Source organism: Corvus moneduloides, chromosome 1 (genome assembly GCF_009650955.1).
Source record: "Corvus moneduloides isolate bCorMon1 chromosome 1, bCorMon1.pri, whole genome shotgun sequence".
Classification (NCBI taxonomy): domain Eukaryota; kingdom Metazoa; phylum Chordata; class Aves; order Passeriformes; family Corvidae; genus Corvus; species Corvus moneduloides.
Window position 1 is genome coordinate 8,521,714 of NC_045476.1, and position 128,547 is coordinate 8,650,260.

At 40.7% G+C, this 128,547-nt stretch overlaps 2 protein-coding genes across 2 annotated transcripts; one reads left to right on the plus strand and one right to left on the minus strand.

The window, feature by feature from the left end:
• Window positions 1–3,440: 3,440 nt before the first annotated feature.
• MNX1 (motor neuron and pancreas homeobox 1) lies at window positions 3,441–7,018 on the minus strand. The gene is made up of 3 exons (XM_032116594.1): window positions 6,415–7,018; window positions 4,240–4,400; window positions 3,441–4,146 (listed from the first exon to the last, which is right to left on the minus strand). The coding sequence occupies exons 1-3, from the start codon at window positions 7,016–7,018 to the stop codon at window positions 3,811–3,813; spliced, it is 1,101 nt and encodes a 366-aa protein (XP_031972485.1). The 3' UTR covers window positions 3,441–3,810.
• A 41,173-nt stretch (window positions 7,019–48,191) lies between these two features.
• Window positions 48,192–121,656, plus strand: UBE3C (ubiquitin protein ligase E3C). The gene is made up of 23 exons (XM_032099205.1): window positions 48,192–48,546; window positions 58,909–58,962; window positions 61,684–61,758; window positions 62,409–62,555; window positions 63,224–63,339; window positions 64,675–64,832; window positions 66,868–67,021; window positions 67,825–68,045; window positions 68,328–68,482; window positions 70,284–70,471; window positions 77,582–77,668; window positions 78,316–78,473; window positions 79,034–79,266; window positions 82,967–83,071; window positions 83,899–83,986; window positions 87,782–87,879; window positions 91,084–91,216; window positions 91,996–92,243; window positions 104,788–105,000; window positions 112,636–112,824; window positions 112,922–112,988; window positions 113,834–113,964; window positions 117,058–121,656. Exons 1-23 carry the CDS (start codon window positions 48,481–48,483, stop codon window positions 117,226–117,228), a joined length of 3,255 nt encoding a protein of 1,084 aa, XP_031955096.1. The 5' UTR covers window positions 48,192–48,480; the 3' UTR covers window positions 117,229–121,656.
• Window positions 121,657–128,547: the final 6,891 nt, after the last annotated feature.

Here is a 128,547-nt window from a genome sequence, read left to right on the forward strand (position 1 = left end):
AGGGAGTCTACGCTAGGACTCACTGTCCTGAGGCATCTCTGGTGTCACCTGGGAAGCCTTAGCGTAGCTCCCCTCGGCAGAGGAATCAGCAGTGTGCAGGAATCAGTCTAGAAGGATCCATGGGAGCGAGGTGGCTGCCGGCACTCACACGGGAGCAGCAGGCACACGGTGTGCAGCCCTCCCACGCATGTCCAGCCCCGCAGGCACGAGAAGGAGTGTGAGAGGAGGAGGAAGAACTGTGGGGTGGGGTCTTACTGAGAGCTAGAGAAATCACTGAGAAATAGAACATCAATCTCTTGGTTTTGGATGAGTGTAACAGTTTGGACTTCAGCAATAATCAAAAGTCTTTCTGCTAGTGCAGTATTTCATTCCGAGCAGTTTCACGGAGAGTTTGAGGAAGATTATATATTTATGGTTTCCCATTTGAAAGACTTTTAGCAGGTTTACCTCGAACATATGGATCCTGTTTTGGTTCTTTTGTTTTAGCACTTAATACTTGTGAAATTGCCAGTTAATGACATCCATCCCTAAACCATGTTGCTTTTTAAAGTAAAATGTCTACCAAAGGTCCGTGTTCATACTTACCACTTCTCGAATACAGCAATGAAAATTTTAAGAGGTTTGTTACCTACTGTGTCTGGGGGAGGGAATCGGCCGAATAATGAAATTACAAACAGGGGGTTAGATTAAAGCCCTGCCTGTGCTGGGTCTTGAGGCAACGCAACCCCATCAACACCAGTGGGGCACCCCGGGGCTGGGTGTTGGGGGCACGCTGGGAGCGGGTGCAGGGAGGCCCCACACTCGCAGGAAGGTTGGTGTGGGGGGAGGTAGGCTGGGAGCATGAGGCCCCTGGAGCAGGGTGAGGGGTGCCGGGGTCAGGGGGATCAGGCTGGATGCGGGGACACCCCGGAACTGCTGCGGGGGGACCCTGGTGCGGGCTCAGACCGAGAGCGCGTCCCCTCCGCCCCCAGCCGCTGGCCGAGCTGGCACGTGGGTGATAACGGGGCCCCTTTGATACCTCCCGGCTGGGGCCCCCGCGGCAGAGACCTCCCCCGCCCGGGGCGCTCCGGGAGCGGGCGCGGAGCCTCCCCGGGCCGGGCACGGAGCGAAGCGCGGAGCGTGTCGCACACGTTACCGGCTCCGCTAATCACCCTGAGCCTTTGATTGCCCTGCACGTGGGGACGAGCCTCCGCACTTCAAAAGAGCGTGGGAAATCCTGATTAAAAGGCTTTTCTCCCCCGTTGGGACCGACGCCTTCTTTGAAGCCCTTCCAAGCGACCATGCAAACGCACCCAGCGCCAAAGGACCGTATCTATATTTTAAGTTACTTTCATTTCTCTTCCCCCCTCTTGCTCTCTTTCCCCCTCCTCTCCTTTCAGTTTTGGAAACACCTGGTAAGTTGTAAAATGATTTACGAAGTGAAAGTGTTAAATGAGGCCACCAGCTGTAAGACTGACAGAGCTTTATGAGTTTTATTAGGTGCCCTATTATGGAAAATAAACTTTAATCCGTCCATAAAAACAGAATCTGAAAAACATATTTGCCCTTGTAGTCTGGAACACTGAAGGTATTCTTGTGAGATGCTGGGCTTTAAAGAGATTAATTTTATTGAGACAGACACAATACACCGGTAGGACTTTGATACCGAGTCCGTGAATAGCTGCCTGTACCCGCTAGGCTGGTTTTCATGGGGCTGAGACGAGTTTGGACACACACCTCTTGGGCATACAGGATATTTCTGGCCCGGTGGGGCACGTCTGCCATCTTAATTAGTGGGTATTTAATTGGAAATTAATGACTGAAGGAGGATCTTTGTGTGTGGGGGGGTGATTTCAGGTGTCTCTTAAATTATTGTTATTGTTATTAATGTTGTTGTTGTTGTATACAGCATGCATAATATTTCATTTATTGGTAATTTTTTTAAGATAATGTGTCCTCCAGACTGATACGGTTTAGACATTTTAAGGTCTAAAGAGGTAAATCCTGGTGACAGTGAGTAACTCGGACGTGTCTCCGGGATTAAGACAGAGGAGCCACTGCGGCCCTATTTTTTGCGCGCTCCTGCACGGCCGTTCACCCACGAAGGTGCAGCCTCAGTCACAGAGATATTCATGCCTTTATTTTTCTATCGCCTTGAACTCTCCACAGCCTGTGCCCAAGAGAAAAATCGTTTACAAATTTAAATCAGAGCCCCCGATGCGATTGTTTCCGTGCAAGGGGGTACGTATCGGTCAAATCCAAATCGAGATTATCCCAATCAAGTTTTTTGACATATGGGATCTGTTCAGATTGATGACATATCGTGATTTTTGGTGTGTCACCCCGGGGCAGTGGGTGTGCGGAGGCGGTGAGCTGGTAATTACGCGCGTTATGCCTGGCTGCCACCTCCGGCCGCCCCACCTGAAGCTCTCCGTGAGGCATAACATTTTCCTTCATGAATCTCATCCCATAATCTCATGCATCCACCAGCCTGTGGTTCACGGGCGGATTTTTACAGAAGCTGTTAAGAGGGGCCACGCTGTGGCCTCATAGGAAAGGTTAAAGTAGAGTTTGTAGAAAATATCTTTACTAAAGTTATTATTATTATGTTTTTATTTTTAAAGTGCACGGGAGCGGAAAAGCTCTGTGTTTCAGAGGTCCTCATCCTCATCCTCCGGGGCTAGGAGGGGGAGCAGTGCCCCAGGAGCCAGTGGCACTCGAGGTGCGGAGCCGCCCCGTAATTCATCCGCGGGGATGAATTGCCAGACGTGGCCCCGAGCTGGTGGGGATGAGCCAGTGATTATATTTAAATTCGCTATAATTGATTTGGGGAAGAGCTGCCGTGACAGGGATTAATTGATCTGCAAATTTATTGGTGAGATAAATCCCGCAGTTATCGGAAACCCCGCGCTCCACCGCCGGCGGAGGAGGGAGTGGGGGGTCCTGTCCTCGGTACCGGGGAGGGCAGGGGAGTCGCTCGCTCCTTTGGAAGGCGAGCTGCCCCTGGAAAACGGCCCTGCTCCCTCCTTTCCTAGGCCCCAGCCCCTCGGGAGGGGATGGCCCCTGCCAGTCCCCGAGCTCCCGAAAGCTTCGCACGGCGGGAGTCGCCACTGCCTCCCCGAAACCTGTCTGGGACACGCGGCTCTGGTGCCGGGGGCGGATTCTCCCCTGTGCTGAGGCGCTCCTCTCGGAAAGACGCCGCGCCGATATCAGACGTTACACGGCAGTGGCGGCACTGGGCTAAATTCGGGTCGGAAGTGGTTCCCCCCGTTCTCTCCCGAGCGCTTCCACACCTCCCAGAGCACCGGGAGGCCGCGGGCCCGGGAGCGGCGAGCATCCTCCCCTCACAGAGCGCTCATACACCTCCGGTAAAAAACGCCGTTTATTTTCCACCCCATCGCACGGGCCGGAGGACCTGGGGAATAATTTAGCATGCATAAGTAGAGGTAATTTTTTTTTTTTTATAAATACGATATACAAAAATAAAGACAGTATTGAGATTTCCAGCAGTTTTAACGTTCATGACATAAACAGTTTTCCCGATATATAAGTAAGAACAAAACATTTCCAATACTCAGCGAAAGGGACGCGCTTCCAGAGGGCAGGGATGGGGGGGTGGGGGAGCTCAAGTTTTGTCTGTTTTTCAGTCAATAATAACACTGTATTCATGATAAATCCTCTTCCCCGCCCGGCATGCGGAGGATCCTCTTCTCCATCCCTCTCCAAGCAGGGAGAAATCAGAGCAAGGCGGGAGCGGGACCGGTGCCAACCAGGAGCGGCAGGACTCCCCCGCGGTGGGACAGCTGGAGGGAGCGGGGCGTGCGGGGGGGCTCACTGGGGCTGCGCCGGGGCTCCGTGCCGGCCCCGGGGCTGCGTGTCCTCCTCGTCCGCCTCGGAGCAGTCGGAGGAGTGGTACGGGCAGCATCTCCCGGCTGCCGCCGCCGCCTCCTCTTCCTCCTCCTCCTCTTCCTCATCCTCAGGTTCGCTATCGGGCAGATCCCGCATCCTCCTCCCGCCGCTCTTCTCGGGGGTGGGCAGCAGCAGGTCCTCATCCCCCTTGTCGTCGCCGCCGCCCCCTTTCTGCTTCTCGGCCTCCTGTGCCGCCTGCTCCTTCGCCTTCTTGCTGCGCTTCCACTTCATGCGCCGGTTCTGGAACCAGATCTTCACCTGGGGGAGACGGGACACAAACACATCCCCTCATCCACCGCCCGCCAGGACAGCCACCGCCGCCCCCCCTCGCCGCGGGGCCGGGGCACTCACCTGTGTCTCGGTCAGCATGAGCGACGTGGCCACCTCGAAGCGCTTGGGCCGGGAGAGGTACTTGTTGAGCTTGAACTGGTGCTCCAGCTCCAGCAGCTGCTGGCTGGTGAAGGCCGTGCGGGGCCGGCGACACTTCCCCAGGAGGTTGGACTGCGCCTGGGCTAGGAAAGGAGAAGGGGGAGCGCGGAGGTGAGCGCGGAGCCGCCCTGCCGCGGCCGTGCGTCCGCAGGGAGGGCGGTGAGAAGTGGGGAGGCAGGAAAGACTCTGCGTGTGAGACTGAAGCAAGGATGGACCATTATCCACCGGAGCACGGACTGAGGCAGGGATCTCCTCCAGCCCCTCTGGCTCCGGGGTTTCTCTGCTTCCACAGTGTCAGGGGATCGCCCATGGGGACAAAAAAAAAAAAAAAAAAAGAAAGAATTAAATGAAATCTCTTAAATAAAGGAAAATATGTCTCTTGATTTCCCAAGAGCCTAACAAACGCGAGACAATAAACCGAAGCCAGGGATCGCGGCGAAGGGGCACGGGGCTCTCCAGGGAGCGGCAATTTGCCCCATTTAATGTTTTAGTTAAACCTGCCGCTCTCCCAGCCCGCCCATATCCATTTAATTAGCGGGATTGCAGGCGGGCACACCTCCGGCGGGCCGGAACCAGGGCCGGGACCGAGACTGGGGCCCGCTCCGCGCCCTGCGAGCGCCGGGCACCAGCCGCTCCTCGATGAGTAAATCAGCAGAGAGGACTAGAAAACGGTCTTGGAAACGGGGGGGGAGGGGGGAAAGGCGTGTTTTCCTCATGCAAAACATAATAATTAAAACTAAGGATTTATTAGAGAGGGAAAAAAACTCCACCAAAACAAACCAAAAAAGACTCAGCCACGAGCAAGCGGGAACTAAGCCCCTTCGAAGGCCTCGATATCCCTGAGCATGCGATCCAGCAGCGCTACTGCCCATTTCTCAAAGTATTTTGATACTTTGACTTATTTGGTTTCGAAAATAATAAAAAAAAAAAAAAAATCTGGGAAAGGGCGGCTCCTGCTCCCCGGCCGCGGTTGGAGACAGCTCGCTAAAGCAGCAGAAAGAAAGGGACAGTGTCCGCTCCCGGCCGCAGCGCCCGGGAGATTTTCTCACTGCGGTGCGATTTTCTGAGGCTCGTTTCGCTCGGTTATTTATTCCCCTCTGCCCCTTGTTTGAGAGGCAGGGCTCTGACAGCTCTCCTAATTATTTTTTCTTCCTGAATGTTCCAGTCTAAACAATCCCAATTCGAGGGAAAACAATGGACTTTTTTGTCTGCGAATGTGCGTGTAGAGCAGGAGAAGGGGAAAAAAAAAAAATCCCAATTCTTTTCCTGGCATGATTTTCGTAAAACTACACCTCCGGTATTGTTAAACCGGCCATTCCCACCGAGAGCTCACACCTCCGAAAATGATCTTTGCTTAAACCAGATGCACGCAAGTTCCCCATCGCCGCGAGGCCTAGAGCTCGGCACCGCGGTTTGCTGGGACTCCGGGGTTGCCTGGTTCCATTCAGCACTCCCAGCCTTTCCTGGGCCAAATCTAAACCCTTCTGACTGTACTTCTCTCCTGCTCATTATCCCCCGGGGAACGCAGAACCCCAAGTTCTTGGCAGATCCCAGATCCTCCCTACATCCCTTTGCCTAGGAGACCTGACATCATTGTTATATGCCTATTCCCGATGCAGGAGAAATAAAATTAAGATCGGTGAGTGAGTGATGCGACCGGCCACCTCGCTTTCGGAGGGTTACACTGAGACTGGGATTTTGGAGATTCCTGCCCCTGCTCTGTCCCCACCAACCCCCACGGCCCCTCCCCGGCCGGCTTTTGCCCTCCAGGAACGGCGAGAAAAGGCATTTGCAAAGGCAGGGAGCAATTTGTCACCTTCCCGTTTAACCTGCCGGACTGTCCGGGGCTCCTCAAGGGCCGGGAATGGAGAAGTGATCGCACATCCCCGTTTCCTATCGCGGAGCGCTGTTTATTTCTTCTAATATAATTTTTCAAAAAATAAAAGCGTCGCTTCCAGTTTAAGTCCGCAGCTTGTTTAGGCGGGGGCAGGAGGGGACTTCTACCCTCTCGGAAGGAAGCAGCTCCCGGTAGGCCCCTGCAGCGGGACAGGGGATGGAGGGGGCGCGGCTGCCGTGAGGAGAGAGGCAAATACTCACAGTTGAAGTCGGGCATCTTGGGCAGGATCATGCCCGCCGTGGAGGCCCGCAGCCACTGGTCCAGCTGGAAGGTGCCGGCGCTGAGCTTGATGGGGTCGGCGGCGGGGTGGGAGGGGTGTGCTCCCTGCACCTGCGAGTATGGGTAGGAGAGCGCCGGGTGCTGCCCGCCCAGCGCCGAGTACCCGTACACCGGGTGCCCGTAGAGGGCCGCCTGCGCCGGCATGCCCGGCCCGCCGGGCGCCGCGGGGTGCAGTCCCAGGGCCATGCCGGCCGCGGAGGCGTGGTGGTGCGGGTGGGCGCCGGTGCCCGTCCCGGGCAGGAAGCCGGGCTTGGGGACCAGGGCGCAGTGGGCGGCCAGGAGGCGCGGCGGAGAGGGGCTGTCGGTGCGCAGGCAGTCGGCGGGGCCGCCGGCGGGGTGCTCGGAGGAGGATGAAGAGGACGAGGAAGAGGAGGATGAGGACGGAGGGCTGCCGCTCCCGCTGCTGCTACTACCGCTGCCACCCAGCGAGGTGACCAGGGCCAGCGGCGCGCTCTGCCCCGCCGCCGCCTTGGGGGGGTCGACAGCCAGCAGCGCGTCGATGCGGAAATTTTTGGATTTTTCCATGGGAGCGCCGGCGGGAGGCGGCTGGGGGCGGGGGACCGTGCGGCTGCCCCGGGCCGGCCGCGTCTCCCGGCGGCGGCGGGCGGCAGTGCGGCCGCGCTCCGCGGCGCGCCCCTTCAAGGGCCGCAGGCGGCTCCCATTGGCCCCGCGCCGCTGCGGCCTCGCCCGCCATTGGCCGCGCCGCCCACCCGTCACCGCCGAGCGCCCGCCCCTCCTCACACCCGCGCTGCGGGCGGCGGCCCCGGGGGACAGCCCGGGACACCTCTGGGGGCAGCCCGGGGGCGACCGGCTGCTCCCCGCGGATACAGCCCGCTCATCCGTGCGAGTGTGCGGCTCTCCGCCGGCCGCGCTGGCTCCGCCGTGTGCCCAGTGACAGCTTTCCACCATTCCCGCACCCGGCAAATATTTGCCTTAAACGCGCCGCCGGCCGCTTTTTAACGAGTCGGAAAGAATAAACACCTGCGGGTCAGGGAGTCACCCTGCCACCAAATCCCGGGTCTGTCAACAGCGTTATTACACCTGCTTATCTAAGGCAAACAGCTTCGGACAGAAAAGGGAAAGAGCGGGGTGAGAGGTCCCTCCTTACCAGGGTCCCGTTTCTCCGGAGGGGCCGTGGGGACCCTCGCCCCGGCCGTGTGAGCGAAAGGTCAGGCTGCGGCACGAAGCGCTGCCAAGGCAAACACATTCTCCTTTCAAAAGTTCTCCCCCGGGCAGAAGGGTCTCGGCTGCGGGAAATGCCCAAGTCGCGGCTCCGTCGCCCTGAGCCCCCCAGGAGGGGCCGCTCCGCACCCGGGAGGCGGCAGAGCTGTGCCCCAGGGGCGGCCGGGACCACCACAACAAGGGTGCGCTGTGCTTCCCGGCCCATACCCCTGGGGTGGGAAAAGTAAAAGCAACGAAAAGAGGAGAGGAAAAGGGGAAAAGAACGGCAGAAGGGAAAAAATGGAGAAGAGAAACGGAGTCCAACACAGCCAACAAAGTATCTGACAACTTTGGCCCTGTCTCCTTGCCGCTGCTCCGTGGGAGGAAGGCCCACACCTCTGCGGGGTGTGCACACAGGCACGCATACGGACACGCACCCTTTGCTCAGTGCCCTCGTAATTCTCCTTTTCTTCTGCAGTTTTTCCCCCCTTGACCTCACTGGAGCTTCCGGACACACTCGCACGACAGACACACAGACACAAGCAGGACAGATATGTAGACACAATTCCAGCAGGCACACAGACGCATCTGTGCATAGGCCTGGCACGATGCACACGCGTGGCACAGCAGAGCCACACGCACACACACAACACCCGCACACGGGCACCGGAGAGCGGATGCTCCCAAAATGCCGCTCCCGCCCGGGGAACCCCAACACGCACCGGGCACAGCCCGCACACGCCGCGGGGGCCGGGGTCGAGCCTCGCAGCCGCACAAGACCCCAGAGCCCCCCGCTTCCCGGGATGAAGAGGGGGACACCGAGTCGCAGGATCGTTTTCATGAGCCGCTTCGGTTTTGCCGGGGCTCCGAGGGGCTGGGGAGGCCCCAGGGAAACAACCCGGGATCGCGGCAGCCGCCCCGGGCATCCCAGTCAGCCCCACGTTTCCCATTGACTGGCACTTTTTGCCCCACGCACGAGCAGTCCCAGAGCAGCGAGTGGCCGGACCAGGGGCTTGTCCCTGTGACCGATCCCGGAGGAGGAGGAGGGTAGTGCACCCGCACCCGCCTCCTTCCCTGCGTCCCGGCCCCGCCAGGGATGAGGGCCACCCCCCTGCAATGTGTGGTGTCCAGCCCGCCGGACACGGGGTCGCGGCTGTCACCGGCCGGGCGCCCCGGGCAAAGTCGGTGCCAGCTCCCGATGCCCGGGCCGGCGGCGCCGGGGCTGCGCGGGCGCGTGGCGGCTGCGGATTGTCCCGTACACAGGGGGACTGCTTTGGGTACAGCGTGCGGCCCCTTTTCGGGGCAGTTTTGGGAAGGAGGGACCGAGTCAGCAGGGAGCCATGGACGCAGGGCTGCGCTCAGGACACTGGTGGGGACGCGTGTCCGCTGCCGGAGGGATGCGCGGTTCGCAGCGGCCGGCGGTGGAGGGTGACCGGCGCCGTGAGCGCTTCTCCAGGTGGCGATGGTGCAGAAGGCGCGGGCGGCCGGTGGGGGACAAGGACCGGGGGCGGGGAACCAGGCGACACCCGTCCATCACCGCCCCCGGGGCGGGCTCAGGCCGGCCGCCCCGTCTGGACACCCCGCGCCTCAGCCCGGGTGTCGCATCTTTTGGCTGATGGATATTTAGTGCTTGGAGATTTCGATTTTCAGACTTTTCCCCTTTCTTCTCCTTTTTTTTTTTTTTTTTTTAACGAATACCATTTCAAAAAGTTTCTTTTCTTTTCTTTTCTTTTCTTTTCTTTTCTTTTCTTTTCTTTTCTTTTCTTTTCTTTTCTTTTCTTTTCTTTTCTTTTCTTTTCTTTTCTTTTCTTTTCTTTTCTCCCCGCTCTCTGTTTCCTTTTTTTTCTTGTCTTTTTCTTTTTTGTTGTCATTTTTAAAGCCTTTTTTTCCTTCCCCCGCACCGTTCCGTCCCGTGTGTTTGTCCCCACAGGTGCCGCAGGGCATCCGGGCCTGCTGAACTCCCCGCGGCTCCCGCACCTGTGTTGATCCAGTATATTGCCCGGGAGCCAACAATGCGCGGTTATCTCGGCGGAGATAGCGCAAGGAGCGCGCTCCCCCGACACCTCCGGGTGGTCCCTTTCAGCAGAGACCCCGCTGCCCCGGCCGTGGGCAAACAGATGCCTATCTCGCCTTTTGAAAAGCCGGGGCGGTGCACGCAGTGGGCGGTGTGGGACACTGGGGTAAATCCCGGTGGGAACAGCGGAGCACCCGGAGTCCCGCGATGGGGGTGTCCCTCATTTTTCCCAATTAACTCCCCCGGTAACCCCAAAGCCGTTGCAAACCGCAGGCGCGGGGCCAGCGTTATTGCCAAAAACACATATTACACTGCGACATTCTGTAAATGAGATAATGATACATAAACCTCCCTGATAAATGTGACATCCTCGGGATGTCTCCTCTAAATTAGTCGCTTGCATTGACTGCTAATAATGGTGAGTTTATGAAAGCAATTTCAGTGCAAAAAGCACAGGGTCTTCTCGGTCTAATCAGCTGCCTCTCCTAATGGATGAGGGGGTCAGGCGGAGAATTATTGACACTCTGCTGCCCTTAACCTGTTTCCCAATAAAGCTGATTAGTTTTTGTCAATTCATCAGCTAACCACTCTCGCCGGGACTGCATCAAAGCCTTATTTGCTCAGGGGAAATCAACAAGTCACAGATCAGATCCATTACGGAGCAGCCCCGGCTGCCGGCGGCTCCCGCGTCGGGGCCGTTCCTGGGCCGGGGGGCTGCCCCAGGCCATTCTGGGGGGAAATGAGCCCCGCCGGGTGCTCGGGCTGGGACGAACACCCTCAGGCACTTAGAAAATGCCTCTGCGTTATCAAACTTTTTCCTATTGCCTGGAAAATGATTGGGGATCCTGGGAGGGCTCTGGGCAGGTCCCAAAGGCGGCTGGGTCTCCATAAGCACCTTGCTCCTCCTGGGGTCTCGGGGGTGACTGCCTCCTCCCATCCCTCCAGGGGAAAGGGCTTTTCATGCACCCCAAGGTGTCTGAGCTGGAGAGAGGGGCCGGTCTGCCAAAACCCTGCCTTCACCTCAGACCCCACATCTGGACAAAAAGCTGGCCCTGCATTAGGAGGCCGGGATACTTTTTCTAGATGTTATTTGGTTGTTTTCTTTTTTTCTTCCCCACAAGCCATCTCCCAAAGTTTTGCCTGGATTGCTTTAGACTTTTTTTTTCAGATAATGTCAAACAAATATTTTAAATTATTCCTGATAGTGCTGCATTTCCTGCTCCCGTCGCGGTTTGTCTGGAATAACAGACGCTGGACAGTTTTTGCTCATCCACAAGAAAACAACAAAAAGCCCACCCAGTGTGTGCTGTCCCTTTAAGCCCGACCGACAGCCTCTCAGTCCACCCCCCTTCAATTTAATTTCATTAAAACAGAGCATGAATATTTCTATTAAACCTAAAATGAAATATGAAGCCATTTAGACTCTGCCTGCACCAATCACCCAGATTTATGACTTTTATTCATCACATCAAGAGCTGGGAAAAATGAATTTTCTTCACCCAGGAAGGAAATAAAAACCCTGCCTTGGTCATTTCCAGAAAGCTGTTAATTTGCCCGTGTGGTAATTACTTTCACAATTAACTAAAATACAAATCAACCTGACAAATTGGGTTAGTTTATATATTAATTAGCCAGTTTAAATTTATTCATTATGAAAAGACAATTTAAGAGGACCTCGGGTGTCTGTTTTATCGCAATAAATTATTGTTAGGAAATGGGGGCTAATAAAACATCACCGCATTTGAGGGCACCGCGCGGGGCTTCCGCGGGCCGGAGCGCGGCTCTGCGCGGGAGCGGCGATGGGAGCGGCAGCCCGGAGGAGAGGGAGAGGGAGAGGGAGAGGGAGAGGGGCCGGGGCCGTGCCCCGCCTCCAGCTGTGCTGATTTAACACTCCGTCGATAGGATCATTCGATGCCTTTTAGCTTGTGATCTTTATAAATGTCCCGCTATTAAATTAGAAAATGATTCTCTCCTCGTTTAATTGTATTCTTTCGTTTCTTATTTCCAATTAATTAGTCCTATCGACGTTGCAATATTTTAAGTGACTGGAGTCCGTTTACAGTTTAAAATATATGGGTCAGCGCGTGCGATTTTAGACTAGGCAGAACTATATAATGTGGGTTTTAACTACTCTTCTCTCATACGTCTTAAACATCTGGCTGAATGCATCACTGGGAAACACCGCGCGTGTTTTACGCGCTGGGGAGCGGCCGCCCCGCGGCCCCTCCGCGCTCCGCATGCAGCCGCGGTGGCTGCGCCCAGCGCGAGTCTCTGAAAATCGCTTGCGCTGCTCCTTCCGCCGGCGCTGCAGGCAAACCGGGCCGTTCGGGGGGAAAGCTGAGGATTTGCTTTGTTTTGTTTTGTTTTCCAGTGCAGCTCCGGCGGCTGCAAAACGCCTTTGGGGCTCCCCCCGGCCCCCCTCCCCTGGCAGCCCCCCCAGTGCTGGCAGCGCAGGGGAAAGGGTTGAGGGGCTGCGCAGGGACGCCTCTTTTCCTTGCTGCCTGTCCCGTGCAGGAGACTGGGTTGGAAGCTAGAGAGGCCATTAAATATATATCAAATATATGTAGTGAGGTATTAAATAACCAGCCCTCTCCTGGCCGGGGTGATCTGCAGGGTCCCCCAAAGCACCGCCCAAGGGATGGAGGGGGATGTGTGTCCCCACTGTGTTGGAAGCAGATGGGCGGACCTGGTGCTCTTTCTCCTTCTCTGCTCCCCTCTCCTGTGTAGGAAGGACCCGTGAGAGCCGCCCTAAAAGACAATCCAGGTTGGGCAGCATGCGTGATCTTGTTTAACTCCTCTCCGGGGTCATCCCGCCCCTGGCGCAGGCCCCCCGCCCTGAGCAGCCACAGACTCTATGCAGTCCCACCTTCTCCATGAGCTGGGCTGGCTCGGACCCCATGCTCTGAGACCTGGGGGGACCCCAGGAGCCCATGGGGGCACCTGACAATACATAAAGCTGATGAAGGAGCCCCCCAGGAGCAGGATGGCTCCAGGAAGGCGGCTGCCAGAATCACTGAGCAGGCAGGCGAGCATGGCTGGGCTGTGACAATGTGGGACTGTGGAGGACACACTTTGTTTCCTGCTCCCCTGTCCCCGTGGGGATCCCCCTTAGTGCACGTGGACATGAACACCCCTGGTCTCCTACTGCTACATCCCTCAGCTGATGCCTCCTCCCTGGTCCAGCCCATCCCGTCCTACCCTCCAGCACCTGAGGGCTTGGGGGCCACAGTGAGGCCTGTGTGTCTCAGACACCTTGTCTGTGCACAGTTACTGGGACATCCTGGGGCTTTCTGGGTGGTCCTTCAGTGATTTGTGCTTAAACACCCATCACAGAGAAGTTGCTCCCCCACCCACATCTGGGGTGATGCCAGACCTCTCCCCGATAGCCTGGGCAATGAAAACCTGGGCACAGAGTCACACCTGTAGCAGGCAGAACTGCACCTTGCTGTCCCCAGCTCACCTCGTGTCCCTGGTCCCTCAAGCAGGGTCCAGAGATCTTGGAGGCTGCCTTGAGTTTCCACATTCAGAGGGTTCCAGCCTCCATCTCCAGCCCTGCCTCCATGGGACCCTCTCTCCAACCAGGCAAATCTTCTTGTAATTATTTTAGAGGAATTATTTGGAGAAATAAGAGATCCATGTGGATGGAGACTGGGATACCTGTCACCTCTCCAGGATACACACAAAGCCTTTCTTCACCTTCAGGCTGCTCAGCTCTGGGACTGTTTGGGCCTCCAGTGTGCATGTCAGAGGAACAACATAAATGCCAGGAAGGATAAAAGATGGATCATAAGGGCAGATTAATAATGTGACAAATACTATTGTTTCCTGGCCAGGGCTCCAAAGGTCCCTCCCATTCATGGTGGGCTCAGAAAAGCACCTAATGTGGTAAAACCTAAATGTGAACTGCTCTCACTATTGATTGCATCAAATGTCATTGCAGTAACATCAATCACAGCAAGTTCCTCCTGCGACTTAGGAGATTGTAATATGTGGTTCCATAAGACTCTCATTGTGATTTAGCATTGATTAATGTCCGTTCATAAAATGATATAAAACTTACTTCTCTTCCATTGTAGAGCCCCAAACCGCATTCCAGCCAATATTTCAAAACCTTGTTAATGTAACTGCTAATTTCAGAGGGTGATGGGGATGGTTATGGTGTACATGGGCTTGTGCTGAGGGGTCTGCAGTGGGGGCAGGAAGAGGTTAGAGAAATTATTTCCAAAGCAGAAGATTGCTGTCCGGTTTAAATTATTTTAGGTGTTACAAGGTCATTCTGCTGTGCCTTCAGATTCACATCAGAGCTCCTGAGGATTTAATTAGCACTTTGAAATGCCTGACTCCAAATGCTAAAATTATTTTGGTGATAAACCCCACAGTATTTTTACTGGTTTCTTCTTTTCTGCACAGCATTTGGCCACCTTCCGCTCCCAGTGAACTGGCTGCTCTGAAGATATTCATAGATGCAGTTTGCTTTCACTGTATTTTCTGGAGGTAGGAGGCACTTCTTGGCACAGGGCCTAGTACAAAATAGCTCATGCTTTTTATTTCCTTTTCTCTTCTTTTTTTTAAGACACATACCAGGGATTGTGATGGGCATGCATAATGGTGTGTGGCCCAGGAACCAGGCTCTTGCAAAAAAATAATCAAATTAGTGGAGTGGGGAGGAGACCGAGTGACTAGCAAAATGTTTAGAGAATTTAAAAAAAAAAAGCTGAACACTGACATCTGGATGAAAAACAGTATGTAATAGGACGTTGAACATTTGGTGCTTTAATATAAATAATTTAATTATAGATAATAGACAATAGAGAGTTCACAGGATTACTTGATGGGAAATATATTGATAATACAGTTTTTCTTTGCAAAATGTATGCAATGATTGCAGTTTTGGTTTAATAATAAACGTAACTTTGAAGAATCATTTGATTCAAACCTCTGCTTTTTCTAATGGCATTCAGAATTATTAATATCTGTCTAGCCAGCTAAAGAGGTTTTTAAAAGAGTATGCTGGGGTGTTCTGCAATTAGAGTAGCCATCTGCCCTTTATTAAAACTCCATTAACCTTTACATTAAAATACATTTAAAATGCAGACACACTGAAAATATCAAACACAAATAAAATAGATAAATCTAAGTGGTTTCTTTTCTTAAGTGGCTTATTTGTGCAGAACCTGGCAACTTGTTGTGGCACCTATAATTTTCTGGGGATGGATAACAACCTAGAATAAATTTTCTCATGTTAAGGATAGGAAATAATTACAAGAAGGTAATGGAATTAATAACATCCCTGATGAAAATTTCTAGAGCATGATCTTGTTTATAGGAGGCTAGAAAATAGTTTAAAGTTCATATTATTAACTTCAAAATAAAATGCTTAATTTTAAGAGCAGAATTAAACTGCTTTGCTCACGCAGCTGATTACAGTGGAGCTATTTTTGTGGTAGAATGACTCATGCAAATAAAATTATTGAAAATTTTCTGAAACTATTCAGAGATATTGTCAATATGAAATCCAACAGAGCTCCTGTGGATGCTGTTGCATTGTTCATTGAGCCTCATACTGGCGTCTCTCTAAGGAGTGAGAGCGATGCTGTCTTTTCCCTGCCTGGATTATTATTACCATTAGCAGAGCTGCCGACTTTGTCTGTAAATAAATATGCCTAAAATACCCCTTCCAAGACCTGTTTGCAGTTGCTTCTGTTTTCACACACTTGATCAATGTGGGCTGAAATTCCTGAATATCTGAAATACCTGCCTACATTTTTTGAATTTTTTTTTAAACAAAAAAATGTCTCAGCCATTTCCGAGACCCAGGTTAAGAAATAATCTCCTTGTTTTGGCCGGCTTAAAGTCTTCCCAGTGAGGGTGTTTGCACACCCACTGAGCCCTGATTTACAGCCACAGCTGGCCGGGATCAGGCCCTCCTGGCACAGGGCACACCTCCTGTCATTGATCCCACAAACCTAGCCTTTGGCCAAATCATAAAACCTTCCAAAGTGGCTCCTCCGTGAGCTGCACATCCTGCTTAGCTGCATTTCCCAGGGACTGCCTTCACTCCTGGTCAGGGTCTGAGCAGGATTTCCCTCCCTGCCGCTGGTTCTTCTGCCTCCCATGGGCTGCAGCAGCCGCTGCGAGGGGAATGAAGCGTCAGGGAGGGAAGGAGCCGGGGACGGCAGGAGCCAGGTGAGGGATGCTCCGAGCACTGTGGGTACTGCACCTGCAGGGCTGGCAGGGAAGTTCAGAGCTGGGTGTGCTGGGGGCGGGTGGGAGGACACCAGAGACAGAGATGCTGGGAGAAGAGAGGCTGGTGGGAGGTGAGGAGGGACAGGGAGGATGAGGATGGGGAAGGGTAGCGGGCAGTGAGAGGTAGCGCCCGCAGAGCACCAGGCAAAGAGGATATCAGCAAGAGGGAGAGGTCAGCAGTGGTCAGTGGTGGTCAGTGGTGGTCAGTGCCCTGTGCAATTGGCCACTGCTGCGCTCAGCAGCTGCTCACGGAGAAATTTCTGACAGTCCTGGGATTAAATAACCTCATTTTCATTGCAGAATCAACTTTGCAAAAATTTAATGTGGCAAACCATTTCAATCCACGCTACAAGAAAATGCTTTTACTTGGCTTGACAGCGTATTCTCAAAGGTCTGTTTTCTCAGAAAGCTGTACAACATTTGCAGTTTATTTTTATTCAGAACAAATACAAATGTCAAAATTATAGAATTTCCCAAGAACCATAAATGCTGCTTCCTTTAAGGCTCTGGTCTTACTGATCCCTGGGTATCAGATGGTACAATTTAAGTTCAGATCCCAGTAATGCCCTTCTGATGAGAAAACAGTTGAGGAATTAAATAATATATTTTCATGGACTATCATGCTATTTTCTTAATGGTATTTTCAATCCACATCTCCCTGGATTGAAGAATCATCTTGGACAAAAAAGCTCAGTTTTCAAACAGGTTTGTAGTTTTCTTAGCTGGGTTTATATGTAGTCCTTTTATTGACAGTACTTTCTGATTAATATTGTGTATAACATTCCTTAATGCATCAGTTGAATTAAGTATGCAGAAACATTTGGCCACCTGGACGTACTATTGACGAAATGACATTTTATTGACAAAATGACAATTTAATACTGAGCTCTCCTAAAGCTCTCTGCTGAACAGATTGGTTTGGCAAGTAGAAGAGGGGTTGTGGGCAACTTGGAAAATCCTTTTGTTCTCCCCAAAGTTTCTCAGTGGGCTATGAGTACCTCAGGATTGCTACTGGAAGTTAGTACTGGGCTACTTTGTGCCCTCAAGCTCAGGTTGGATGGGGCCCTGGGCAACCTGATCTAGTGGGAGGAATCTCTGCCAACAGCAGGGGGGGTTGGAACTGGATGATCTTTAAGGTCCCTTCCAACCCAAAACAGTTCAATGATTCTGTGATTCCATGACTCTGACAATGGATAATACAAAAAAGAGAAGTTTCTGCTGGCTGAGCTCAATGTGGTTTTCTGAAATGCACCTGTGGGTCATGGCCCTGACATCTCCTTTTGGCAGGGGTCCTGCTCTGGCTTTGGACAGTTCAAATTATTTTGGTAAATGAGTGGAACTGTGGTCAGGTGACAAACATGGCTGTTAAGGAGAAAAAAGAGCTGCCTCCACCTGCATGGCTTGCAAAGAGCCTGGGTTTGCTGCCCTACCCACACCTGAGAGAGAGTGCTCAAAATTTTCCCTTCTCACCACTCTGTGGACAGTACGATCTTGTTGTGTGGTCTCAAATGAGCTTTTGTTTAGCTTTTGCCATGTCTTTGAACTCCAGACTTTAAAAATCAAGACATACTTCAAAATGATAGATTTAAACTGGGATTTTCAAAAGTTTACAAGTGACTTTGGAATAGGAGTCCTATGAAATTGCTGTGGTCTTCCATCACTTGGGCACCTTTTAAAAAAAAAAAAATCGTGTTCTTTATTGGGACCTTAGTTTAACTTTCTTAAACAATTGGAGTGTAGAGGTGGTCCTGATGATGGAGAATAATATTGACTTTCTGTAGCTGATAGCAGAGACGTGAGTGGGCTGGGAGTTTTCCAGCCAGATGTTTTTCTCTTGGAAAATGCTGATTTATTAAAACTGAAACTTTTCATGGGAACATATCAGTACTGATTAAATTTTGTTGAGAGAGATTGCTAGGGCCTGAGCCAGGATCTCTGACTGTAACAAAAAATGAAATCCTTGAGTAGGGAATGGCCAGCAGGTCAGGGCAGCCATCTGGAGCCTGTCTGGTCAGGTAGAGGAGCTGAAGGGCTGTGAAGGGCTTCCATATAACTGACAAAGCCCTTGGGCTATTGCTTACTCCAAGGATCATCTACTGTTTTTTCATAAAGCAAACTTAAAAACCTCTCCAGCTTATTGTTACATGGAACAGGAAGAGTATTTCTTACCTAGGTTGTTGTGAGAATTAAACGCAGTGTCTTTGAAAATCTGATCTATCACATTATTTGTATTGCATTATTAATACTAATTTAGAGAGGAAAGTGCATTGCAGGGTATGATCACCAGGAACACTTTGAAGAGGATGGGTGAATGTCAAGTCCAAAGACTTAATCCTCTGGAAGCAAATTACTGGTAACTGCATTATGGTGAGTTAATATCAGTAAATGTTATTAGTGTGAGGATTTGTTCCCATGTCAAAATGATGTTAATACAATATTAGTGATGCAGGTCTTTGGTGTCAACATAAGAATATCAAATGCAAGTGGAGGAAAATTGCATTGGATTGTGAAGATGATGGCAAATCAATGACACAGAAAATCTATGGAGAGCAGTTCACAGTGACACAAGAAAGCAGTGTCTTCATAAATCAGTGCAGGCCAATTGGACACTGAAAGGAAATTTCCATTGAAGATTAAGTGGGCATAGTTTTCATGTCAGGACTACATGAAATAAGTGCTGAAAAATGAGGATGATACCATGATACTGACATTTAGACCAACCAATGTCAACAGAAATTGCTCTCATGAACAGAAACCAGCAGGCTCCTCCAGGACAAACTCCAACAGCAGCAGGAGCAGCTACTGGGCTTCATCAGGCCTGGGAGTTCCTATGGTGGATCAATCTCTGCAGCATTTGGTGCTGAGCAAGCACAGACCTGCACAACCCCTCCTGGCCCAGGAAGCTGACACAGAGGGGGACAGCAGATGTCTGTAAAGGGGATGTGGCAAGGAGAGGCCAAAGAACTGAGGAAGGTGGGGGCAGCCTCTGCTTTGCTGAATTTTCTGTGTGCAAAGGAGAGAGGTGAAGGATGAGGAGGGTGATGCTCTGGGGACTCATAGGGTCATGGAGAAGAAGGGGAGGGGAAGGAGAACTGAAGGAGAACTAGAGTGGGAGTTGGAAAGCTGATGCTGATGGGAAGGAAAAGCTGATAGTGGAGTCACCCAACATCTTTTCTAACTAGATGTGTGTTTAAGAAGGTAATCAATGTGTTTGAGGGGGATGAGTTGATATGTCCCATAATCTTACCTCCTTGCAGTGTGAAATATTCTTGACTGTGTCCTGATGCAGCTGTCCATCCAACACTGCAGCCCAGCTGAGTAGATCTGTCATGGGTCCACTCAGTCCAGCCCTAAGCCCAGCAGGGCATCACAATATGTGGAACTGGATAACAGGACCCACAATTATCTACGAGGCAGCTCACACCTGACACAGGTACTGCAGGCACCTACCCTGGGAAGGGCAGGAGCAAACCCTGCTCCAAACATTGCAGTTGTGTAAACACCTCATCGACATCGCAGGCTCAGCCCAGCTCATGCATGGTCCCAACTCCCAGCAGGCTCCCTGTGTTATCTTGGAGCTCTCTGCTGTGGGTGGAAGAGAGTCTGCAGTTTCTACATTTAGTGCACATTTACTGTACATTTACTGTACATTTATTGCACATTTATTACACGTTTGTTTAGTTGAAGCCCAGTGAGCTGGGTCTCAGGGAATTCAGTGGGAATTTTGCCACCAGTTTGACAGCGAATAGGACCAGGCCCTGTGTCTGCAGAGCAGTGTAAGTGTCCTAATGTGCTTAAAGTGTTTATAAAATTACTTAAGTCAGACACATTTTTCAGTCCAGCCCATTAGCCTTTCACACGTGTTTGTGCAGAGCACAGTGCCCAGGCAGACTGGCGGCTTGTAAATGTTAAATCAGCATAAATATCACAGCCTCCACGAGGCCTATTCATGTGGCAACTCACAGCATGATTAACATAATGCAGGGAAAGAAAATATTGACATTTTATAAATCTGTATCTCTGTAATGCTGCATGAAAAGTGATATCTGTGATACTAATGGACACCTAATTAATGTTATTACAATACTTACAGCTCACTGAGAAGCTGGTGAAAGAGCCTGTAAAAGAGATAAGATTAAAAGAGGGAAGAGTAGTAGTAATTTCAGCCACATTTCTGGCAGCAAGCTCTAGTGCAGCTCTTGCTTTAACTCCTGCTACAGTCACTGCTGGCATGTATGGCTTTGTTGCTTCAGGGGCTGCTCCTGCCAGGATGTTGGGTGGTAAAGAGGAGTAGAGGGTGCTGAGCAAGAAAAGTCAGATTTGGGAATGAATCAGAGAGTTTTTGTTGCCCGTGACATTAGTGGCTGCTGCTCAGAGCTGTCTTGACAAAGCAGAGGGAGATAGAGAGGAATTCAATGACAGCGACTGTGACAGCAATGATACAGGAGGAAAAGGCAGAGTTCCTTCCTGGCATGGTCTGTTGCCAATGTGAGGTTCACAAGGTTTGGTGAGGTGTTTCCTAGTTAAATTTCTTAGCTGGCTTCCCAGACCTTGCCATTAACCGGGAGATTTGGTTCCACCACAGTGATGACAAACAGGTATTGGCTTAGCCTCGTGCTGATCTAGGTGAGGAGCTGCTGAGTAGCATTTGAAGAAGCATTCCTGTAACTTGGAAATGTGTCACTCCCTGCCATCCTCAGGGGCTGAGCAGGGGCACCTTGGTGGGTCAGAAAGGCCCCAGCTGTGTGAACCTGGGCTCTGGGCAGGCAGGGAGGAGCTGGGGCTGGCACACCCCATCCACAGAGGAAATACTGTGGACTTACCAACATCGCAGGGCATTGTGGTGTGGTGAAGAGGAAACTGGGAAAATAACATTAAAAGCCATCCTTGGGCTAAACCACTGGCAGCAGTCAGAAAATGAAAGCTCAAGATGATGCTTTCCTCTAACAGGGCTGCTGGATTTGTAGTGACATTGGTTTGTCTCTGGGACATACAAACTTGCCTTCTTTTTTCTCTGCTGCTTGAAGGATGCAAATATTTCCTGGAAGCATAGCAGGTACGTTGATGCTGACTGTATTCCAAAGAGGGTCTCCTTCCTCCAGCCTCTGGAAATGGGGGGCACTGGTTGAAACGCTGACCTTGCTGGAAAGCTCTGTCCTCCTGTGGTGAGGCACTCGCTGCATTTTCCTGCCTGCACACACCAGCCAGAGTGCCACTGTCAAAAAGGACTCTGCCAGGCTATTGCAGGGGAATGCAAATAACACACAGCAAAGCCAGAACTGCATCATGTCATTAAAGGCAAATCCTCAAGTGAAGTTACCTTGAGTGCACCAGGAATTCTTAGGAGGTAAGGACTGATGTGTGATTTGTAGATACCTGCAGACACTAATCCCTCACTGCTTGCTTGTCTCCAGCTCCAGGGGTGTTGATTTAGCTTCCACCACATTTGAGCAATTACTTTTAGTGGCTAGGACATCATTTGCATGTTGAATAGCCTAAACTCTTTAATACCAGACTGTTTGCCTTCAGAGGCATTTAGAATTTTCCTAAAAGATGGCAAAGAGCCACTATGCTATCTTGAATCACAGTCTAGTTCCAGAACAATCAACTCTAAGTTGTTTAAGAAGGCTGGGTACACTAAAGTGGCTGTAAATCAGCATAATGAAAACAACAGTAGATACAGAAATTCATTACATATCTGATACGCTGGGGGGTTATTTTTTTATTTGGTTCATTTTGCTTTATGATTGTTTTGCAGCATAAAATTCAGCCAATGGATGTGAACTTACAAACTGCTGCCACCTCTCTCACAGTAAACAGAAAGCATTAAAATAAATAAATAAATAAAATAAACACCTAAATGTTTTATTATAATAAAGTTACTTGAGGCCAAGAGTTCAATAAGGAGAATTTATAAACATATCATTTCAGATCTTGGAAGGATTTCAACATAATTTTCTTGTGGTATGGTAAGTGAGGTGAAATCCATCTACAAGTCTCTCTGGAGTAATAAATATATGGAAGTGTCTCTTTATATTTGCTATGAATTTACTGTAGCACAAAAATGCTCTAGACTATCCAAATCAAATATGCATGACTTTCGGGCAAGGAAGAAATTCTTGATGCACTATATTCTCATGTAAGTTAAATTCTATTTCTCCACAAAACACAAACCTTATTCTCTCTTAACTATTTTGGCTCCAGTGGTGCTACTCAGAGGGTAAGCTTTTGAAGAATCAGGCCCCAGGGCCCCAGCTTTCAGCAATATTTTTGAATATGTTTTCATCTAAGTTGACAGTGTAAATAAATTATAATAATTGAGACTTCATTTTATGTCCATTTGTAAATGAACATAGATTTTTCAATTTATCTAAGTAATTAACCTTTATCAGCACTGCTGGCTGTAATGCAATGACAATTTTATACACAAATAGACACAGGTGATTATCTGTGCATATTTTTGGGCTTGGTAACCAAGCCTACTTTTGGGCAAATTCTCTGTTGTGTAGGTGGGTATGGCTGAAGAGTCACCTACTGCAAAACTCCCCATCACTGTCAGCAGTTGCCTCTGCAGTGAGAGATGGGGCTGCTGAAGGGAACAACCTTGCTAGAGCAGGACAGTTTTTCATTCAGTGGCACTGCTGAGATTTTCACCTTTGCTGCCATTCACCACTGGAATTGAATTAACCTGTTTAACCAAACACAGGACTTTGCACTCCTTGCACAAGGAGTAGGAAAAAAAAAAAAAAGGATGGCTATTCAAAGCTTCTGGTGAAGTTTTATTTAGCAGAGCTGTTAGTTAGTAGATGTTCTATATCCCTTGTCCTACTCCAACAGAAATACTGCCTCCTTTCCAGATATCTGGCTTTAGGCTCATTTCCTAGGGCCTCATTGTTCACTCCAAACAAATTTCCTCACTTGGGACAGACAGACAGTGCCTCTCCAGTCTCTGCTATATAATCTTTTTCTATCCTACCCATATGAAAAAAAGGGTCCAGAAAGGTATGAATTACCAAGGCCAGCCCTTTTCTTAAACCTGTAGTCAGAACTTTTTTAGCTGGCCCCTGAGAAGGGGATTTGCTTGCTGACATTCAGAATGGGACAAAACAAGCCCCACTTCCCATCTGCAGTTTTGAAATGACCTGGAGGCTTACCCAGGAGTTCGGATAGCTTGTCTTTGAAAAGTTTAATGATTTGTTGCCTGTACGGTCTTTCAGATTCAACAAAACCACCTGTTCTGATTTAAAAAAAAAAGTTTCAAAAAAGTTTAAATAACATTTAAGAGTAGCTCTAGTCTTTATACATCCAGAACCCTCCAGTACCAATACTGAACCACAGGGGAAACACAACTACATAGCATCAGATATATGTAGTTCTGGGATTTACACTTTTATTGAATGAAACCAAAGTCTTAAGAATAAACCTTCTACACACGGTATGCAGTAAAGTTGGAAGTGAAGGTGATTGACAGGTTCAAACTCTGATCATGGATGGGGCTGTGTAAGGAAAGTCAGTTCTCCTGCATGAGCAGCCTGTAAAGTGTGAAGGGATATATCCAGAAGCAGGGGGAGCTTGAAGTCTAATGCAGAAAAATAATTTTTAGTAGATCAGGCTAACAAAAGATCAATCAGAGATCAAGTAGATATTTTTGATCACACCCTGGGGTCTGAATCAAGGCCTTCTCAAGGTCTTTGACAATCCTATTTTCTAAGATCTGACAGCAGTTCCAGGCTGAACTGCTGAAAATCTGCTATGTAATATAATTGATTTTAAAATGTACTATGAGTTATTCTGGCCAATCCAAGAGAGAGAAAATGTCCCTTCTGTCCTCCTGGCTTACAAATCATAAGCTCGATAATAAAATACAGATCATGACAGAATTGCTTTTCCCTGTGTTTTAGAAATGAATGACTTTAAAACATTGGCAATCTTCTCTTGCCTACAAACTCTCAAACCCATGTTTAAGTACATTTGGTTCTTTCCATTGTGCAAGGCAAGGTAAGCACTTAAATGTTTTGGGTTTTGGCAAGCAGGGGGAAAAAATCATCAAACCCTACTATTGAGAATGCAAGCAACACAGTCAGCAAAAAGTTGCAGTGAAAAGGAACCACTCCTCAAGAGGAGAAGCTGTGGCAGAAGAGGATCATTGAACTTACTCTGGGACCACAGGGATCAAGACAGTGGCTCTCTGCCAAACCCTTAAAAAGGCAGGAGCTGGAGAAGCTCTGATGTCCCACCAGGCCTAGAAATGAGAAGGGTGGAAAGAAACAGAAGGAAAAGTTGGCAATGACTGAAAGGCATGCATGAAAGAAAAAAACTGTGAAAGCTTTGAAATCAAATACCTGGAGGATGATGGTTGCACAGGACTGTTCACTAAGTCTAAAGGATGAAGTGAAAAAGCTCCAGTTGGTTGTGATTAACAGTGGAAGTTGCTGCTGTCAATGAGGAAAAGGAACCAGAGTACCTTTTTCTGGATCTCCGATCTCAACAACCAAACTTTTAATTTGCTCTTCAGGGACAGGATGGTGTGTGGCTTGTGTCTGTGGAGGAAGCCTGTTTTCTGCCCTTGTTCCCAGTCACCACACAATGGCCAACTTTTGCCAGCGGGAAACATCATTTTCTTTACCAAAAATGGCCTTTCCTGTGAATCATTACACTTCTCCTGCTCAAAGTTTTCACCCTGACTATCTATCAGCCATGTGGTACATGTCAGAGAGAGGAAATACTCCATGAAAAATTACTTTATAATTTGTAAACATGAGCCGGAACTGCTGACCCAACTATGCAGTGACAGCTCCTAGGTAATTTCTGAATGATCTTGCAAAAGAGTAAAACAGGAAGCTAAATTTTTTCAGCAAGAGTCTACCTACAAATTCTTATTTCCCTTCTGCAGAAATACCCTCTGTAAGCACAGTGGATGTTACCTGTGACTGGGACTGTGGCAGGCAAATCTCATGGCTGCTCTGTGTCTCACTTGCCCTATCTGCAGATCAACAGCAACTTCATGATTTGAAGTGACTTGGATTAACTTTCATGCTTCAGTGTGTTTGGATGGAATCCCATTAATTTAACATGCCTAATTGTCCTCATGCTACCTCATGAGACATTGCAATTGCTTTACCAGGGATCTATGAGCAGCAGTTGCCTCAGATATAAACACCAAGTCTTCTCCACAGACCTTGTCAACCAAACCCGGCAGCTGCCAGCACTTGCTTGGGTGAGAGACCTGGACCCTTTCACTTGTGGCAGGTGAGGCCTGAAATAGTTTTTTTGTTCCTCTTTCAGGCCAGAAATTCCAACCAGAAGTGAGGAAACATTTTCTTCTAAACTGATGTGTTTCTGCCAAAAACTTTGCTAGCTGGAAAGGATTTAATTGAAAAATTCCGGTTTGTTCTGGCACATCCTGACACCAAACCCTTAGCAAGAATTGGGGCATGCACAGACCCAAACCAGAAGGTTACAGACTGGTGCAGTCCCAATGAATATAACCAATTCCCTTATATATTATATCCCTTTAGCTAGATAGTTAAATTCAGTTAACTGAGTATAGCTTAATCAGAGTCATTGAGCAAAAGCAGCAACATAACCTGTGCAAGAGTCAGGCATTGTTCTTTTGTTCTGCTCACACTGCCTGGGGTAAAGCAGCCCTTTAGTCTTCCTGACAGGGTTAGAAATTAATATAAAGTGAAGACATATGGATTCATTCTCCTCCCAACTATTGTCAAGCAACCTGGGAGCAATTCCACTAAAAACAGTTGTTATGGTCTAAAGGTCAAAAGCTCAGGATTTTTATAAAATTTCTGGCAAAGAAAGTATTTCTTTTGTTCCTGGCTGCTTCTGATTTGCTGGTTGTCACTGTGGTGCCTACTCCAGTATCAGTGAATGGGTTTCTCTCTAGACATTTTCTCCATAAATTTCAGAATATCCTTGCTGGTTTATGTTTTTAATGTGAGCTGAATGTTTGGTAGCTGGGGAAAAAAAAAAAAGTATCTGCTGCAGAAGAACGGTGAACAATTGCAATGGGAACATAAAATGGCCAGCTTGTGATTAAGGAAGTACCCATGTTCAACACTGGGAAATATCTGACTCTCACTGAGTTTTAATAAAAATCAGTCAGTCAAAAATGGTGACATCTGCAGGTGATCAGTGACTCCCACATCCCTGATGTAATCAAGTCCATGACCTTTCTCTAGTGAAGAAATGGGGGTAACCATTGGACTTGGAAGTGTATTTGTGGATCTTAAAAATTATGGAGAGGAGTGGTCACTGCTGCTTCTGAAGAGAAGTTATCCAAACCCTCCCACACAAAGGCCTCGATTCAAAGCCCAGTGAGTTGGACTGGGGATGTTTCTGTAGATTTCACTGGACTTGGCCCAGAGCTCAGAGCAGGCAGGATGTGCCCTTCTTTGGGCTCTGTTTCTGAAGTGTCCACACATGGAAACTTCTTGGCACAGAGCTGAAATGGGCCTTTCAAAATGCTACCTGACCCTCTGGCTCACTCCAGGCCCTGTGCTCATCATGAGCACTCCTACCCAGCACCCTTCTGCTGGCTTCGGGGCGCAAGTGGGAGAGGCGGAGGAGTGATGTGGATGGACGTTCCCCGTGTGAGCACCAGCCTTTGATCCCCGTTGTTTCACATGGAGATTCATTCACCTGCTGTTCCAGCTGTGTGTGAACAGGGACACTGCTTCCATGCTGCTTCTCCAGTCGTGGTGAAGTTCTCATAGGGTTTCTGGAAAAGCTAACAGCGAGAGGAAATGTTTGCACTGCCCGAGCCTTATTCCTGTTTGTTAAAAACAGAGCCCAGGACTCCCTGCAGGGGAGAGGGCAAGCTTGCTTGGTGCCTAAGCTTTGGCCTGGACATTTGGCTAGGAAGAGCAAAAATGTTACAGCCCACCTGGCCAGCATCTATCCCAGGCTTGATTCTGTCAGAATTCAGTAAAGACAGTTACTAAGGCCAAGCCCAGGTGCATAGAAATATCTCTTAATGCTCTCAGACCTGGTCTTTACTTCAGAATACAGACACAGCTGTACTCCTGGGGACATTGTTCTGTGGGGTCTGGTTCAGTCCTGACATTAGGATGCCAAAAAATGAAACCCATGAGGTTTGCCCTCACCCTTCCAGTGTGATTTAGAGAAGTCAGGTGAACCTTGTTTCAACCTTATTCTTGGGTTCTAAGTGGTTGTTTCATTTAGGACATTTGACTAAAAGCCCTTTTCATGGAACCAGTTTCTGCAGGAAAGATGCCAGCAATTAATGAAAGATGATAAAATAATAAAAGAAGTAATACATTAACTATATTATCCTTGCACATTTGGGCAGTCTTTTTCATTATATCCTCTTTATGGACATCCTCCAGCAACAATTGAAGAGCTTCTTTATTGCTGTTCTGTGACTGTTTTGGTTTCTAGACATTAACAAGTTATTTAAATGCAAAAGTTCTCTTTTGCTCATCCATTTCCTACCAGTAGATTTGATTCAAATAACAGAAAAACCCTGCAGTATGTTGCATTTATACAATTTCTGTGTCTGTAGGAATACTCATATCAAAAGGAATTTGGATCTTTGACTTTCTTCTTTTTCTCTCTCCTTCCTGCAAACAGAAAGAGATGCAAATATTCCTTATATACAGGTGTATACTCTTCTGGTTGAGTAGTACTGTGTAGCCACTTTGTTTTGATTACTGAGACAGGATTTTCTGAGCAGAGAAACCAGAGTGACCCCACCAGCCCACAGGGCAGTGATTTCCCAGTACCTTGAAACAGCAACCTCTATCCCTCCTGGGCTAGGTGGGAATCACACTGGCAGTTCTGGGCAGATTCCTCTCACACAAATTCCAAGGTCCTGTAACTCATTTGGTGCTAATTCTTCCAACGCCAACACAAACACTGGTTTGAAGGCACCATTCAAAGCTTGACTCTGCTTTTGTACAGAACAGAAATAGCTCTCCAGACAATTTTGACTGCTGGCATCAAAACAGGGCATCTGGTGGGAATGGCTGGTTTTGGAGCCCAGATTTAACAGGCAGGCTGGATTATTTTGAAACAAGAAAGGTAGGTATGGTGAAGCCCAATGAGAAAGCTGAAGGGGGATTGCCTGTTACTTTGTTCACTCATTCCACTTCCCCCAGATGCCTTCTGACAACTCCTTAAGAAAGGCAACAGCAGAACCAGGTCTGGCAGGAGGTGATTCCTAGGCTGCCTATGAACCACAGCTCTGTTTGCTGCAGAGTAGGTTTATGTCTTACATAAAAATCAAATGCTGTATTTTTTTATTCTGCAATAACCCTGTGGCTACAGAGGCTGACAGAAACTGCCAAGGTTCTCAATGTTATTTTTATTTAGCCTATTTTTACCCACCTGCATTTCTTCCAAAGGACTTGTTGTTCTAGATCCATATATATATATTTAAATTCTCAACTATTAAATAGTAGTTTGCCATCCTGGAAAAAGAATGTCAATGAATTGTCAATTCTTTACGTTGAGTAATCGATAATTTGGCACATTTATCTCTAAATCAGCAGCAATAAACTCTGTAATTTTTAATCGTGACCTAAAAGTACTAAACCACTTCTAAGTGCCACTGTTGCTGCTGTAAAATGACCGATTAAACTGCATTCATATCATAATCTTTGTTGCTCCTGAAAAGTCTAATTGAAGTCACATCAATGACTCGGTGCCAAGAAAGGAAAGGACATTGCTTTTGCTTTCTCTCAGGAATTACTTGGATGGGAACACCTGACATTTCCCCCTGTCTGTACTGGACACTGGCCTCCAATTTTAATTATTGCTGCAATGTTATTTATTGTCTGCACTGAGTCTCAATGTCCTGGGTGTTTTACAAACCCAAGACAGGACAGTTCTAAGCCCAAGAGCTGAAGAAGGATATGGAGAAGTAGGAAAGCACAAAATGATGATGAAGCACCACAAGAAACACCAATTCCAGAGTATCAGAACTTTTGCAAAGTTTTCATCAGGCATCAAAGCAAATGGGAGTTGTGAGGAGACATTTAATTTTATTTTGCAATTTATGCAATTATTTTCTAGCAATTCAACATCACAAGGACTCTAGGAGTCAGCTTTAGCCTGACCTTTGTATACATTCCTAGGAAAAGGGATAGAGCCTAAAATCCCACCATTATGGTGGATCATAAATCCTGGGGGCCACGGGCAGCTGGGATTAATGAACAGTTGAGTGGCCCAAGGATTAGGATGACCGTGTCCAGTTTTCCTTTGTTCTCATGCCTTCTCCATGCTGAACACAGCTCAGCCTGACTGGCTAATCCAGCCCTCTTGTGCTATCATCATGTACAAACAGGATTTGTGAAGTGGTACTTTAACTTTGTGAAAAACAGAGTTTTCTCACAAAGAAGCAGAGCAGACCATCAGGATCCAGACAAGCTTTCTTTGAAGCTGGGGGAACTGGAGATGTTTTCTGACAGACAAAATACCTCCACCCTTCCTGTGTGAGTTATGCAAACTGCTGAGAAACCTGAGTGGCAGCTTCAAGTTGTAAAAACCAAAAAAAAAAAAAAAAAAAAAGGAACTAAAAAGAAGTAAAAATAATAAAGGACCCAAATCCTGCAGGATTAAGCTGAGGCCCAACTTCTAAACTTTTGGGAACTAAGTCAGCATAAAACCCATCTAACAAAGTTACAATGCCTTCCATCCCAGATTCTTGGATTCTTGTTCTGGTTTATTCATTATCAGCCCAAGTTCTGTAGCTGCAGCTTTATTATCATTCTAATTCCACATATAGTTTGCAGGTGAAAAAATTTTGAAACTGTACCAGATGTGATCTGAAAGAAATAGAAAAAAAGAAGCCCAGACCACCATAATTCTGTAACCATGAATTTAGATTCTATAAACCTTAGCCTGCTTATTGCATTTGACAGTGTTACATTGTAAGGGGCTCTATTGCCTCAAAGAGAGTCTCTAAACCTGAGAACCCTTGTTTTATCAAAAAATTGGTTAAAGGAATCCAAACCAACTAGAAGAACACAAAACTTATCAGGACCCAGCATGAGCAACATCATTCCTTTTGCCTCCTTACACCTTCCCATGATCCCAAGGACAACACGGGGAGCAGCTGAGTTCTGTAGGATTTTGGAGAAAGGTACTGGCAAGGCAGAATGAAATAGGGAGAGGAAGGCCACAGCTCTTAGCACAGGTTTCTCTCAGTAAATACAGGGAAAAAGTCCATGGGTGAAGATTAGCCATAGGTGCTTTTAAATGGAGGGGAGTGAGAATGCAGGGGATGGGGACATGAAGGACAGAGGGTTTCTCATCTCATGGACATCTGAGGTCTGAAAGGACAGAACATCTCCTCCCCATGCTGGGAAAAGCCCCACATTTTGCTGCTTCATGGTGCGGGTACTGAGTGGAACAAGTGGACAGGTGCAGTGTAATTCTGCTCCTGTGGGTGAGCACTGCAGAGGCAGAGGGCTGTGGGTGAACACTGGCATTCACTGCTGCTTTTCTATGGTTTTGAATCAGGGAGGAACACATTTAACACTGTTAAAAACTATTTTAGGTTTTGGGGTTTTCCTTAGGAAAGGGTTTTGGGGGGTTTCTCCTATGCCAGCTTTGGCTGATTTTGCAGGGAATTTCCCAGCTATAATGCTAGTAAATGGTGGGCAATGACCGAGTGAATGGGGCAATGAGCTTAAGAGGAAATAGGGCAGTGAAGCCAGCCAATTTAATCTCCTCCATGTAAAATCTTGTAGATGAGAAGGAAACTCGGGCTGATGGCCATCTTTCATCAGACATTTCTGTCACTTGAAGTTTCCTCTATGAGGATTAGAAAGCATAAATGTATGGAGTATTAATCACAACTGATTTGATTGTTAAAATGACTTCTGTAATTTCTTTAGGGCTTTCTCTGCTTTCAGAACACCCAATTACTCCATCTTGTGCTTTAAAAGCAACATGAGAATTACTTTTAAGAACAGCTGAAGAGCACTGAGAGAATTTGTCTTGTTTCTTAAATAAAAGGTTTCTTCTACTTCATTATTGCCTTTAAATTAGCAGAGATTTTGTGCCTTAGTCATTTCTGTTTTTTCTAGATGGGGCTGGGTAGTTTGGAAAGTGTGTGCTGTGATTTCTCTGATCACAGGTGCCAGGGTGGGAGTAGTCTGTCTCCAAGAGAGAGAGCTGATGTTTTATATACCAAACACCAGCAACTGCAACGAAAGAATTGTGAAAACCAAACTCACCAGTCCCTGAAACCATCTGAGAGATCATCTCCACAGCTGCCAGCCTCTTATCTCTTTGTGATGTCCTGACTAACCAGCTGCAAGGCACCATGGATTGTTGACCCAGTCAGGAGCTGGCTGAAGTAGTCTAAAAAAAAAAAAAGAAAGCATACCCCAAAAACATTTCTCATGAAGCCCAGACTGCATAAATGCCTCAGATTTCCTTCCTTGTCATGAAAAAGGAAAAAAAAGTATGCAAGTTCAGTTTAAAAGAGAAAATTTCAGGAAATCTTCGTGTAAAGGGATAATTCCTGGCCCTTACTGAGACTGTTTCATCCCGTTTCCTCTTTTTTTTCTCCATGTATGCCAGGTAATACATGATGTAATGCTCACAAGAGTGTTTTGTACAATAGTCAGATATCAAATACAGCTAAAATAGCTTAACTGGAACAAGCTACAATGGGACTATGCGAATATTTGGCACCAGCCCCTCTTCACTGTGGAGTGATTGTTCATGGGGAGAAGTGGGATTCCTGGTGGATTTTCTGAGGTTTATTTACATGGAGTCAGATCCATTTCTCATGCTGCTTTGGCCTTCAAACCTGTGGCCAAGCACCTTCTCCACAGCCCCAGAGATGCTTGATGAGGTTGGTGCATTGAAGTAGCAATGATGGGTTCAAAACCCTGTGGGAGAATCCCCCCCTGCACAGGAATGGAGGAAGATATTCCTCTGAGTCACTCAGAAAGATCTCTTGAAAGACCTTGCATGGCTTAAAAATTATAACAAAATCCATAAATGGTTGAGAGCTTCTGATTGCTAAAAAACGACCATGCTTGGTTGATTTGAATTTCAAGTTTTCTCTAGAGCCATGGGAGCTGTAATTTTCAAACCTGGGAAGCATACAGAGCTACTTGCTCTAGGACAGGGCAGGGAGAGACAAAAAGGGCAAGTTTGAGACTCAGACTGCAGTGATAAGGCTGCAGCAGAGGGGCTTCTTTGGCCAAGAGTCTAAAACCCAGTGAAATGCTGAATCACTCAACTGGCAAAGTTGAAGTTACTCCTCTGATACAATCTGTTATCTCTGCTGCTCTCTGTGTGACTTGTCCTGGAAGAATACAGTTCATAGCTTATTCTTCACAAGTAATGAACACAAAACCAATTGTATGATGCAGTATTTGCCATGACAAAAACTTTATTACAAACTAATTTGGAAAGTAATTTGTTACAGATACATTTTGGGAAGTGTTATATGGCAAGCTCTGGAATGTGAAACTGTGGTGACTCTATAAAAGCCAAAATGTACACATTAGTAAATCTTAAAATAGTTCCTGTCCTGGATTTTAGAATAACCTACAAATGGATCATTTTTCAACCTACAGACTTCAAAAATTACTTTTAGACAGATCCAAAGAAGAATTTTATTTGCCAATAAAATTTTCCAAAGGAGCTGCTTTAAAAATGGCTAGAACATAAAGTAATGGCTTCATCTAACATTTTCATCTAATGGTTTTGGTTTTCCTATGACTAAGAGTTTGGGACAGAGACATCTTATTATTCATATATTAGAAAACAATTTCATTCCTATTTTAAAAACAAATGTCCATATAAACCCAAGTGCTGGGCTGCCTTTTAAATATTTGTCATCAAATCCATTAATCCTCCAAACCCTGAGTCCATTTGTGATTAGATTGATCTGTCACATTAGACAGCATCCTTTCTAAAATGGTAATCAGTGGAACATTAAGTGACAACATCCACATGATGATCCACAGATTGCCGAGGCAAGGCCCAGAAAGATATTAGTGAATGAACTTTCAATCTTTCTCCAAATTTATAAGATTTTTAAACTGCCAAAATTTAAAAATAGCATACTGCCATTGCCATGAACATAATTAAAAAGGAACAATAAATCCATGGAATTAGAGATGTTACATTAGCAGATTTGCACTACCAGAATGTACCTTCAGTCTTTGTTTTGCTACAGTCCAGTAGCCAGATTTCACAGTAGTAAATCTCTGAAACGTATTTTTGTACCTTAAACAGTCCTTTTCATAAGGAGGCCTCAGTACAGGGTAAACATGAACAAACCCTCATTCAAAAAAAATATTTTATTGACAAAACCATCTAAAGAAAAGAAAACTAAAAATAATAAGAAAATCCAAAAAAAAAAAAAGGAAAAAAAGAAAAAAAGAAAAAAATAATGAAACCCCCAGAAGAAAATGTTGATTTTCTTATAGAAGCTGTTAGATAAATGCATTTGTAAATATTCAGCAAACTTACTGTAGGCAACTGCAGCTTTCTGTAGCACAAAAATAACTAAATTCCTGTTTTATGTGCATATATCAATGCAACCATCAACAGAGAAACATCTTGGTGGTTTCACATTAAATACTGACTCCAAAACTCCATTTGTAATCTTGTCATAGAAAACAATTGTACAAGACAAATAATATGACAAGTCTTTGAATTTTTTTTCAGCACAAGAAGGCTATCAACTGTAAAGGAATGAAATTTGAATAGCTAAGTGAATTCATCCAGTTTTAATGTTAAATATCGAAGATGAACATTGTAGTTCTTTTGGACGATGAAAAATTGCACCACTTGCCAGCTCTGGTCTGATACCAGGAGGGGTCAATGTTCATAACTGCTATGAAATAATTTTATCTTAGTACTATCATCACTACAGAGGCAACAGAGTTTATTTTCCTGGAGGTTTTTTTTTAGTTAGCTTCGCTTGAGTTATTCTGTGAGCTAACTTTCAAATTGTGTCCATATTGTTCTGCATTTATTCATTCGTCTGACAAAGACAAGTTTTATATTTCATGGCAGTGGTAAAAGTTTACCTGTTGAGCAACTTCATTCCTAGTGAACACGGAAGCACTTTTCTTTTTGGACTCCTAGAGGATTTGTGAGAAGGCCCTGGCTGAACAGAGCTGGTCTGGGCTCACACTACCTTGTGACTGTGTAAGTACTGAGTGTGGACCAGGCTACTTCAGCCTCTTTACCCCAGTAGCTTCATCTACCTGAGTTCAAGACATTATCTCCCTAAATCAAAAGTTTCTGTGTGTGGATTTGACTATGACTAGAAACTACATTTCAATGATGACATCACCTAGCTTTGCTGTAAATACCAGCCACCTGTCTATTTTCATTTAATTCCAAAAGTGTTTGTCACTTGGTTGCCTGGATACCAATAATCAGAGCTTTTTTGAAGCCCTTTTTTCATTGGAAAACAATGAAATGCGAATTTCAGGAAGTCTCTAGATGATCTACAACAACCAAAATAACTTGAATTCTTGACATTTCTCCCTCTTGCCTTGTTTTTTCTTACCTCACACATTGCATGTTTCTACAGCCATACTTTTTGTTTCCATATAGCAGCATTTGTTCCTGCACATTGTAGCAGTGCTGGTCACCGGTGAGCATTTCCTGATGACCCTTTGCACTTTGCTACAGTGATCTGCCCATCATATTTCATTATCAACTGCAGGGTGAAATACATTATATAGGCATTGTCTGCAGGAGACTCGCAAGGTTAATGCAAGTACGGCAATAACTGCTCTTTGAATATAATTAAACTTTCTTTGTATTCACTCAGCTATTTTTTTCCTAGAGACCAGGGTTATGCTAGGGAAAATGTTACTTTCCATCAGGCCTTGTTATTGGACTTCTTGAGATTAATGTTCTTAAAATCAAAATACAACCTACAGAAGATGTCATGTCTTGGAAAATTGTTGCCAGAGATACTTTATTTAGTAAATCAGCAATCAGCAGTGACACATTGCTGTAGCATATCAAATACAGCAAAAGACTGCTCTGCAAAACTGTCATTTGAGCAGGAACAGTCTGAAACTAAGCCAAAAGTTTTTCTTGAGTTCAAAAGTTAAACATATCAATAAAATTTGGTTCCCTTGTCAGTTTTGCATACTAGATAGATAACGTACAGTGCAGGGCCAAGAAATGCATATCGAAGGCTGTATAACTTTTTGCATCCCAGGCTGTTTTGTTTGCTTCTATGGCTCCTGAAGGAAGGAGCTTTACCTAGGAATTACGTCAGTTTGGTGCAGAGTTAGGAAGAAAAATCATCATGGCAGTTTCTAAAAATAACTTAATTACAGCTAACAACTAGCTAATATTCAAGATCTCATTATTCTACTGCTGCAGTCAGGTAAGGAAATATCTGAAGATTATCTGTGGTGCAGTACCTGGTGACTCCCAACCACGTTAAACACACCACGTCACTGTAACTTAAGAATAAATAAAGTGGAGGCAGGGGATTCAGCTGGCTGCCAAATAAATAGCAATAAATAGCACACTCACCTGAAAATTATTAACACCAGTTGTAAGCAATAAGGAGATCTGATGCATGGGCCAGTCTCCTTTTGCAACAAATTCATGACCTTTTATTCACTGAAAGTTAACTTTTAAATATACTTTTTCCAGGAAGCCTTCCAAAAACAATCTACCCTGGAAACAAATCCAATTTAAAAAAGCTTCACACAAACAAATGAAAACAGCAAGAGGAGTACAGTAATAGACTGCATTTAGCATGTATATTTTTACTTTTTTTTTCTGTTTTCTTTTTCCTTTTTTTTTTTTTTTTCAACTTTCTCTCTTGTTTAGGCTTTACGGTACTTTGGATGGTGAGGAAAAAAAATCAAGGCCAAGTTGTCTGACATTGTCTGTCTGCTTTGCAACATTACATTTTCCTCAAGATCACTGTAATCAGAGTCTAGTGAAGAAAAACTTCAGTCAAGCAGAAATTGTCTAAGCCAAGGGGTTACCTGAGATGTCCTCTAGCACCTGTCCAGTCTGGGGCTTGTCTTGTACAATATTTCTATCAATGACTGTGACACACAAATCAGGAATTTGCCAAAAGTAAAAAGTTGAGAGGTACTGTTGATACTGAAAGGAATCTGAATATCCAGGACAAAGAAAGTACTGAATAATCGAAAGTGCTGGAATACAAAAATTAGTCCAAATTTCATTGTGCAAAAGTGTCCTGCTTAAGGGGAGCCATCAGAGGGATTTCTGCTGTAAATTGAACTCACCAGCTGAGAATGTCTGAGGAAAAGGAAGATCAGGATATATCAGTGAATACCAGGACTATTAGGAAACAACAGTGTTATGCAGAGATGAGAAAAGTAAATGGAAACATTCACAGAAGTACTTCAAAGAGCAAAAGGAAAGTTTCATTTTGGTAAGGGAGACCTGCAGTTTGTCACCCAGATCTGGCCAGATGTCCTGACAAAAAGTGTGAAGTAGGGTTAGTGAGATGATGCCAGGAGTGGGGAGCTGGTCTTACAAGAAGACACAGTGTTTTAGAGGTGGCCTGAACAAGCCCAATTTTGACCACCTGCCAAACTGATCCTGCTCCCTAAACCAGCAGAAAACTCTTTGTATTTTCTGCTGGGTTATTTTATTGATTTAATCACCTATTTTATTTATATTGATTTAATCACCTAAATTGAAAGGGCATACAAGAGCCAGAACCAGTTGCACAGGAAATATACACATGGACAGGACAGAGAGGAGGAGGAGAAGGAAAAGAAAATCAGGGATCATCCTTTTTAATGGCAAGAAGCTGATAGATTGACTCAGCCTGTTTCTGGCAACCTCACCTAACTCAGCAGAGCAAAGCTTGCTCAGCCTAGAAAAACTTGATGGGGCAGAAAGAAGATTTTGTCTATCAACACCCAACCAGATAAGACAGAAGCCAACACTGTTGCAAGAATAAATGGATATAAACTGGCCATGAACAGAGCTGCAAGTTAGAAGAGTGGTTTTAGGCTCCATACCAGCTAGATCCTGCAGTTTCTAATGGAATTAGTCAGGAAAATGTGAAAGCCATAAACACTGAGGGACACCTAGTAAACACTCAAGTAAAGAACTTAGAACAGAGGGCATTACTTTTTCACCCACAGAGCATTTATAAGCATGCAGCAATAGGATTCTGCTGTTGCAGGATGTTAGAGCGGCCACAAGGATAAATTGGCTCAAACAGGGATTGGCCAAACTCCTGAAGAGAAAACCCATCAGTCTCTGCTTCAAACAGTCTAAGTGTTCCTAGGATGGAGCTCCATAAATTTGTGCAAAGGATTATATGTATGGAACATGTGGTAGCAGAGGACCAGAGTGCATGGTGCAGGATGCCTTTTCAAGTCCTAGATCCAAAGTGTATGGATCAGTGAAGAGGCAAATGAACCAAATTCCATGTCCTGTATTCCACAAAAGACCAAATGACCATTCTTACCTGGCCAAAATATTTCCTTGCTTAAGACTAGGGTACCAGATAGTGCAAAACAAGCACAGGTTGTAGGCAAGTTTTCCATTTCCCAGTTAAAAATATTTCACTTTTATTCTCCACTATCAATCACTTTGCTATTATTGATTTCAAATGCTGTAGAGGCTAATTGGTAAGCATAGAAAATTGAACGGATGAAAGTATTTAATTAATACAAAATCCAGTTTTGTAGATCTTATATCCATTATTTAATTCAAATAATTTAATTTTCATATTACAGGTTTGTGTTCCAGAGATGCATAATACACAAGATTTAGCAAATGCTCATACCTCCGTTACAAAGTTCCACGAAATATTTTACTGTCAAGCCAAAATATTGAAAAAATATGAATGAGACCCCAATAATCAGGATACATAATTTAAAATATATTTTTAAAGGAATCAAGAAAATTCTGACTGCATTAAAGTCAATGACAAACCTTTTGTAAAGTCAATGACGAAATCCATATGGGATTAGTTTTAATTGCCTTTTGTTTTTTATGAGCCTTCAGGACTCACCTACTTGCCATTTCCAGTCTCTGTAATCAGAAAATTAATTTTCCTCTTTAACTGACTGATGGAGTTTTCCCATAGTCTAATAAGCCCAGGAGTTGAGGCAATAAGAGAAAGACAAGTTACCATAAGGTTTGTGCTCTAATTAAGTGTCTCCAGTCAATTGGAGAACAAATTTTCCTTTTAAACTCATCCTGCAGGAAAAGCGTAGTGTCTCAAAGGGAGATTTGACGAATTGGACAGGAGGGCCCTGGAATTAAGGGCTGGAAGTGTGGTCCAGACAACCCTCAGAAGGTGGAGGGACCAAGCTGGGAGAGAGTGGGATGTAGATCCCAGCTGAGCTGTCCTTGCCTTTGCTCCTCAGGGGACAGGTGGGTTGAAGCAATGATGTCTACTTTTGGGACTGTCCACCTCCTTCCTTGTTGCTGCCACTTTTTCTGCCCTGCAGAGGCCAGAGCTGCTGGTCTTGTTCTGCAGATGGCACAGGCAGGGGTGCAGTGGGAGCAAAGCTGTCAGATTGTGATTGCATCTGTGCCTGGTGTCACCCCTGCTTGCTGGGTTGCACGTGGCACAGAGGGAAGCAGAGGACTACCCTTGGAAAATGTTTAAGTTGAGGCCACTTATGCTCAGTTCAAGCTTGACACCTCAGACAATGGCAGTGGATTGATGTCATTTTACAGAAGATGGATTTATCTTCTGCTGATGTTCACTGACTTTATCTTTCAGCCTTGACTAACTTCATTCCTGGGAGCTGCTTCATACAGGAACATTGATAGTGGAGCAGTGAAGATCTCTCTTGAGGCTGGAAAAAAAGCATGGAAAATAGCTGGAAATATCTGCTTGGAAGATAAGAGCTTAGCCTAAGAAGAGAAAAAAAGACAAATCTGCAAGAAACAGAAATGACAGGAGGGGGCCAAGAGGAACAGAAATGTTTTAAACTAAAAATAAACCTCATTTCTGAAACTTAAATATATAAAGCTGTCTATTAAAAATACTACCAGATTACATCTCTACAGTGCCAAATAATTAATAACTTTTAATAACCCTAATAAATTTGGATTTCATCAAAATCTTGTTGCATATCATTGACTGTTTCAAGCAAGGACTATGAGTTCTTTAGGCAGACCAGCATCTGTGTTAAAATGTACACTGCTGACATCTTTCCCAGGTACATCAATTATAATTAAAGTGTAATAAGAATGCCAGGATGGACTTCTCAGGCACTTTCATGCAGGAGCCCTAGCATTTAAAATTAAATCCATTAATTGTAACTACTGTACGTTTGTGATCTCTCAGCGTACAAACTAATTCATTGCTTTTGCAGTCATGCCAGTCTTTGTTAATTAAGGTTTGTGATTTATTTAATTTGAGCAGGGATGTATCAGAGTGCCCCAAACTGGACTGATAAAAGTTCATTAGTTCGTACTGTTTAAGACAATTTGGAATCTGATAATGAAAAATGTTTCTAGGAGCCTGACAAAAATTGATTAGCAAAATGGTCTCTAATTGTTTAAAGGAAAGGTCTATATTTTCTTCAACACACCCATCTGAAAGTTCATATGTTAAGAAGCTCTTCTCACTCTGAAGCGGCTCTGAAATATATTTGAAGATAAAAGCCTGATTTAAAATTATTGTTGGCATTGCTTAGGGGAGGAGGGAGCCACTGTACTGTCATCATCTGGAAGGCTTTATTTCTTTCTTCTCTTTCCATACATAGCAGCCAACATCACAGTCTCAGAGCGAGAGTCAAATATTAACAAAAGTATTCCTCCAGAGAAGTATTAAGGTAGGAGTATCTCTGCGATGCAAATGTAGAAGAGAGCTGAAGAGTGTGGGACTGATATGACCAAGTCATGGCTTAGAGGAGACACTCCTTTGTCATCAGAAAGATCTCAGCAATAGAGCAATAATCCTGACCACAATAATCCTGATGAGACTGGTGAGTCTCATTGTGAAGTTGGGACTGGAAGAGTCACAACAGTGATCCCAGAAGGAACCCAGAGCAACCACATCAGGTGTCAGCAACCACACCATAGCCATTGGTTTGGTGAGCTGAGTCACAGAGTCAGAGAAGAGCTGAGGCTGGAAGGGACCTGTAGAAAAAGCAGGACAACAGATTGCTGAGCACACTGTGCAGGGCAGGTTTGAATGTCCCCAAGGATGGGGGTTTCACAAGGCATGATTGATCTGGGTTCCATCCAGAGTGTTTGACCACCACCAGCATGAAAAGTTTCTTCCTAATATCTAGTTGAAAATAATCTAATTTCCCTTGTTGCCACTTGTCTCAAAAGCTTCTTGATTGCAACCTATGTCCTCAAGAGGAGCTTGGTTCCATTAGATGGTGATAAACTGCAGGGAGGTCTTTCCCTTGGCTTCTGCTCTCAAGGCTGAACAAACCAAATTCTTTCAGCCTCTCTTTGTATCATACAGTCCCTCATCGTGTTGTTGGTTCTCTGATGGATTTCCTCCAGTATTTCAAAGTCTTTCCTGCCCTGAGGAGCCCAGAACTGCATGCAGCTCTCCAGATGCACTCTCAGAGGGAAGAGTCATTTCCATCAAGCTGCTGGCTATGCTCTAGTTAATATAACCTGATACACAGCTGGTTTTCTTTGCTGCAAGGGTACACTGGCCACTCATGTTCAACTTCTTGCCTAGGTGGAGCCCAGGCCTGTCTGTGCACAGCTGGCTTACTTAATTAATATACAGCAGGTTGATGGAAATGCTTGGCATTTAAACTACATCTCCCAAATCCTGGATGTGGCACCTTCATCTCTTCCTAATGGCATTCTGAAAATCAAAATTTACTGCAAGAGATCAAAAGAAAAATGTCATTTCTGTGTCTCTTTCTAGAGTAGATGTTAACTACAGTCTTTAGAATTGATAAAATGGGAATTATTCAACTGTCTCTGACACTTTTCTCAACATCCTTCTGTGACACTAATAATAATCATGAATAATTTTATTCCTCATTTGTCATTTAGGTCTTAAAATCTGTTTAGAAGTGTCCAAGCATCATTGCTCCTATTTTAAGGATAAAGGATCATTGTTTTCTTTATTGTTTTATTTTCTTTATTTGTCTTTATTTCTTTATTTTCTTTACTGGCTTTTCCTCAGTCACATGGAGAGTGAATTCATCCCAGCTAACTTCAGCCTTGCACATGGCAAGTGCCCAAACTCATAATGAACTTTCAGTCAATCAGCACATCCAGTGACCTGAACCCATTATAAGGGAGGAGTTTAGAAGAGGAAGGAAGTGACTGTGTGGAGAGGTCTAGATGAAGAGGTTAGACCAGATGCCTAATATTTAGACAGCTAAAATTAGATTACACTGGTGTCACTTATAAAAAAATATAGGAGTAGGTAGGAGTAAAATTCAGGAACTTTATTCTGAGGCAGCATAAACTGTCTTTACTCCTACTGAATGCTGTGCAACCATGCCCATTTTTATCAATGGCAAATCTAAATGAATGGATCTGAGGATGCAAAATCTAAAATTAGAGAAGAACTTCTACAGCTCATATAGGACTAAACTAAAACACCCATGCAGAAAATTAATCTGAATAACTTGAATGATACACAGATGTAAAGCAGAACAACTTCTCAGGATCCCATGGCTAGCTGTAGTAAATTCTCCAAAGTAATTTTAAATATCAGAATACTTTTTGTTTCCTCTTAGTTATCTAAACTGATTTCTGTGGGTTTTTTCTTGCTTTCTCTTAACTATTTTCCACCAGATCATAATTTGTGTCCCTTAAATACTTTTTGAAAGAGTCTCCAGAATATGAATTTACTGGCTGCCTTTAATTTCAATCTGCTTCCAGATTTTTAATCTGCTTCCAGATGACAGCCACTTCCACCTCATAAGAGCTGGTCAGTGAAAGCTTACTTTCTGAATGAGCAAGGTATTGACATGTATCTTCATTTTTTTTTTCACCGTTACAAGAGCCCAGGCCTTGTACAAAAAACAACCCATCTGAGTGTTCATATTTAATGAGCATAGTTTGGGGGTGTGCTGGGATCTTCATCAGATGTTCAAGACTGTTAACATTTGTAATTATGAGTAATTTGTTATGAAGGACCTCTTTAAATTCTTTTGTGGATTCCTGCATGAAAACACAACCGTATACCCTTGTATCAGTACAAACACATCTAAGTATGCACGTGTGCGTGTGCTTTTCTGGATCACAGGGAGCTCAGGTGACCTAATTCAAGGAAATAATCTGGTCTGTTTTTTCTCAAATCTGAAGATTTGGCTTCAACATGGTTCTTGTTTACATGGGCACCAAGGGAGGGTGAAAATATTCCAACCAATTTAAATAGGAAATTAAACGGAACATGTTTTAACAACAGCTAGATGTGTACTGGCCCATAGCACACATGTTTCTCTCAAGATAAAATCAGCATGTTGGAATTTGCTTGGAATGGCAATTTTTATAATGCTTATGTTTAGGGAAAGCTTCCAGGTGTATCAAAGGTGACCCAAAGATAGCAAGGTAAATATGAAGTTATATTTGTGTTCACTTGAGGGTAATTATTCTTTAAAATTGGGCTTTCAATGACATGTAAGAATCCTGAATGCTCCATTCCTATTAAAATAAATAGTTCAGTTTTTAGGCAGACTTGAAAGAGATGGTTCTAATCTTTACTGTTTAGCTGAACATCTTTGCAGCAATAGAATTTGAATTAAGTATGTTTATATTTTTAAACTCCAGAAAACAAAATAGGATTTATGGTTAACTAACATTTGCCAAATAACATAATCATGTCTCACAACTATAGCTATAAAACTATAGTAATCCCTTACCCCTAATGCTCCTCAGAAGACTGGATTCCAAAAATAAATGATCTTGCTCCATCAGAAGCTGTGAATCAAAAATCTAGGCACCTCTAGGGGGGAAATTTTGCTATGTAGATATTATAAAGGAGCTGAGACCATAGACTAATAACTTTTTCATCTTAGAAACTGTGGACATAACGTTCCTCATCTCTTCTGCTCAACATGCCTTTAGAGGAATAAGGTGTCAATACTGAGAAAGGTACCACTTGTCTGACTTTTGCATCCTTAAGAGCAGGGACGGCAGGCAACCAATAAATATTTGTAGATTTCTAACGGAAATCCCCAAAATCTCACTGAACCAAGCCAGCAAAACATGGAATGATGGCCCCAGATTGGAATCCAAATGCATCACTGTAGTTTGCTGATGTGACTTGCTCTGTAGTACAGGATGGAGTCTGTCCATTTTTCAAAACTGGGCCAAAGCCTTGAACAGTTGTTTAGGTAATGTAGATGAGGCTTTAGGTCTTAATAGTTCTTACAATTACTGCTGAATCTGGCCTTGGCTCAGGAATAAACCCCTTGTATTGGAAAGATTTACTACCCTAACTATATCTGTATCTCAATTTAATGAAAATGTTAAGGATAATTTGATGGTCTCTTGCCAGTGTAATTTTAAATAAAATGTCTTCATTCCTTGGCACTGTCTATTGGCACTCAGGTTTAACTAAAGGAAGTGCTTAAGTGAAGTGCTTTTTGCATTACAGTCTTGCCAGTATCTTCTCTGATAGAATAGATTTAATTTTCAGTGTTTTACCCAGAGTAAATAAATTAAAAAAAAAAAAAAAAATTACCTCCCACTATCAGTCCATATGGTAGCAAACCTTACTAAAAGCATTACTAAAAATCAGATATTGGCCTATCACAGCATTTGGACTAATCTCAAGCCTCATCTCCTGTAAATTAAAGCATTTCTAACTTATTTACTGCTCATTTTTTATGCACTCTTGTAAAAAATCTTTTTGTACCTTGGGAAATAATGTAGCGCATAATGAGGTGCTGTCAGTGCATCTTAGATTTTCATCTAGTTCAGCAAGTCAGCAAAAAAGTTTAGGACACTTTATTATAATTGCATAGGGAATGGAAAGTAATGGTAAGGCGGTGATAATTTGGCCATCATACCCCACAGAACCGAGCAATTGCCAAATACAGTCTTGATTGCTTACCCTGTCTAAATCAGGAACGTGTGTACAGAATGAGGCCAGAAGGACAATGCATCAGAACTTAAATTGTTTGGGGATAGACTGAGAATAAAGATTGTAGATACAAAAAAGTGCTCATTCAAAGGGTAAAACACTGGTAATATTTATTTTCTTTCTAAAATTTAAGTGCCATTGATTTGTTTTAATATGTAGAAAGAGTATTTACAGAAATAAAAAAATCTGCCTGACAGAGGCAGAGTGTGCTGCTACTTACATTAAGGTACCAGTAGCTCATAACTTTAACAGTTCATAAGTCACCTCAGTAATGCTATCCTTGGCACCCAGCACAACAACTCAAGATCTTTGTCACTGTTGGGAAGGAATTATTCTTCTTGTTATTATTGCCCACCAAATCCTCATTCCTCTTTTTCTTCTGCTCAACAAGAAATATTCAGAAGTGTCAACGAGAGACTTTTAGAAGATGGCTTTGCTCCGAGCCACTCACAGTGAGAAAGGAATATCTTACAGTGGCCATATGGGCACCACGGATTTTTTCCTATCCTTTGGTACCTAGAGGCAAGCACTGGAGACACTCTGTAGATAAGTTTCTCTGTAATGTGGATTGAACCACATATTTTCTACAACTGTGACTATCTTTGTGTTGCTGTTTTAATTTCTATCGCATGCATTTACAAGAAAAAGATGGTATTTGCACCCACTTGGAAAACTTGATTTCAGGGAGTGAAGAAAATGTTGAGTGATGACATCTTTTTAAGAGATTGCATCTGATAAACAACTGGACTTCTGCAGGCCACCTGTACCTGGGAGCAATGTGTACACATGCAAGCAGAGGCAAAAAAGGTACAATCACAGGGCAGAGAACTGTGATTAGGATGATGCCTTAGGTTTTAACTTTTATATTTTTCAAATCACTGTACTTCTTAGTGTGTAACTCTGAAGTTCCTTGTAGCCTGTTAATTTCTGCTCTCTCGTGCTAGGTAGACATAACAAAGCCTCTCCGGGCCTGCTCTTCAAGGACACCCAGACCGTCCTAGGCCCAAAAAGTATAAACCAAAAGCCTTTGAGAGGGGGGAAAACTGAGGGGAATTACATCATTAAACTGAAGCTTTAATTGGAGAATTAACCCTGATATGCAAATGAACCAAACCTATAAAAGTGTGAAGAACTCGTGACCTGTCGTCCATCCTGGGGTCCATCTTGGCAATGGCCTCTGGCCCTCAGGGGGTACCTTTGAAGGCCTTTCAAATAAATACCTGCCTTATTCCCTTACTCCTGTCTAGTCTCTGTTTCTAGGAGGCCTCTCAAAGCATCAAGGAGAACACAAGAAGTCTTGTGGAATGTGTAATAAAGAGATGAGGAAGATGGGGAAGATTGCAGCAGGTGAGGCAGGTGGGTTAGCATACATACAAAAGCAGTACTCCGACATCCTTGAGTTTGTCAGGGCCCGGGATTGCCCTGAACAGCTTCATCCGTGGCCCCCACTCACTCACCCCACTGCTCATCGGTCCATCTAAGCTCAAGTGTACCTGTCTCCAGCCCTGTCTCCCGGATGGACCGTGGATGTACATCATAGCTCTATCTGCCCTCTGTGGACTCATCCCCTCACCCTGCCTGGGACCGTCAGTGAATCCTGTGTAACCACTGCCAGGCTCTGCCCCCTCTCTCTGGATCCTGTGGGATTATGTTCTGACCTGGGAGGGCATGGCCTGTGCTGGGCTCATGCTGGGGGAATCCACTTTGCTTCCTTCATGGAACAACCTGTTCTTGCTGCTCCCTGAGAATATTAAACTAGTCATGGCCTCGAAGGGCACATGCAAATCATAGAACCACAGAATGGCTTGGATTGGAAGGGACCTTAAAGATCATCAAGTTCCAACCCCCCTGCCATGGATAGGAACACCTCCCACTAGACCAAGTTGCTCAGAGTCCCATCCAACCTGTCCCTGAACACTTCCAGGGATGGGGCATCCACAATTTCTCTGGGCAATCTGTTCCAGTGCCTCACCACTCTCACTGTAAATAATTTTTTTCTAGTATCTGATCTGAACCTACTCTCTTTTGGTTTAAAGCTATTTCCCTTTGTCCTGTCACTGCATTGCATTGTAAAAACTTTCTTTCCATCTTTCTTGCAGGCTCCCTTCAGGTACTGGAAGGCCACAACGAAGTCACTCCAAAGCTTTCTCTTCTCCAGGCTGAACAACCCCAATTCTCCCAACCTTTCCTCATAGGAGAGGAGCTGCATCCCTCTAATCATCTTGGTGGCCTCCTCTGGACTCAATCCAACAGGCTGATGTCCTTCCTGTGCTGAGGACCCCAGAGATCACCAAGATTTCTCAGACATTCATTAGCTGGGCCTGTGTCATTTACCAACTACTTCTGCAGAAGGTAACAGCCAGGGTCAGCAGGAGAGCTTGTGTCCTGACACTGGAGCTAGAACATGTCAAATGTGTTTCAGTCAAAACCCTACTTCATAGAAACTCTGCTCTCTGTAGTTTCATGTTTCTTTAGCCTCTTACATGACGAGGGATTGCATTCCGAAGTTGTCTTTGCTACTGATAAACATGGCACAAACTCAAGGCCTAATAGGTTGCTTCTGTGATAATGAAAACTAATTAATTAACCACCAGGGGCACCTAGACTAGTCCTCTTTTGTATGAGATTTAAAAAGTTTACCAAGGCTTAAGTCAAATTGAAATTAGTCTTGTCATGTTTGAAGAAACTTACTATCATTGCAATACAGAGTGGTGGGATATTTCATCAGCAATGCTATGTGTTGAAACTATGAACAAACATTTGATGTGGTATTTCACAATACCTTAAACCCCATCTGCATTTGTAAACAGTATTTAAGGAGACCAGGCTTGCTTATACTGAGACTATGTTATCTGGGGAAATGCCAGGCTAATGCTCACTCTTGCCAAGCACTCATTCCCTTAAGAAAAGTCTGAAATTTTAAAATTTAGACTCTTCTGAATCATCCAAATCCAATGAAATCTCAACAAATATTTCATTTTCCAGTCAGCTTGACAACAGTTAAAGAGCATTGTGCTCTTGGTATGAACAGCTGCAAAGCTCATACGTCCTCTCCTGACGTGGGTGCTTGCCAGTTGTTTGTTGTGATAGGCTGATGTGAGAATTCACGAGTTAGAGCTCGTGAAATCAAATTTCCACTGAAGGGAATGAAAGCTGGATTTGGACACCTACATTTATTTAACACCTTGAGCTGCAGACTGAAGAACTGCTTTTTGCTATTGCTGTTGTTTGTGCCACCTCTGTATCTGGAGGGATGCAGACACAGCACTGAAAAATGGAGAATGAGTTAAGAAATGTAAAGCGGCCTCAGGTGTCATTTCACCATTCGGGTCTGCTGCTTTTACATCACAGCCTTTTTCTCTTTGCTGCTTTTACATTACAGCCTTTTTCTCTTTGCACTCCTCATCAGCTGTTGGGGCCGCGTTCCTGTGCCAGCCCACCTCTATCATGGACCTTCTCGAGTGTGTTTTCATGGCTGTGTGTCTTGTCACGGCTACACAGAAGCCTGTACTGGTGTGTTCAGTCTTCATCCTGACGAAGTCTTTGCAATGGAGCAATGTGCATCACATGTCCTTCTCTTCCTGGAGAAGAGGAGGCTCAGGGATGACCTTACCGCTCCCTACATCTCGGTGAAAGGAGGGTGTAGCCAGGTGCGGGTCGGTTTCTTCTCCCAGTGACAGGACGAGAGGAACTGGCCTGAAGTTACACCAGAGGATGTTCAGGTTGACAACAGGAGGAATTTCTTCACAGGACAAGGTGAGTAAACATTGGAATGGGCTTCCCAGGGAGGTGGAGTCACCGTTCCTAGAGTTAAGTCGATGTTGCACTTAGTTGACGGAGGTGTTTGGTCTAAAGTTTGAGTCTGTGATCTCAGAGGTCTTTTTCAGCCTAGTTTATTCTGTAATATGTTTATCCTACTAAAAGTACGAATTATCTATATGTGTGCGTGTGTGTGCGCGCGTGTAACAAGTGTGCTCCCATAGTCCACTAACGCTGAGGAGGGCAGCCCTGTGCCAAAGCCCGGCTGGACCCTCAGCTCGGTTCTCGCCCTCAGCGCAGCCCGCCTGGGCAGGATGCGGCACAACAGCGCAGTCCAGCTCCAGCCGCCCCTGCACACCCGCAGGCAGCTCCCGGAGAGAGCGGAGCGGGAAAGTTTCCCGTAGAACACCCACAACCAGGACAGCCGGCGCCCCTGAGGGCCGGCGCGGCCCGGGGGCGGGGCGGCGGGCGCGGCCGTGTGTCGGGAGCGCGCCCGGCGGGCGGCGGGCGGACGCCATCTTCTCTGCGCGGCCGGCGGGAGCGCTCCCAGTGCCCCCTCCTCCGCTCCCTCCTCCTCTTTCTCCCTCCTCCCACTACGCTCCGCCGTCGCAGCCGGTCAGGAAGGGGGCGACCGGGATAGCGAAGGCCGCGGGGAAGGCGGGGGACGGGGGAGCAGCCTCGCGGGGGCGGGCGGGCCGCGGGGCGCCAGCCCGGGAGGTTCGTGCGGCCCCTCCGCTCGCCCTGCCGGCCGGCCGGGCCCCGCTCCCCATGGGATAAGCTGTAAACATGTTCAGCTTTGAAGGGGATTTCAAAACAAGGCCCAAGGTGTCCCTCGGAGGAGCGAGTAGGAAGGTAAGGAGCGGCGCCCGCCCGTCCCTGTGTCTGTGTCGGTTCCGCCGCCCCCCGCCCTGTTACCGGTGCTTTTACCGTCGGGCCTTCAGAAATGGGAGCAGCGATGACTAAGGTTTAACAGAGGGGGAAAACCCTCCCCTCCTGATGATGTGTTTATCTCCTCTCTCCCTGCCTCTCTCTTATTATTATTTTTGTATAATCAGGCCACACCATCCCAGGCTTGTAGTGTAGTAAGAATTGTGGGAAGCGAGGAAATATCTCCTTGGCTCGTCCCTCCCGCAGGCGATCGATCGATCCCGGGTGTCGTGGCCGGTGGCACCTCCCGAGCAGTCGTTCTCCAGATCTTCCGGGGGGAAGGACTCGGAGACCTGCTGTCATTTCCCTCCAGAGGGAATGTCTGGCGTGGACCTGCTTCGCCGGAGGGATGTGGGACACACACAGCCTCACACAACCCGAATTGCTGGGGGAGGTTCATCCACGTGAGCCGGGACTGCTGGGTTGGTCTCTGTCAAGTTTAGGTTCAGTCAATTTGTGCGCAGGGTGAGTAGCAGTTAATAGTCAGCTGTACCAGACTATTTGATCTCCTTGTGTTTATTGATGGAAAGAAGCAGAATGATTTATTCAGATCTTGCTGATTGGACAGGGTAAGCAAATGTTTAGTGGAGCACTGAAGGGCACAGGACTTCGGAAGAACGACAGAAAGGACTAAGTGCTTTTAGAAGTGGCCTGATCTGTAGGAGTTACTTTAATTCACCGTGAAAATACTGAGTCTCCCTCTTGTCATTGGAGATGGCTGTGTGGGAAGCTAATGAGTGTTTCCATTAGTATTTTTGAATTTTAATTGAGTAAAAAAAAGTCTTAAGTTTTTATTACTGTACACTAAAAGCAAGTTTGGTTCTTGGAAACTTTTAAGGTTTGGCAGTATAGTGAAGAAATGAGCAAAAATGCTGCAGTTTGTGATATTAAAAGCACAGTGAAGTTTGCATTTTGACGTATTGACTTAATATGAAGAGATTGTGTTCAGAACTGTGTTTAGATTATGCAGCTTTTCCTCTGAGTCATCTTCTGTTTATCTTACTACATTTCTATTCATTAGGCTACATAAACTGGCATTACATGAGTCAAAATGCCATAAATACTCCCCAGCTTAAGTAGGAATTGGCAGAACATGCCCTGGTCCTGAGCTGTACACTTCAGGTACTTAGCAACTTTTGACCCTGACTTGGTCATAGTGCTTCTTGCTGAACATGTTGCCTTCTACAGAAGTAAACAACTGTCATAAAATATTCTTTTACACTTAGCAAATAATTAAAATGTATCAGAATTATGTCTATTTTAATTATATGGGACAAATTTATTAATGTTATGCAGGCATAAATTTCCAAGGGCAAATACTAGCATACAAAGGGCCGGAAGCTGAAATTGATGCATAACCTTCACTCTGTGCAGTAGAGGTTGTGTTTCATGATGAGATTGATACTGACTGGTGCACAGATTTCATGATTTTACATTGGTTCACCAAAGTGCTTGTGCTGCATCAGTGCAGATCAGTTACATGCAGCTTTGGGCATCGCGGTTATATAGACATCCTAGAGTGCCCTTGAAATAGCTGCATATTTTCAGAAACTGTGTGCGGTACTGACAAAAGAATTTATTTAAACAGTACTAAAAACTACTTCTAAATGCAGTTTACCTGAACTTCTGTGGAAACATCCAACAGAGATTGGTGTGGGAACTGTTTATGTGGGTTCCCTGAGTTTCTCATTATTTCACATCATAGGCTCCTTGGGATCATGTTTCTCATACCTATAGGCTTCATTTTTACAGAAGACTGAATTGTAAATCATTTCCTTTCAGCTTTTGGTACACTTACTAAAAAACCTCATTTTTTGACAAATGCCCTTCCCCTTCCAAATGGTGTATTAGTTTTAGAAAGATCCAGTGGTGTATCTCTGCCATGCTTGATGCCTTAGGATTTTATCTTTTATATTTTTCATATCCTGTAATGCTTTAGTGTGTAACTCTAAGAATCCATATAGCCTGTTAGTTACTGTTCTCCCATTCTGGTCAGACAAAACAAATCCTCTCTAGGCCTGAACTTCAAGGACACCTTACTGTCCCAGGCCCTGAAATATGTAAACAAAGCCTCTAAAGGGGGCAACAGACTTGGGGTAATGACTTCATTACCTGAAATCGTAACTGGAGAATTAACCCCGATATGCAAATGGACCAAACTTGTAAAAGTATGAAAACCCTTGATCCAGTCGTCCATTTTGGGTATAGCCTTTCTGAAGGTTTTTGACTGCCCAAAGTGTACCTTGGAGGCCCTTCAATAAATACCTGCTTTTATCCTCTTAATTTTGTCTAGCCTCTGTTTTCAGGTAGCCCCATCAAGGCATCAGCTAGCTGTATACTTAGTGCTGCCTGCTGTAATTCCTTTGGTGGAAGAAGGCACAACTCAGAAATACTGGGGCCATGCAGGCTGCGTAGTGCTAAGAATAGCTCTGTACCCACTTTGGGGAAGTTCCCCAAACGTGGTTGCACCACTGCAGAGCAATGGCAAAACCTCCCGGTATGGACACGGGGATGCCTGTTGGAGGAGCCAGTCAGTGTTCAAGGTGCCAGCGGAGCCTGATGTGAGTACAGCTACACCAAAATAGTGATCAGCAGCACTGTTAGAAGTGTGGTTTTGCTGGTGGAACTGCAGCTGCAAACAGTAAGTGTGTTGGTCATGGCTCACATGTGTTGACACCTGTCTGGCACTGCGATGTGTGTCTGTAGTGTTCCCCTAGGCCTCACAAGGGGCTGATTTCATTAAGTTCTATCAGTAGAAGCACAATGATAGAAGTATAATTGGGGACTTGCGTAATTGTGGCAGTTAGGTACTGAATCTAGTGTGCCTTCTCGTCACTAGCTTGTATGGCATTTTTGAATTACAAAAACAGCTTCAGGTCTGTTTTTGCATGGTTTGCATCTTATATTCAGCTGTCTTATGGTCTGAATTGTGGATGCTCTGGAGAGGCACTTCAATCCACCTGTATCTTTTGACAAAAAAAAAGTAGTTTTTAAGTATCACTTGTTTTTGTTCTAGTCCTGGCTTGCAATTTAATGTTCTCAAAATTACTACCTCAGTGACTGATCCTTTCAGAATATTATTGTAACATTATAATATTGCATTGTACATAAGTGTAAAAATGTAGGTGGTACTGTCAGTGTCTGGACTTTTCTTTCCATACCTACTTTCAAGAATCTGCTGATTCATCTGGACTATTTGAACTGTTGTGTATGTGTTTGAGGGTGTAGATACAGGGTTTTATTTACAATGTGATAAGCAAATTTTAGCGGGTTTTATTTATTTTTATTTTCAGGGTAGCTTATCGTCTCCTTTAAAACATGGTTCCTTAGTTCATGAGGCTGTTAAAAAGAAATTCTCAAATTTAGTTTAATTGTAACTGGCAAACCATATTTTTGTGCTTCTGAAGTAAAGTAGCCTCCAAAAATGAATGCTGTTATTGGAGTTCAATACAGGAACATCTTGAATTACTCATGGACGTTTTGTACAGGACAGTAATTGTTGTCTGAAAGGCTGGGGCTGCAGAGAGTCTGAGAGAGTTAGACAGGAAATGCAGAGCTGTGCAGGAAGAGTTGGCTTGGGGTGCAGCTCAGATTGGCCTCACCCAACCCAACTGTGCAGGGGACTGAAGCAGATGGTCCTTCACCTGGGTGCTTCCCTGTGTCCCGTGCAGTGAACATATTTCTGCTAGGTGGAGTGTCACCAAGCCTTCTGGGGGCAGCTGGCAGCTTTCACTGATTTTAGCATGAGGTTGAACACAGCACAAAATTGGTTTAACCATGTCAGCCTGATTTGGGACAGTCAGGCCTAGTGTTACTTCATTAAATTCATTAGTATTAAGAAAAACCGGAGGTAGCAATGATTTAGTACATCCATGCAGGGGATCCCCAGGCCAGTGCTGAGAGGTACAAGGGGCTCTGTAGCTCCACATTGTTTAATTATGAATGAAACCTTGGAAGTCTTAACAGGTAAAATAGTTAAAAGAATATTAAGTCAAATGTACAGTATCACTTGAGATATCTAAACCGTGCTTTTATAAATCCCAACAAAATAGAGTATTTTAAAATTATAACCTATTATGAGATGATTTTAAAAACCCGCTCCTTTTTCAGAATTTGTAGTACAGATGGGTTAGCACTGTCATGAAAGTGAAAGTGAGAACAGCTTCATTGAGTTTGGGGTTCTTTTTGATCTTTAGCTTTTTTTGTGGAAGACATGAAAGCTTACTAATGAGCAAATACTGATGACTCCATCTGTATTTTAAAATGTCTCAGTAATTTAATATGGACATTTTTAATAATTAGAGATCTTCAATTTACGAAGTTTGTTTATATTTTAATTAAGTAGTTACTGATGTACTTTCTTAAATTAGCAGCATGACATTAAACATCAGATTCTTGGATATATTTACCCCTGCTTTCAGCTGAAGTGCAGAGGTAGAACTCCAGAAGCACCTTGTTTGCTCTTTGTTGTCTGTATTTTACACGTGAAATAACTTCTTGTGGAATAAAAGTTATAGAAGCTGTAAGAAACTGTAAGATTGCCAGTGTATGGAGAGATCTGCCAAGGCTACCTTGACAGATGTCTGTAGGATATAAACATTGATGGGACAGTTTAAAAATGGTTTTGTTTCTCTCTTACTGATTGATTGAGGAAAATAGGTAAAAATTTTAGGAAGGAATAATTTCTCTGTTATTACAACTTATTTGAACCTACACCATGTGACAATGCAAGTGAAATGTTACTAAGGATTTATAGTACAGGTTTTCTAGATTAGAATTCTAAATTCAGTGTTTATTTTTGAATGGTGGGAAGACATTGCAGTGCTTTGCTCCGTAAGACCTTTGTCCCATAAGGCACATGGCGTAGATCTGTGTGCAGGTACCTTCCTCATTCTGAGTCAGAGCTGTGTTTTAATCAGAATCTTGCAGTGTCACAGCCTAAGTCTTGAAATACTCTTGGAATTTCAGATCTGTGGCGTGGAAGTATGAGGAGACCATCATGTTGTAAAATAATGACTGCCTGTTGGTAGGAAACTACACGGTTGATGCATACTAGATTCATGGGCATTTTTTTCCTATTTCTGTAACATTTGAAATTCTCCTCATTTGAAAGCTAGCTGCAAAAGATGGAGTTGTAGTTAGCTGACAGCAGCAGTGATTATGCTGTTATTTTCACTTATGTGCTATTTTTTCAGATTCAGAACAAAAACTTCTGCTTTTATAAATACATTTTCCCCGCTCGTTCCTGAGAAAATGATGAATCATGGAATGGTTCGGGTTGGAAGGGATGTTAAAGATTACCTCCTTCTAACTGCCTTGCCGTGGGCAGGGATGCCTTCCCCTAGAAATTGCTCAACTACAGCTTTGTGTACAATAAACCTCTTAAAAATCATAATAGGGGCAAACTGAGCATAAATGTAAAAGCAACTTTCTTGCATTTCATTTGGCCTCTAGAGCCTCTGATCAAATCCTTGTTCCACTGTGTGTAGCTTTGTGGTACCGTGATAGAAGAGGTTCCCGTGATAGAAGAGGTTCCAGATCCTCCCTACCTCCCACAGTAAATTTCAGCTAAAATGCTGAGGTGTTTTCTAGCAAGCACGGTGGCATTGGCTTTGGTGAGGCCAGGCTTTCCTGGGCCAAATGCCTCCTCCTGGGCATAGTTCAAACTACCTTCTGCAAGATGGTCTGCTCTACTTGTAAACATACTTCTGATTATTTGCATCATTATAAGGAAGAGTCACAAACTGGTTAAAAGCAGAATATTTCAAGCTGCTGAACATACTCAGACATGTTCAATGGAATTTAAGTTGTTGAGGTTCAGTTCAAGACATTGTAAGCCTTTAAAAATGCAAATTTCTTTTACTATTCATATTAAAAAAACCAGTTGGAGTTCATCTTGTCTAAAATAATGTTGAAAAATAGAAACATTGTTGAGAAGGTGGGGGGCATCTCCCAGTGTCCACATTTGTTCTATAAAAATTCATGTTAGAAAATTTTCCATTTATTTGCTGGAGTTACTGAATACTTGTGTTGAAAGGAATTTTATTCTATAAATTGCTTAGGTCACTTCATTTGTTTTAGGAGTTGTTACTGATTTTTATGTGGTTCAAGTTAAATTCAGCTCTAAAGTCATGTTCCTCATTTTAAGGGAAGAAAAAAAGATTCAAGTTCCTGGATTTTATAGATGAAAACCATACAAGTTTTTATTATTGTCCACAAAAATTAAAAAGATCAAGTGCTGACTTGTTTTTTAAAGAAAATTTCATAAAAAGTCGTGCCTTGTACTTGGCATGACCTCTTCTAATGTGAAATACAAAGCATTCTCAGCTACTAGCCAAAATAAACCCTCTTTCTTTATAAATAAGCATCAAACATTTATTAATAATATTAATTTTTTGGCTTCAGTGTGTTATTATTAATATTTTTAAAAACTGTAATCAGTGTTTAGCTAGTACCTGAAAATAATTATTCCATTTCGTCTTTGCATCTGGCATATTTAGGTTTTACATTTATTTGCTATAAGATGGCTTGATTAACATAGCTGTCCAGGAGTGTTCAATTTCAAATTTTAAGAGTCAACAGATATTAGAAGTGTTGAAAAGGATTTAGTTATGTATACATTTTACTTTTCTGAATTTGCATTTTGAGCCAAGAGGGCTGAAAGTTTATTTCTCTGAAGACGAAGTGTTCAAATGCAGAAGGAAAAGAATAATAATTTCTATATTTGTGTACCTTATTCAGTCTAGGATATGTGAAAGCTAGGAGTTCTGCAAACATACTTTTGGAAGCAGAAAGTTTATTGCAACAAAACAAAGATAAGAAAACAATTTTAATTCAATTTTTTTTCATTATGGATTGAACTGGTGTTTTTGAAGCAGTGGTGTTGACATTATTCCAGTGTCAGATGTGGCTGCTCTCATCAGCTGCTCCCTTTCAGCAGTGGTGCCACTTGGAACTTTGCTGTGAATAGTACAGTACCTAGCAGTTTTATGCCTGTGTACAAATTAACATTTCAAATGTTACTCAACATTTCTTTGGTGGCAGTCACAAGTTTTCCTTTCTGTATGCTGTCCTCCATCTGCTTCCCTGTTTTCACCCCTTTCCTCCTTCTGTCTTACCCTTTGAGTCATCGTCTGTAATGTTGCACTGTGTTTTGCTGTCATACAAGCTTTCTCTGCTTTCTTGTTTCTTTGTACCGTGCCTCACAGAAAACTTCTCAAGTTGGGTTTTTCATGGTGCTGCAGCTCGCATGCTAGAGCAGGAGGTTGGTTGTGGTTTCTCTGTTGGAGAAAGCATGAGGCAGGAAGGGACTGCCAGATGTGTCCTACGTGGCATGAAAACTCACAGACAGTGTATTCCCTGTTCTGCGCTTAGGAAGGCAAGCTCCTGAAGGAAGAAGACTACATCATAAAAAGTCAGAACTGTGATTCAGGGAATGGCTTTTCACTCCTTTTGAGTTAGGGTGGACAGAGCCATGTTCATGCTTCCGTCCCCCTACCTTGTCTGCCTGCCTACCTTGAGAGGAAGACTCGATACCTGACGTGTGCCTGTCTGGCAGGTGAAGAAGGACGGTGGCATGATCACCACAGGATCAAGGCAAGGTGGGGAGTAGGAGTGAGCCAGGTGTGATCTTTGGGAGCTCCTGTCGGGCCATCTCCTACTGTGAGGAGCTCTGGCTGTCGGCAGCAGGAAGAGGTGCTGGAACAGTGGCTGTCGCTGGCAGCAGTCAGGAGAGTCTGGGTGGGAGTTGTCAAATGTGTGTTACTTGAGTAACGCTGTTGTCATTCACAGCCAGCCACAGAACACTGAGTTTGGCTTCTTTTCACAGTGCTGGCTGTTAAGGGGCGATTCAGGGAGGATTTCAGAGGTGACTGCTGTTATGTCTCTTTAAGAAATGATTTTGTTAGAATGCCCTTTGTAGGTGAAGGTTATTTCATGGTTCTTTTCATCTCTTTCTTATTGCATGTTTGTTTTATTTTGCACATATACTGTTACTTTTTAATTTCTGAAGAGACAGTGTATTCCAGCTTCGTTTAATAATTCTTAAGGTGATTTTTTTTTTTTGGAATTTAATTTAAATATGTTCTTTAGTCATAGTTATGATCTGTGTATATCTTGTGAACGTGAGTAACAGTATTATTTTACCCATAATAATTCTTTAAAGGTGGGATGTACTTACCTGAATATTTTATTGCCTTAGGACAGTTCTTCTGTTTTGTTTAATTTATACTTTAACAAGTTGGCGTTTCTCTTTACAAGTACTCAAAGCAAGTATGTGGCTGACTAAAAACCTAACTTTTGTTAAAGAGTGGATTGGTTTAAAGAGTGCTTGCCACAAAGAGACCCAGTTCCTCATCAGTGAAAAGCTGGTGATACACTAAGTGAGGATCCATTGCCCTGATATATCTCCCTCTCTCTTCAAATGATTTTAAATGGTTTGTTTTTGATAAACCCTCTGGCCACTTACTTTCCTTTATCTACTGATCATTTGTATTTACGGTGTTTGTGGTTTTTCATACCATTCTCTTCTCTCACATAGCAATGTGTTTTTCCTTTTCTGTATGTTCTGCTTTTTCTTTCAATTCTTTCAGAAGTGTAACAACAAATTAAAAAACGTTGTTTCTAAGCAGAAATGCACTTTACATAGTGCTGCCTGCAGAATGATCACTTCTAAATAGGGACATTTCACCAACTTCTTTAATGCATTAGGTATCAGCTGTTGAAAAAGTCCTGAAACTTTAAGCCATTTGTTGGTTATTAATTTAGTATCTTGTTTTGTCTTTGTGTGTGCATTTCTGTACTGCTTGAGTTGAGATATATCATCCGTATGTATGGATTTCCTTACTTTTGTTTATACTGTGTTTAACACATGGAACAAACCCTGTCTTTAGAGGGCAGTAGCTGTAGTTAGTGGTGTCTTTGGCCATAAATGCTGTCTTTAGAGGAAAGATGGTTAACCTTCTTGTGGGATTTTTTTTATTTTTCACTCTCTTGGTGGTCTGTGTTAGAGTATTTTCTGTCCTAAAGAAACTAAGAGAATCATGACTTTGATTCCTCTGTATCATCAAAAAAGAAATGCAGAGAGTTTTGCTCTCATTTTTTGTATCTGCTGATAGACATTGAAAGTATTCCAGCACAGTTGTTTCAGCTGTAGTTAAATATTCTATAAACATTTGTTTGCCAGCTTTAAATTGATTTTTCTGTATTAAAATACAATAAATTTTTAGTTTGAGTGTTTTTTAATTTCTTAACTTCTCTAGGCTAATGGGGGGCATAGGAAAAAAATGAAATTGTCATATGTGTTGTAGTGTCAGAAAATGAAAAAAGTTTCCTTAAATCTGCTGTGTGTTTTAGGCTGAATTTGGGAAGGTGCCAGGGTGCTTTCATCTCCTGTTGCCTACAGTGGGAACTGAATACTGTGCATCAAAATTGAGTTGTTTTGTATATTTCCTTGGAAATTACCCAGAACCACCCAGTAAGAGACTCTTGCACATAAAGCTTTGTTTATATATTGTAGTCTATGAGTACTCATATAAGATTGTGGTTTAAAAGCTAATGCATGGTTTTTCTGTTGTAATAATACTGGGTTTTGAGGCCTCATGAATACTTCAGTATTCTTTTTTTTTTCTCTATTGGTGAGATCACTGTCCTGAAAGTTTTGGTGTGTAGTCTTAATTTGGGTGAAGAGTTCAAAATTTCAAAAGAAAAAATTCCTGCCATTTATGCTATGACTCTCTTGACATCTTTTCTGGACAAGTTTTGAGAAAAAGGATAAGTAAATATAAGAGCTTAATGCTTTTTTGTAAGTTAGACAAAAGCATGGGGCTTTGGAACAGGATGTGATTGCTCTGAATGTGCCACAGCTTGCTGTATGCACCTGGGCCAGGGATTTATGTACCCTGTAGGCAAGGAAAACACTCAGACTTCTGGTATGATCTGGTGTCTGGGACCTTATTGTGCTCCAGCTCTGCCATTTGTAAATGGGTGATGTTTGCTAGGGTAACTGGGATGCTGAGAACACAAACATGGACAGAGATCAGTAGAGTTTGCTGCTCTTTGCCTGTCTCTTTTCGTAGGGACATAACTTCCTTCCATCACTGTTCTTTTGGGAGGGCTGCAAGTCCTGTGTTTGTGAGTTCAGAAAATGATTAGCAGCTGCTTTTCTCTATATTTTACATGTTATGCGTTCCAAGAAATCCCTAAAGTGAAGTTTGCATTAAATATCCTGAACACAGTTGAAGCACGTTTGAATGAAAACGCAGTAGTATCTTTATTTGTGTCTTGTAGGAAGAAAAGGCTTCTCTCCTTCATCGTACTCAGGAAGAAAGGAGAAAACGAGAGGTAAAGTAGCCTGTAAGCGTTTGCCTGCCCACTGGATTTTTCTTTGGTCTAACATTTACAGTGTGAAGTACTTCTGCTGCAGTTGTACTTAGTTCTTTCAGTTTCAGTTTTTTCTTTAGTTTTCTTTCAGTTTGCAAGTTCTGTATAAAGTATGTTTTAATTGGCAAAACAGTTTGAGTGCTTTAAGATGTTTCTTATGAGTGCTTTTAATCTCAAAAGAAGATAAGCATGCACTGGGTGCAAAGGGAATTTTCCCTTTTATTTTGGTGTTTATTGGATCTAGTCTTTGTTGAGAAAAGATAGGGATTTGGCTAGTAAATTGCAAATTTTACCTTGTCCGTAGTCTATTACTATGGGTTGGTCTCAGCAAACTTTCTTTTGCTCCTGGTTCTGCTATGGTTTCTTGGCTGACCTTTAGTACTTCACTTCCCCAGTGTGTGCCTCCGTTCTGTGAACATAAAATCAGAACAGTGATTCTTGAATACTTTGAAAAGTGCTCAAGTGCTTTGAAATCACCTGATAATTAAGGAGCAGTGAGAAGCTGATGTGTGAAGCTTTAAGCAACCTTAATACTGGTTTATGATGAAGGCTTACTGCTCTGGATAATTCAGTCTGGAATAATGCAAAGGTGGAATAGGCATTGAAAGGAATTTGAGTGAATATGTTAATTTTGTCATTTTTCCCCCACCCCTCTGATACAAGTTGAAAACATTTTGGTGTTAAATACTGTTTAAAAAGTATAACTATTCAGGTTTCATGCTCAGGAAGAAAACAGCTCTTTGGCCCTTAAAGGTGTGTTTGACCCATGCTAGATTAAGCACAAGTTCTGCAGTGGCTCTTCAGTTTCTGTGGACAGTTACTGCTTTTTTTTCTTTCCAACGTGGATGTGTAGTTATGGACCAGGTTCAAGTATGAAAGTACCAGGATTTCACCCATTAGTTCAGAATTCCACGTTATGAATCAGATTTATGATCAGTGAGTATTGAGCAACATATGTAAAAATTCTTCTTTGTGGTTCATAAACTCACTCAGTTGCTTGGCTCTGTCCTTTGCAAAGCTGATGCAGAGCCATACACTCATCCCAGTGCATGTACACATGTGCACACAATGATTTGCTGTGGCATTGAGCACATTTTCACAAAATGAATGGCTCCTCTGAGAATAAAATCAGCTATGGCTTTTAAAAAACTGACTGTAGCAGAGTCTTAGCGGTGACCTCAGACTTAAAACCTTTGCAATTACGGGTCTCTAATTGACAATTATGTGTTCTGAGATAAAACCAGTACCTAAAGAGAAGAAGAACTTATCTGTGTTTTAGTTGAGCCTTACATTATGCTGATGAGGAGACACCACCTCTCTGAAACTCTATCCTGATTGCACTTGTACTGTCAATACTTGGGAGAGAAAAATACCCTTTGGCCTATCAAAATTTTGATTTTGGTCCATCCTTTAGAGGTAATTAGAGTCTTCAAGAGTCTGCTTATTCAGAGAAGTTGCTTTAAGAACCAGGGTTTTCCAAGAAAAATAAAATAGACCTTAAATAGCAGTTTTGTCTGGTGATCTCTCTGGTCAGTTCAGGTTGTGAGGTTGTGTTTTTGAATTGGATGTGTCTTTATAGGACAATAAATTAGAAATCAAGATTTTGTGAATTGAAAGTTTAGGTGAACTTTCCTGAAAGTATTTAAATTAAATTAATGAAAACATTAAGTGTTTTGTTTTGCCTGGTGACTCTCAGAATTATAGTTTCGTTGTAGTTTAAGGATTGATTAGGTTGAAATTTCTCTTTTTAAAGCAGGCTTCTTGATCCTTGTACTTTTCCGTCAATCACTGCTCTGCAGCTCTAGGTTCATGAACAACTCTTTATTTCCCTCTTTTATTCCCTAAGAAACCATATGGACATTGTTAGAAACATAACTACAGTAGCTACTTCCCGTAGATATTTATTGTAATGGGATATGCTGAGGGTGTTGTCAGGGAACCCTCCAAGAGCTCTTTCCATAGCATCTCAAGCAAGCTGGTGTTCAGTTCTTCAGAGCCATTGTAAAGGATCTACCTACTGAGGAAGATGTCATAAAAGGACTCACTAGATATGTCTGGTTTGGAGAAGAGACTTAAGAATTTTTATTAATTTCCATGTTGTGCTCCTGGGCCACAATGAGCTTTAAGCCTAATTTTCCTTTTGACAGAAATACTGTCTCCAAATAACTGATTTTTAAAAATTGTTGTCCCAACATCTAAACTGTGGCAGCATCATAATGCTTTTGTATTATTTCAGTGAAAACAAATAAGTGGGTCCTCAGTGTTTGCTGCTGTATGCAGAAAGAGGAATCATGTAATTGAATTTGGTGAATGCTTCAGCATTTTTCAACATAGTATTAAAACTTTGTCTAATAAAATGCATTAATAATAAAGTGATGCAAAGTAATAATGTTTATGTTGATTTCTGTAGTATTATATACTCACTGAGTATTAAAGATCCTTTTGCAATATCTGATCATAAATTTGTGCTTAAAACCAAAAAGCATTCTCACTGATTTATGTGTATTGGATTCAAGCATTAAAGTAATTTATTTTACTAATGATTATTGTTTAATTTTCATTAAAAACACATTAATTCATTAAAAACCCATAAAATTTTGAATACAAATACATTTAATAAAATGGTGGAAATTAAAGTCAGTCCTATGGTGTTGATTTCAATTTTCTTGCTTTGTTTTACAGGAAGAAAGGCGGAGGCTGAAAAATGCAATAATAATCCAGTCGTTTGTAAGAGGGTACAGAGACAGAAAACACCAAGTCAGTACCTGTTTATTTAGTTAGAAAGGTGCTAAACAATTTTGCAGAAAATGAGACTTTCTAGTCATAAATAATTTCATTGAAAAATCGTTTTGAGTATTTAAGAAAGTGGAAGTTCTTTTTTCCCTCTTGGCATTTTCATTTCAAACTCAGTATTTTAGTAAACAGATCTATGTTCTGCAAAGCAATGATGTGACTGGACCTCAGTGGGATCACACAGTGGTTTTTTTAGCTGAAAAATTGGATAAAAAACATTAGGTATTAAAAACTTTGACACACCAGTGGAGCTTTTAATTTTTTTTACAGTATGGCTAAGGTGGTAGTTTGAGTCAAAAAGTTGTTCTAAGTTGCTGTTGGGTAGATTCTTCTAAGAAAGAGTTTCGTTTAAATTTGTTAATTTGAGTAAACTAGACTAAAATGTTTGATGTGATATTCTTGATAAGCAACAGATTTGTTGAAACTGTACTTTCTGAGGTACAGAATGGAGTTATGGCTTCAACTGTGATATCGTGTATATTTTGATCTCTTGACAAATATACGTTGTATCTGTTTTACTACTTTGCAACCTTGCTGGATGAAAACTGAAATTTTGCACCTCTGTTTTAAATCATAACCATTACTGATATATTGATGCATGTTTTATTTTTAAGTACTCTATCCAAAGAAGTGAATTTGATCACTGTGCTAATTTGGCCCAGTCTGGAGGAACCTTCTCCACTGCTAATGGAGCAAATTTGACTCTTCTAGTTCGCCAGTTACTCTTCTTCTATAGACAGAATGAGGATTCAAAGCGTTTGGTGAGTACTGTTACTTACTTTGATCCATAGCACTTGCATCTCATGCACTTATAAAGTAGTCTTTCACTTGAAAGTGCACTTTTCAGTGTACTCCGCTGTTTTTCATTTAGTCACAATAACTAAAAATTAGATTTTACAAGTACGTGTGCCCACAGACATACATAGTATGTGAAAGGAAGCCCTGAAAAATCCTATATGTATTATTCACAGTAAGGTTTAAAAAATAATGCACTTCTATTAGAATTTTAATTTTTAGACAATATTTCTACTTGGCCTCCTGGTCATTCCCAAGGTGTTTGGGTGATATTTTTTTTCTCACTGTTCAATATTGCTGGCATATCAATTGCAAAGTCACTGCCAGTTTCCCAAATGTGTAAGTGTGATTCATAGTGGCTGTTAATAATGGATGTTAAAGAATTATGGCTATTTAAAAACAAAAAATTACCAGATGGTGTAACTCTGTCTTAACTTTGAAAGTTTAGTACTAGTGCTTGTGTAGTTTATGTAGTGTGACAATTTTTTTTTTTTCAACTGAACATGATTCGGTCTGAGTTTGTGTTTTGTAAGTCCTCCAAAGGTTTCCACAACAGCACTGAAATATTACTGAGTTGCCATAGATGATAGAACTTCTCATTATAACCTGTAAACTTTTGTGTATCTTGTTGCAGGTATGGATGTGTCAGAATTTAATTAAACAGAGTTCTCAGTTTGTCAAGCAATTGGATGGTCCAGACAGACTTACTTGCTTATTCCAAATAAAAAGACTGTTGGGGCTGTGTTGCAGGTAAGTTCTTTTTTTCTATGTAAAAAGTATTCAGAAATTATGTTGGGCACTTGTTTGTTTCTTTTTGCAGCAAGGGAAGTATTAAATGTACATTTATTTTATGTAGAGGACTATTTATATTAAATATATGTAGGCTATGGTATAGGATACCTGTTCCTATGTACAACAGTGGAATGTTCTTAAGATCTGTTGACTTTCAAGTTCAACATGTGCTTAAGGGATGCTCTCCTAGGATAGGCCTGAGTATGTTCTTAACTGGTTTTGTATAGTGACATCATTCGCAATATTTGTGGAAACCAGGTTTTCTTGGGAATTGATAGTGTTTAGTCTACTTCTTATAACAACATCTAATGTTCCAAGGATATGCTTTGGATAGATGTTGTTTCAAAACTAATATAATTTATTATGCCCTTCCTCACTCTTTATTTTCAACTTTAAGCATATTAAGCAGTTGCATTATTGGCTTCAGCATTAAATTTATTATTCGTAGTGGGAGGATCACAGGAAGGTAAATCTGTTAAGGTGACTTGAATATCTGGCAGCTATTGTTATTCTATTATTAGAAAACTTATTTGTTCTTATCAATAATAAGGATTGGTGACCCTCTGCAGAGCTTCAAAGCCAGATACTAGAGAAGACTTGAGTGGTGGGCTTTAAAGTCCTTGTGTGCAGTGGGACACAGCTGTGGTGTCACTGCATTGAGTTGTACATTCTCACTACAGTGGAAATTGTCTTTTTGTAAACGCAGCTCTTAATATGGATGGGGAAGAAAGCACATTGTTAGGGCAGGTCAGCCCATACACATCTAGCACTAAAAAAATACTTTGAATTCTAAGCAGGCTCTTAATCATCATAATTTCTGTGGTTACTGGTAGCTGTTATATAAGCAACTTGTTAAAATGATGGGAATGGTTGTATTTTTAATATTTCAGTTTGTAAATGAAGACATATTGTGTTAGTTATGCATATGGTGTTCCCTAGCACCTGTTCCCAGCCCATGTTGCTCTGGGGCTTTCATGGCTTCATTTTTAATATAGTTAGTGGTGCATGTTGGGAAAACATGTATTATTCTTTGCTTCTCTTCCAGTTTATGCAGTAGACCTCCAAATTTTCAAATCACTCAGAGCAAGAATTTAGTAGGAATTAAAGGTAGAATGCCATATTCGTAGATAACCCTAAAATCAGGAATTATTGTTATAAAGATGCCGTCAAAAAGATGTAGCTAAACCAGTGAGAGCACCTGGCAACCAAATAGATAGAAATAAGTTACTTTAAGGTGAATGTGTGGTGAAATAAGAGAAATATCATGTTAAGTAATTTTAATTTCATTTATAGGCTACTGCAGAATTGCAATGATGACAGTCTGAATGTTGCACTTCCTATGAGAATGCTTGAGGTATTTTCATCTGAGAATACGTATTTGCCTGTTTTACAAGATGTCAGCTATGTGACATCATTAATTGAACAAATTTTGCACTACATGGTTCAAAAAGGTGAGTAGCTAGGAACCATAAATTCTGGGAAATAATCAAAAATTAAACAGCTGAAGCCCATATTGTTTAATCAAATTTTTGTCTTTACCACAGATGAATAAAGTGCTGCATACACTAACCTGTACATTAGATGGATATTGTGCTTGTAATGAGGTCATGGCTTGAGAAATTACTGCTTGATTTCTTTGGAAAATCTGTTATAAATTGAATATTCTACTAAATTACTGATACAGACTTGTAGCAGAGATTTTGAGAGTAGATGGATATTGCCTAACAAAAGTGGTATTCCAGTACCTGTTTGACACTCTAATGTGGACACACACACTGTGACAGATCTAAGCTTCAGTTGTGTAAAAGTTGGTCATTGTGTTGCAGTACTGTTCTCTGTAAATGTTAATATTCAGTATTATTCTAGATTGGCATTACCTTTTCATCCTGCCAACACTCAGACACCTTAGCAGAGATGGTGGCCTGGCTTTTATTTCTCTTGTCCTGTCATCAGCAAAACTGTTTGCTAAACTGCAGTCAGTGACACCTGTGCAAACATACCAAAAGTTAATGAATTGGGTAGTTAGCACCAAGATGATGTTTTGTTGCAAAGAAACTTCATTATTCTGGGAATGTCCAAAATAAATTATTTTGGCTTTTTGATATGGTGGCTTGAGTTAGCAAATCTTGTGGATCATGAGGAAAGACAAAACCATTTTGAAATAAATCTCTTGGATCCATCCTCTTTGGTATAAAATGCAGAAAGAGCATCTTCCAATCATTAGTTATTGGACTATTTCTATATATTTCTAATATATTCTAATATTTGAAGTACATTCAGTGGACTTGACTACCTAATCCTGTTACTAAGGATTTGGTTTTAACTACTGTATGTTGAAGTCACTATCAGAAAAAAATTTATTGTAGCACATTTATTTTACTTGCCTTGGCGTAACAGAAACTGTATGTTTGTCTCATTGGTTTTTATATAATACATATGTCTTCCAAAATGCATGTTTTTTTTCTTTTATTATAGTATTCTGTCCTCAAAACTGATATATGAAAGTTTGAGATCATAGAATCATTAATTTTTTACTAAAATATAGCTTTCTGATTACTAATGAGAACAAAAAGAAGTGGTTTTGTGCAACTGCAAATGTTCTGTGTCCTAATAACTTTTGATGCTTAAATTGTAAAGAATCTCTTACCAGTTTCCATTAGTGTATGTTTTTGGATATAATTTGCCTTCCATTTGTGTCTGGTCAGCATTGCTAAGTCATTCCTTTATGGGGACTTCCACTGTGACAAGTTAGGTGGTCCCTGAGAAGGGTTCTTAGACTGGGATCTCAGTGATGTGACACTGTTTATGCATTTACAGTGTTCCTGTAATTGTGGAACTTGTGTCTTAGTTGGGAGTTCATTGAGCATGAAGGAAGTTGGTTAAGAATGAAATCACATGGTTCCATTTGTACTTCAGTGAGACATAAATAAATTACTTTCTATACATGTCTTTATGGCATGGGTGATAATGCATTTTATTACTGTCTGGGAGAGCCCTGTTCTGGAAATAGTGATTGTATTCTTCAGCCTGCTAAGGCAAGGTGGTCACAGAATTGGGACATTCTGCTGGCAGGACTCTTACCTGTATGATGCAGTCATATTTTGGAGTAGAGTGGAAAATTCTTCCTTTCTGGAAGAGTGAAAGGACAACATGACTAGAGTCGCTTAAAGGAGAACACGTTTTTCATAAGCCATTATTTAAAGAAATCAAATTATTCACTTCATCAGCAAGAGTTGATTGGTCTTTGAAAATCAAACTGACTCTGAATATGGTTATCTGTGAATGATTTTATAATGTGGTGTTTCCAAAGAGATTGCTGATAGCCTGCTAATTATGTGAATGTGACTTGAACTACTGTAAAATGTCTTCCTATGTCAAGCTTCATGTAATGAATTGTATAGTATTTTTCAACTTAATTTAAATTGTTTTATATGGAAAAGAAAAAAAATACTGTGTTTAAAAGTGATTTTCTTCTTTTACTTGCAGGCTACTACAAGTCGCTTTATTTGTTAATTAACAATAAGCTTCCCTCGAGTATTGAGTATTCTGATGTTTCTCGTGTTCCTATTGCAAAAATACTTCTGGAGAATGTTCTGAAGCCATTGCACTTTACATATAGCTCCTGTCCAGAAGGTGCAAGGTAAATAAAGATAACCTAAAACATTTGAGTACTCATTTGCTGTAGTCAGAGGTGCAGTTTGTTGTTGTCTAGTGTCCAGCCATTCTTTCAGTGTAGTTCATTGATTTATTTGCAATAGTAATGATTTTTTGGTAACACTGTACATCCCTGAAACAATGTAGTTTCAGGTGTCTTTAAGAAAAAGGCAATAAAATGCTGAATACTGCAATAAACAGAGTACAGAGAATAGCAGGTACCACAATACATAGGAATGAGGGTGTGGAAAATTTAGATGAGAGCAGAGATGCAGCTAAGGGTAGATGAAAAGAATTTTAGAGTTCAAAAGAACTTTGTGACAGATGACCTGAGGTTTATGGAGAGAAATTACTAAGGCAGCTTACAAGCAGAAAGAGTCAGATATGTAGACAGAGGGAACATAAATCAAATTCTGGTTGTATCACATGCAGTAGTGTTTTGTGTTAAAATAGGGATTTGTGTAAAAAGACTAATTGAGTTTGTTAGATGTATTTTGTTCTTTGATATTATAAACAATGTATTTAACTTCAGAATAGTTTTATCTGATTTAATGAAAAGTTTAAAGGATAAAATTGCGTGTAAGATCATCAGGAAGAGGATTTAGTGTGAGAAGTTAATTTTTGAGGAGTCTGAGAAATTTGATGTACTAGGGCAGGATTAATGGAGCATATCTTTGCAGTCCTCTTGATGGATGTATTCATACTTGCAAAATGATCTATTATTCCATTGGTATGATTGTGGGAAATTTTGCCTGTGTTCTCTATAGCAACAATTTTTCTTCATTTCAGGCAGCAGATTTTTGCCGCCTTCACAGAGGAGTTTCTGGCAGCACCTTTTACAGATCAGATATTCCATTTCATCATTCCAGCGCTTGCTGATGTGCAGACCATTTTCCCGTATGAACTCTTTCTGAATGCACTATTACTAGCAGAAAGTGGATGTTCAAGAAGAAGTGATCAAGCCCCATGCCTTTTCTACTTTGTGTTAACAGTAGGAGAAACATATTTGGGTGAGCAAGCTAAGTGGCCAATTCATTGTTTTTTTCATGTTGGAATTAATATGTTGAGTATTTCCGCAGCATGGTTCATTGCCAAGTAAAAAGGACAGTTTGTGCATGCAAGTGTTGGAGAGATCTGTTTTATTACCTGTTCCTACCCTTAACATTATAAAAATGTGCTAATTTGATAAGATTTGGCGTAACTTGTTTTGGTCGGGTATTTCTGGTAAGATATATTTTATAGCACAGTGTGATCTTGCTGGTGATCTTTGTGTTTCAATGTATGTGCTCTAGGATCCCTTTCAGAGGAAGGACTTCTTGTGTATTTGAGGGTACTCCAAACTTTTCTCTCTCAGCTGCCTGTGTCTGCTGCTGGTACAAATTGTCAAGATGCAAACAGTGATTCTGAAGATGAGGATGAAGAGATCAGTAAAATGACAACTACACCAGTAAGCAGTGCAGAATTTCTATGAATGGATTTGTATTATAGCAGCAGCAGCAAAGATAGGCAAAAACATGATCACTCTAAGTCCAGTATTTTTCCATAGATGTAGAAGGCAGCCTGTTTGCTTCTTGAAAATAGGTGACTGTTCACTGCAAGCCAGTGGAACTGGTTGCTTACATTAAAAACAAACCCCTTACTCTAATAAGAGATCCTAAACTACAGATAGCATGTCTGTGTAAGGATAAAGCTTTTATTTAAAAAAAAAGGCTTAAAATTACCTTTTTACATTTGTATTTTACTGAGACTTTATTACTCTCTCTATTCTGTAGGTCCATAGTTATGCTAAGAGATCGTGAAACATACTAGTACTCCAGCTTAGTATTTTCATTTTTTTTTGTCATGGAAATACTACAAGTTCAACAACAGTCTCTACCCTGCAGAGTAGCTCTGTATATATCCACTAACTCAAAAGCCCTCAGAGTGAAGCACCTGCTTTCTGTAATAATGTGTAGAGTGTTATAAATAGAACTTTTCACTATAGTTTAAACTTAGAATAAATCTGTGCTAACTCTAGCCTGTTCCTACTCATATCAAGGCTTTGACTAACCAAAGTTGGACAGATATAAATTCAGCAGTTTCTTACTGGCCTTTATGTATCTTTCAGAAGACACAGCCATTCAAAGGACTTAGTGTGCATGCTTTCCTTGTAGAATGTGTGAAATTTCATCATCTTTAGGGTTCATTTAAAAAATCCAAACTTGGGGCCATGCTGCCAGGGAGTACTTGCAGCATTTTACTTGCGTGTTTTTAGATGCTGTGTGTTACTGTCACACCAAAATCTTTACCAGGACAGTGTGAATAAAATACTTAATTTGCCAGACACACACTGTGTGCAATGTAAATATTGGCAGTTTCTACTTGTGGCTTAGAGATCGGTGATACTTAAGAGGTGATTAGGTAAAAACAAAGCAGAAATTTCTGTTCACAGATAACTTAACTTACACTAATTCATAAACTAGAAAAAAAAACTGCTCTGAGGAGGCTTTATATAAATAATACTGTTTATTGTGATACGCTTTTTTGTGTGTTTCTCCTATGATTTTTTTAATGTATGCCATATTTTCATGCGTGCCTGTCTTAAAAAAAAAAAAGTCAGTGGGTGGGGAAACCCCTCTTTCTTAAAAATTTATAATTGGTTAACTTGTGTCCTTCAGTGAGCCTGACAGCTTTGCTCAGTTGGCGACAAAATAAAGATAGGAAATTAGGAAAAAAAAGGCTGAGGTGGAGTCAGTTGTATGCCGAGGGAAAGTATTCCTCTTCACACACTGCTGGTACTACCCAGACGTGAACTGACCACCCTGAACTGTGTGGTCATTTGTTAACTCAAGAATTATGAATGTGAAAATACTGCTTGTAAAGTAGAGTCGACATTCATTTCTGGGTTTCATGTCCAATGCTGACTGATGTCAGTGGAGAAGAGATGATTATTCACGTCTTTTATGCCAATAAGTGATTTTGTCTGTTGTATCCACGTGTTGCAGAACATGCTTACATTAAGGGGAGTATTTCCACTGGCCTCAGTGAAGGATGGATACCACAGCCCAACAGTTACCTGCCTGGGGCTTTAAGCTGGCTCTTGGGTCTGATACTTTTAAGACTCGGATATGCATATGTGCTTCCATTTTATTTATTGTACAAGAGAACTTTATGTTCTAATTAAATATGGAAGTATTTTTTTAATACAAAAAGGGATACTTAATCATTATAAATAATTAAAAGTAAACTTGCCTTTGATATGTTTGTAGGGTGATGGGAGAATATCAGTTCAGTACATAACTGAGGAGTGCCTAAAGAAATTGGACACAAAGCAGCAGACAAACACTCTACTGAACATGGTTTGGAGAGATTCAGCAAGTGAAGAGGTCTTTACCCTGATGGCATCAATCTGCCACACGCTAATGGTACAACACCGAATGATGGTGCCAAAAGTCAGGCAAGTAGAAATAATAGTCATCTTGAACTGTAGTACATCTAAAATTGTTAGATAGACCTGTTTTAAATACCATATGGAGTTTTTTCTGTGTTTTCTTTTACAATTGGCTGAAATAAATTAGATTTTCAGAATTTAAACAGTAATTCCAGGCAAACCAAAGAGTGGATTCTTTGTGTCTAGTTTTTCTTGTTCACTATGGCCTTCCAAGATTCGTAGAAGCATTTTTTCTTTTCCTTTGTTCAGAGGCAGTGTTGAGTGCCATTCCAGCACAAATTGGACTACCTTGTTTTTGAAACAGTCAGTGCTATGGATTCCACAGTCTCTCTGGCTAGCTGAGCACTGAAACCAACTTGTTCACACCCTTCTTTAATATATGCCAAAATCTCTTGCAACAAATCAAAATAATTCCTAACTATTGAAGATCGCTATTGTTTGGGGAGGGTTTGGCACCTGAGATGAAGATAAAGGACGTTTTCATTTGTGCAGAATTCTTTTGCAAACATTGCAAACCACAAATGTCAGAACAATGGGAGAAGATTTTTGACCTTTTTATTACCAGACTGAGACCCATAAGTATTAACACTGTTCTGGTGCAAGTACCTATGTAGTTGCTGGTAGTAAAGTAGGTATTTAGGGAATGTTGTAAACATAATTCAGACTGCATTGTAAACAGTGATACAGAAAACTAATTAGGTGCTATCTTAGCCCAATGGTGTTTATAGCTGCTGGAGGAAGTAAGATGTCAGTGAAACTGTGATTGCTCGATTAGGGTAATTAGTTCTTTGTAGACTAATTGCATTAGAGCAGGATGTGAGACCTGAAGATCATAGCAGCAGTTGAATTAGTGTGCCAGCTTTATTGTTGCACGTAGTACATTGCCTTGGATAGTAATTACTGAGCTTAAATGCATCACTGCTTTGACTGGAGGTTTGCTGGTGAACTGTGTGGAAAAGGGTGTTTAATGAGTAAAGAAGTCACCGAACTTTAATTGTATGAGTATGGCATCTATTTCCTCTGAGAAGCTGTATTGGGTCTTTGCAATTATTTGTGATAACAACCTATTTACACACTGGATAAATTCAGGAGTTAAGGAAGTTCTACTCAGCATCTTCTATTGGAAAATAATTTAGAAATTGTAACTTTTGAATAGCTCCAAAACAGCTGAATTTTAGAAATAAGTAGTAGATACTAAGATTTCTGTCAGTGGTACCAGTGCAATTACTTTCATGGTCAAAATGAACTTAATTCACACAAATATTTGGTAAACTAAAAGTAGGCGCTTAATTACTATTTCTGACTTAGAAGTCATCTGTAAGTGCTGAGTTTGCCAGGGATCATAATTTCAGCAGGTGTCAAATCTTTTGTCCTATTCTCAGTGCATTTTAGACCTGGCTTAGGTTACCAAGCAGCTGTTCTAAACATTATTTTTGAGTGTTTTTTGAAGGACAGATGATGCTTATTCATGGAATTTATAAAGAAAATGAAAAGACTTTTTGTCATTAAGTGTCACATTTTAAAATTGTCTGGTGACTTTTTTTAAAGCTCAAATAATTTTACCAAATTTAATGATAGTCTTTCGAAAGATGCTAACACTTGCTTTGAAACTAACTTTTAAGTTACTTAATATCCAGAGTGAAGCATATCTACTTAATTAAACCATGTAGAAATAGTTAAGCAGAAATAATTTATCTCAAATTATTTTTAATGTATTCTAAGAGCTTAATAGTGCTCTTTTATTTAGTGTTTGAAATCATACTTAGTCAAATGGTTTAAAAAGGAGTTGTTAAAAAGACTTAGTTTATTTAACAGCATATACAACTGTAATATAAAGTAATGATAAATAGAAACAGAAGCTTCAAATCTGAAAAATGGGATGCTAAATAGAGTAATAATGGAAAATAAATTTTCAATAACTGAAGAAAATTAGACTAAGATTAACACAGGCTTTAGAAGGGAGCAAATGACAAATATCTCAGTATTGTTTTAATAGTTCTGAGGTTTTTTTCCTTCTTGAACAAACATGAGAATTTCAGAATATAGAGTTGTATCACTCTGTCAAAGCTGAAAGTTTTTTTTTTTTCTTGAGGCTTCTCGGTACTTTTATAATTTGACTGATGATGATGATGATGATGATATTTTGTGGTGTTAGGAACATTGATGTTGCTGAATTAACTCAGTATTTTCTTTGGTTTTGCAACAAGACACCAAGGCCAAAGAACAAGATACCCAAAGTACAATATAATTTTGAAAGAAGCAAGCCTGTAAAGTTATTTTCTGATGCTCTGGACAGGATGGTGGGATCCAGAGGTGGATAACTGAAAAAACACATTGCTTTGGGTTAGTTATTACGAATTTTGATGAACTCTGAATAATTCTGGAAGTATGCAGTCAAACCCAATTAAAGAAAATGGTCACAATACAAGAAAAACCTAACTGTAGCTTGTGTTCAGTAACAAGTATGACCGGATTAGAGATGTAAAATAAAATCCTGATTGTAAAGAAGCCATTGGAAATTCCACTTGTTTTCAAAAGGACGGGACTTTTAATATTTTCACTATAAAGTTGATACATAATTATTGAATACAGTTGCTAAAAAAAAAGAGGGAACTTGTCCCTTGGACTGTAGTTGTCATTATAGAGACTTGCAAGACTTTTTTTCATCAAAATGATACTTTGAATAAATACTAAGTTCTGTTTCTGTAAAATATTTCAGGGTGTAACTTAATACCTTAGACTTCATCTTTATGACAGCTGAATATTAAATAGTGATGGAAGCTGTGCTTGTACTGGGACGTCAGTCGCTGTCAGCCATCTGATCAGCGCCCCCGAGTTCACTCATCTTGGGTTAACAGCTCCACAGTCACTGTTCATCACTGCTGTTTAATTACTGTAACATTGCTCATCTCAGCCTGTAGTTCAGAATGTTTGGCAAATGACAATCCAGTGTAATCTGAGCAGCCTGTCTTCATATGTGTGCTGAGATACCAGGCTTTACATGGGGCTGTTGGGGTAATTCTTCAGGGAGCATTCTAGCACTGCTGTGTTTCTCTTAAAACCAGAATCATTGTATTTGCAGTTTTAACCTTCTTTTTTTAAGCTTTGCTTCACATTCTTGGTCCAATACAAACAGAGGCAGAAGGATAAGGCAGCCTAAAGAGCAGGATAGTTCATTTACCAGTGGCTCTGCTTCTGTCTCGTACCTGTGACACCTCACAGTTCTGAAGTGACAGAATTCGCTGCCCTGGCAGCAGTGACCTGTCGCAGGCTGTATGAGCTCCTCTCATTCTGCTGTATTCTCTTCATTAACTTAAATGGTCTCAGTGGGAAACTGGGCCCAATTTATGACCTCGACTGAAAATCTTGCCTTTAACTAATTAACTTGTAGTGGTGCCTCAGCTAAATTAAGCTTAATGGGTCATTTAATCTGTCCCATTGCACAGGAGGAATTTGACACTTTTTTTAAACCAGAGGTGCCCAAAATGCTGTTCTGTCAAGTAGACATAAATCATGTGGCCTTTGTGGACAATTAGATACCTAGAGAGAGAAACAAGGTCCTAAATAAATGATCGTTATGTACTTACTTTTGGGAACAGATAATTTAATTTGGTATGATTAAAATTGATACTTAACAGGAATCACTGAAGTGAATTTAACTCTTTCACAGCCTGCGGCTGAGGCAGTGTGTGTTGTTCCAGTTGAAAGGAGTTTATCCTTTCTGATGGCAGCGAAATGTTTCTTTCTTCCAAATGACTGTGCTAAATCTTAATATTGGACTTTACAGAAAATCTATTAATGAATCCATTACATAAAACATGTATAATGATCTCATAATAAAGAAGTTGGTGGCTTTCAGTGAGATTTTCAAGAAAATGCAAAACCTCCAGATAGGAGGAGTTTAAACTTCAGCTGCTTGGTTTGTTTTTAGAATAGTACAAATCTTGAAACCCCTGGGTTAGATTTTACAAGTTTACATAACAATCAAAATGTCTGATCTTTTTTATTTCTAGCTTTTTTTTGTGTGGATTTTTTTTTTTCTTTAAAGGAAAAAGTGGTCAAGACTGTATGGACACTGGAGCTTTATATTAGCTGATCTCTAAACTTTGTGGATTCATAAGGCTTTTTCTTCAGGATGTGTAAGCCGTCCCTGTACTCTACTGCAGTTGATCAGGAATTCTTGTGCTGTGTCATTTTAATGTAGCTCTACCTGGAAAGGCTGTTTTTAAGCAGATGCACATCTTTTCTCTGCCAAGGAAAAAGACCAAATAAGGTAGATTTCGACCTATTTTAATTCTCAGAGGGTTTTTTTTCCCTTAATTTTTTTTTTTTTTTTTGCTTTTTCACAGTCTTTTTTTCTGTCAATGTGAAGCCAAAAAGTTTGAAATTTTATTATGGCCAATTTTGTGTAGATACAACTTTTCAAAGTCATCCTTGCATTTTGTGGTGGGTTTCTTTTTTTGTATTTTTTGGTTACAGTTGTTACCTTCAGCTTTTAAAGCCAATTTCTGTCCTTGGAGTGGGAAGTTAGCAGGTTTTTTCTGCCATCTTTACTTTTGCAATGGATTAAATTTCAGATGAATCTAATGATAAAAATCTCTTTTAACACAAGGCCCAATTCACCATTCTGTGTTCACTTTGCAGTTCCATGTTTGTTTTCTGGTCACAGTATGGAAACTTTAGAATGGAAGCTTTAGAACTGACAAATTAATCTGCTTCATATTTACAGAAATTTCATGTTAATGAAACAGGTTGTTGGTACCATCTTCTACCAAATGTGCATTTTTGTACTTAACCAGATTTTCAGGAAAGGGAAATGTGAAAGTTGAATGCATTCAGCATTTCTGGAACTGGGCCATGAAACAGACCACTTGCTACAATTGACTGCCTGAATCACGGATATGGAATAAAAATGGCTAAAACTTAGACAAAGGTTATTATTATAAGCTCTTAAGATTGGTCCTTTTTTCCCCTTCACTATTGCTGAATATTGCTAGAATGAAAAAACGAATTACATTATGATAGGTTCATTGTCCATAATGTTTGTTCACTTCTGCTCAAACTGTTACATAATTTCCAGGGATGATTGTAAAATTAACAAGTTTTTACTTGGAAGCTGCATGAGACCCGATGGCCCTGTGCCAAATTACTTTTCATTTTAAATATGAGGCTGAAAACTGAAGGTCACTGAGGAAATTTCTCAGTGTGGAAACCAAGACATCTGAGCTATCATTCAGATATTTAAACATTAAAATACAAATCCTTATTCTAAATTAGCTAGGTATAATAAGCCCTTCCTTACATGTTAATGTATACTTTTTGCCAAATGTCAGAATAATGTGACTTTAGAAGGGAATAGAATTCTCATGTATCAAATTCAGGTTGAATTTTTTCAAAAAATACACATAATTAAATTAGAACTTAACGTAACGGTGAAGCTTATCTTGAACTGGCATTAGCTTCAGTTGCTTCAAATTTGACTTGAACTTGGTGATGTCCTCAACATGCAATTTCTTTGAAATAAATGAAACTCCCAACTCTTTTTAAAGGTACTGATCTATGCATTTAAAATTCAAGGAGATGCTGTGAACTAGAGGTGGCATGGGTTTCATTTCCCGTTTTTCTGCATTTTTCTACTCTATTTCCAAAACTCCCATACCTGTGAAATGATCCTTTGTGCTTAGTGAGGAGTTCTGCCCTTCTCATGCTCCTTTATCCTGGCACAGATCCTTGGCTGTGCAGCTGGATCTGGTGGATGCAGGTGAGCTGGGAGCCCAAGGAAGGGACCAGCTGTGGGGTGAGGAGAGAGGCTGTGCTTGTGGGAAGGCAGCAGGAGGGGCAGTCAGTGAGCCAGGACCCAGGGGCCTGTGGCCCTGTGCGCTGGTTTGTGGGATCCTGTGTAGTGTGGGAGTTTTTGTCTTTCAGTGAATTGCCACTTAAGCCATTCTCCAGTATTTTTAAGTCTTTATTGATATTTTACTTTTTTCTCTTAATGAAATGTGTTTCCTTGTGCCATGTGGCCAATTTTAATTTAACCATGTGGTCCACAGTAAATACTTTGTTTCCAGGCAGCAGCTAGTCTCCCCTCCCTGGTCCCATTTCCCAGCCTCCTATCTCTTGTATGCCTGGTCTTAGAGAATTTTAATGTTGCAAATCTATTGACCACTGAGAGGTGTCGATCTCAGTATTTGTTTTACTTACTTCCTAACAGGAATTAGGAGACCTAGGAAAGTAGCATCTAAAAAAATTACCCAAATACTGTTCTTCAATACTTGAAAAATGACTGTTCAGTCAGTGAAATCCTGTTTGGTTCCTGGAAGACATTGTTTCAAATGATTTTGTCTCATATGTTGTTTCTTGCAAGGGGAAGAAAATACACTGGGGGTGACTTTATAGTTTCAGGAAGCTTTTTGTTTCTCATTTCTCTAGAATTTCTGAAAGACACTGTAACCATGTCTGATATAATGTGGTTAAAGTCAGTCCTGTGTATAACTGACTTGTGAAATTACACATTTACTTTCATAAATTAGTAAGAAATTTTCAAACAATAAACAATTTTCTGTCAGCAGATGGGTTAGTGTACATGTAGCTGTTCTGACATTGTTCCATTGATGTTGTTCTATTTCTCTCTGCCAAGCTGAGTATACCAGTAAAATTGGTATAGTTCTGACATATATGAAGGTATTTTAATCTACCTTTTGCAAAAAATTACTATGTTTGTTACTGTCAGAAGAACCACAGAAGTGACCTGTTAACTAGTTTGGTATGATTTTCTATGTAGAATTTAAAAAGTCCCAGATCATTAGTTCAATGTCATGTTATTTTTATTAATATATGTTGAATTCTGAGAAAGACTGGAAATGTGGGTTTATATTGTATGGTTTGTTGCTGATTTAATGAAAAGTGTAGTTTTTGGTGTAAGGTTTTAGTATGATTGGTTTTCAGCTTTTGGGGCTTTCACCAGAGTTGATCAGAATAAGACCTTTCATCTTGAAAAAGTAAATTTAAATTGTTAATTTCTGAGAAATGCTTGACAGAAAAGTTCTTACAGAAACACTTGTGTTTTGTGAATACAGTATTTTAGAAGCCACAATTTATTTGAACTTCTTCTTGCAGGCTTCTCTATAGTTTAGCCTTTAATGCCAGATTCCTGAGGCATCTTTGGTATTTGATATCTTCAATGACTACACGAATGATTACAGGGTATGTATTGTAGCATTTCTGGAACTGATTCTTTGTTAGAACAGAGCATATCTAGTGAAAACGGAATGGGACAGTTAGAGATATGGTTATTTACCTCCTATGATTTCACAAAACCGAGCAAAATCTTGGAAATTGGACAGTTGTAAACAAAGAAAATATTTACTTAAAATGAGTTGAATTTGTAGTTCTTGGAGTGCTTACAAGAATCAGTGTAGCAAACACTGAAGCCCTAAGTTGTTCACCCCAAGTGTGTGTTTTATCTCACATACTTTGGCTAGTCCAGAAATAGGTGGTGGCAGAACCACTTTCCTGTGAGGAAAGGAGCTGAGGCACTGGACCTACAAATGTGTTCAGTGCTGACATGCAGAGAATTATTCTTTCTCCTTCGTGTCTCCAAGGTATCTGCAGTCCGGATTAGTTAATGCCCAAATTTATTTGTCATGGAGACCCTGAGCTACCTGTGACAAGAACTTGTGAAGAGTAACCTTATTTTGCAATAATTGGAATTAATAATTATTTAACTGAAAACACCATTGTTACATTGCTGTTGGAGCTATTACTGTATTGTTTTGCTAGAATGCTGAAGGTGGTACTTTTTAAAAGTATTTTATTAACCCTCTCTTTTACGTTGCATTTTATATTTTAAGGTCTATGGTGCCACTCCTTCAGGTGATTTCAAGAGGCTCTCCAATGTCTTTAGAGGACTCTAGCCGAATTATCCCTCTCTTCTACCTTTTCAGTTCTTTGTTTAGTCACTCACTTATTTCTATTCATGATAATGAATTCTTTGGTGATCCAATAGAAGGTGAGTTTGGAGCATACTAAATAGCAGTGCCTATTAAAATGTTTTTGTGTGAGGCTGGAGAGCTCCCTGGGCCATGATTTGCTGACATCTGGGAGGAAGGATCTTTGGGGCTGGCTTGCTGATGGTCCCCTGAGCACTCAGCTGTCAGCTGGCTCTTTTATGGTGATTGCACTTAGAAAAAAGAGAGCAAAATGAATGGTCTTCACCTTGGGAACCCTAGCTTTACATAGGGTCTGATATGGAAGTTCTTAATCATGATAATTTTTGATGAGTTAGTGAACAGAGCAAACTTCTGGACTGAACCAGTAGTTTAATGTATAAATTTAACATAGCAGGAATCACAAAAGAGAACAAGAAGATACTGCAATTAAAATGTGACTGCAAACAATCCCGGGATTTGATCTCCTTCATGCATGTTTACTCATTCTCTTTTTAGGTTTTTTTTCTCTGCCTTTAGATTTTTTGTGTGAATATTAAAGTTTAATTAAATAAGTTTCTTTAAATAATAAAATAATTAAGAAAAAGTAATTTAAGGAAACTTAAACTTGTGTTTTGTGTAGTTGTAGGTCAAAGACAATCATCTATGATGCCTTTTACACTAGAAGAGCTTGTAATACTCTCACGCTGCCTTCGAGATGCATGTCTAGGAATCATAAAGTTGGCTTACCCAGAAACAAAACCAGAGGTTCGTGAGGAATATATTGCAGCATTTAGAAGTGTTGGAGTGACAAAAAACACAGAAATGCAGCAATGTATACAGACAGAACAGAAAAGGTGGATTCAGTTATTCAAGGTAAATTGTGTCAATTTTCAGAACATAGTTGAATAAAATTTTTGGGCTTCTGCTGAAGAGATGAGATTAGGTACTTCCTTTCTCTAATTTTTTTTGCTGTTGCAACAAGGAATATGGATTTGAGAAGATTGTTGTCTGGCATATATGCTAAGCTTCACGTAACTAAGTTCTGATAACACTTTCTTTCCCTTCTGTCAACTCTTAATTTTCTTGCTTGTTTTGTTTGTAAGACAGTTGCTGTATAAAAATGGGGTTTAACTTGGACTCCCATTCAGCAAGGTGCTCAAGCATGTTGTCATAACTTTGTGTAGGTGTGATATTCTAACAAAGTCGAGTGATTACTCAGGTACTTCTGTATTAGAGACTTCACTATATTGGTACCATGCTGCATTGGTTTTGTTGGTATTCTCCTAAAATCTGTTGGTACTCCTCATTTTGGGTTTGCTGGAATACTAAAGGGAAAGTGAATCTGGCTTAGCAAATGTGAATTTAGTGTATGTTCTTTCTGGTTATCTACCAGTGTTTTTCTGCTGGTTTTATCCATGGCATCCTAGCTAAGACATGAATTAAGAGAAGCTGAAAACGTTGGCAGAAAAAAAACCCTAATATAACTGTTGCTGAAAAAAAGGAGTGCTTGACTTGTCATGAAAATTCTGCAGCAAACACATCTAGTCAGCTAAAATTGCTCATTAAAGAAGTGGGAGCAGAAGAAATGCATTTTCCAAATTGAATGCTAGATTTACAGTCTGTTTAATACTGGCGACCTCTCGCACACTAATGTTCAGTTCGAGTCATCAGCTGTCCCTTCAGGTCTTTTATCACTGCTTTTGTCAAGCTATCTATTTAATTGAAAGAAGTTAATTGAATGAAAATGATCAACTAAGCTTGTATTAATATTGCTAATGGAACTTTCTTCTTGGCTATGTTTGGAGAAAGATGTCATGCTAGACTTTAGGAAAGGCCCATTAAGGCTTGCACTTAACCTGATGGGCTAATTAAGGAATGCTTATTCATTCTACAAGTCTAAGGTAGCCTTTATCCAGCCTATTCTGCATGGTTTTACAACACATTTCACTTATGAGCATAAGCATTAATAGCAGTGAGAGTAACTGATAATATTTTGATTGCATTGAATACAGTCCTAATGCACCACTGAATTTGTAATTTGCACAGATTGATCTAATATATGTTTGCACAATGTAATTTAATTACTTGTCTTTAAATTGCCAAATAAACTTTTGATTTGAAGGTCACAAATGAAAACCCCAATATGTTTATTTTTCTAAGAGAGATGTCAGACCCAGGGATATTTTTATGTATGCAGTTCATATCATTCCACTTCCTATTTGTTTGCTTTAGTTCATTGTTCTTAACCAATCTTGGTGTAAGTTGGTGGATTTCAGGTGAATTTGATCATATTTTGCTGTCATTCAGAAAGTTGTAAAATCCCAAGTTACTGTGTCCCACTTTGACAGTCAGGAATTGAGCTTGTAGTGGGACTGCCTGAACTTGGTGTACTCCTATTTCCAGGAGCCAGGGTTGTCTTTCATTAGCTGAATTACAAATGTAAATCTTGAGGGTATCTGGAAGGCTCTGATTCTACCCAAAAAAGAATATAATAGCAAAGCTTCCCTTGTTTAATTCTTCAGAAACATGTTTCCATTGTTAGGGATAAAAATCGAACATGGCTAAAGTTGATGTCATCGAGAAGACTCCTGCGCGTAGCGCTGAGTCTTTGCTGAGGGCAGCTTGACAATAGCTTCCTGCCAGTAAGCAGGCATCAGTACCTTCTTCCAAATCATTACAAAAAAGCTAAATTAGTTAATATAAAGTAGAAAATGCTTTTTCTTTCATTTGCACTACGTCAAATACATTTATCAAATATATGGGATTTATCTTTGCTAAAGCTTTTGCAAGCTACCTGTAGAAAAAAGGCACATTCCTTCCTTATTATCTGTGCTTTTAATTTCTCTTTTTCCTTTCTTCTTTTAACTCCTCATTTTTTTTGTGTGTTTTCCTTGCCTTTGGTATCTAGTGAAATACGTATGTGTATATATGAAATGAGTGAAATACATACACACACACCCACGCAAATACAGGCTTCACTTTTGCAAGGTAATGGTAAATTTGGTAACAGTGAGGCTACTGACAACGATGTGCAGATTTGCTAACAGATTGGAGGTCTTTGGTAACATTTACATGTACAAATATTTTCATTCAACAGAATCCCCCATTTTTGGCTTGATAGAATGATGAGTAGTGTAGTCAACTGTTATAGATTCCATAGAAAATCTTAAGTTAAAAGTACTTGAAAATGGATTTTGTTAAACAGAATTACTTCACTATCTTGAGTTAATCCTATGAAATCAAGTTTCTAATTTTGCTGAATTTTAGTTTTAAATGCTGGTTGCACTGCACGTTATTGGAAGGAATTCCCCATTTTAATATTATTTATTGTAGTGCATCTTCCCTTTCAATAGAATACATAGGAAAATTTTTACAAAGGAATGCTGAGTTGAGGTGTCAAGTGTTCTCAGTACCCATGCATTCTGTAGGAGAAACTCGAATTTCACCTAATCTGATTCAGCTTCCTTTAAGGTTTCTTTAGCTGCTTGTAAAATACTGTATTTACATAGTCTTCATGTGGATAGTCTTTTCTGATTTTATTTTCCTTTTTAAAAACGTTTGCCTCACTTACAGTGGTAATGGGACCACAGAGCTTTAGTGACTCATGTAACCTGCACTGAATTTTATAAGGGAAAGGTGATGAAAATTCCTGTGTAATCAGACAGTTCCCTTAATAGCATTCTTTGTTCTGTCTTGGATAGAGACATTACCTTAAAAACTGGATGTTAAAAGCTCTTTTGTGTAGCATCTAGACACAGAATCCTTTACAAGGCCCATTAAACTTTGTTACTCCTGACACCTGTCTATTAAGACTGTCTTTTAGCAAGATTATTTCAGAAGAGCTCTGGGTTTTCATTTTTTTCTTACTCATTTTTCAAGTGCTGTACTATTAAGTTGCAAAACTGATGGGTGTTCATTGTAGCAGTGATAATGTCTTTTTAGCCTAGTAATTTACTATTCTATTGATTCCACTTAATTATGTTTTGTGTAGTGGTGGGCGAACTTGATTCAGCTTTGGACAGAAGGCATGCAACCAAGTATGGCAGTTCTACTTGAGGTGGAGAACTTGTTTGCTTGGTTTCTCTACTTATTTTTTTTCTGGATTGGAGGAAATTGCCAAGAAAAACACTAAAATTGCAAAGATACCCTAGTGACTGTGGTAACTATTTTTCTCAGCCTCTCAGTTTTGCTAGGAAGATAAAAGAACGTTGTATACTTACAGAGTATACATTGTGTCTATACTTGGTTAGGTGTTATTTTCTTTAAATAAGTAGTTTAATGTTGGTGATTTGTTTGGGCTGCCTTGAAGTGGCATGCAGCACTTTAGGTGTGCAGTACTGTTAAGTCTGTGTAGTCCTGGTTCCTAGGTTTTGGATAGAGACTTTAATAATCCAGGTTTTTTGATGTCTTGCAAGTGAACCATGATTACTTAATTTCATTCTAAGGTATTTAAGTCTAATAGCAAGTTTTTGTGAGTTAAAAATAAGCTTTAAGAAAGCTTTTGCTTTGTGAATTATGTAATTTCATTCACAATGCTAAATGCATATTGAATGTATGTGTTTCTAACATCTAGGTCATCACAAACTTAGTGAAAATGTTGAAATCTAGAGATACAAGGAGAAATTTCTGCCCACCAAATCACTGGCTCTCAGAACAAGAAAACATTAAAGCAGATAAGGTAAGAGTCATGTTCTTTTCCTTAAAGCCTTACAAGTGCCAAATTTTCAATGGTAAAGTTTTTGATTCCTGACAGTAGTAATGATGTTGATGTTGCACAGATTGTGTAGTTTAAAACTGGAATAATGTTGCTTTTCTCTGATGTAAAAGTCTTGCATCTGTTAAGAAACTTGTGTGTTAAACCACATCTCCAATCCGTAAAGTAGAACTTGCTCTTCAGTACAAGAGTGTAAATCATTGGCATTTATAGCAGAGGAGAATTGGAAATCTGGTAGCATTTAGTTGCATCTTCTCAAAGTAAAAATGCTGAATAAAAGAATTGCTCTATAGTAGGGAAAATTCTCTTCCAAAATAAAAGAAAATTCAGCAGCATTTTCTGTACTTACCTCACCTGGAAATTACTTTTTTTTTCTAAGAGCTTTTGAAAAAATGACATTGATCTTAAAAAGTGTGTATGTGTGTGCAAAAGAAAAAGCTAATACCTACTGTGGACTAGATTCCTTTGACTCATGACACATACTCAATACAAAATAAACAGAATACTTGACATCTCAACATTCAAAGTTGGCTTCTGCAGTGTCCCAAATACCAGAACTGAATGTAACATTGTGTGGTATTTTTAAATGATACATGGGATTTATATGGTATTGTTGTTAATTGTGCAGCTCTCCTGTAAGGCACAAGTGTAAGGAGGGATCATCAGAAATGAAGGCATTAAGGCATTCAGACACACTCCTGCATGTGACCTCTATATGTATTTGCTATGTAGTAGTGAATTGTATGTGTAATTAGGTCCTGTTTAACTGTAAAATCCTGTTTATTTGTGAGGTCACACAGCTGTATGTGCCATCCGCCAGACACGTCTGGAGAGTCAGGAGGATGGGGAGAATAGGACCACTGCAATCTACTTTGGATGGTAAGGCACTGACTATGCCATTTCAGCTTTGCTAAGTGAAAATAAGAGTTTGCCTTAATGGAAAGAAAATCTGTCTTTTCTACAACTCAGTTGAGTATTTTGTATTAAAGTCATGGTAGCCAAAAGCATGACAATCTTTCATAATTTTATTTCAGATATTTAAAAAATTGTGTACTTGTATGCATGTGTGTATATCTTTAAAATATTTAATGTTATTTAATTTAATAATTTCTTTGCCCAAGCTTCTGCTGGCATTGATGAGGGGAAATGATGAGGTGGAGAAACTATATGTTTTAAAAATAATGTATAAAAGGCAGTTGCATAAGATAGAAAATGAATACAGTTGCAGAAGATGTAAAGCATTGTGATTTTGCTTTTACTGTATGCTATAAAGAAACATTTTCATTATCTATTAAACTGTAACAAACAGGCTTTCCATTGATGCTTTGAGAGGCCTCCTAGAAACAGAGACTAGACAGGAGTAAGGGAATAAGGCAGGTATTTATTGGAAAGGCCTTCAAAGGTGCCCCGTGGGGAGCCAGAGGCCATTGCCAAGATGGACCCCGGGATGGACGACAGGTCACGAGTTCTTCACACTTTCATAGGTTTGGTTCATTTGCATATCAGGGTTAATTCTCCAATTAAAGCTTCAGTTTAATGATGTAATTCCCCTCAGCCTGCCCCCCTCTCAAAGGCTTTTGGTTTATACTTTTTAGACCTAGGACGGTCTGGGTGCCCTTGAAGAGCAGGCCTGGAGAGGCTTTGTTATATCTACCTAGCACAAGAGAGCAGAAATTAACAGGCTACAAGGAACTTCAGAGTTACACACTAAGCAGTACAGGATTTGAAAAATATAAAAGTTAAAACCTAAGGCATCACCATGATAAATATTAATTCCTGTTTATAAATATTGTCTCTAATTAGATAAGGCAGAAACTTAAACCCCTGAATTACTCAAAATATCAGGATTTTATGGAACTTGCCGAGAAAGATTAGAGAATTGGACAAACTTAGCAATCAGGGTAAATTTACACTAGATTAGTTGTGCCAATATGCTTTCTCATGTAGGCAGTCTGCTTCTTCCAGCTTTTCATACCTTCTTAGCTTCACTATTCTTGAATTTTACCTTGCTGTGATCAGGTAAAATAATCATTAAATCAGTGACACTTGTGCAGAATTAATAATGAATTAAAAATGGGGCCTTTAAGTGGAAAAATGAATTCGTCTACAAGAGTCCATACTCTCTTTCAAGATGGTGCAGTCTGCTGGAGTTAGTTTAGCCAGATACAGTAGATGATATAGAGACTGTAGCCTTTGACTGCTGCTATAGAGTTGTACAGAATTCAGAGCTTTGTCTAGGGTTGAAACCTAAAGACTTCTAGTGATAACTTTTATTTGAGTAGCTATGATGGTAAAAGTTTATTTTGATTACCTTATAAGTGTAGTTGCCAGATAATAACTAGTTGGCCCAGTATAAGTACTGCTGAGAACTTTTAATTATGTATTTTTTCAGTTTAGTTTCTTTCTTTGGAAGTCACCTATTCTCCACATCAGCAATCCTTTTTTTCTTCCTCTGACCTGCATGACTCTCCACCGCTGTTTATACTGTCTGGATGTTCTCCACTGTCAAATCTATTCCACATTTATCACTTCCACATTCTCCTGCTGCTGGTCTCCTTGCCCTCATACCTGCAGTACCTCGAGCTCTCTGCCTGGTCTTCCTTTCCAAAATGCCCCCAGTTCTCTCCATTTCATTACTCCCCTGGTGTGGGCAGTTGGGGGATAAGGAATGCCTGTGCTGTGCTGTGGTGTGCTGATGTGAGCAGTTGTGTGCTCTCATTCTCCTGGCTGGCTTCAGGTGAGCTGGCACACTGAGCCCAGCTCTCCTGGCTGTTCCTGTATTCAGGTCACTAAAGGAATTTCTCCTCTCTGTCAGTTGAAAATTTTCACAATACTTGGTGTTTTTGAATCTCCTATTCTCTGTCAAAGTTAAACTTCAGCTGATGAACTCAAGAGATGTGTTGGAGGTGAGATGGTGAGGAAAGATGACACAGTTGTGTTCACATAAACCTCGTTTTCATATGAAATCAGGCTAAAATGAAAGTGCAGTCAACATGAATGTGTGAAAACAAGCAGGTAACCTTGTGCACATGACTTGTTTAATCCCTCTTTACTCCATATGGGTTAAAGCCAATTAGCATGAAAGTACTGCTGAATCACATATGGTCATGTTTATTTGTGCTTTTTCATTTACTTAAATGGCAGACTTGTGAGTTCTAAATGCCCTCTATATTGATGACTCCATCCCATATTTCTCTTTAAAGAAAGAGGCTGTGATGGAGAAATGCAGATAAAATTGACTAATTGACTGAAATAATTGAACTGTCGAAGTCATGTAATAGTTTACCTTTGCTGTACATGCACTTTTTATTTAAAATGCTTTTAACTGTTAGCTTAATAGGCTTCATACATTGACTTTAATTAAAAACGTTTACTAAGTAAACTAAAGGTAATCACAACTAAGCATTTTGTCAGAAATTCCAAAAGCTTGCAATGTTGAAACCTGCCCCCAATGAATATATATCAAGAATAGTGATGTTTAGGGTCATATCCTATTAAATTGGTGCTTCAAATATTCCTACTTAAAGTGCTTTGAGGATTTAAAAAACAATCGAAAAAGACCATTGAAGTGTTCAGTCCAGCAAGATGCTTGTCACCATGGGTAGAAGCCAAAGAAAAAACCTTGAAACTGTCAGCAAAAACTTCCAGAGAGGGTATGACATGAAGCACTTACTTATTTTGTAATACATTCTATGAGTAGTCCAGACTCTGCAGTCTTTTTTCAGAGAGGTGGTTATTTCATGAAAATGGAACAGCCAAGGAACTGGAGATGTTGTTTCCTTGGTAGACTGAAGCCAGGTGGACCTTTGGCTGCAATGTCTCATCAGTGAGCAATGCTGCAATTAATTAATTTACAGTCAGATAGGTGCTCACCAGCTGAGTTTCCTCCCATGAAATTAGAGCAGGATTGTCATTTCTACTGTGCATCACCAAAAGTGGAGTTGTTTTCTAAAAATACCTTCTGTAGGTTCAAAGGAGCTGCACAGTAGTTTGGGAGCTGCGTGAATGAGCCTCTCTGCTGTGGCTTCTTGAATTCTTCTCCAGTATTTTTGTCTTAAGTACATTATACAGGCTCTTGATGATGTTTTCACTGTTCCTGCAATGACTGGGATTTAATGTGGTCACTGTGACTTTGCTGTTAGCAGAGAAAACTCATTGAAATGAGTATTATCTTTCTGTTGGTTTCCTTAGATTTGGTTTCATTCTTAAGGTTTTTACCTAAAATGACTTGATTGAAGGTAGATGCTGTAGTTGGAAGCACAATAACTGTAAACTATTTTGATCATCAGGGGAACTCCTGTTAGGAATATTGTATATTCCTGCAATGAAAGTTCTAAATTATCACAATTACTAGTTGTCTTCTATCATGCATTTTTTCCTAATTCGTAAGATAAAATGTCAATAGGAAGATTTTTTTTCTGAATAAAATAGAGGTAAAAAAGTATGTATTTTTTAATGCATTCTGTTTTCGGTGTGTTTTCACTACTTAAATTTCAGTTTGCCTGTAGCAACTAATGTTTAAAGAAAGGTAAGGCTTTGACTAAATATGTAGTAAATAAAACTATTTTAATGTGTGTATTTTTATACAAAGTGAATTGAGTCACTTGATACAAAATAAACTGTTTAAAAAAATGTTCTTTCCAAAATTTTTAAAATTATTATTTCTATTTTAAGTGGGTTTGGAACCAGCACCTCTTTCTGTATCTGAAGAACGACAACTTGCAATTCTGACAGAGCTACCTTTTGTAGTTCCTTTTGAAGAAAGAGTAAAGGTACCTACTTTCTAATTTAATATGCAATTGGTTTTTTAACCTTTTTGTTTTGAGTAAGTGTAAAAAGAACACTTATTGAAGTAGAAACTGGATCAATTCCCTGCAGAAGGATGTGGCAGTCTGCACTGTTTTTCTTCAGTACTCACACAGCAACTGGACATTTGAAGTTAATGACTTCTCACTTATTTTCCTGCTTATATTGCCCTTTATAATAATTGCACTAGAGTTAGAAACATTTATTCTGAGACAGATGAGAGCAGTTTGCAGTCCTGGCTCAGTGATGGCTCTACATGATTGCACCCTCTTGTGGTGGCACTGCACCGACTGGTTGTGTTCTGTACCCGAGTACAGGGTCACAGCTGGGGACTTGGGTGCACTGGGTGGATTTGCTCCAAATGAGATGATGGATGCCCATTTTGGGAAAATATCACTTAGAGATTAAGTTCCTGCTCAGTAGCTGAATTTTAATAGAGTGTATAGCTTAAAACTTGCAAGACTCTTGTACTTGATTGGATTTGCTTTTTAATTTTTTAAAATTTTATAGATGTAATTGTTAATTCTGTTACCTATTTCAGTTTGCATCATAAATATTCTTAAAGTTTTTTTTCTGTTAAGCACGTGTTTTTTTAACTGGTTTAGTTTTCAACAGTACCAATTATTTAAAAACTGCTCCCTAAATTGTCTTGGAAATGTTAAGTTTTGAGACACCATCAAGGGAATGAAGAGTAATTCCTTACGGAGAGTTGGTCTTTATTTGTCAGAACAGACAGGGACAGCTTTGGTAGAAAATGCATGTTTTTTTCTCAGGTTTCTATGAAACAGTTGTTCCAACAAAACATCTTATTACTGTATGGCAATACCACACTAGGATTACAGGGAAATGATAAGAATTGACCTCAAGCAGGGATCTCTATGTCATGACTTAGTCACTGCTTTCCAACCTCTGGACTTCTTAAAGCTGTGTTGAGATGCATAAATGTTAGGTTTTTGGAATTCATAAAGCCTTGTTTGGTGCAGTTGGAATTCATAGAACCTTGTGTGCTTTTATCACAAAAACTGAAGTAACAATTGCATGAGAACTGGAGATAAGGATAAAGCTACAGACTGAACTTCTTTAGTTCAAAGAGGAGATCCTGTTACACTGTGTTTTGGAACAAGTGTGTATGGTCCTTTTTGTGTAATAGTGGGAGTCAGCATTCCTTTGGAGTCTCCCACTGCCTCTACAGAGCAACTTGCAATAAGGTTTTTTTTTTTTTTTCCCTTTTGGTCAGTTGCTGTCTACTGCTCTGTAATTTAATATGGTGATGCAGCTCAGTGCTGCTTGTGCGTGTGGGTTGTTCCATATGCCCTTTCATTTTCTGACTTCCTTATGACATTTTTACCTTGAATTACCAGATAACAGGTACTCTTACAAGAAATTGCAGAGTCCAGTTCCATGGTAAGCTCATCAGCTTTCTGGCCCCAGGGAGTGTTTTCCCCTTCAGCCTTAAGGCACTTGGGGTGCACCTTTCAGTCTGTGGGAGGTAATGAATCCAATTTGTAGGAAGTGCCTTGGTTTTCACCTCCTTAGGCCATATGTGGGGCAGCTTGCCTGTGGTGGGTGATGCTGCTTCCCATGGTGTGTGCTTCAGTCAGCACTGCTTGTTTTTCTGTGTGTTAGTCTGAAGTCATTACAAACGCTTCAGCTGCGCATTAAGGTTCTCATTTTCAGGACTAACATGTACTTGAACATTGGCTTATGCAGGGAGTCAGTAGCAAAAAGAGTTTTGCTATGAGATGTAATACCAGGTGATTCTTTCCATCTGGAGTTGGGTAACAATAATTAATAAACTGTATCTAGTCCTTTGTCAGGAAGGAGAACATATTCTCATGCTCTGTACATTAAAAAAAAAGGTGCCTGTGGCTACCTGTCATGATGTTATAAAACTGTAGAAAAATTAAGGCCAGAAGGGACCTCTGGAGGTACTATAGTCCACATCTTTCCTCATACAAGAGTAACTTCAGACTTGGGCAGCATGCACAAGGACTTGTCCAGATGAGTTTTGACTATCTCCAAAGATGGAGATTTCACAAACTCGTGTAACCTTTTCCAATACTTAATCACTCCTATTATGAACTTTTTTCTTTATGTCCATTCCTTGTTTCTCTTTCTGCAGCTTAGGACTATTTTCTCTTCTTTTCCTCCTGTGTACCTTAGGAAAGATTCCTGCTTTGTCTATATTGTAATCTTCCTGGTTGGAAAGCATCTTCTCCACTAGGAACATTTGCCCATAAAAGCAGTAGATTTGAGACCTTACTCTAGCTTTGTCTGCTGTGGTCAGATTTCCTCTTCCATGGTAAATTTGTTGTTTTTTAAAATTCCTGCAGACTCTTACTTAAAAACATGGTCTGACATATTTCTGGGAGATTATATCCCTTGGAAAATGTACTAGACTATTTATTAAATATGGGAATGGTGGCAAGAGAGAATATAGTAAATATACACTCCCTGGATCGAGGGAATATTATTGTACATGAGGCAACCCGCTCCCATGCTACGTATTGGCATAGAAACACAGGTAGCTACAGTTGCTCTTCAGGTGAACAGGTTCCTCTTGTGAAGACTTGAAAAGGGACAATGAGAAGTTCAATTTGTACTTCACCTGGCAAATGTTTTTTTAATTGGTATGATGCTCTTTTTTTTAATATGGCAGTAATATCCATGATTTTATTTTATCTGACGTATTTGTTCACTTGTGCAAGGGAAACTGGTACCTCTTTTCTTATTAGTGAGAATGTTCCTGACCATTGCAAACAGCAACAAAATATTATTTACCAGTATTGAGGATAACCTCTGTGTGTGCGAAATACTCACGGGACTTTTTTCCTTTATTTTTGAATACTTCGCATTTCAGAACTCTGAAAGTTAGGGAGAGGAAACTGGAATCACCGGCACAATGTCTGTAGATGTGCCTCTTTATGTAGAAAGAGCTGAGGATGATACCTTAGCACAGAAAAGTTCTTTGCATTTCTGTCCCCCTCCTCCCCTTGCCTGGGTCATGGCTCTGTATTAAGTTTCTGCAGCTGTGTGAGAGAGAAGACAGATTACTTGAAAGTGAGTGCCAGAAGCAGCTCAAAGGACAGTAACAGTAGTGAATAACCGTCTCTCATTGAATATTTAGATCTGCACAGTGACATGATTGCTCTTCTCGCTCATTTTAACAGATTTTTCAAAGACTGATCTATGCTGATAAACAAGAAGTTCAAGGAGATGGGCCATTTTTGGATGGAATTAATGTCACTATCAGAAGAAATTATATTTATGAAGATGCTTATGATAAACTTTCTCCCGAGAATGGTAGGTTTACAGTTAAGCTATCAGCTTATTATAACACTTTATTCTTACCATGGAGTTACATATTTGCTTATTTGACTGGTATGCTGTAGGTGTATCAGCTCTGAGATGTCAAAGTTCTTAGAAGGTAAATTTCCTTGTTTTTACGGAAGTAATTATCACCCATATTCTTTCTGATTATTGCAGTCTAAATAATCTCTTTACAACCTACTTTTACAGTGCTTTTCTTCCCATTTACTCATCCAAATAATTGTAATTTGTTTATTTTTCGATGTAGTTCATTAGATATTATCTGCTTTGATAATCTTTGCCAGCAAATACATATGGACTGAACAGGATTTGCTGAGTACAATGTGTCTGATAATAGTGCAGGGCTCTTTTTAATGATTGGATGTAGTACTGTAAATTTTACTGCATTGAATTAAATCACATGTTCGTGTGAATCTGTGTGAATCTTGCACTCACAGTATTTTATATAAGCAATTTTCAAGTTATTCTTGGGTCTCTTTTAAATATTTTGTAGGATTTTTTTTCTTCCCCTACCTATGATCTTTTCCACTCCTTTTTTTGATGACTCTTAAAACAAGACCTTTTCTACAAAGTGAATGTTTCACAAACTGAATATTCCAAAATTCAAGCCAGTAATAAGAATTTTGCTACTGTTTACTAGGTCAGTTTTTATTCTAGCATATATAGTTTTGTGTGTAGGTACATGTGGTTTTATCCATACAAAACTGATGCAGACAGTTGCATTTGAGTTTGTCTCTCTCCTTTCTCTGCAGAACCTGACCTAAAAAAGCGCATTCGTGTTCACTTGCTTAATGCACACGGTCTTGATGAAGCTGGTATTGATGGTGGTGGAATTTTCAGAGAATTTCTGAATGAACTTCTCAAATCAGGATTTAACCCTAACCAGGGGTTTTTTAAGACCACCAATGAGGGACTGCTTTACCCTAACCCTGCTGCACAGATGCTCGTTGGAGACTCGTATGCACGACATTACTACTTCCTTGGAAGAATGCTTGGAAAGGTAAAAACAGTGTTGGGTAATAGAAAGCTATAGCAGTACTGAAATTATTCAGTTACGTTTTTTTCTAATTAGGAGGGGTTTTTCTAGGCTTAAGAGAAAATAGCTTTCAGATGTTGGGTCTGAATGTTACTACTACAGATCAGCTACATTTCTGGTTGATTTCAATAAATTGTACACTTGGGAAGTACAGGAAATTTGCGATATCCTGACTGACAGTTGAGCAAAGTTTGCATGTTTGGTTCTGTGTATATCCTCGTGCTTAAGGTTAAGTTCGTTGAAGCCACTAGACCTGCTCTGCTTATTGTGATTTTCAACCTGGAGCTTTCTTGGAATATGACTGCATTTCCATCATTTGAAATACATGAAATGGATGTTTTAAACAGTTTCTAGTTGTATGAGGTATACAATTCTGGCCAGCATGTAAAATTTGCCATCAGCATTTACCATACTTAAGAGCCACGTGCAAATTAATTTTCACGTATTCTGTTCGGGGTTTTGTACGTTTTACATATTTCTTGAGTTTTAGTGCTTGATAATTTGGTGATATGAATGTTCAAAGGCTAAGAGATGCTTGTTGAGCTAGATGAAAAATGAAGGGGGAAGAAAAAAGAGAGAAACCATTACAAACATTAATTACATTCAATTTTCTTTTATGGTCAGGTTTAATACTGAGGCTATTTCATTCTGAGCGCTTGAAATAATTTTTATAAAGCTAATAATTGTGAAACAAAGTTTGGAATACAAATTCAATTTCAGAAAAAGAAAGTATTAATTGCTACTGAGCTGTCTAATACTGAAGGTATTTAAGATATAAAAGTCTCATTTAAGTGCCTGAAGTATTTTGGAGGCTAAAATCCTGCTGCCTTGCAGTGAGATTTGAAGTGCAGTTGGATGTCTTTGTAGTGTAGCTGGAAGTGGTTTCAAGGGATGTTGTTGGCAAACTTGAATTGTTGAAACAGTGCTGTGCTTGGGAGTTGCCAGTCAACTGATTTAGATAAAACTGCCTCTTTGTAAGCAAATCTCCTGCTAATGGATCCTCGCTACTGCCATATCCAAACTTCTTAGAGAATGGAAATTACAAATCAGCCATTTCAATAAATAATCTTTGAGTGATGTTCTCACACTCAGAGTGGAGATGGATTCAGTACTAATACAATAGTTTGTAATTGTGTCTGATACTACATATCCAAGCTTCATTTTCTTTCTGCATGTATAGATTTTTGGAGTGGGAAAGCAAATACTTGTGGTATTGTTAAGGAAGTTACTGCACCACAAAAATGTTTTGTGTATATCTTGGAAGGAGGCAGGGCTCAACTGTCAGGGGAAGTTTGAAACATTATTTAAAAAAAAAAAGATTGTAATTTGGAGTCTTTAGTTTCCTCTGTTAAAACAACACATTGCCTTCTGTAATTGAATTTCAAATCTTAGCAGAGAGACAGAAGTTGCAAAATGTGTTCTATCTCACAGAGAGCTACAAGTGGAGTTTTACTTTTGTCTTTTTAAAATCAGAGAATCTACTATTTAACATTTTGAAAGCATAAACTGTTTTTGTATTTGCAGTATGTTTAGATAAGGTAAGAATTGACGGTGCTACTTAATAATTACCCTTGCCCAGGTGCACAGACACATTTTTAGTAGCGTATTTAGAGACTTGATGAATTAAATAGAAAGATAAGGCACGACCATACTGTTCAAAACCTGCCAGTATTGTGATCTTGGTTAGGTTATTGAATACCCACTCATCCGCTTTCAAAAATGTGTCCATTTTATGCTTTGCACAGGGCTATTTGAGAGCAATAGTGGATTATTAAAAGCCCCTTTGCAAACAAAATAGATATAATGCAAAGGAAGCAATCACGCATCCACAGCAATTTCTTATTTGTGGAAACCAGTATGTAAAGAGTGCTGCCACCAAAAACTCTCACGTAAGAAGCTTCAATGTTATCAGAAAACAAATACATTAAAATATAATAATTTATAGAAATTCTCTGTCTCTTGGTAACCACTTCGTACTAATACCAAATGCATTTAACTTTCAGCACCATAAAGTTACACCTAATTCAGTTTTCCTTCTCATTAGGAAGTTTCTAACAGCTTGGCATCTTCTTTGTTAATTGGTCAGTTCAGAACCAGAAACATCTGAAAATTTAAAGCTTGTCTTGAAAAATGGTGTATCTGAAAATGTAAATAATTTTAATCCTGGATAAATTACTGACTTTTGGGTGTATTTTTCTAGTTAATGAAGAAATGAAAATCTGTGTACAAAATGCATAGCTTGTTCATGCAAGTTTTGTAGTCACTGGATGAGCAAAAGGTCTTGTAGAAATAATATTGTGTGATCATGTAATTGCATGTGTTGTCTGAAATCATCCTTTAAAAAAAAAGCAGAAATGAGTTTGCTTAAACAGCAGCTACTCAAACACTTCCAAAGTTTACATTTCTCAGCTGTCAGTGACTTTACTCTGAAATGTAAATATTACCTTAGCACTGGTGCCTTTTAAGCATTTTCCTTTCTCTTCCTTAGAAGTTAAAGCTCAGCTTGCTGGGCACACCCTTGGTAAGAGTTTGCCATTGCCGGAGGGGTTGGAAACTTGGACCTCTCGGTGTTGCCCACTGCATGCACAGCTGGGGTTCTCTGAGTCCCAGGCCTTGCTTGAGAGCCAAGGGTGTCCTGGGCTGTCAGGAACATTCAGGTAGAGGAGCTCTAACCCCAAATCCTCTTTGTTGTCCTCTCTGGAAAGCAAAGTCTTCTTGTCTCATGTGGTGTCCCGGAAGGATGGATGGTCTGGATGCCATGATCCTTTTCCTCTCTCAGTAGGTGGTTTTGGGCTGTGGGCAGGCACCTGGTTTGGTTCCACTTCCTTTCCACATGCAGTAATTGTTGTTCTGGCTGCACTAAAAGTCTCCCCACGTGCAGACTCTCCTGCTGCAGGTTTGGCAGTGTAGTGGAATTGACTCAGGAAAACACAAAAGGTACTTTTTTGACAGACTGCCAAGAAGCAACAAAGCAAGGAAATTTGGAAGCAACACCTGAGCATGTTAAATGAGGATTTTCTCCATGCTGATTCTTGAGTGGTCTGCTCCAAACCTGAAAAGAGGGAAACACTGGTTAACCATTTCAGCAGAAACAGTGCTTGGTAGAACAGTGATGGAGAATTAAAATCTGAACTTCACCATGTTCTGACCTAAACTCAGTCTAGTATATGCCATATTTCTCCATTTCCCATTTACATTTGCATTTATTCAATGATCTTACTGTGACAGATGTTGTGGGAAAGGACATTATTTGCATTTGGAATTCTTTGACATCAAGCTGCTAATTCTTAGGATAATTTACTTAAATTCCATGAAGTATCAGCATTAGTTTAAGAATATGGCAGGAAATCCATAGATAGATTAGTATGATAATTTTTATGGTTTCCTCTTCTTCCCTTTTGACATAAACCTGCTAGTTCTTGCATTTATTTTGTTTTGCAGTGACTGTCTTTGCATGTTAAACAGAGTGACTCTGCCACTGGAGATTTTTGTATAGTACACTCAGTGTCTTTGAATTTACTGAATTCTACCATCTCCACCTCTCTTATTCCAGAATATTGAATAGAACTTGTGAGTCACACCACACGTTCATGTTGCTGAAGAACATCTATTTTTGAAATATAATAAGTCCCCTTTTCTAAGCAATAGAACCTGCAGTTCTTGGAAGACACTAAGGTTTTCTGAAAATATTTAGATTTGTTTTGCCAAAAGCCAACTTTTGTCTTAAATGATTGGGAAAGCAATATGGAGAACAAAATGTCTTTTGAGATGTTTTGAACTGAGTCCTTCCTTTGTGGAACCAAATAAAGAACTTTGATAGAAGAAGCAGCAAGAATTGAGAAAAACTAATGTGTTCATTTTAACTTTTAGCATTATTTTGGTGGTGGATACAATCTAGGTTTAGTTCTTTGCTCGTTAATATTTAGTGGTATATAGGAGGTCAGTAATTTGCCTGGACTTGTGGATATTATACTGATGAAAGTCAAAGTTGTTTATTTTCTTATGAGTTTTTGTAGTTCACTGATTTAAGATCGAACAGACTGTTCTTTGCACATACCTAAATGTTGTTAAATATATATAATTGAAAAAAGTTATAAAATAAGTTCTTGCGTAAAAAGAATCTTTAGAAGAGTAATAGTAGATCAAATACAGATTTTATTACACTGCAAGTAAATGTGGGACCTAATTATTGATTAGGTTATTTTTCTGTATCTTAGAGTAGTGTGCCTTATGGTTACTGTTTGTAACTTTGAACAGAGCTGTAAGAGATCATTTTTTGTGTGAGATATTGTGCCTGTCTGGAAGGTGCAATTCTAAGATGAGCAGTGTCTGTAGAATCCATTCTGCAGAAAAACTAAAGTAGTTCTTAATCATCCTTGGGCTTTATCTAAGAAGTATGGAATTAGGGGAGTCCTTTCATAGCAAGATCTGCATCAGATCCTAAACTCTTAAATTATAAACTAGCAGCACATATGGAGTTAGAACATTCAAGGAAACATTTCTGATAAGATACGTGAGTGTCGTTTGTGCACCAAAAGCTTGTAGAGAGCAAACAAAGCAAGAGAACTGTACAATGAGAACGGAGTTTCATATACTTGATTATTTGGAAGGATGGTGTGTCAAGCATTGCCTTGCCACTCTGACTGTTGAAGGGTGGGGGTTTTATCCTTCTGATTTTTAGGCTGCCCTTTCCCTTTTCTTATTGGCCACTTAATTAGATCCGCTGTAGCTTGGATAAGTCAGTACACCCTTAATTGATTTGTGCTGCAGCCACAATTGATACTGCTAGTACCTGGAAAGGTAGGAATGGGATTGGTGGTACTGATGCAAAGAGGAGGTGATTGGTATAAGCTCTTTGTTCTGTTAATTTCAGTTACCTTCCCCATGATTTTGTAGATTCAGCATTTTGCTTAAAAGCAAATTAGCTGATGATCATTTGTCTCAGAAAATCCTGAATCATCTGATATGGAATCAAAACAGGAATTTACCATGGAAAGTGGCATGGTCCTTTAATTATACACTTACAGTGCGGAAACACAATCGTAAGAGAGCAGAATTGATACCTTATGGAAGTTATTTCATGATTTATGAATGCAGATGTAAACTAATCTGAATCTATTTTCTGACACAGTTATTCAGCTTGACAATTCCTTTGTGTACTGGTGCATTTAACAAAACCAATTATCTTTTGATTACAAATAGCTATGTTAGTAGTAGCCTTGTAAATATATGTGTAGCGCTAAAGACTACTGAAATTTGGTATTTTAACTCTAAATCTTTAGGAAGGAAAAGTGTTTATTGATGGATTGTGATATTTATTGGGTCATAATGTATTTAAATTTTCTTTAATGCATATGTTAGTGATTGTTTACCGTGATAAAGTGCATAGAGGTCTCTGCAAGGAGTTCTGCATGGAAAGAATTACCTCATGTCAGTGGTCACTCTCAATTAAAAGTTCCATTAGCAGATGATTCCTGCTTCTGGTTTGTGTACTGATTGCATTTTATTGCCTCTAAATCAGGTTCCTAGACAGGGAATAAATAAACAGTTAAGAGTGTGTGGTAATGGTATCCTGATCTTTTTTCACAGTTGGGAACACCTACATCCATTCCAATCAATTAGGTTTGGAATATTTACTGAAATTCTTAATTCTCTTTGAACTTTAAAAATTACTAGTTTCACTGCTATTAAAATACAGATTTATCTTAGAAGCATATCCAGAGGTTAGTTATATAGTAGTAAGTGTTTATTTTATGTCAGAAGAGTAAACTTTAATAAGGAGGAGAAGTTTTCCTTTTATCTTCAGTTCTTCTTAAATTATGTTTAAATTTGAGACAAGAAAAATCTATTAAGCCTTTACTGGAACTTCAGTAATGAATGATAACTCTCAGTTACTCAGTACATCCACAGGTATCTATAGTGCTTCCTCTCTCACCCCTCAAAACCCTCCAAATTACATTGATAGCAATTTGTGTCATATTTATGGCATAAGTTACTGAGATAACTGTTCCTATTAAATGAGAAAGAAACTATCAAACTGATGAAATGGTAGTTTTCTGCAAGTACTGGCAATTCTGAAGCACTCTGTTTTGGTAATAAACATAATTGTAATTAAACTAAATACATTCTTAATTCTTAGAATAAAAATACTATCATGACTTTCCATTTTTAAATGAAAAATTAACTCAAGGTCATTACACTTGATATGATCCAATGAAGTCTTTGGGAATGGATCCTTACATTTTTCTGGTCCTGTGTTCATGAGTTAGGAGTTTGGTCTGTGCTGCCAAACCCCTGCGATCCATGTCAGGGATTTGCACTGGCTGCAGCACCTGTGACAGGCAGGTCCTTCATGCCTGAGTCTTGCCGCTCCAAATCTCTGAAACTTCTATAAACTTGTACTTACTGACCTTCAAATTCCCACTGAGTGGGAAATCTGAAGTAAAACCAATTTACAAAAGGCTTTTTCTAAAAGAAAAATATAATAAAAATAATTTAAAAATCTGATTATATTAGCAAGGGCTATTAATAAAGCTCGCAGAAGCCTAATTACAGGCATCAAGCTGAATTTTGGACTCCTGTTCTTTAAAAAGACAGAACAAAGGCGAGATATGAATTTTCACAGTAATACAGGGAAGATAATGCACCAGATTCTCCATTACTGTGGTGATACAAATGCGTCTAGACATCTACTGCTGCTCAGAGGCTTGGAAACAGTGGCTTAGTGCTCCCAGGTAACAGGACACATTGCATTCTGACACACACCTGAGAGAATTTTATTTTATTTTATTTTACTTTACTATATTGCTGTTAGAAGCAGTATCATTTGGGGTTCGCTCACTTTAAAGCACATTATTAAGCGTATCTTTAAGAAATTATTTTATCTAGAGATTACTAAATGTTAGCTCTAAAAATGTTTCAAAAATGCAAGTACATGCTAATTTTAATTTAACTTAAATTTTTAGTTTAATCTTTTTCATTAGGGTTGAAAAGGCTTTGCTGCCCCCAAAGGCTTCGTGAGTGTGATGAGATATTTCTAGGATATAAATAATAAGGTAGAAGGAAGTTCTAATGGTTTTGGTATTTTTCGATCATTTTTATTAATGGTTCTGTACAGCTTTGAAGATCTGTTGCACTCTGTAAGTGCTAAGTATTATTTAATAGTAACTGTATAAAATTACTGAAATAGAAAGGGTTATGGTCTTGGGGGCTGATTATGGAAATAATTGAATTTAAGCCCAGTCATTTAGTGCCTTATCCCAAAAGCTGTGCATCTTTCTAGGGATATGACTTTAGCATTGTTTATGCTTTAAAATACACTTCTGGGTTGTAAAGGATTAATGGAAAGTAGAAGCAAGGATGGATTATTTTTCTTAAGAGAGATTTTAGTCGAAATAATAAATTAGAGAGTTGTAGACCTGAAAGTGTAAGTAAAGGCACTAAAGCTGCCTCACAGTGAGAGAGGTTTAATTAGTTCATCTGTGAATTTGTTTACACAGTTTGAACCTAATTCAGCACGTTGTAGTGTAACCTCTACTGTGTACAGCTAATTTGGCTGAAATTACTCTAATATCTTTCATTTTGTCCAAATTTAAAATATGGTGTGAAATCTTTTCTCACTGAAGAGCAATTCCCTAAATCTTGGGATCATACGTGAGGAGTACCTTGTGTGACTATGTAGTACTTAAATGGTATCGTGATATTTACCATCTATAGTCCCTGTTAGGCATTATTCCTATTTTGTTGAAAGAAGAAAAGTCCTCCTTGTCCAGAGAACTGTCATCCTTCTGCCTTTGTCACTGTGTACAGCTGTCCTTCCAGCCCAGATCCTTCTTCCATACTACATTACCTCTACCAATTGCATGCCTAACGTGCTTGCCTTAAAAAACTATTTCTTCTTCCTCCACATCACAGATGTTTAGTGAGTGTGTTCGGTATATTTGTGTCTGAACATCATATTTTTCATCACTTCAAATGCCTGCATTGTGATCTGTGTCACTGAACTGAGTAAAGGCCAGTCCCTGTTGCAATCAATTACAGTGGAACTATACTGTAATCACAGGTAGCTGAGATTATTTAAAAGAGGAACCACAGACTTTAGACTGCATGTGAAGTGCAAACCTATTAAGCACAGTAGGCTTCCTGTTATTTTGGTTGTTTTTAATATACTGATGTGTTCTGGAGGCATTCGCATGCAAAGAGGGAGAGAGGTGTGTGAAGTTCCTTTTACTGAATACTACTTTTTCCATAGTGAAATAATTGTTCTTGGCCTTTTAACCAGAAAAAACCCATATTTTAACCATCTCTTCAGAAAATAGAAAAGGCTTGACATAATTCGGAGAACGTTGGGTTGAGGAGTATTAAAAATAATTTGTTACTGAAATAGAAAATTTTTTTAGTCATTTCAGAAGCATTTAAGTTACTTTTTTGATATCTAGAGATGTCAACTTGACCTAAAGAGAATCCCTAACCTACAAGAGTTTGAAATAGTGCTGGGAAATCCAGGTTGGCCTTTTCAGCAGACATAGCCTTTTAGCTACTTGGGAATGTGTTACCCTGTGAGCGTTACAGTGCTTGTGGGATTGCCCTTGATGTGAACATCACTGTCTCTGCTTCAGACCAGCTTCTTGCCCCGTGCTTGTACCTGCAAATTGCACTTCTGTCCAACTGGAGGGTTAATATCCCAGCCTTTCAAGAAGGCAGAGCTATGTAGGCTCTGTTGAGGTTGTTTATTTTGTCCCCTACATCTGTACATTGGAAACTAGAAGTCTGATGCCATATGTGACCACCAATCCCTCCTTTCATGCCTCCCCATGTGGATTTTTTGCCTTATGTAGGCCTGCTGCAGTTTATGGACTGCAGGGTAGAGACAATGGAGTCAGGAGCTCAGACAGGAAAGCTGGGAATGGGAACTGTCAGAACTCACTGTAGAAAGGGATCGGTCCCATCGGTGATTACTGCGGAGTTAAAGGGAACTCGCCAAAGGGTGAGAGTACTTGAAGTTTGAGAAGAGATTAGTTTTAAAATGTATATTGGTTAGACTTGCTGGCTTTTATCTCCTGAACCAGTGTATGAACAGGAAGCTCTGATTTAGCCAAACAGAAGTAGACATCTCTCTCCAAGAGCAAGCCAGTTTCTTCCATCAATGTTGTTGCCCATTGGCTGTGAGAGGAAGAAAGAGGACAAGTTCTGTGTGAGAGCATGACCTTATATTGTATTAAAGTACATACATAAGTACACTCTAATGATGCCGCTTCATACTGCAGCTGATGAATCTGACAGCTGGTTTCCTCTGTAAGAGGTGGTCATCGTTCCCTTGCCTGTCACTGATGCTGGGCTCCTGCCTCCCTTATGTTGATGTTGCAGAAAGCCAGTTCAGAGAGTTCAAACAGGCAAAAAACGAAGCTTGAAATAGGGTAACTTAGAGCTCCCCAAGGCAGTTTAGTATGGAAAAAGAAGGAATGAGGGAAGTCTCCCTCTTGGCCATTAGATAAGCTTTAGTCAGAAAAATCCCCATCAGGGTGGGCTTCCATGGGCTGCTGGCAGCTCAAAAGTTGTGCTCCTGGTGAAACAAATGGTGCTCCTATTCCCACCCAGTTTCAGCCATGGCTGTGAGCTGGATCTTACTCTGATTTGAAAGAAACTTCAGTGTCCATGCTGTGGCCACCAACACTCACCCACCCTACAAACCCCAAATCCAACAGCCCAAACAAAGCACAACACAAATAATCTGCAAATTTTGAACCTTATTCAGGTTGTAATGACCCTGTACGCCTCTACTGTACAATTGCTTTACTTGCAAGCAAACCCAAGGGAATCAGCAGGTGATTGGGTCCATCGCCCTGGCAGGAATGTGTGGAATCACAGTTTTCAGCAACAACAGGTAGTTTGATCAGTTTATGCTGACTGAGAAACAGAAAAGTTAGATGGAATCCAGAAAATAAAGTTTCAATTTATTTAATCATGTTGTACACAGCATTTCACTGCATCTCTGCACAGTGCTGGGGCTGTAATGGTGGAATTCACCTCTTTGAAACAAACCCAAAGTTTATAATGACTTTATTCACCAGAGTTTTAGTGCATTCTTTATTAAATTTTATTAGGATAGCTTGACTTTCAAACTAATTAAAGCACTACTGTTTGTCTTCTTTCCAAAAATACTTTGTTTTAAATATTGCAATCACTTAGCTAAGAGAGGGAGTAATTAAAGTTATTCTCAAGTTGCACAATTTAGTTTATTTAAAAATGCTTTATATAGTTTTTAGATGAAGTTATAAATGTTCACTTTGGAACTACCTGAAGATTAATAGTGATGCATTTGAAATGCATTATTTTTTTATTGATTCTTAATGTAGTAAATTACTGAAGTTATTTGGCAGCAAACAGAAATAGCCAGTGATGTTGTTCACATTTATTTTCCTGATAGCATCGCAATTTGCATTAATTGCATTGCAGCTGCACTCACTTATATTAAAAAGCTTCTACCATAATTAATCCTTTTTATTTCAAATCATTTTGGCACAATTTCTAGCAATAAACACTCATAAAAGACAGACACGTGAAAAATAACATACAAGTTTCTTCAATATACCTATTGCTGTTTTTTCCTGACAAGGAATTATTGATAGGCTTCTAGGATCGAGTGTTGCAAGTGGTGAAGACTTAAGACCAGTTTGAAAAATGCTAAGTGGATTATTTTGCATAAAAAATAGACAGGTTTTGAATTTGTGTAATTAACCTGTGTTTAGAAAATACCTTGATTTATGTCTACATTTGTATTTCAGTTGCATACATTATGGAAATTTAATTTATAATCCATTTAGCTGATGTGATCATAGTTTTTAGTGCTATCATTTATTAGTCCTTGTATATTAAATGCTCTAAAGGCTTAAACCTGCCTTGTGTAAAAAATTACACCTCTGCATTTACATTTTATGAGTCATAGATGGAATTCCATTTTAAATTCGGGTAGCTTTGATATATTTAAGGAATTACAATAGCTTTATTGTTGCTAATGCAGGAACAGCAAACACTGACCTTACACATTGCAAATTAATGATTTATCCCTCTAGTTTGCTTTTAAAGTCAACTATACAAATGAGGATTTTGACTTCTACACCTTGAATAAATCATATGGCTCTAAATATAATGCACCCTTTGGCTTTGAACTCGTTATTCTCAGGTTTTTTTGCAAGGTCTAACTCACCTCATAGAAAAATGTTCTTTCAAAAGTTTAAGGAATTGTGTATATTTTTCTTAACGTCTTTGTTGGAATATCATTGAGTGATTAGAGCTACCTTTATTCTTCTTTTTTCTGTTTATTTTTTCACCCTCAGTGTTATTCCTTTTCTAAGTTTCCAGCAGATTCTGGAGGAATTAAGTAATGTCAAAATACTGCTCTTGGAGAGTTAAAAGGAAACAAAGACGTTACAATGATGTTATGTTGGTGATGCCTTTCCTGATGAGCCTGGCAGTGATACTGATGATCTGTAAAGATTTGCTTGTCACTAGTAGAGAGATGCTGATGTGGCAGACAGAGTGGACAATGAGAAAGGCAGCATGTGCTAGGAATGGGTCTTTTTAAAGCAGGGGTCTTTTATTCAGAATAGCTCTGAAGTTACCATAAGTACTTTTTTCTTCCAGTCAAGAAGTTGTTACTGACTTTGTGAAAAATAATGCAGAGATATTTTGCACTTTGTGGAAATGTGCTCATACAGTAGATCAATGTAGAATGGTATTGCTTGAGTTTGAAAATTCTTGAGGATAATTTGAGTTTGCAGTCAAAATACATCTTTCATGAGTGCTGCAAATTTGGGTCGGGTACATGTTTGGTTCAGTAATTTTTTGACATCTGTAGCAGTGTCAGGCATAGAAAGGATTGGACCTGTAATACAGTCAGAACTGGTAAACTCTTGTCTTGGAAATGATGTTTTGCCTGTGGCATTAGAGCAGTAGAATTCAGCCAAAATGTGCAGCAATGAATCTGTAACATGCAGGAGATAGGTTTTATTAGTTTAAAATGTACTGGTTTTACAGAGTTATTTTTAAGGGCATGAGGGGGATGAAAGTTCTATGTGTAGTGATGGATATGAGTGGAATGACATTGCTTGTGATGGTGCTAATGGAAGTAGAGATGTTAACTTTTTTTTAAAGACATTCTTGGTGCAGTTGCGTTGTCCTTTAGCAAACCTTGCTTTTCCTGAAAATCTGTGCAGTTTGGGTAAGAAGAGTAATGACAGATAAGCAATGACCATACATTTTAAATCACAACATAATTAATTTGTGAGATTTGGGACCTTGGTATTTCACAAGAATATTCACATTTCAAATTTTAGATGAATATTCTTAAATTTATGCAATATCTGAGCTATTTCCATGGCAGAAGAACCTACTCAGACACCAAATTGAAATGGAATTACTCAAAAGTTGAGAAATAGACAATAGCCTTCAGAATTCCTGCATGTGCAACAATAAAATCTAATGTATTTTTAATTGCTTTATTTTTCAGGCTCTTTATGAAAATATGCTGGTGGAGCTGCCATTTGCTAGTTTTTTCCTCTCAAAATTATTAGGGACAAGTGCTGATGTTGACATTCATCATTTAGCTTCACTAGATCCAGAAATGTACAAAAATTTGCTTTTTCTCAAGAGCTATGAAGGGGATGTGGAAGAACTTGGACTAAACTTCACCGTGGTAAATAATGACCTTGGGGAAGCGCAGGTAAGAATGGCTTTGAAATTTTTTTTCTTTTATCTATGACTGGTGAATCATTACTATCTCTACTAAATTTTTTAATTTAAGTGTGATAGTAAACAACTGTTAAAGGTGCTGTGAGCCATTAGTTGGGTTTCTGACTCAATATTTGGAGCAGAGAGCAACTAACTTGTACTTAAAAAAATAACTTTTGATGATTACCTTAAGGTTTGGTCTTTTAAGTAGTAAACTGCAGTGATTATTTTTCAACAGTCATACATATAAAGCTCTATTGCCTGAGAATGTCTCTTGAACAAAAATACGTTGTTTCTTCAATTGCACTTGTAATAATTGCAAAATTTAGATGATGTGTAAACTCTAGAAGTACTGCCTGGCTTTAGAATTGCAGGTAGCAGTCAGAGAGGTTTTAAATAATAATGATAATAAAGACCCTTTACTGTGGGACAAGCATTGTCTCTGTAACTGCAATTTTCAAAGTAGAGAGCCTGAAGTCTGCCCGACACAAATTTCTTTTTTTTTTTGTATACCCACCTCTTTTTTTTTTTGAGACATCAGATTAGTCAGAGGGGATAAATGGTGTTCAGTGCTTCTATAAAGCAGTTACTTAGGTCCTTAAATCTGAGTTTTTAACACAGTTGCACCATATAATTTGATTATAGCTTTTATTTGCTCTGTTGTGTGGACTAAAGACCACTCATAGTAGAAAATAAATGTCACTAGAGCTTTAAAAGCCTGTCTTAGTGTGCTAATGCAGGTAGCCTCCTAGGTAAAGTCTTTTGTTGGGCTTCCTCTTTCATTTTTGAGGATTTAAAATTGAGGATTGAAAACTTACACTGGGTTATGGCATATAATTGGATGAAAAAAGTAGACCTGCCCACATTGTGACGAGCGGCAGCATCTGAATTCAACCTCCTCTCGTGGGGAAGAAACAGAGACTCTAGAAGAGGGTGAGCAGTTCTCTGGGGTTTGCTGCTCAGGGAAGCTGGGACTTTGCATGTCTCCAACACAGCAGCACCACTGGGATGCAGTAACCTGTCCTGCAAATTGGTAGCTTGAATTCTCTGCTGCTGCTTAAGTCATAGCAAGTTTGCTGGCCAAGACTTCTGCTTGAACAGCATCAGGCTTGGATTTTATCTTACTCCTCTGTCATCCATTTCCTGTCATTTTGGAAGATCCTAAAATCTGGATTGCATTAAGTTTAAAATAATACCCTCAGATTTGGGGTTCCTAAAGCATACTAAAGGAGAGAGGCAACAGTTGCCTGATGTAAGTAACGTTTAATATTAACCATGTGCCGTATGTCGTTTTCCTCCCTGGATTACACTCCCTGTGTGAAACCATCTGACCTGCACTGTCTTTAGAAAAACACTCAAAGACTTGAGATAAAGACGTGATGCAGTGTCGCTGTTGTACCAAGAACGGCGTAAAGAACCACACAAGTCCAAGTGCAGGAATAAAATGGTCCCATTTAATGGATTATAAGTCTGTTTATATAACTTGGTTTGCAAGTGGTGTAATGCTATTGGTCGCTTGACCATCCACCTCTCAGAGTGATTGGCGAATGCTATGACACCCACTTCAAAATAGTTTCTTCAGTGTGCCATCACAAGACTGTGCATAACAAGTTTGCACCTGTGAGGTAAAGTCTTGGTTTACAAAAACCTCTACACTGTTTTCAGCTAGCTTGCATGAGAAAAGAAAACTTCACAGGATGCTGCAGAAGCTGGAAAATTCCTCTGCTTCTAACTTTTTAGTATCCACAATACAGATGTACCCAAAAGCACTCTTAGAGTGGCTGCTGTGTGGTACCATGTGCTCTGCCTGGCTGGTACTGAACTGAGGTCTGTAGCACCCAGAGGTTGGTGCAAAGCACACAAAATGGCAATTTCCAGTATTATGTGGGATCTACAGCGATGGGGGAGAAAGTCTGAATTCTAAAACCATTTATTTAACTGCACTTAAAGTAATAGTTTTGTTGGTCACAGCTAACATAAACCCAGTTTAGTATCTAACTAAAATGAGGGCTGTGGCTGCTGTTTTCAAGATGTCTCATTTGTAATTGTTTGGCATAACTTCTGAATGAATATTTAATATATTAGTGAGTTACTGAGTAACTAGATAACGTGTAAGTTAAAATAAATATTCTGATGCTGGTTTGCTGTTTTTATACTTGAAGAGAGAACATTTTACCCATGGAGTATCAGCCACCTTTTTATGAGGCTCACTGCATGTTACTGTAGTTCAACAGAGCCCATTGGTTCTTGTCACTGTCTTCTGCCTTTCAATGCAACAAGTCTCTTTTTATGCTTCATTTCATTACCTTAATAAACATCATATGGATAAATACATTTTGTCTACTATTTGACTTGTAACCATTGCATACTAATTGATTGTGGCAAGGTAAGGCTAATTCACTTTGGGAAAGAGCTTAATTTGCACTCCTTATGTTCAATGTACATTATATGTAGTTTTCAGCTAAACAGCCACTTTAGTGTTTAATAAATTAGTGCCCAATAAATGCATCATAAATCTATCATTGTAAATAGCTGTCCTCATGGCAGCGTCCATCCACCAATTGTGGCACAAAAGCATTATCTGCAATGAAAAACACATTCAAAAGGGGCTCTATTGCCTCTGTCAGTAATAGAAGGTAGAAATTCTATTATCAGTGTATTGATTCCAATCCTGTAATGTGCTTTTAGACCCCATTAAACTATTGTCAAAGTGCATTCACCAGAAGTTGAAAAAGGTACTTAATAATTTGCACATTAGACCTGCTAATTAGGGGAGCTATGCCATCAACCTTATTTTCCAACCCCAAATAGCTTTTGATAAAGATCTATCTAATGCAGTGATACCAGCCTACATTTCAACTGTTGGGTCTCCTGCAGAAAATGGTGGCCAGTAGCAAAGTCTCTAAGGAGGTCAGCCTATAGCTACAGACAGGTACCTTCAAGCAGCTGTGTAGATTGATTTAAGTTTTCCTCTTATCTTTTGGATGAGATGATTATGAAAGGTCTGTAAGAATAACAAATTCAAGAAGACACCTTTCGTATTCAGACCTTTGTCCGTCCCTTTTTTCAGTGAGGAAGGCGAGTTTTGTGGCTGTCCAGGGGCAGAGGGAGATGCAAATAAACATTTCCTCTTCCTTCAGAAATGTTGGATACTGTACTCCAGAAACTGTTTGAAAGTATCAGTCTCAAACACTGATACTTGAGAGTACGTAGATCAGAAGTTGAGTATGATCAGAAGATTCCATAAATAAAAGTGTAAAAGCACAAACCCACAGAGAAGCACTATAATATATATGGCAGCAGTTTCTATGAAACCCATCTAGTGTAGAACTTGGTGTTGGGACACCTTCTTGGGCTTTTTAAACAGGTGTGAATGCCATTGCTGTCACTGAAAATATGCTGACTCACCAAAGGGGAGTTCTTTGCCTTTAAATTTCTTCGGGGGAAAATTTTAAAGCCTTAAAAATACTTTTGAAAGTTTCCATCTTGACAACCTCTTTACTGGGTTACAGTGGCTTAGATGAATGATTTTAGAGGTTTTTCAGCAGCTAAGTAGTTAAGCTGAGGCTGAGCCTTCTCAGGCAGACTCATAACAGTTACAGAAAATGCATTCTTAGGCATTCATATGCAACCTCCTACTTGAACTCCTGCCTGAATATCTGGAAGGCAGGTGACAGGGAAAGAAAGGAAAAAAAACTTCATCGACTTATTTTCAAAATGGGGAAAAACTGTAGAGGTGATGTGACCAAAAGTGATCAGAGCCCAAGAGAAAAGATTTTCATCTTGTAGGAGTTCTTGGATATCTGTAAGAGCTTTGTGAAATTGTGCTGGAGGTTCTGTGGTTCTGTGAAGAGATACATGTCTTATGTCTTCATGCGGGACTTCTCTGTCCCGTTTTGGTATTTCCCCTTCATTTTGAAGATGCACTTTGTGAGTAGGGAATCAAATTTGTCTGAATGATCTGAGTACTTATTTAAATTACATCTATGGTTTGATTGCCTTTTAGTACATGCGATTTTGATTAAGAACCAAGTTAAAATGCTTTTTGTTTGTTTGTTTCAACTTAGATCTACAAAATAGAAGCTGAGGTGATGACACAGGGAGGGCTGTAGTGTGGCCTGTCCCGGGTTACCTGGGTTATTGTCTTGCCCCATCTAGTGGCCAAAACTGGATGGACAAAAGTAAAAATGAAGCTTAGGAAGTGTTTAAGATGTATTAAGTTGTGCTATGTTTCCTTTTTTTGAAAAGGAACTCTTGAACAATAATTCCTGACTTTTTAGAATTAAATGGGAATTCTAGAATAGTTCCTTTAATGCCATGAAACATTGAATGACTGAAAAGTGGCCTGCATCTACCTTTACTTTAGTTTTGTGCTTACCAAGTGTTACTGTTTTCTGTCTCCTGTTTTACATCCTTCTTAGCCTTTTTGGCATAATATATTTATTATTTGTGCTCTGTTATCCCTTTTGTTTTGGTGTTGGATGATACTTTGACAAAACAATGGTAAAATTAACTTCACACTGACAAACTCCGAAAAGGGATAGTTAGGTTTCTAGAAAACCCCAGGAAATGCAGTTAACAGAATGCTCTACCCTAGCTATGGCAATGCAGGGCTCTGGGGAGGAAGGGAAGCTACAGAAACATTGCTGGATCAGAAATCAAGATTTGCTACTTAAAAATATAAAAATAAAAGGAATAATAGGATTTAAAACCAAAATAACTTTGTCCTGTTTTCTAAAAATAGTGGTCAGGAAGAGAACAACACCTTTTTTCCTTTGTTTTGCAGGAAGAACTTTATGGGGAGAAAATAGCTTTTTATTATAGAATGAATACAGCTTTCCTGACATCCCTCGAGCACTGTGGAGCCAGTGCTATTACAATGCAAGTGTAAATTAATCTGTGTTCTGATTTCTGTTTTCTGGCCTGCAGGGAAGGTCAGACGTTTTATTTCACCTAGTGCTGGGATGATCTTAAATCCAGCAGTTTTGTAGAACATCCTGCCAGTAGTTTCCCTTGGCTATTTTAGGAAGGAGATCAGTTCAAGCATGTTTTAGTGTAAATACTGAGCTTACAGAAATTACTGTGTGCACATAGAGGGATATCTATTAGGGTGTTGCTGGTGTCCATATTGTTAAGAGATGCTTGATGAGTTAGGTAATACAAATATGCTTTAATATGGCCTAATTCAGTGTGTCCATACCTCAGAGAGAGGGATTATATTAAATGGTATCAAAACCCCACGGAATTCTGCTGTTCTGCAAACAAGTAGAGAAAGTTTGTAAGGTAGTAAAATATTAGTAATATTGAGGTCACAACACTGATCTGTTCGTGTGCAACATCACTGGTTGCTCTGATCTTGTAAAGCTACAGAGGACAAGAATTTAAGAGGTAAGAGAAAGCCTTCTGATCTTGTTAGGCTTTGTAAAAGGTATTTTATAGGAGGAAATAAAAAAACCCTGTCTTTAGTTCCATGTAAAAGTCTCTGGGAAGATTAACGAAGTTGCTGCCCATAAGTAATAGATCATGGATATATTTGAAGAGGAAGGAAAGAGTTGTTTAAGCTCTTCAACATTGAAATAAGGACAATGGGTATGAACAAACTTTACCAATTGAATTTGAAGTGAAAACGAGAACGTTTCTTGTCAATAATTGGATTAATCTGATGATTAACTTTCCAGCGACAGTAGTAAACTTACTGCAGTGGGATGAAACACAGAGGAGAGAGCTCAGCAGTGCAGGGGCCCCTTCTCATCAGCTGTTTCCACTGTGGTATGGAACATGTCCCTTACTTCTATTAATACTCCTTGTGGACTTCACCAGTAAAAATACCCTCACCCTTAGGGCAGTCAGTGGCCCCAGGCACAGTCATGTACCCTCTGGAAATGGTCCTTGGCTGTGTCCCATGCCAGGCTCTGAGATGGGTGATCTCAGAGAGAGCCCTCCTGGGTCTTGTAACCCTGGTTCTTGTTGAAGGGGCCTTGCCCAAAGGGAGCACGATAATGTGTACAGGGTGTGAAATGGTGTCACCTACACTGACACCTTCCTCTTGCTTAATTCTTGCAGGAGTAGGGTGTAAGCATAATCAGTACTTGCATACAGACATGGAGTATTGATGAGTTTTTTTACTGTAGGCGCTAACAAAAGCCAGAAACTTGGAGCTGAAACATTAAAATGGGAAGGAAGACTTATAATAACACCTATTGTAATTCAGGTTGTGGTAGCTTATCAAAGTGCTAGATACTCCATCACAGGATTGCATATCTCTGAAAAATGTGCACTAACTCATCTGTGGATTTATTGAGTTAAATACAGGAATCTCTAGACAGAATCCTCTGGCCTGTGTTGTCTGGGAGGTCAGAATTCATAGATCTTAATGGTTTCTTTTGCCTTAAAGAATATGAATCAAGAAAAACTCTGAATGCTCAAAAGCACTGTGAATTTTTAATCATACCATTTTGCACATTTTTCTTAGTACAAGAACAGCTCACATTATTAGGTAGCATGTTAGAAAAGAAACTATTAATGTGTTTAATTCTCTGTGCTCTAAAGATGTCATCATTACTACATATTGAAGTGCACAGTTGGTTTAAATGAAGAAATTGGTGACTCCTGAGTGTAGGAAGAAAAAAAGAAACAAGAGTTCTGAAGAGTTCTGGAAGGTGACAGTATCTCAGCTTTTCAGGTTTTTTTAATTCTTCTCTGAAGTACTCTAGTAATACCTTCCAGTTGGGTTGCTGCTTAACAAAATTAACCTCATGTAGTAAAGAGTAGAATATGTGAAGGCCTCTCCTGTTTTAGTAACAACTATCTTTGATCCTTGTTTATTTCTTAATGCAATTACAGTATCTTTAGTTTTGGGGTTTTTCTTTAAAAATTCTTCCACAATGAGGTACCTTGGTGTACCTGAAGGACAAAAGTTGAGCTTCCCAGTAGAAAAACAACCCTTAGGCTTGATTTGTTTGGTTGGTTTTTTTACTTTCGTTGAATGTACTGAGCGTATACAACAGTACATTTTCAACAGTATGAATTGTGAATGCTGAGCATTCTGCAAATCAGGCTTGTGTCATACTCTGAATTTTGACTCAGTGGATGTTGCTTTTACCATAATGTGACCCTGCAGAATTCACCAGAGCCCATCCAGGTAAGCACAGCTTCCCTAATCCAGCTGCAGGGAGAGTGTTCTGTGTGAGCTCTGTGCTTTTACAGGCTACTCTCTCTTCCAGGGTACTTAGCAGTGAAGCTGGGGCAAGCTTGCCGAGGAAGGTATTTTCACCTCAGTTCTTGTCTGACTTACGTTGGTGAATTTGGTGTTACAGACGGCTCCTATAAGAGAGCTCTGACTGTGCTGAGTCTGCTTTCTGGTGATAACCCATGGGACTGTGTGATGAGCTGCATTGGCAGCTGGAGCTCTGGGTGCACAGAATGTGCTCTTACACATAACCAGAAAAACAACCTATCTTTGTAACTCCTCGTAATCTTCTATCTTAGTTTGAGGTGAATATTCCTGAGTGTGTTCTAGTCAACTTCAAATGGATACATCACTTCCTAGAATGTTTTGCAGCCCCATGTCACGGTTGGAGCAGAGCAGTGCAGTTTATCAGGGTGATGGGAATTGCTGTGTTTGTAGGTGGTTGAGCTGAAGCCCGGTGGAAAGGACATTCCCGTCACCAGCGCTAACCGGATTGCGTACATCCATCTGGTGGCCGACTACAGGCTGAACAAACAGATCCGGCAGCACTGCCTGGCTTTCCGTCAGGGGCTGGCCAACGTGGTGAACCTCGAGTGGCTTCGAATGTTTGATCAGCAGGAAATACAGGTACTTCTCCTTAAAGCTGCAGAAAACAATGGCTCTAAACAGAAATAATTGCTGATTTTTGCCTGTAATGTAATGGTCTCATTTCCTTTGCCATTAGGTTCTGACTTCTGGTGCACAAGTTCCTATTAGTTTGGATGACCTTAAATCTTTCACAAACTATTCAGGTAAGCATATTTTGCTTAAGTAAAAAAATCTATTATAACTGACTTGGGAATAAATGAACTTGCTTTTTATCTTGCCTTTTAAGAAAAAGTTGCAGGGCCATTCTTGTTACTTTTGGCCAAATTTGGTAGATGGGACTAAATTTCAGAACATTGACTAAAATTCCAACACAGTTTTATAAGTGCTGGGAAACTGAGATATACAGTTTATTTTATTCACACACTTAAATGCAAGTTTATAGCCAGATGATTCAAGGGTGTTTCTTTTCTAAATTAAGTTAGTTGATGACTGTGTCTGGTTGATCTGAAAACAAGTCTGCAGATGACTTTGGGGATAGCAGTTTGTACCACCACATTCAGATATGTACTATTTCTCAGGCAGTCTGAAGAGAAAGATCATAGTTTTAGCTTGTAAGAATTTTTTCCCTGCATTTATCATGAATGTAATCAAAATGTAGCTACCAAGTCATCAGTTCACATCTGGGCTTACTTCAGGGTAAGTGGATTCATTCAGTAACATCCTGGGTCTTGCAGATTTTGTGCGTTCTTGGAGTGAAAAGGCAATAATCCGAAGTTACTAGCTAAATGCTAAACTAAATAAAATTAATTTAAAATTCGATTCAGTGAAGAAAACTGCGTTTAAGAAGCTGAGGGATATAGTAGCCATAGGTAAGCAATGAAACTGAAATTGCAGGGATCAGAGACTTGTAGGTACTGGGAGTTAGCCATACAAGCCTGCTGGTTATAATATTTTCCCCAGACTTTTCAAGATTGATGCTAGGTTTTCTGAAGAATTTATTTCTTACATAAAAATATTCTAGCTGTAAATCATTTAAATCTCATTGTAGGTGGCTACACAGCAGACCATCCTGTAATTAAAATATTCTGGAGAGTTGTAGAAAGCTTCACTGATGAAGAGAAACGTAAACTACTCAAATTTGTAACGAGCTGCTCTCGACCACCTCTTCTGGGGTTTAAGGTACGTCTTCTGGCGTCCTGGCAAGCTTTTAGAAATGCTGCAGATGTTGATCCAAGTTTTTCTTGTCTAGGAATCTACAATTTGAGAATACTCATCCGTGACTACAGAAATAGCTTCAATGTTTGCATTTGCATGTATAATAAGTACAGTTTTAAAATATGTAATGAAGTGTTCTGCTGCTTTCCATTTTAACTGCGAAATTTGATAAGCTTACAGACCCATTGATTAGAGCACTTGCTGCATGTGATGGAAGGTCCTTGCTGCCATTTTATGTTACTGTGCCGAAGCAGAATTGCTACCAGTTTGAAGCAAAAGATTGAGTTAAGCATAGTGCCTTCTAAGTCAGGCAAAAGAGAATTTAGGATATAAAAGCAGCTATTAAATTTGATCCTCTTAAATTAACCATTTGAAGCAGGACATACATTGTCTTCTTTTCTAATTCCCATTTATCTGCTTATAGGTCACAGCTCATTACCCTTAGTAGCAAAATATTTAGCTGCTGTCTCCAGATTGCTATTTACAGGGAAGCTTAAGTATGAAGAAAAATTTTCTGTACTGCTAATGAAACTAAAGAGAGACCAAGGCAAGGTGAAGACATTTTGAACCTAAGTTGTGGGGATATTCTACCCATGAATTTCACTGGACTGCAAAATTTTGGCTAAGAACCAGACATCATGTCATTTCCCCTAAAATGTGGGAACATTGAGTGCTGTGGAGTGGTGTTGCCATGTGGATAGGCAACATCCTTCATCTTCAACATCTGTAATCTGTAGCTCAGTTACACTCCTTTTATAGACACCCGGGATTGGAACTGGCACTTTCAGTTGGTAACTGGTCTGACTGTTCTGTGTGTCAACTTCAGGATGAAATGAGTCATTTCTTAGACTCCCAAAAACATGCTAAGTAGATCCCCTTTAAAGACTGTCCATAGATTTGATACGGAGACAGTGGAGATGGCTTTTGAAACACATGAATCCTGTCTAGGGTATTTGTTGATTGATTTATGTGATTCCTTATTTAAAAGTCTGCAGGCATTTCTCCTAAACTCCCCAGGTCCGTGTGATTATCACTGTACAGTATTCTAGCAATGAATGGGATTTTACAGGACAGCAGGAAGAGCAATTGGAAAACTCTGGGATGAGACCAAGATAAAACAGTGCACGTCAGTCACGTGAGGAAGGGAGAATTGGGAAACAACTGGGGAAACCATTTAAGCAGAAGTTCCCATTTGTTGTCATCCTCTTTTAATTACAAGGGGAGGGGAGGAAGTGCAGATGTAGGTACCCAGCTTTGAGGTAGCCAGTGTGACATTTGAAGAGATGGAGGAAGTGAATCGAAAGTCTAAAGATATTAAGGCTGACAGTGACACATTTGAAGAAGCTAAATGTGGAAAGCTGAAGTTTGTGCATTCTCTTGGGAGATGGGCCACAAACTGACTGTAACATATGTGGCTAGGAAAAAATGGAAGCAAATTAGGCACCAAATTTTCGGCATGAAAGCAGTAAGTTAAAAGATGAATTCACTGAACAAGGGGCTTGCATGCTCAGCCACATGCAGCAGTGTTGGCAGAGGAAAGCAGCTGAAAGGGTGTTAGAGCTGCTCTGCTGGGCAGTACCGCAGGGTGGCTGCAGCAGGACCTGTTTCCAGGGATTTACCTCCAAACCACGGGCTTGCCAGGAAGTGTCTGCCAGAAAGGGCAGTGTGTGACTGGTATTGTCATCATCAGGAATGCCTTCATTGCCCATGACAGTGTGGTGTTTGGAGCTTTGAAGGTGCAGACTGTGAAGCCACGGGAGTGCTGAGTATTACCCGCTAAGTAACTGTGGGAACATTTTTTTGTTGATGTGAGACATGAGCACAAACCATCTTCAAAATGTGTTTGCAGTTTTAGTGTGTGTGTATTTTTCTGAGAGAAAACACAGTTTCTGGTTCTCACTCTGAAATTTTCTGTGTAGGCTTTATATTGTGGGACCAGCATGTTTTCTTCAAGTTGATGCACGTTGATTTAAGATTAGGAAATACCTTGATGATCGCAGTTCATAAATAACACAGTCTAGCTTTGCATCATTTAAAAATTCTAAACTTTCATTGCCAGAGTCAGGTTCAGAATAACACTTACTAAAGCTAATTAAAGTTTAATAAGTTTAATAAATGTGATTGTTACAGACAAAAAAAAAAAATCATTAAAGTGTGGTTGAAAATTGTTAAGTTCCAATCAGGTCACATAATAAATCGATGATACTTTTCCCTTCCAAACCATTGCAGTTTCCCGCTGTACAGTATTTAATTATGCAACAAATGGTGCCCTTGGCATGGCATTTCAATTTAGAATTCCATTTTTAAAGCTAGAGTAGGGGAATTCAATTAACATTTTGAAAGGAACACTAAAAATGCAACATTTTAGCCGTGAAATACTTTTAAGGCCTCCATTTGAACAATAATTTAGCTTAGAATCTCACTGACCTTTTGCCTTTGGAACTGGAATTTTTTTCCAGTTTCTAAAATCAGAACTTTTTAACCTCAGGCAATCATTTGATAAATGAATACTGTCTTGCCAGCAAAAGCGGTGCTTTGGAGGTAACAAATAAATATATTTTCCGCTATACTCTTTCTTGGAAGAAGATAAATGGGATACTTTTTAAAAAATTAAATATTGCATACAAAATGTCTTTAAAGTGTGTCCTTCAGATCAGTAGTTAACACATCAGAAGAATCATCAGGGTGTGACAAGTCGATGTCATTACAGACTCACTATGCACATTGATTGTATGTTTTTGTAGCATTGTAAATTTGTACGCTAGACTGTATGAACAATAACAAATCATTGTATTTTCCTTAGAATCACATAAATTGCTTTGTGTGTTGCAAATTAGTGGATCTTGTTGGGACAAGGCAGAGGGAGACACTATGCAATTCAAGAGTGGTTTTGGTGCTATGAGGAATGAAAGAAAAGCCATTTGAGTGTCATTGTGACAGGTTTTCATCTAGTGGTTTACTTCATAGAAATGTGTGCCAGCTGCTACAGGGTAGATTTTGGCTTGTATACCTTTTTTTGATACGTGGTTGTTTTTTTGTTTCGGTTGCATTTTCCAGGAGTTATATCCTGCATTTTGCATTCACAATGGAGGATCTGATTTAGACAGGCTGCCTACTGCCAGTACCTGCATGAACTTGCTGAAGCTTCCCGAGTTCTACGATGAGAATCTGATGCGAAGCAAGCTCCTCTATGCCATTGAATGTGCTGCTGGATTTGAACTCAGCTGAGCCCAACTGATGCTGATTTGGATGATCTGCAGAGGAACGAACCAGTGCCTACTCTATAAGCAGCACCCATACCCAAGCAGTTTTAAGGGAGTTCTGTCTACATTTCTGCAGTTCTTGTGTTTTACCAAATGCCCTCGGATAGGTTTCATTTCTAAACATGATTTCTTAGTTAGCTTTCATTACTGAATATTGCATTGACATTGCTTTATGACTCAAAACAATGAATGCTGTGTGCAGCGTGGCTGATTTCTGTGTTTATGTGAAGAAAGAGCACATTTAAAGAACAGTGACATCTCAGTGAAATTAACCAAAGATGAAGCTTTGGCTTTGTGCTGTTCAAACATAAATAATTTTGCAAACTGGCAATAAAGTTGTGTACTCTACGGTGCATTGGGATGAGACAGGGCTAACATCCTGTAATTAGTCTTTTAGATGGAAGGCAAGCAGATGTTTGCAGATATCCCAGAACTCAGAGGATGAAAATGCTCATTACTGACAACCTAACAACTTACGCTGTAGAGTTGTTTACTCTATCATCATAGAGAGATGGGCAATCACCAACCATATAAAGTTCAACCAGGGGAAGTGCAGGATTCTGCCCCTGGGATGGGGCAGCCCTGGATGTGTGTACAGACCGGGGAATGAGAGGCTGGAGAGCAGCTGTGGAAAGGGACCTGGGGGCCCTGGTTGATGGCAAGTTGAATGTGAGCCAGCAGTGCCCTGGCAGGCAGGAGGGCCAAGCGTGTCCTGGGGGCATCAGGCCCAGCATGGCCAGCCGGGCAATGGAGGGGATTGTCCTGCTCTGCTCTGGGCTGGGGCGGCCTCACCTGAAGTCCTCGGGGCAGCTTTGGGTGTCAGAATATAAAGAAGACATGAAGCCAGTAGAGAGCATCCAGAGGAGGCCATGAGGGTGGTGAAGGGCCTGGAGGGGAAGCCGTGTGAGGAGAGTCTGAGGTCATTTGGTCTGTTCAGCCTGGAGAAGAGGAGACCCGTTGCAGTTACAGCTCCTTATGAGGGGAAGAGGAAAGGCAGGCACTGATCTCTGGTGACCAGTGACAGGCCCTGAGAAACCAGCATGGTGCACTGGATTGGGGAAGGTTTAGGTTAGGTATCACGAAATGGCTTCTCACCCAGAGGGTGGTTGGGCACTGGAACAGGCTCTCCAGGGAAGCGGTCACAGCCCCAAGGCTGACAGAGCTCAAGGAGCATCTGGACAATGCTCTCCGGCACTTGTTGTGACTCTTGGGGTGTCCTGTGCAGGACCAGGAGTTGGACTGGATGATCCTGATCGATCCCTTCCAACTCAGCATAGTCTATGATTCTGTTTTTGAACTGATTTTGTTTTATACTACCTTCCCTCAAGATGGTAGGCACTGAGATAAAATGGGTGTAATATTGCATTTGTGCTTTCTGAAACACCTCGAAGAAATAGAATTTGCATTATTTTAAGTTCAACCTTTGCTGCATCCTTATCACGTGGACACTGTTCTGAATGGATGTGACTTTCCAGGTTTTTCTCTGTTCTGTTTCTGTCTTTTGTGCCAGGTTGGTTGGTTGATCTTAAATGAATCAGTCTCCTATTGCATACACAGTACATAGAGAAATCATCACTTTGGAAAAATATATCTGTAATAATTATTAAAATTATTTGAACCAAAGTTATCAGGCTTTATCTTTTATATTTGAAGCCTGTGGTGGTCACATTCCTTTTCCCTATCATTTCTTTCCATCTTAAATACCATATCTGTGCCGTAGACACTAATCAAATTAACTTTTTTTGGTGATTAAGCAGCTTTTATATCCATTTCCCTGCAGTATTTCTGCTGAGAAAAGTAAGTGGGAATATGCTGCTTGATATAATTTGATATCTAGAGAAAAAATTGCTTTCATATGGAAGGAGCTGATCCTCTAGTAGTAGGCACATTGTAGGGTTTCGTATGCAAACTGCAGTGAGTTTAAAAAAGGAATTACAGTTCAGACTGTAAGATTCGTAAGTCCATCCCTCTGAACTTTGCTTTTATATTTTAAATCATCAAAAATTACAATCAAGTTTGTATTCATCTCTTATGCAAAAAAATATTTTGCTGTTACTGGAAACTCTGCTGGATTTCCTATTTAATAAGCAGTAACCAGCAATATCCTTTTAAATGTGGGGGAACTGAGTGGTTTTAAGATGTTTACTAGTAACCATATAAAAATGTATAATTTCTTAATTTGGGTAATAAATGAAGTGTTAAAATACTATTTGTAGTCTTGATGTACAGAAATAAAATGATTGGTTTTCTTTTTGGTTTTGCTTTAGGCTTTTTATTTATGTTAAATGTTACATACCCAACCTATTCTTTATCCCAAATTCTTTTTTGTATATTTTTCTACATAAATTATGGAACTTGTAAAAAAGTTGAAAAAGAGATCGGTAATAGTGAAACTGCCTCCCCCTAACTGCAAAACCTGAACACTTCTTTTAGATGGCATTATTTATTTTAGAACCTAATGCTTTAAATATTTTGAGATTATTTTTCAATTCCATTATTTTGCTACATTGGGTAGTGTTGTATCTGTATTTTGTAAAATTAAATTAAATTTTTCTATTAAATATTTGTATTTCGAAGATTGTGTTGGAGTCATGCCAAGTACTGGTGACTGGTAATGTCCACTTTGTGCTTTTGAAAAGGAACCAGTGCCCACTAGTGCTGTCTGTGGCCAGGAAAGCAGCAGGTGCCACAGGGCTGGGGGAAGGGTGACTTGCACAGAGCTGTAATTGCAGGAATCACCGAGCTGCAGAAACCTTCAGGAGAGAACTTGAGTTTGCTGAAAATACTCTGATGTTTTATTTCTTCGGTGTGCAGCACTTGGTGCTCTTGTTTGTGTATCCTGTACATGAGGTGTGACACTGGCACAGGCAGGGCATCAGAGCAGTTGTAGCCCACATTTCACTGTGTGCAGGCTGGAGCTCTGTGCAGCTTCACCACCTTCAGAATCCAGACTGCAGTGAGAGGAGAGTGGGGCTTTTCTTTGGCAACCAGTGCTTCCAGCTCTGCCAGCTGTTTTCAGAGAGGCAGGACGAAGCATGAGTTCCTGCTTTTCAATGATCTATTGCTAGATACTTTAAGGAACGGGAGATAAAGGTGTGAGAGGTAACATAGGCATGTCCTGAGGAGCTGGGGAGTCGAAATGATCTCTTGTAGCACTTATGTAGCAAGAATTGTTTCTGTATGAAACTGGATTTTGTGGATTTTAAAAGAAGAGTGAACTGTCTCCCTGTTGTGATGCTCCCAGAATTTAGGTAGGCAGAGGCAAGAGCACTCTGCATGCAAGCAACCTGAAATACCATTGTAGATTTGATCATCATAACTACAGCAGTAGTAATTATGAGTTTGGGGTTGGTTTCTGTACAAGACAGCCCTTCCTTAAAGTAAGTTTCTGTACTACAGTGTTTCATCCTCCTAGTTCAGTACTTGCTTTTTGAAAAAGCAAGCATTTTCTGATTGGATTTTGTTTTCAAGTAAGTTTGGGTTTGTAATTTTGTAACCTGTTCTAAAAACAGTTTTGTCAAGGTCTATATGATGGAAGAGTTCACAAATTTTTCATCTCTACAAAGTTCAAAGGCGTTAAAAGTTGAATAAAGACATAAAATTAGCACTTGGTCTCTTTATTTCAATGAGGTTTCTTTCCAGATGGGGGCTTAGCCCTATTACGTGGATTAAAAAAAATAAAGCACAGCAAACCAAACCAGGAGTAATGAGCCTTGTCCTTTATCTCTGTTGTCTTCCGTCATGGTCCTGAAAGCCAGACTTGTATAAATCCCACAAAACTGATTTCTAGGGAACATTTATGTATCTGCAGAAGATGAAGGATTTTCCTCCAGTTTCATGTGTAAACACTGAGCTGACAGAAGTTTGATTTGAATAAGGAGGATATCTTCAGGTATTTTTTGGGGAGGTGCTCCATGATAATAATATAAAAGAGCTTCCTGATGCTATTAGTAGAAATGTTGACATTATTTTGGCATCACTTGAGTAATATAGCACAAACATACCTAATTTAATCCTATAAAGGGGTTTGGAATTCAGAGAAAACACTTTTGAGTGCAGTGAGCTCATACATTTCAGTTTCTACCAAAATCTATTAGTTAAATGCCAGTGAGACAGCACATACTCTTATCACCTAAAAAATACTTACTAAAAATAGTACAGCACAGAAAAAAGAAAAAAAAAGAGGAATGTTTTGTTGGACCTGTAATATTTGCTCATATACATGAATCTGTGATAATAATGGTTTGTGATGTAAATGCTTGTTACTTTTTTTTATGATGCTTTTGCCTGTCAGTGAAGGAGAGAAGAAATGAACATGGTCTGTAAAACTGATCAGGATATCTATATTTTTATTGACTTATGCTTTTGTGAATAAAATAATTTGAGTTTTCTTGAAACTCTGCAGAAACACTCTTTCATTTTTTGCAGCAAATTGGGCAGTCTCTTGTTTAAGATTGATAGTACTGACTAGGTTCTAAAAGAATCTAATATTAACTGCTTGTTGGTCTTGAAGTTAGTACTGTTGGAACTGGCTGCCCATGCCAGTGGTGGGGTCACTATCTCTGGAGGGATTTAAAATCCCTGGAGATGTGGCACTGAGGGACATGGCTCTGATGGGCTGGGCAGTGCTGGGTTAATGGTTGGACTCAATCACCACTAAGGTCTTTTCCAACCTAAACATTCCTATCTGTGGTTCTACTGCTTTGGGATGGTTCATATCTTCAGCTTTCGAGCTGTGATTTCCCACTCTGCCAAGGAAGGTGCAGCTGTGAGTTTTCCCTTTGTTTAAGGGTGTCTTTCAAACAATGCACTTGCTCTGCTTTGTAAAAACTTCTTCAGAATCTTTGGAAAAAATAAAACTGCCAAAGTCTGAGAAGCTGTGATTCATAGTGAAGAATGCTACTCTGTCTGCAAACACATACAAAAATGTCTCTTTCAGCTTCTGGAATTTTAGCACATGTGGGCCCCTTTGAAGGTGCAATTTAATTTTTATCTCCTTTGATAATTAGGCTTATCTGCTTCCCTTTGCTTATTTATTATTGTCATTGCTAAATAGACTTTTAGTTCCACTTTAGTATTTATAAAGTTAGTATTGTTCATATTTGTTTTTGAATACTTAGAGCACATATGCTTCAGCTTACCTGCTACTAAAAATGTAGTAAATGTAAAATTACAGAAAACTCCTCTTGTAGGGCATTTCATAATTTGTAACATTAATAAAAACACAAATGCCCAGATATCTGGCCTGTTTTTCAGTATGTATCTAGTAGTCTGGAAGGGCATTAAACTTCTCTTGTGTGTAGAGAGACAACACAAGGCAAAAAGTGATGATGAAGTTACACCAAATTAATCCATTACAGAGAACACAATGGCTGGAGTCAGGAGGAAGGTCTGGAGATCACCTACTCCAACCCCCAGCTCAAAGCAGGGTCACCTACAGCAGGTTGCTCAAGACCTTCACCTGTTGAGTTCTGAATGTCTTCTTGAATGGAGAATCCACAGATTCTCTGGGCAACCTGTTTTCAGTCTTCAATTAACTTCACAATAAAACATTTTTGATCAGGTTTAAACACATTTCTTGTATTCCAGTTTGTGCCCATTGCCTCTTTTCCTGTCACTGGGCAATACTAAAGATTCTGAGGCTTCTCCAGGCTGAACAACTTCAGCTCTCAGCCTTTCCTCATATGACACAGCCTTCTGCCCTGCTTGTTAGTGAACCCAGCAGCATCTTCAAAATACCTTTTGTGGACTTTGACATGACTGGGGACCAAGCAGATAACACTGAATCTCTTCCTTGTCAGATCCTGTGGTTGTTAATCAGTGGCACTTACCAGGTAGGGTTGGATTTAAGACTTTTATAAGTTTCCCTGTCCACAGCTCTGCAGAATCATACATTCTGTTTGCAGAGTTGGTTCATGTATTTATAGGAGCAGCATGCTCAAATTTCCTACTATATTTAACATCATTCTTTTCTGCATTCCCAGAGCAGCTGTTTGTTCATTCTGTGCAACATTTAACTGAAAGTAGTTTTGCATTATTTCTATTTTATTCTTTGTTTATAGTTACACATAGTTCTTGACTGCTGAAGAAAGAAACAAGCATTCACCAGATGGTGTTATTTCAGAACCTCTTGCTACTGCTGCTTGCCCAAATGTTAGACCTGGGAAAAGCATCTCTCCTCAGTTGCTATGTAGTTTTGCTGTATGTTGTCAAACAAACCTTCTGAAGGAATTGTTTCCTTCTAGCCCTTGTCTCTTTACTTGAGAATAATCGTTTTCCTTACAGCTCTGTTTTTCTTTTTCCCCTCTTTCAGGCAAACAGCAGCAGAGCTCAAAGTTCTGCAGAGATATTTTAGGTATAATTATCTGGTAGATCTATCTGGCTATTGATGAAAAATGACATAGAATTAACTAATATTTGGCATTGTCACATGGACAGAAAAGCGTACCCCTGATCAAGTTAATGAATATAAATGCTGATCAAGCTGTCCTTGCAAAGGATAAGCACTTGGCATAAGCTGTGAGATCATCTGACTGCCCCCAATAGTTCCTGGGTTGTTGTGTGAAGACCCAAAATAATCAGCAGAATACATATGATATTTCCAGGGGAATTGGCAAAAACATCAACTATCCTGAAGCAGTTTAACCACTTTCAAAAGCACCCGCTTGGCTCAGGCTTTTGCTCACAAAGGAGTCCAGATAAACCTGCAGCCTGTAGATTACCTAAGACACACTGTATCAATGAAAATTGAGGTTCTGCTCGGCAGGAAAACACTGGAGAATGCAAGTGAAAATGGGTTATTTTGTGCCTTTAGTGCTTCTACTGAAAGTTTTAAACACTAGGTGTATTGCCCATATTTCAAGTCTAATTGTTTCTGATAAGCTATCAGCAAAAAGTTAATGCTTACATTTAATTAAGTGGCACTTTCCAGAATTACTTTGCCAACAATACTATAATTAGATGACATGAGAACAGTCTTTGATACATATGCTCATATTCTTTGTTAACACCAAAAATAGAATCTGTAAATCTGTAAATAGGAAAACTGGATGCATTAAGCAGCAGGGCAGAGCAGCAGGCCGGGAAGGCTACAGCCATTACCACCTCAGGAGGACTAATATTAATGTCTCTCTAATGCAGCATTTTTAAGCATTTCTTGTGTTCTGATGGGCTTTATATAATTGACCTCCATAAATCATAAAACATGGTTTAAAAAAAGAATCTGAGAACTATGTGAATTGCTAATACCTCCTGGAATGCTGCCACGTTATTTCCATCATTAGGTTATAGCTACCAGTTAGGCCTGAATTCATCTCACTTAAGGCATCTGTGAGGTGGCTGTCGAGACACTTGTGGAGAAAAGGCAGCCCCGGGACAGAGCTCGGGTGGGCGGTTCCTTCTTTACTGAAACACATCTCCAAAGAGGGTGGAATGAACTGTCCCCTGGAGGTGCCCACTCCTCCTCTCTCTTCACAGTCAATGGCCTTAAACTGGATGTTTAACTTTGAAACAGCTGAAGTTAGCTGAAGTGACCAGACCTTTTCCTCATGTTCCCAAGGGAGAGTTGAAAGTTCTTAAACAATTAAGATTCTTTGATAGCAGCATTTATTCTGACTCAATGACTCAGCACTTGGATATCAGCCTGAATCTTTGATACCAGCTTTAACAGACCCACCAGACCTTCTTTTGTTATTGGAATGTTGATGCTCTGCCAGCAACATCAGATTTAATGCCCCTTAACACAGTACTCCAGGCTTCTGCTGCAAGCAGCTAGCCATAAAAACATAGGGCACTTTGACTTCACACTTTTGCAAATACTTTTGAAGGTTTTCTGAATCTAAAAGCTTTTCAGTTTTATTAGTCCTATAAATAGATCTAATTAAACATGTTAATGAGACAGTTATGTAATCCTTTTGGATTTCAGTAAAACCTTGGATACTGTCTCTCCCAGGATCCTTCTGGACAAAATGTCCAGCACACAGCTGGATAAACACATCATGTGAAGGGCGAGCGACTGGCTCACAGGTCGGCACAAAGGGTTACAGTGAATGGGGTTACACCAGGCTGGTGACCTGTCACTACTGGGCTTCCACAGGGCTCCAGCCTCAGCCCTGTGCTCTTCAACATCCTCATAAACGACTTGGAAGCAGGACTGGAAGGGAAACTTAAGTAAGTTTGCCAAGGACACTAAATTGGGAGGAATTGCTGACTCCCTTGAGGGAAGAGAGGCCTTGCAGAGACCCAGACAAATCAGAGGGCTGGGCAATCACCCACCATATGAAGTTTAACAAAGGGCAAGTGCAGGATTCTGCACCTGTGATGGGGCAACCCTGGATGTACTGACAGACTGGGGAATGAGAGGCTGGAGAGCAGCTGTGGAAAGGGACCTGGGGGCCCTGGTTGATGGCAAGTTGAATGTGAGCCAGCAGTGCCCTGGCAGGCAGGAGGGCCAAGCGTGTCCTGGGGGCATCAGGCCCAGCATGGCCAGCCGGGCAATGGAGGGGATTGTCCTGCTCTGCTCTGGGCTGGGGCGGCCTCACCTTGAGTGCTGGGGGCAGTTTTAGGCACCACAATATAAGGATCCAGAGAGAGTGATCACAGGAAGGCTACAGAGATGGTGGAGGTTGTAGAGGAGAAGCCCTGTGAGGAGCAGATGAGGTCACTTGGTCTGTTCAGCCTGGAGAAGACTGAAGGGAGACCTCATTGCAGTCTAGAACTTCCTCCTGAGGGGAAGAAGAAGGGCAGACACTGATCTCTTCAAGATTATTCATGTCAAGATGATTTCAGGTGGAATGCTTGGTCATTTACCAAGGTCATTTACCACCACCAAGGGGAGCCTGAACCACAGGTGGGAGGTAGAAACTTCTTCCTTTGGTAGGAGCAGTCTGATGGATGCTGGCTTAGAGGCAACCTCAGCCTGGAGTCTCTGGAATTACTTCCCCCCAGTCCTAAAACTGAAATATGAATAGGAGTTTTTTAGCTGTTACCTCTGTCCCATTGTTTCCTAGTGTCACCAAACCTATGGAGGTTCCGTGGCACTCTCTGCCAGCCCAAGCTGCCTCCTGCAGTGATGGTGAGATTGGCTTCTGCAGGGTGCAGTACCAGAGCTGAGCAAACCTGGTGCTCACAAGTGTGAGGGGGAAAATCTCAGAACAGGGGCACTGGGGAGATTCACGCAAGTGGCTCTGCAGAAGCTGGCTCAGGGCACATGGGGACCCTGTAACAGAGATCAGAAAATTAAATAACATGTCCAATACAAGCAAACTTCCAAAAGTAAATAATTCTTGTTACTGTTCAGTGTTAGAAATAATTGGAGCTATCAAAGATCGTAAGTTGAAAAAAAAGAGGTGCCCTAATAAATGATATTTGTAATTGGTGGCTCTGCAAACTGCCCATTCTGCAAAGTCTTGGGAAATGTCTTCAAGACAAGCATAAACCAATTAAAATATGTTCTGAATTGAAAAAAAACCCCAAAACTACACAATCTTTTGTTTCCATCTATAACTTTGTTAGGAAACATTTATTTACATTCTTGGTGTTTTGCTGTAGAAAATGCCAAACTGCATCTTGTACAGCTCGCCCTGCCCTCAGCTGTGAGCAGGCACTTCACCTTCTCATACCTTCCTTTCTTCAAATGCAAAATTGGTCTCTACACCTTCCCAAATAGCATTCCAATATCTGAAGGATGCTAAAGCAGAGCTATGCTGTCTAGAGTCAGAACAGTGTTAGAAAAGCTACGGGCAAATTAACGTAATGATAACAATTGTGTTAAAGAAGCCATGGTCCTGGTTGCATTGATGCAAGCAGTGTTTTGATTCCAGCGCTGTAGTTCCACATGGAATCATGCTTCTTTGCTTGCTTGGATAAACAGAAAGTTTTATGGTTGGCATCCATCATACCTTAACTGTAATATAAAATCTGCTCTTTAAACTACTAAAGCAAAGAAATTGCCTCATGAAACTTCTGTCTTGTTTACTGCAGCTCAGGTTTTAGGACTCTTCATACTTTTTTTCTCCCTGTAATCGGTTATGAAAGGTTGGGGAAAAACCTTTATTTCCACATGAAAAAATGTTTTAAGGATTAAATCAAAATTTCATATGGTCTCCTCCCACATCACACAGTACTGACCTGACTTTGCACTTGCCAGGCTGTGAATCCTTTGAGGTCTGAACCTCACCCATTAGGAAGAGCCAGTCTAACCTACTAATCCTTTGGGTCTTTTCTTTCGAAGTGGATCAACAACTTGGACTTCACAGCTACTTGCTGATGAGAAACTAGTAATGGAGTGAGGCGTCTCTTTGATCTAATTTTGAAGAATTGTTTCCATGACCACAACTTAGCATCAATAATCAACAATATTTCTTTTGAACCTTGTGTTTCCCCAAAGCACCAAGCCTGTACTTAGGGTTGTCCTACTACTTGTCCTGCTGTTTTGTTTTACGTTTTCCTCTGCATTATTCCAAGCTGGCTTTTGTCTTTTTGAACTGACCCCACTCCCACACAAACACTTCCTAAATAATGAGTAGCCTTTTAATTGACTTTATTTGGGAAGCACACATTTTAGGCGTGGAAACTCTCTAACTTCACTTTGGTGATCTATAAATTAATGCCTCCACTTTTTAGATAAGGGGCAATAATTTTACAGCAATTTAAAGCATGGATGAAGTCCACATTTTAAAAATAGAATAATAACTTTGCTGCCCTATACTTTGCTCTCAGCCATGGCACTCAGAAAACCACATACTCAAATATAACCCAAAGGATGCTCCAATACATTCACCCAGCGCAGGACTCTGTTCAGGTGCTACATGGAGAGAGAGGAATCTGGCCTCAAAGGAATTGTGTGCCAGAGTTACAATTTTTGAGACTACAATTAAACATGCAACGCGGAAGAAATTTTGTCATCTCACCTCTACCAGCCAAACTCATCTATTCAGAGTGTTTCTTAAAATTATTAGTTGTTTTTTCACCTTTTCCTACACCACCACACCCAGGCATCACTTTCTGCATTTCCCCTCACAGAATCCCAGAATGGGTCAGGTTGGAAGGGACCACAGTGGGTCATCTGGTCCAACCTCCCTGCTCAAGCAGGGTCATCCCAGAGCACATGGCACAGGATTTTGTCCAGATGATTCTGGAATATCTCCAGTGAGGGAGACTCCACAGTGTCTCTGCACAATCTGTTTCAGTGCACGGTCACCTGCACAGTAAAGAAGTTCTTCCTCACGTTCAGGTGGAACTTCTGTGCAGCAGTTTCTGCCCATTGCCTCATCTCCCGTTGCTG

Excerpts from the sequence above, each read along its gene's own strand:
- MNX1 (XM_032116594.1), bottom strand. The coding sequence starts at position 7,018 with ATGGAAAAATCCAAAAATTTCCGCATCGACGCGCTGCTGGCTGTCGAC. Across the intron at positions 4,401-6,414 it reads CAAGATGCCCGACTTCAACT|CCCAGGCGCAGTCCAACCTC; the intron begins GTGAGTATTTGC and ends CTCCTTTCCTAG. Across the intron at positions 4,147-4,239 it reads TCATGCTGACCGAGACACAG|GTGAAGATCTGGTTCCAGAA; the intron begins GTGAGTGCCCCG and ends CGTCTCCCCCAG.
- UBE3C (XM_032099205.1), top strand. The coding sequence starts at position 48,481 with ATGTTCAGCTTTGAAGGGGATTTCAAAACAAGGCCCAAGGTGTCCCTC. Across the intron at positions 48,547-58,908 it reads TCGGAGGAGCGAGTAGGAAG|GAAGAAAAGGCTTCTCTCCT; the intron begins GTAAGGAGCGGC and ends TGTGTCTTGTAG. Across the intron at positions 113,965-117,057 it reads CACCTCTTCTGGGGTTTAAG|GAGTTATATCCTGCATTTTG; the intron begins GTACGTCTTCTG and ends TGCATTTTCCAG.